The sequence below is a fragment of the Ambystoma mexicanum genome, chromosome 3p (assembly GCF_040938575.1).
Source record: "Ambystoma mexicanum isolate Mex_15411 chromosome 3p, UKY_AmexF1_1, whole genome shotgun sequence".
NCBI classification, from domain to species: domain Eukaryota; kingdom Metazoa; phylum Chordata; class Amphibia; order Caudata; family Ambystomatidae; genus Ambystoma; species Ambystoma mexicanum.
The window spans coordinates 1,097,931,114-1,098,075,292 of record NC_090925.1 but is presented as its reverse complement, the minus strand read 5'-3'; the positions used below and the strand labels follow the sequence as shown (position 1 = coordinate 1,098,075,292).

The 144,179-nt window shown below is 46.7% G+C and overlaps 1 protein-coding gene across 1 annotated transcript; it reads right to left on the bottom strand.

The window, feature by feature from the left end:
• Nucleotides 1–45,724: 45,724 nt before the first annotated feature.
• On the bottom strand, nucleotides 45,725–129,616 carry YIPF5 (Yip1 domain family member 5). Its single transcript, XM_069652455.1, has 6 exons — nucleotides 129,400–129,616; nucleotides 125,277–125,387; nucleotides 101,281–101,453; nucleotides 75,240–75,385; nucleotides 66,343–66,524; nucleotides 45,725–47,589 (listed from the first exon to the last, which is right to left on the bottom strand). Exons 2-6 carry the CDS (start codon nucleotides 125,378–125,380, stop codon nucleotides 47,427–47,429), a joined length of 768 nt encoding a protein of 255 aa, XP_069508556.1. The 5' UTR covers nucleotides 125,381–125,387; nucleotides 129,400–129,616; the 3' UTR covers nucleotides 45,725–47,426.
• Nucleotides 129,617–144,179: the final 14,563 nt, after the last annotated feature.

Here is a 144,179-nt window from a genome sequence, read left to right as displayed (position 1 = left end):
TGGAGAGGACAGTTAAGGTTCATGAAATAACCCATGCGTGGGATATCTCCCAATTTATTGTGCATGGTTGGCCACAGAGGGGATTGTGAATGTGGAGTAGAGCTCTGCGGGACCGCCTCAATGGGGGGTCCTCTTTGTAACACCTCTGATGGTGGGGAGGGCAGAAATAACAGCTTAACATGGATTAAACACCTCTACTCGGGCAGGGGAAATGCACTGGAATTGTACAACATGTTAATGTGTTCATGGCTCAAAACAAATAGAGGCCCCACCTCTCTGCAGTTTGAAAAATCAATATCAGGTGTTTTGTAGACATTGCTAAGAAGAATGATAATGTCAAGCAACTCATGTAGTAGTCTATAGTGTGTTGATTAATGTTATCACAATATTGCAGGTTGCTTATCCCACTGTTTTTCTACACAACGCGGGAGTATAGTGGTCCCTCTCTGGCCCGATGGTAATGGCCAAACCAGCGGGACAGGGCTCAGATACCACAAGGGATGCAAATGCAAACCAAGAGCAAAAGGAAGACAGTTTGTAAAGTTAACAGATGTACATACTATCAATAGAGCTAAAAGAGTCTATGAAGAGGGATCACATATTATAGGTCAGTACCTCACAGGACTCTAGACAGTTCCGGAAACTGGTCGTTTGTTGTTCTAAGGTGAACTCCTTTGAAGAGGTTTTGATTCTGAATATCGCGTGCAATCATTGGTTTGTTAAATTTTCCAGAGTATATGAAAGTCATGTAATGCAACCGACAAACATTAAAAATTCACTTAAAATATGGGAATCACTAGCATATCTTTATAGGTAATAAAATCAGTTAAGTGTCTAGTGGCATATAAAGCACCATGCTTGAATTAAGTTCTGGGAGACATTTATAAAATTGCGACCCAAAATTTTGGCCTCTGTTATTGAAGTCATTTAGAACATTAGTCATCACCAGAACTCCAACTTGTAGAGCAATCTCAGTGGTTGACATCTCACTAAAAGTATTGGATACATTGTTAGTGTTAAAAGGTTTGGGATCAATCTAATAATTGATCAGATTTGCAGCTGGGATTTCGTGATTCATTTGGAACCACTGAACAATGTTTAAACTGATCCCTGTCCATCTACAAATACAAGTAGATCAAAAACCAGCTTTGTATTTAGCCTTTATGTACTTGTCGACCGTCAACAGGGTCAACACACCCATAGTGTGGACTGCCCCCTGTAATTTAGGAATAGATTAGGATTTGAGCATTACTGTCAATTGTATAGTCGGCGAAAGGCATGTGTAACTTTTAGTAAGGAAGAATAATGTACAGCGCTCTAAGCTATTACCCAAGGTGTGTGTCGGGGTTGTGGGATGACCCCTTTTAGTCTTTTATATGTATGTAGATGGCCTGCAGAAAATTATTTTAACTAAAGCAACAGCAATACCTATTTTCTACAGACATATGATGCCATGCCGGTAGCCAGTGTTCGTTCCCCACCAATTTATTCACAGAAACAATTAAATAGAAAATAACAATCACATACATCCACCATGCCTAACCTATGCTGACGCGATGGTTTTAATGTGTAGGGCCCCGAAGCCTCTTCAAAAACGTGTGGGTGGTTACAAAGAGTGTATGGCGATGTGATTAATGAAGGTAAATTCAGCAAAATCCATTATTACTGTATACATTAGATGTACTCAAACTTGTCCATTTATATTTAAAGAGAAACTGAAAGAGTAAAATCATTTGGACTAGCTGCGAGTGCATTAAGATGAAAAGCACTAATGGACTGCATAGATGCGAAAAAGTAAAATCATCATTGTTGAAGCAAGCTAATGCAAGAATCTTTTGCTTCTCAGCCAAACATAGCAGTACAGCAGTAATTGCTACATTTAAGCTAGATCTGGCTAAAACCGAAGTTATAGAGTTCTATGCTGCTTGTGTGTTGGGGCAAGCACTTGATTCTCAAATTAAAGTAGCAGAAGATGAACGGTTTTGTTCTATGATGGGTGCCTCACTTGGCTCCAAGGACAAACATCAAACCAATCACAGGCAGCTTGTCCATAATGGGCAATGGGGTGTTGGCCTGCTACTCATTATGGACAAGCCAAGCTAGCCCAGTGAAAACATTGAGCGCACCTCCAGCTGCAGCAAGCAGCTGAGGGAGCACTCCTGGGATGGCTTCAACTGATAAAGGGAAATTAGGTTTCCCTTTGACAGTTTGCAGTACCGCAGCATGCATGCTCAATGGGCAATGTACATCTGGGGGTCTTTTGCTTCCCCAGCCTTGCATGGCGTATTTTGGACGCAGGCTGTGGTACTACAGTGATCTGGGAGGGAGTGCTCTCAATTTTTCTGGGCACTTGCAAATACTCGGTTTAAGAAGGCTAAATAGATCAAAAACTACTGTACACATACACTTCAACCCTTAATACCTCATGGAGGAAAGGTTCCTTCTGAGATTACTGCTAAATTGTTGATGAAAAGCCAATCCCCAAACTCATGATTGTTGATATTTGAGCCAGTTGGTATACACATTGATCATTCTTAGTTTGGGCTATTAGCTGGCACTTAAGCATCACATAACCCAAAACTATTGCATTGGAGTACAGGTAGGAGGGAGATGACATGTGAGGTGGGACACACAGTTTGGGGTTGTTTGGTTATTTACCTACCCATTGACTACCCCTTGCAATGCTAATCCCTATGGCCATTTCCACCCACTGCCTGCCCCTCCCGGGATCGTTTGGAGCTCTTTTGATCAAAAGAGAACAACAAACCTTAGCCTGTCACTGTTATTTCTAAACAGTCTGCAGGAAGTTCATTCTTAATTACATCTGCAAATAGCAACTGGAGAACTAAACATTTCTTAAACAAGCAGACCTTCCGACACTTGATTTATATCTCTACCATGCATTGAAGTCTTATTAAAAACAATCAACAACAAAAATCAACAGTTTTGGATTGAAGTATTAGATAGGCGTTTGCCAGGTACTGCCATCATATGCCCATGTAATCACTCTAGTTTCCAACTGTTGCAATTTTACGGCAATCATGCAACCCTTCCTTGGGAAACTCCTGGAGAAGCTGGTCATCCCCCAACTGACCCAACACAGAGCTCGTTGGCTGTTTACATGACCATCAATCTGGATTCCGAGCAACCAGAGGCACAGAAACTGCTCTTGTGAACAGCCATGAAGAACTGTTTGCAAATCTGGACTCCATCTCTCCTGCTGTTCTCATTCTCCTTGAGCTCTCGTCTGCATTTGACAAGTCAACCATTCTATCCTCCTAAAGCGGCTCCAAGATACTCTTGGTATCTCAAACCAGGCACTGGATTGGTTGACCTCCTTCCTCACGGACTGCCCTTCCCAAGTGGCTCCTGGGCTCTTTCTCCTCCACCACTTTTCCTACATGTGGTGTTTGCCAGGGCTCTATCCTCTCGCCTTGGCTTTTTAACATCTACCTTGCATCTCTTGCTCACCTGATCTCCACCTTCCCTCCTCGTTTCCAGTGTTACGCAGATGACGCACAACTTCTTCATGATCCCCTCTTCCTCCTCCTCCTCCTCTATCATCCCTGACTGCTTGTCCGCTATTGAGTCTTGGTGCACATCCAATGATCTCTGTCTTAATGCCAGTAAGACTGAGATCCTTCCTATCGGGACACCGGTTCCCAGTTTCCCTACTGCACTCTGGCCATCCTCTATGAGCTCACCTCCCTCTCCTTCCACTGAGGCCAGAAACCTTGGGGTCAGCTTAGACTCCTCCCTCTCCTTTACTCCTCACATCTTGAACCTTGCCAAGAAGGCCAACTTTCAGCTCACCTTCTTAGGGTATTCTCCCTTTCCTGACCATCCCCCCAGAAGCTCAATTTTTCTAGAACTCTGGTCCTCTCCAGGCTAGACTACTGCAACAGCCTCTTCCTCAATCTGCACTCCTTCTTCGCTCCGTCCTCTTCAACTAATCCAGAATAGGCTGCAAGAATTATCCTTGACCTCAAGCCCAGGGACAGTATCTCTCCAGCTCCAATATCTTTGCACTGGCTACTGGTTGCTGCAAGGATCCAATTCAAGACCCTCTGCATCATCCACAAGGCAGACTGGGGCCTGGGATCATGCTACGTGCAACTCTCCTTCACTAAATACCCTCTTCCAGATCCCTGCAATCTTCTAGCTCCAACTCTGTTGATCAAACGCTTCTCCAAGCAGAGAGCTTGTGGCAGATCTCTCTCCTCAGCTGGCTCCCTAATATGGAACAGCAATCCCTCTCTGCGTCTTGAACCGGACCATCTCAAGTTCTGCAAACAACTCAAGACCTTCCTCTTCTCCTCCTCCTTCCCCCTCCCACTCCCCCTCCTGCGCCAATCAATCCCTCTGTTGTCGAGATTGGCGGCCTGGTCCCTCAAGAGCCCAATAGGGTCCTGGCCTTCTGCCCAATCGCCCCCAGCAGCCCCCTGGACTGCCCTCTGGGCCCACACCCACCTGTGGGTGGTTTGCCTTCGCGCTGCACTTATCTGTTGGGCAGTAGACCTCCCTCTCTGTTTGGAATGTCTCTGCACATGCACTTACCAGCTGCCCCCCCCGCCACCCAACAGGCACCTCTGGCACTTACTTCCCACCCCTTTTCTTCCTCTCTCACTGCACTTGCATGCTCTGAATGTCACAAAGCCTAGTAGGGATTGAGAGGTAGGGTGGGCACCGCTTTGTCTTTATACTAATTCAATAATATCGCTCGTTTTTTTCTTTTTTTCTTATACTTGGGAGCTCATCCTTTACCCTAGGCACTGGGTTATCAGAACATCTACAAAAAAGAAATGGACAATTTCCATCTCGAGATGAGCTCGCTCGCACTCCCCTGATCGGGTTTCAATCAATGTTCAAAGTAGTACAAAATTGTAGTTAGTTGTTTCTTATGTAGTTATATTTGAAATCATTAATCCACATTTCTATTTATGATTTTCATTCTCCTTGTTTATTCCTGACCAATCAGTGTTTCGAAATTATAGCCTATGCATTTCGGACATCCGTCCATCATCAGGGCTTTTAACACTATACATAATCATGAAATCAGTGACAATCCCGTCATCATGATGCATTCCCAATTATTCACCATTCAGTGAGATCCGTAAAAAGATAAAGTATCATCACATACCCAATTGTAGTTGTAATCCAAAATGGAATACCACGAAAAGATGCAAAAAATATAAAAACAAATATACATTATGGAACATTGTTGTTATACATTGTGAATATTTAAATCGTATAATTATATAGGTCTCTACCTGTAGGTCTTCTACTTCCTAGAGATTGTATAAATCTCTGCTGTATGGATCTCTGAGCAGCCCACATTAGCAGCTCCTGTTCAGTAAATACATAAATAACCTTATATAATTCCCTTCCGAATCTAATCTTTTTCTTTTAAGGTCGCATCATATTATCCCTCAGGATCATCGTTCTTACCTTACGTAGAATACTGCTGTGCGGGCAGGCCGGCTGCACAAAAGGAGCAGCCGCTGTATGTAATGGCGTACTTAATCACTAATCGCTTGCGAGCATGCGCGCGATGTTTCACTCGGTGCCTCGTTCTCCTCTTTGCTCTTTAAAATTCATCGGGATAACCTGCTCTGTAGTTTTACGGTATCACCGTGTAAATCATTCTATGCTGGTTTTTAGAAAACAATATTTATAGAAAACCATGAAATACTGTGTCTTGAGCGTGTACTAATACACGTGCATGCGCGCGTGCCGGACACTACCTCGCGAGGTCCCGCATTTGCGCCCGGTCCTCGAAGGTAGTGTTCATGCGGACGAAAAGAAGTGGATCATCTATCCCTATTGTTTAATGCTGTACTCTGGTTCTTCGTGTCCTGCCCTACCAAACGGACCTGAACAGGGTCATATTTATTGAATACCATGTCATTATTCAAACTACCTCCTCTAATACAGGGGTCGGTTGTTCTCAAGTTACCAGTTGTTACCAAATGCAAGTAGCTAGAATGTATCCACATTATTAGCATATCTTAGCATTCTTCTCATATTCTAATCCTCAATTACCTGCTCCAATATTCACAAGAGAGTTACTTCCTATTTTCTTGGGTTTACATGCATCACATAACTTACAATTTGGTCCCCATATATTCTTAGTTTGACACTTTTTATCTCACATGTAGAATCAATTCGTACCAGTTAGACATGAATGTTGGCTACGTAACATTGTATACATTTATGTGCATTCCCGTTCATATTGTAATGTTCAATAGAGGGTCTTCACATTTGGCAGTGGAACCACTGCCTTACGTCCCACAGGGAGCTCCCTGCGGGACACAACGTGTACGCTCTCTTAGTATCCAGTGTTCTACCACTTCATCTATATTTACTGAAATTCACAAAAAGCACATAAAGTTCACTTCCTCATTTATACCCCCCCGGTCTTAGGGAGTCAAGTCGATCGATCCAAAATGATTCTCGTTGGTTCAACCTTCTCCCTACATCTTCATGTGTGTTACGTTGTTAGATAGCCTCGAGAACCTGTATTCTCATCTGGCTAATGCTGTGCTTCATTGAATTCCAATGCCTTGCCACTGCTGAATTCACATTATTGTTCCGAATGCATGATCTATGCTTGTTCCATCGTAGCTTACCAGGTCTTTTCGATTACCCTACATAATAAATGCCACATGGGAATTTGATCGCGTAAATTATGTTTGGTGTATCACATGTTGCATATCCTCTTAATTTGATCTTTTCACCCGTACGGGGGTGGTCTACACTGTCTCCCTTTGTTATGAAGTTGCAGTTACTGCAGTGTAGGCACGGGTATGTCCCTTTCCTTATGGTCTCAATGGTTTTCTTCCTGGGTCTTATTTTCACCAGCCTGTCTCTTAGATTTGCACTCCTTTTGTAAGCGAAAGTAGGCAATTCTCTGAACAAATGTTCAACTCTCATGTCGCTTGACAATGTACTCCAGTTTTTCTTAATCACACTCTTAATCTTATTACTCTGTGTCGAGTAACATGAAACATAGACTATATTCGGTTCTTTCTTCTCTTTCCTAGTGTCGGTATTTGTGGGTTTCTGTAAGCGCTCTTTTGCTGCCTTTATCTCCGAGGATTTATATCCTCTGGCTTCAAATCTTTCTCCCATTTTTTTAATCTCTGTTTCACACACCATTTGATCATTCACAATCTTCTTTACTCTCATCATCTGGCTGAAAGGTAGATTCCTAATTAGACTCGGTTGATGGAAACTAAGGCGATGGAGAAGGTTATTGCGATCCATCTCTTTTCTGTAAATGTTGGTTTGAAAACTGTTGTTTTGGATTTGTATCGATACGTCCAAAAAATGTATTTGAGTTTTGAAGTTTCCTGTGTGAATTGTATACGCTGATCTATGCTGTTAAGATATATAAAGAAATCATTGAGATATTCCTCTGTACCGATCCAGATCCCGAAAATGTCGTCGATGAACCTGACCCACATTGAAATGTAATTTCTCCATACTTCATGCTTTAGGACATGATCCTTTTCGAATTTATGCATGAAAGTATTTGCATATGTGGGGGCCATCGATGCCCCCATAGCTGTACCGGATGTTTGGATGAAGAATTTGTTTCTGTACTGAAAGTAAGAATTTTTGGAAATGAATTGAAGTAGTACTAGAATAAATTCTTTGATTGCCTTTAAATCTCCCTCTTTAAGGAGTAACCATTCTATTGCTTCCAAGCCCAAGTTATGTGGGAATGACGTCTAAAGGCTCTTCACATCGATGGTAAACATAATTGAATCGGCTGTGTATTTGTTCTTACCCAATCTTTCCAGAAAGTGTGTGGTGTCCTTAATGTAGGTATCTGTTTTTTGTATTAAAGGTTGCAAAAATTGATCTATGTACTGCCCTAATGGTTGTAATATGCGGTCTACGCCAGAAACAATAGGTCTCCCTGGTGGTTTGATCAAACTCTTGTGTATTTTAGGCAGTGTGTAAAAGTTCGGTTTTCTAGGGTGTCTATTAGTAAGAAAGGATCTTGTTTTTTCACTTATCCAACCTAGTCCCTCTGCTTTCTCCAGTAGTTCTTCTAAGTTCTTCAATATTTCGCTTGTGGGGTCATTGTCCAATTCTGAGTATACATCAGTGTTATTAAGTTGGTCCATGCATTTGTTATGATAACCTTGACTGTTCATAATGACAAGTGCTCCCCCTTTATCCGCTGGACGTATAGTTATATCTTCATCTCCATACAAACCTTTCAGGAGGTTGAATTCATTTGGTTTCAAATTCCCATACTTCGGACGTTTGAATGAAACTTTTTTCAAATCTTTCAGTACTTTTCTGTGAAAAATGTCTATAGATGGAACACTTATTGGTGGCATGAAATTACTTTTTTTTCTGAATTTTTGAAATTCTTCTGGATCTAGCTCCTTGGATTGGGTCGTGTCAAGTTCATCAAAAAATACTTTTAGTTTCAGTTTCCTGACTAATTTAAATAAATCGATCTTAGTCTCAACCATAGTTGTACTGTGTGTGGGGACAAAACTTAGGCCCTTCTGGAGTAGCATCTCCTCATTTCTGGTTAATACCCTCGATGATATATTTACAACTAAGTTTTCTTCTGTCTCGCTCCTCTGGTCTCTACTGTTGGATTTTCTTTTTCTTTTCCCCCCGTCTCGTTCTTTTCTTCCTGTTTCTCGTCCTAAAAAAATGGGTGCTGCCCTTGATTCTCTCCCTACCGATGTCGTGGGTTCTGTTTGTCGTTCTGTTGCGTTTCTTTCTCCTGATATATTACGTTTATCCCTGGGGTCTTCAGAGTCTGTACTTGAAGTATTGTCTGTACTATCCTGATGTTGCTTCTTCTGAAATGGAGTCGGATACTTATCCATCCAGGTATACACCTCACTGTTTAGGTAATCATACGTATCTCTCCGAAATGTTCTTACTTTTTTTGATTCAATTTCACTCTTGTAGGATTCTAATTTTTGATTGATGTCTACCAATATTGCCCCCAGTTCTTCCTTACTAATCAATGTACAGAGTTCTTTTTCAAGTTCCCCAATTTCAACATTCTGAGATTTTACGTTCTTAGTTAATTCTTGAATGGTCAACAAAATCAAGTCTAACTAGCATTTGTTTAGGATAGCCTCCCATTTGCGCACAAATTCTTTATTTTCCTTACATAAGGTGGGTCTCAAATTAATTCGCAGTCCTCTCGGGATTCTTTGATTTTTATAGTAACGGCCAAGGGTTACCGCGTGTAATTTTCTATTTATCTCTTTACGGATTAGATATTCCAATTGTTTTATTCTCCTCATTGGATCAGGATCACCACTCTTCGTTTTCCATGAAGAATCACTGATTAGTGTCAGGATAGCCTCGGCCTCTGCCGATGTGAAACCTAATGTTTCTGCTCTCACATTAGTAAGTTGTTCAATATCTTCAAATGACATATTGTTGCGTGCCTCCGCCCAATGTGTGTGCCACAAAGGAACAAATATAGAGATTGAGAGGTAGGGTGCGCACCGCTTTGTCTTTATACTAATTCAATAATATCGCTCGTTTTTTTCTTTTTTTCTTATATTTGGGAGCTCATCCTCTTGTGAATATTGGAACAGGTAATTGAGGATTAGAATATGAGAAGAATGCTAAGATATGTTATTAATGTGGATACATTCTAGCTACTTGCATTTGGTAACAACTGGTAACTTGAGAACAACCGACCCCTGTATTAGAGGAGGTAGTTTGAATAATGACATGGTATTCAATAAATATGACCCTCTTCAGGTCCGCTTGGTAGGGCAGGACACGAAGAACCAGAGTACAGCATTAAACAATAGGGATAGATGATCCACTTCTTTTCGTCCGCATGAACACTACCTTCGAGGTCCGGGCACAAGCGCAGGACCTCGCAAGGTAGTGTCCGGCATGCGCGTGTATTAGTACACGCTCAAGACACAGTATTTCATGGTTTTCTATAAATATTGTTTTCTAAAAACCAGCATAGAATGATGTACACGGTGATACCGTAAAACTACAGAGCAGGTTATCCTGATGAATTTTAAAGAGCAAAGAGGAGAACGAGGCACCGAGTGAAACATCACGCGCATGCGCGCAAGCGATTAGTGTATAAGTACGCCATTACATACAGCGGCTGCTCCTTTTGTGCAGCCGGCCTGCCCGCACAGCAGTATTCTACGTAAGGTAAGAACGATGATCCTGAGGGATAATATGATGCGACCTTAAAAGAAAAAGATTAGATTCGGAAGGGAATTATATAAGGTTATTTATGTATTTACTGAACAGGAGCTGCTAATGTGGGCTGCTCAGAGATCCATACAGCAGAGATGTATACAATCTCTAGGAAGTAGAAGACCTACAGGTAGAGACCTATATAATTATACGATTTAAATATTCACAATGTATAACAACAATGTTCCATAATGTATATTTGTTTTTATATTTTTTTGCATCTTTTCGTGGTATTCCATTTTGGATTACAACTACAATTGGGTATGTGATGATACTTTATCTTTTTACGGATCTCACTGAATGGTGAATAATTGGGAATGCATCATGATGACGGGATTGTCACTGATTTCATGATTATGTATAGTGTTAAAAGCCCTGATGATGGACGGATGTCCGAAAATGCATAGGCTATAATTTCGAAACACTGATTGGTCAGGAATAAACAAGGAGACTGAAAATCATGAATAGAAATGTGGATTAATGATTTCAAATATAACTACATAAGAAACAACTAACTACAATTTTGTACTACTTTGAACATTGATTGAAACCCGATCAGGGGAGTACGAGCAAGCTCATCTCGAGATGGAAATTGTCCATTTCTTTTTTGTAGACAAAGCCTAGTAGGACCATTGTCCGTTTCTTTTTATTCACTGTCAATTTCATTGTTTATTTGCTCCTTTGTTCCGTTGCCTTGTGGCATTTTTGAAACACATGTCTTGTATACGTGCCTTATAAATATCCAATAAATAAATTATGCCAGTGCCCAGAAAATGCATATCCCATGCATATACAAAAGCCCAAAAAAGATATTGGCACACAGGGAGCACAATGTGAAGGATTGCAAGAAACGTTCTTCGAACTGTAAATGTTTTACAAACATAGCCACGCTAGATATAGTGGGGCTATATAATAATATTCCTACAGTGGAAGGAATCATTTTCATCATAAACATATCGGGAGTACTTTGTAGTTTGCACCCGTTGCTCAATTGCACATGAAATTACATGTCCAATAAGGCTATGTGTAGCACTGCTATCATCAATAACGTGATTTGTTGATTCTTGCAAAATACACAATAAAAACATTCACTAAAATGAATTGAAAAATCAATCAAAACATTGACAAATACAATATTGACTTTTTTAGATTAAGGCACGCATGATCATTGAAAACATTTTTTTTAAATAATTGCAAATGGTGTAAAACATCAGATGCGTTATGAAGATACCAGTTGTACCAAGGGTATCATGCTGATCTTGTTCTCCCTCCATCAACCTTTATGTGGCTAAGAGCTGTGTTTCCAGGTGAACATTTGCTAAAGCCATCCCAGCGTTGCCAAAGGCTCGGCAACCAGAGGGGAAAAACATATAGGAAGTAGGAGAGCAGGGCTGTACTAAAGATTGCTACCAGATCTGAAGTGTGACTTTTCCATTGTGGAGGAGGAGTGGAGCGTAGTGGGAAGAGTGCGGAGTAAATGGAGGTGAGAGTAGAAAAGACTAATGCCTGAGGTTAGCACAACGGAGGTAAGAGGGAGGAACATAGAAGGGACAGACAGAAGAGAGAGACTGAGGGAAGAGAGTACGAGCAAGGGAAAGAAGAAAAATCTTCGAATGGAGAGGTACAAGTGGAGCTTGGGCAGTTCAAAAACACTTAACCCAGTCAGAAAGAAGAGTGTGATTTATGTGGGACACCTGAATAGGATTCCCAGAGGGAGACACATAGACATGGTGTTTGCCATCAGGCAATCGCAACCAGCAAGTTGGATATTAGTTAGTAGGGGTTACCTACTAACTGACTATTTTTTCGATGTCTAACCTTGCCTTGTGTTTTTCATTGCAGGCGCTGCTGTCGACGATGGAGCGTGTCGTGCTGCGGTGCCAAGATGAAGATATCAGCGTTCCAGAAAGTGTAAAGATGAACACTTGGTTTGCAGAAGAGATGTACAGGTAAGAACAGCTTCCCACAGTTGGTAAGTATGCTGGCAGGAAACAGAATGTCCAGGAAGCAGGATCTTCAAAGGTAAGTCTGACCTCAGGCGACGGTGAGCGTTACCCTGCTTGCAAGTGCAGAATAACACAAAGCGTCTGTCTTGAGGATCGGGGCAGCTTATATAGCTGAGATCGTGGGCATGCCCATTAGGACCGGCTTACCAGCCACACCCTGCCACTCCTAGAGAGTGAGCACGTGCGAAGGCAATCCATTAGCAGCCACACCCAAGAATACACTTGGGGCTGCTTAATGGATGTAATGTTGAAGGTTAATGCATCCTGCTTAATGGATGGAATGTTCAAGGTTAATGCATCTGAAGTGCTATGTCCATAATAAAAGCTTTTTGGTGTTAAATGGATGTTCTTGTTTACTTTTGTTCCAAAGGCGCCAGGACAGTGTCCACCCAGGTCTCCTGTGCATGCGACCCCTGCATGCCTGTGCCCCTGACTTCATGACCATGACAGTACTCCCCCCTCAAGGCCCCTCTCAAGGGTGGGTCTCCTCCCGGTCCTGGTTTGGTGGGATTATTGCAATGGAATGGTCAGATTAAACGCGGAGCATGGACATGTTCACTGGGTTCCCAAGTTCGGTCTTGAGGTCTGTAATCTTTCCAGTCAATTAGGTAATGCAATTTTGATCGAACCGCCTTGGAGTCCAGGATGGATTTGACTTCATATTCTGGTTCTCCATCAATTACTTCAGACTCTGGCGGAGAACTAAGCCGTGTATTGGACTTCATTGGTTTGAGGAGAGAGACATGAAATACGAGGTGAATTTTCATGTGAGATGGTAACTCCAATTTCATGGCGACAGGATTGATTATGGACTTTATAGTATAGGGGCCCAGGTATCTTGGGCGGAAAGCTCTTGGCCCCTTCAGGGGAATATATTTGGATGCTAACCACACCTTTTCTCCACTCTGGTAGGCGGGAGCTTCCTTTCGATGTCGATCAGCAAACAGTTTTTGTCTCTCCTTGGCCTTGGTCAGATGCTCTGTCGCCTCCTTAAAAACCTGAGTGATGGTTTTATGCAAGTTTTTTATGGCTGGCATTTGCAGGGTATCGGAGGGATCAAATACTGATGTCCTCGGATGTCTTCCATGCACAGTGTAGAATGAAGTTTGCCATGTGCTTGTGTGACTGAATTGTTGTATGCATACTCAGCTATACAGAGTATATTTTTCCAAGAATCCTCAGACTGTTGCAACATACACCTGAGATATTGCTCTAACGTTTGGTTGGTTCGTTCAGTTTGCCCATCAATTTGAGGGTGATGGCTTGTGGACAACCGGAGATCGGTTTTGGCAATCGTACAACACTTTTTCCAAAAGGCAGAAACAAATTGTGTTCCGTGATCAGATACTAATATTGATGGAAATCCATGCTATCAAACAATTTGCTCTGGGAATACAGAAGCGAGAGTTGACGCAGTTGAGAGTCCCTTCAGAGGGATGAAATGGGCCATTTTGGAGAATAAATCCACAACGACTAATATGGTGTTGTATCCATTGCAGGGTGGAAGATCCGTGATGAAGTCTATCGACAGGGTATGCCAAGGTGCTGGCGGTACGGTTAGGGGATGTAGTAAGCCAGCAGGGTCCTGTTTCTGAGACTTGTGTTGTACACAGACCCTGCAGGTTTCAATAAATTGGGCAATGTTTTTTCGCCAGGTTGGCCACCAGTAGTTTTGTTTTACCTTAGCCTGAGTTTTGGCTATTCCTGGGTGCCCTTCCACTAATGAATCATGGTAATTTGTGATGATTTGCTTTTGCAGTTCTTGGTCTTGGACATATAATCGTCCTTGGAAATACGGTAGATTGTTGTGTACTGGTCACCTTTAACAGCCATTCCTGTTGTGTTGATGGATCCATTGGGGATTGCAAACTGGTTCTTTGGTCATCCAGACACGTGGTGGCAGCTATTCTGGTTTGAATCCTTTCCTCAGCAATTATGGCCACGGGGTCAGATGCTGTAAAAGCCTCTTCTTCTTCACTCATGCGTGAAAGAGCATCTGCTTTCCCATTGCGTACTCCAGGTCTATAAGTAATAATAAAATCGTATTCCATGAAAAAGAGAGTCCAACGAAGTTGACGCTAGGATTGTGCTGTGGCGTTTTTCAAGTATTGCAAGTTACGGTGGTCCGTAATGTCAGTGACCGTATGTCTCGCCCCAAGAAGGTAATGTCTCCAGGCCTTGAATACTGCTTTAATCGCCAATAATTCCTTATCTGTGATAGCGTAGTTCAACTCGGGGGCTGAAAATGTGCGGGACCAGAATGCGATGGGGTGTAGTTGTCCTGTTTCAGGGTCTCGCTGTACTGCTCCCATGGCTATTTTTGAAGCATCTGTCAACTATGTAAGGTAGGTCTGGTCGTGGGTGTTGAAGGACTGGTGCTGTAGTGAATGCTAGTTTCAATTTCTGGAAGGCTTCTTCAGCTTCTGTCGACCAATGGAACTTTTGATTTTTCTTTAACAAGGAGATAATTGGATGTACAATTTGTGAAAACCCAGGTATAAACCGACGGTAAAAGTTGGGGAATCGAGCATGCTTTGCACTCCTTTCGTGGATGTTGGTGAGGGCCATTGGAGGATTGCATCCACCTTTCGTGTATCCATATGTACGCCTTGTGGTTTGAGCATGAAACCGAGAAACTCGACCTCTGTTACATGGAAAAAACATTTTTCCAACTTGGCATACAATTGGTGTTGTTGAAGCTTCTCTAAGACTGCCCGGACACGGCCTACATGTTCTTCCATGGAATTTGAGTGGATAAGAATGTCGTCAATGTAAACCAGAGCGCAAACGTCCAGTAGTTCACGAAGTACATCATTCATAAAGAATTGGAACGCCGCGGCGGCACTGCATAGCCCGAAGGGCATGACCTGGTATTAAAAGAGGCCGTACTTCATGCGGACGGCCGTTTTCCACTTGTCTCCCTCTTTTACTCTTACAAGATGGATGGTATGCTCCTCTTAAATCCGGTTTTGTGTAGATTTGAGCACGTTTCACTTGGTCCAGGAGCTCTGGTATAAGTGGTAAAGGATATTGTTTTTTACTGTGATCTGATTGATGGCTCTATAGTTGATGCAAGTTCTTAAGTCCCCCTCCTTTTTAGGCACGAAGAATAAGGGCCAGGAGGCAGGTGACTTGGATGGGCGAATGAAACCGTTCGCCAGGTACTGATCCAGGTAAGTTCTAAGATGCTGATTTTTCTATTCTGTCAGAGCATAAATTCGGCTGCAAGGAATCTGGGCTCCAGGTACAAGATCTATTTGTCAATCGTAGGGTCTGTGCGGGGGCAGAACGTTGGCTTGCTCTTTTTTGAAGACATCCTGGTAATCTTGGTAATCAAGCGGTAAGGAGCTGATGAGGCCAAACACGATTCCTTTCTTCGGTTTCAGATTGGTGTCATCTTTTTTGTAACATGTGTCGGCACAATCATGAGGAAATGTCAGAACTCGTTTTCGCCAGTCGATCCTAGGATTGTGGGTCTCCAGCCAGGGCATTCCCAATATCATCTGGAATTTAGGAGCACTGATGAGATTGAAAGTAATGTCCTCTTGATGCCCGTCCTGACACAGAAGCTTGACTTTCTCGGCGTATTGTGTCACCAGGCCGGATGATAGCTGAAAACCATCCACATCAGTGACAATTTCCGATTTCTGCTTCTGTCGGAGAGGAAGGCCTATTCGGAGAGCCAAATCTTGGTCAATGTAGTTACCCACAGCTCCACAATCAATATATGCCTCCAAGGCATGTATTTTTGATGGTTGCTTGTGATTCACCAAAAGCACTGGAAGGACTAGATGTGAGGTCTGTATGGATTCCTTTTTTATGCTTGACAAGCGGACCTCTACCCTTGCCGGGCATTGGCGTTTTCAGAGTTCTGTTGTTGTTCTTCATCAGTTTTGTCTGTTGCCCCAACCGTTTTTCTTGGGTGGTTTTACCGGGCAGTCACGGAGGAAGTGACCTGCTTGTCCACAATATAAGCAAAGCTGTTGTCTTCTTTTTTTTCCCCTTGCTGCTTTGGTAAGGGGACTTCGTAATCCACCAATTTGCAGTGGCTCAAACTGGTCATGTGGTTAAGTCTGATTCTCACGAGGTCGTACGTAAACTGACCGTCCCTCTGATTTAGCTCGATCCATTTTCCGATTCTGCAACCTATGATAGAGTTGCACCGTCAGGTCTATGTAGTCTGCACACCTCTCAGGGGCATTCACCACTTGCGCCAAAACATCCTTAAGTTCTCCATGTAACCCTTGGTAAAAAAAAGAGTGTAGTCCTCTTCTCTTCTGGCCAGTTGGTCTGGGCTATGACACAATTGAAGGTTAAAATATAGGTTAATAGATCTTGACTCCCTTGTCTGAGTGACAACTCGTTGTCCAGAGCTTGTCCTTGAGTATGATGGGCAAACAATTCCTCCAACTCATGTTGGAAATTCACAAAGTTCCGGAGTAAGGGTCATCTTGATCTACCAAAGGTATAGACCAGTCCGCTGCACTACCTCCTAAATACGAGAGTACAAACACCAATTTGGCTTGGTCATTAGGAAAGGCTCCTGTTCTGCACAAGAAATGAAGGCAACATTGGTTTATAAATACAGCAAACTTGTTTGGTCGCCGATGAAGCGTTCGGGAGGGGCTAGAGGCACTGCTCCTGGAAGAACCACTTGAACCGGTGTTGAAGAATGAGAAGAATGGGTCACTCCAGGCATTGGAACCTGTCCTGCTTGTGCTGATAGCATTTGTCTTGCCAATTCGTCGGTTCTTTCTCGATCCCTCCGTAATGCATTGGTTCCCTGTCTTGAAGCATGTACTTCAGCCCGTAATTCCCCTAGTAAGACGGCTAACTGATCTGTTTCTGAAGTTTCCATATAGCCCAGGCAGAGAGTATTAAAGGCTTCACGTTCTGTTACGTTCACCTGGTCTCTGCGGAGGCGTTGGAGCACGGTTGCAGCCCTCCCTGAACTTGAATCACCCCCTTCAGGCCTCTCCCTTAGTAGAAAAGCTGTGAGCGGTGGTACGTGATACTGCTCCTGTGTGGAGATAACAGTGTGTGAGTGCGCCAATCTGTGATTGTTGTACCTCTCGAACCCTTCACCCCAAAGTACGGTTTCTGTGAGCATATGCCGGCCCATAAAGCTCACCTTTGAATTATGGAAGATAAGCTCTCCGTCCTGCTACTTCTGGCAGGGGCGCGTTGAATGGGATCTAGTTCCTTCACTGATCCCTGATAAGGATTAGTCCAGTCCAGCTGCGACTATGCTTCTCCTTATGATTGGTAAGTCTTTCTTGAGCTCTTGTGATGCTGTTTGTTCTGTTTAATGTCTTTATATGTTGCTCCTACTTATGCCCGCAATAATGTCTCTCTTCTGTTTCCTTCCCTTAGATGGAAATGCGGCCTCAATGCAGCTGTGAGACGCGGCCGGATGGAAGATGGATGCTACCGCAATGTTCGACAGCAGGTAAATGATGGTTTAAGGAAAAGCGCAAAGTATGGCGAAGCGCAATCTTAAACTGACTGTTTTTTTCAATGTCTAACCTTGTCTTCTGTTTTTCCTTGCAGGCGCTGCTGTCGACGATGGAGGGTTTGTTTGTTTGTTTTTTTATTTTATTTATATAGCGCTCCGGACCCAGGAGTAAAAGGGCGCTTACACGGACAGGTTACAGAAGTACAATATATAAAAGTTTGCAATTTACAAATATGGGGGTAATATGCAATATACAATATATACAGACAATGATAGTTAGAGTTGTGCTGCGGTGCCAAGATGAAGATTTCGGCGTTCCGGAAAGTGTAAAGATGAATACTTGGCTCGCCGAAGAGATGTACAGGTAAGAACAGCTTTCCCCAGTTGGTAAGTATGCTGGCAGGAAGCAGGATGTCCAGGAAGCAGGATCTTCAAAGGTAAGTCTGAGCTCAGGCGACGGTGAGCGTTACGCTGCTTGCAAGTGCAGAATAACGCAAAGCGTCTGTCTTGTGGATCGGCAGTTTATATAGCGGAGATCGTGGCCACGCCCATTAGGGCGGGCTTACCAGCCACACCCTGCCACTCCTAGAGAGTGAGCACATGCGAAGGCAATCCATTAGCAGCCACACCCAAGAATACACTTGGGGCTGCTTAATGGATGGAATGTTCAAGGTTAATGCATCCTACTTAAATATATATGATATGATAGTTTATTTATATAGCACCTATACACAATGTGTTTCAAAGCGCTTCAAGGCAAGGAAGGGAACAAGGGAAAATATGACGACATTCTTACAGGCCATGAACAGTAAGGATGTGAAATTAACTATCGTACTCGGCCTGACGACATTTCAGATAGTGCAAGTGCTAAGACATAGATAAGGAAGGGAGGGGGAAGAGTGGGAAGGAAATGGAAACAGACAGGCGACTACCATACTAAGGCTGACGACATTTCTGGTAGAGCCGGAGGAAAACAAAAGGTGAGGGAGAGGGGTGCAGAAAGGGAGGGGAGGAACAAAACAAGTGACTATCGTACTGGGCCTGATAACGTTTCAGATAGTGCTGGAGGGAGGGGGGCAACAGTAAGGGGATAGGGGAGCAACAGACGAGGTTGCTTTCATAGTAGGTCCAGGGACAATTCTGATAGAGTAAGTGCATAGAAGAAAGTAAGGGGAGGAGGAGACGGGAAAAGGGAGAGGGGAGGGGAGGAGAGAACAGAGAGTAAGCAGTCAAAAAGAGTGGAGAAGCAAGAGAGGAGAGGAGTGTAACTTGGGCTGTTACTTGCTGGCTTTGCCCCCTGCCTTGTGGCCCTCTGTCTTCTTGGGCAGCAGCATGGCCTGGATGTTGGGCAGGACACCACCCTGGGCAATGGTGACTTTGCCCAGCAGCTTGTTGAGCTCCTCGTCGTTGTGGATGGCGAGCTGCAGGTGTCTGGGGATGATGCGGGTCTTCTTGTTGTCCCGGGCGGCGTTGCCAGCCAGCTCTAGGATCTCAGCAGTCAGGTACTCGAGCACGGCAGCCATGTAGACGGGGGCTCCGGCTCCCACACGCTCGGCGTAGCTCCCCTTCCGCAGCAGCCTGTGCACACGGCCTACTGGGAACTGCAAGCCCGCCCGGGAGGAGCGAGTCTTGGCCTTAGCACGGGCCTTCCCTCCTTGCTTTCCTCGTCCAGACATGATGCGTTAAAAGGGCACTCGCTCGTTCAAAGAGGAAGTAATGGATGGAATGGAATGTTCAAGGTTAATGCATCAAGTGCTATGTCCATAATAAAAGTTTTTTGGTGTTAAATGGATGTTCTTGTTTACTTTTGTTCATGAGCCTGCCAGGACAGTGTCCACCCAGGTCTCCTGTGCATGTGACCCCTGCATGCCTGTGCCCCTGACTTCATGACCACGACAGCACTGTCTGCAATCCACTGAATGCACTGATCTCAAAGACTGATGTTTTAAAAGAAAAAACTATATTCAATAAAAACACATCTGAGAACTTTACATGAACTCTATAGTTATTGTGTCATTACATGTGGGCGCCACGTAACCCAAGAAAGGAAGCAGTTACGGAAGGCCCATCAATTTTCTCCTATATACCAGCGATCGGGGGCATCACCGGTAATGAAAAAAGGTTCAGCATGTCGTTATGGCACGTGTGTTATCCCGGTTGACAAGATTGTTAAGCACAGTCATAGACCGTAATCCGGACTCAGACCCAATAGAAGGCCGATTACTCTTTTTACACCAGTCTTCATGTAGATGATCTCGAGTCAGAGGTCTCGCGTTGCTGACCAAAGGTAACGTGGCTGGTGAAAATCCAAGAAGTAAAGGAAGTTGCTGGTTGCTGCTGGCGGGTTTGGAAGGCCAGTGTAGCTTGCGTGGTGCCCCAAAATTGGCATTGTTGTGGGTGATGGCGGTTAAATGTGGCCCCATAGCCTCAGAACGTAGGGTTTTCTAGAACTGTATCGGTAGCTACCTGTGGCGTGATACCGATAACCGATCCTAAAGTAAATGGATGTCTCGTTGGCAGTACGGCAGCTGGGGGTGCCAACGTACGCTGTCGTTTGCAAGGGAGGAGAACCGTGTTCTGAAAAAATGTCCCTGAGCCACGCTCGGTCTTAGGTCCTGTAACCGTAAGGCATCTTTTATATCAGGCCAATTGATTGAAAAAGCAATGAAAATGATGTTGCAATTAACATACCTTTGATATGATTGAATAATGTCACATGATATGATTTGTTCTCATCATAAAAATACATTGAGTGAATGTATTCACCTTGAGTTTCGATACCTAGAAATAAATGGATTACATTTGTTCTACCATCTATACATTTTGAATGAAGAGTTAACTTTCTCCACCAGGAACATCCTCTTGTGGTGTTTAGACTCCCCAGTTCCTGTGTAAAAAGGGGACCACATTCCATTCCATTTGATATAATATCCTTCTTGCGTTAACCTCCCTCCTCCTGTTAATGTTGACACTTGGACCACGTGCTCCCTCTGCGATAATCCTCACTCATTCCTGGATTCCTTTTTGCCCCACAATCTACACTTTCTTCGACTCACTGAGACTTGGATATCCTCTTCAAACACTGTCACACCTGCTGCACTTTCTAACTCTTCTTGTTCCTTCCTACCTACCGCCCCCTCTGGCCACGGTGTTTGGGTTGGTATACACTTTTTCAGTCTTTCTTTACAATTGCTCCTGCTCTTCATTTGAATATCATTTTACTTATTTTTTTAGGCCCCATTCTTTAGCTTTCCTCGTTGACTACCGTCCCCTGGCCCTGTTGGCTCCTTCTGTGAGGACCTAGACGCCCTGCTCTCTTCACTTCTTCCGTCTCCTAATCCTTGAATTGTTTTGGGCTACTTTAATCTTCATGCTTCCTCTACTCCTTCATCTCTACCCTTACTTCCCATTCTGGATTCCTAACACCCCCTCCGCACCCCCCTCATATTTCCGGTTCTCATCTTATCTCTTTGTTCCTTTCGCCTTTATCCACCTCCTCAATTTCAGCTTTTCCGGTTTATTCCTCTGTCCACCATCTCCTCTCCCTGTGTACCATTCCCTTATCCCATCACTCTTCAGGCACCCCTCTCACTCACTCCACCCAGATACGCTATCGCTGTGACCTTCAATCTTTCAATAATACTTTTCATTTTTTCTTGATCCTCCCTTGGCTTCTCTCTCAGCCGATTATGCTGCTGCTTCTATCTCTCTCTTTATACTCTACTCTTGACTAACTCTAACCTGCCTCCCTTTTTTCACTTACTCGCAAGCACCCTCAACCTTGGCTCACGCCTCAAACTTCGATCTCTGCAGCGCATTCTCCACCACACTGGCCTAGGTTCCAATGCGATTCTGACTCTTCTACTCTGCATTTTTCATTTCACAGACTTCTGTTCCGTAAAACAATATTACTTTTCTTCTCAACTCCTATTCTTCCCACTCACGTCACCTTTTTCAAACATCAAGTCTTATTCTTTCTCGACCACCCCCGGAACCCACGCTGGTTTCATCTTTTTTAGCCACTGACCTGGCCTCCTATTTCTCCTCCAAGGTCACTCTTCTGCTTGCTATCTTTCCCTCATCCCTACATGCGTCTCCCCTTCCTTTCACTCTGCTCCTATGTCCTCGTTTCATCCTGTCTCAAATGATGCAGAAACTGCCCTCTTTCTAGCTCATCCTACGCCTGCCCCTTCTAATCCCATTCCTTCTTCCCTCATTCCCAAAATCTATCCTTTCCTACTACCTTACTTAACTGCTTTGTTTATTCTATAGCTTCCAACTTCATCCTTTAATCGTTTTTTAAAATTGTGTAGAAAACATTTTCTAAAGACCTTATACACAGTTCAATCCATAAGCCAATGTCTACACACAAAAGATGCAATTACATGAAAGGGAGAAAAAAAACTAACACCTGTTAACAGAGAAACTCATACAATAAATCGAATATCACTTCACTAAAACTGACAATATAAAACATCAAATTGCACATCAACAATTGTACCGTTATTGCAATATTTACTGAGGTAGCTCTCCCTTACCTGGTACACACGTGTACAATCTATTATAAAATGGCATGTGGATTCCAGCACGCTCTGGGCACATAATCAGCAAACTATCTCCCCTAGGGATACCTATACGACCACTCAGCACCTCCATTGAGGGCATAGAATTAAATATGTAAATATTTCCTTACAATGTTTCTGTATGGGTATGCCTGGAGATTTTTCGATGGGGCGCTACTATCCTCAATATAGCTAAAATAATTCCATGCTATTGGATATAGTACGTGAGCACCACAATTTGTTGATTTCTATCCTGGGAGTACAATAAATTGTGTTAACAGTTTTAAAACTCCCTACTGACAATATAAAATTGACTCATTTTCCCACTCTACGGCAGCAGACTCAATGTTTCTTAACAAGCTCTGTCTAGGAGGGACATTCAAGGTGTTATAGGGGAAACCATAGGCGATGAATCAATGAGCCACCTTCAGCTTCCTATAGAACAATATTTGCTTTTGCCTAGACACTGCTTTACAGCTGGGCAGATTAAGTTCCAGGGTTAAATAGTCCACCGGGGGAGTAGGACTTGTAGTGACTAATTTCCTTAGGGTTTTTGTCTCTAATTTGTCTAAGTAGGACAAACACTTGCTGCCCCATATTTACACCCCGAAGAACATTATGGAGATTTTTTTTCTTTATACAATGTAGCGATTGCTTCCAGGCTATGGCCTCCATGGATCCCTGAGAAAACTTTAATTCCTCCTATTTTACTTAGTTTTAATGTTACAGATTCCCAATGTTTTTCCCATTTTACTGGTTGTCTACAATTACACTCAGAGATTTGTATTCTCTGACCACATCTAGTTCCTTATCCTGGAAATAACACTTTTGTTAAAGACCATTATCTTAGTTTTGATTTTTATTAATCCTATGGTCATTATCTTTGCAGTATTGATCCACAGCGTGTCGTTTGTAGTCCATGCCGAGTATAGTGCTTGATGATCAAATCATCCACATTGCCTAACCAAGGAAGTAACAAGCTTCCAAATTTAACAGGGGAAAATTCCAAACGGTCATGGGCAAGCTGAAGATCTGACAAATACAGATTAAATAAACAAGGAGCCAGTAGGCAACTCTGCTCGACTCCCCTCATTGTGTTCACCCAGTTAATGGCCTGCCCAGTCTGGTCCAGGCGCACAAAACCCTGGTGTTATTATGCAACGCCACAATTATACTCAGGAGGCCACCTGGAACAGTTCAATCGTGCATTTCCAGAGTTTAGCTCGGTTCCTCTGTTCACTGTATCGATTTCAGCAGAGTAGTCTATAAAGGCAACATGCAGAAGTAACCCCCTCCTAACCCACAAACTCAATTATGCTTGTAAGGGACAGGATATTATCAATGGTCCCCATTGCCTTAAGAAAGCGAGTTTGATTGATTAAAGACAACATTTTGGCACTCTCTCACCAATCCGTGAGTTCTGCAAGGAGAATCCTGGCAAAATATTTTGATGGAATATTGAGCATATGAGCATCCACTAGTTAGCAGGATGGTTTTGCTGCACCTTCTTAAAAACAGGCAATATTGTACTATCTTGCCATTTGGGGATATTTACTAATTGCAGCCAATATTCAAAATAGAGAGCAGGCCCATATTCGAGGGTCCAGCAAGGCATTGCACATTACATCTGGGCCCATGGCTCGAGAAACCTTCAGTTCACTAATCAGTTTAACCAAGGCTTCGATTGACAGTTTAAATGACCATTCATTACCATACAAACTTTTCTCCCACTAGTTAACCACCTCAAACATCCCCAATGCGGAGGTTACAATTCTCCCACTCTCTACCCAATTCATTAGACTTCTCAGCCTCTTCCTAGCTCACCTCACTTCTGCCCCTTCTAACACCATTCATTCTTCTCATTCCCAAATTCTATCCTTTTCTGCTACCTTGCCTAACTGCCTTGTTTAATCTATATCTTCCAACGTCATCCTTTAACAAGCATAGCACCATTCTTCTGATCATCAAAAAACCCTCTTCACCCTCCCTTCCCCTCTAATGTCCACCCTATAGCGCTGCTCCCCTTTCTAAACTCGTAGAATGCCTGGTTTCTTACTTTATTGCTGCTATCTTTCATCGCTTTCTGTTTGCTGTCCCAGTCATTCAAGACTGCTCTCCTGCCTGAAACTCACTCAACTCTGCATGCTATGCGCAACACTTCTCTCATAATCCTTCATGACTTGTCAGCCACCTTCGGCACCGTAGACCACTCTTCTTTCTTCTCACTGGTCTGTTGGATTTTCTAGGACTGTCCCACGCTGGCTCCAGTCCTACCAAGCTCTGATTGTACCTATTCGGTCCCATGGGCTGGCAAATCTCCCTCCACACTCTCACCCTCCATTATCTCTCCGTTCTGCTCGAAATATAGGCATCTATCCCGATTCCTCTCTCTCTTGTCCCACCTATCTCTTAACTTTTGCTCGCTCTTGTAGGGTTTATCTGTTCACATGCGTAACAACCAGCCTGTTCTCACTTTCCATGCCTTTAAGGAACAACACCACCTATGCTGGAGAACAGGTGTTACAGTAAGTAACTTGTTCCGTCTCCAGCATGGGGTCTGGCATGGATTCACATGTTCATGAATAAGGATTACATAGCAGTACACCTACACAACCACGGGAGGTGGCAAGGATCAACAGAAGGAACAAGTTACTTACCTGTAACTCTTGTTCTCCACCATGGGTCTTGCATGAATTTACATGCTCATGAATATTCCCCGTCGTCTGGCTGGGAATGCTCGTTAACAGAAAAAACAATTTCAGTTTAGTTTTTCTAAACTGTCTTTCTCCTATAAACCAATCACTGAGCTCTGGGCCATACTGCCGCTAGCCAATGGCTGCCCTCTACCTAAGCCCCTTCTCTGGCAGCCATCTTCAGATTTGGTAGCACATAAAGTGGCAGTAGGCCCAAGAGAAGAGCCGCAGAGGGGCAGGCGGGAGGGTTCACATGTGAATCCATGCCAGACCCATGCTGGAGAACACAAGTAACTTGTTCCTTCTCCATCATGGGGTCTGACATGGATTCACATGCTCATGAATAATACATAGCAGTACACTCATGCACAACCACGGGAGGTGGCAAGGCTCAACAGAAACAATCTCTTACCTCCTCACCAGGCTCACCTTCCAGCAAAAAGGTTGCGCAGCACTGCTTGGCTGACTCTGGACTCCTCCCTGGAATCCCTGTCGACGCAGTAGAATCTTGTGAGGGTGTGAGTCGACCTCCACGTAGCAGCCCTGCAGATGTCCAGCAAGGGCACACCAGACAGGAATGCTGTTGTAGCAGCGATCGCTCTGGTAGAATGGGCTCTCGGACGGCCAGACAGCGGTCGGTTTGCCAACCCGTGACAATGGGTGATGCAGCCAGAGAGCAACCTGGAAATGGAAGCCTTGGACAGGGTCTTTCCATAAACTCATCGTGCGGGCCACATAGAACTTCAGTGCATGAGCCATATCCAGCGAGTGCAAAGTCCTTTCAGCCGGCGACGAGGGTGTCGGAAAAAACACAGTTAGCACCAAGGGTTTGGTGAGATGAAAGTCAGACGGAACCTTGGGCATGAAGGAGGGGTGCATCCGCAGCACCACCCTCTTCTTGTGGAAAGTCAAATAAGGCGGTTTGCAGGACAGGGCCAGGTTCTCACCCACTCGTCATGCAGCAGTGATGGCCATGAGGAAAGCAGGCTTTATCGACAGAAATTTAGGCGGAGCTGTATGCATAGGTTCAAATGGGGGCCTCCCATGAGCCTAGTCAGCACCACGTTGAGTTCCCACGCCGGGGCCGAAGGCTTCACTGGCGGGAACAAGCGGAACAGTCCATTAATGAATTCTTTGACCAGACAGTGCGACCACAAGGAGGATCGCCCTGAGGCTCTAGTGTAGCAGGAAATAGCTGCTAGATGCACCTTGAAGGAGGTGTGCACCAGCCCCGATTTAGCCAAAGATAATAAGTACAGAAGCACCTTAAGGAACCGTGACCCTCAGAGGGTTGATCTTCTGCGTACAGCACCAGGTCGCAAAGCGTTTCCACTTTTGTCTGTAGCACTTCAACACCACCGCCAAACTCTAATGCTGCAGGAGCCAGGCCTTCAGGTTCAGTGACCCGGGGCCGTGGTGTAGACTTGCTCATACTTCTCTGGCAAGAAGATCTGCTACCACTGGTAGCTTGATTGGAGAAGTAGGTGACATGCTGAGAAGGTCCTGGTACCAGATCTGTCTCAGCCACGCTGGTGCGATAAGGATCATCCCTGTACTTGCACCGTCTGAATTGACTGATGACTCGTAGTAGGAGCAGCAACAGAGGGAACGCGTACAAGAACAGGCCGTCCCAAGGGAAGAAGAATGCGTCCCCCATGGTCCCCGGGAGTGGGAACCGGTTGCAAACCTCTTGCACTTGGTGTTCATTGCCATCGCAAACAGATCGATCTGGGGATTGTCCCACTTGAGGAACAGGCTGTCCACTTGATCCTGCCGCAGCTCCCAATCTAAGCAAGAGCACAGCTCCATGCTGAGAGAGTTGGCGACAGTGTCCTTTACTCTCGCTAGATGGAACGGAATGAGAAACATCCCCTGGGCGGCGGCCCAGTGCCACAAGTCCTGTGCCTCCTTGGAGAGCACTGTGGATCTGGTGCACCCCTGCTTCTGGAAGCAGAAACATTGTGGTAGTATTGTATGTGAATAACGATCGGAGTGCCCAAAACACTGCTCGTAGTTCCAGAATGTTGATATGCAGCATCTTCTCCTCCGGCCGCTACAGGCCTCCTGCATGAAGACGCCCGGTGTGGGCTCCCCAGCCCTCCAGAGAAGCGTCCGTCATGACAGTCTCCTGGTACGGGGGGTTCTGAAAGTCTGTGCCTCCGGCAATGTTGGAGCACATGCCCCACCAACTTATCGCTCAACAGAACTCCTCGTTGAGCGATTTTGTCCTGGAAACTTCCAGACACCTGGAGCCAACAATCGTCAGGGAATTCCTGGAGCGGACGCATCCGCAGTCTGCAGAGCTGAATCAGGTATATGCACAACATCATGCTGAGCAGCAACTTGATGGTTCGGACCGTGGCGATCTTCAGTGCCAACAGCCGTTTCACCTTGCCCAGTACGGCAGATATCCTCTCTTTCGACGGTGCCGCCAGGCAAGCCACTGTGTCGAGTCTGGATCCCAGGAACAGCGCATCCGGCAATGGAATCAAGCAGGACTTTGCATAATTCATGGAGACCCCAGGTTTGTCAGCAGCTGGACGTTCCGTGCCGTGTGATCGATGGCGATGTCCTTCGACTTGGCCCGGATGAGCCAGTCATCCAGATAAGGGCACACGTCGATCCCCTGTAATCGCAGGTTGTCTGCCACCGGAGCCAGGCATTTGGTAAAGCCCCGGGGCGCCGACTTCAGTCTGAAGGGGAGAGCATTAAACTGGTAATGCTGCCCCTGAACGACGAAGCGTAGTAACTTGCGATGCTTTGCATGTATGGGGATGTGGAAGTAAGCGTCCTTCAGATCCAACGATGACAGAAAGTCTCCCTGCTCCAGATGGCTCAGCACGTGCTGTAGAGTGACCATCAGAACTTCTGGGAATTGATGCACTTGTTGAGTCGCCGTAGGTCTAGAATGGGCCTCCAGGCCCCCGGTCTTTTTTCTTACGAGAAAGTACCTTGAGTAGACTTGGAGCCCCGGAGCCGTCGAGGGACCAGGTCAATCGCCCCTTTTAGTAGCATGGCCCAGACCTCCAACAGCAGTTGAGGGATGTGTAGCTCCTGCTGAGCCACCAGAGGCATACGAAGACACTTTCATTGGAATTCCAGAGTGTGTCCATGGGCGAAAGCATCCAGCACTCAATGGTCGGTGGAGATGGTCTCCCACACGCTGACCAAGTTCGCCAGCTGGCCTCCCACCAGGGGGCATCAGTGGGGGCCTGACATCTTGGCCGGTTCAGTTTTGCTTGGAGGTCGAAGGCCCGCCTTGCGGCCTTTGGCGACGACAGCATCCGCCACCCAAAGGTCTAGGAGCACCCCATGTTGGCTTCCTGGGTCGAGGAGCGGGAGAGTTGGCAGTAAGAGGAAGAGCCCCCGCCCAAACCCTTCGAAGACCTGAACGACTTCCCTCCTGAGGAATGAAAAGACTATCGTCGTTGCTGCAGGGTACCCAGGGAATGTGCCGTGTCGGTGTCCGTCTTTATGGCTTTTCCGAACTGGTTGTCCCTGTCAAAGGGCATGTCCAGGACCCTCCTCTGGACCTCCTGTCTAGTCTAAAGTTGGTGGCCTTGAGGCAGCCACGCCGGCGAAGACAGGCTCCATTCCCCCATCTGGCGGAAACCCGTGTCCGCGATGTCCAGGGCCACCGTGATGGCGTGGTCCGATGCCACCTCTCCTTCTTGAAGGATCTCCATCGCCTCTACCCGCTTGTCATTGGGTAGGCAGTCCAGCAATGGCACCAACTTAGACCAGAGCTCTCAATTGTATCTGGCCACGATCGCGAGGGCGTTGGCAGCCTTGACCTTCGTCGCTACAGAGTAGATAACCTTTCTACCCATGGAGTCCAATTTCCTCCCCTTGTTGTCCGGAGGGGAGAGGGAGGAAGATGCTGAGCCCGACGATTCTTCCTTGCAGCCGCTGAGACCACAGAGTCTGCCTACGGTTGAGACCGAAGGCACTTGGGTGCAGAGTCTAGCACCCTGTACTTTTTTTGCAACTGGTCTCTCTTCGCTGGGGCTGTGGAGGGGTTCCTCAGCAGAGCCAGCCCTTCACCCCAAATATCTTCCAGGAGTGGCACCGAAAGGATGGTGTTCATTTTCGCCTCCCGGTACTGATATAAGAAACTTTCCTTGTTTTCATCTGGTGCGAGTTGGAAAAGCTGTGATGCTCAGGTGATCATTAAATGGAAGGACCCAACTTCGTCTGGGGGAGAAGCTCTGGGTTGAGGCGACAGGGGGCTCTCCCATTCCACCGTCGTCGCTGTCTCTGTGTCCATCTCCCTCATGGGAGAGGGCAGCGATGGGTGGCATGGCAGTGTGGGATGCCTCTTTCTTGGACGGCGTTTCCCCTCGATGTCAATGAGGTGGCCGGAACGGTGCTGTGGGTGCAGCGGGTGGAGGGCCCGTCGGCATCTTCCTCTGTATCTCCGACATCAGCATGTGGAGGATCGAAAGGATGTCCAGTGAGAGATCCCTCATTGGTCCCTGCGGTGCAGGTGTGCTGGGCCCAGGTGCTCTGTCGTCTTGGGTGATAGGAGCGACGGGATCAGGGCTTTTGACGTCGTCCCCATGGACGGTATCCCAGTCGTCGTCGCCACCTCCGGTGGGCGATTCCCCAACGTCCCCTTCGTCGGCCTAGACACCATGGACGGTATAGATGGAAGTAATCTCGTCCTCATCGGACAAAGAAATGTCTGCTCCTAGGAGACCCCCCTCCCACCCCTGCTTTCTTCGGATCCAGAGGAGTCGGTCTCGAGCTGAGGTCTGGCATCCTCTTCTCAGGAGTATTCTCGACTGGTTTGCTCGAAGACTCCCATCTGGGAGGAAGAGCCACCCTCGCCATCGTCGGGGTACCCTGGGTCTGGTCTGCTCCTAGAGCCTTTGAGAGTGATGCCACCACCAACTCGATGGGGGACGATGACTTGGCCTGGTGTACCTGGGCCTTCACATAGAGGCCATATCCCTTGTCCTGCTTGGCCTCCTTTGGGGCCTGGTCGGACCCCATGTCTGGCCGGGCCTTCTCCTTCATGGGTAGGTCTGACACTGTACCCTTCTTGGCCTTCTCCGGAGTCTCTCAGCTTCCCCGGGGTAGCTGACTTCCTCTTGGACGAAGAGCCAGAGTGGTGGCTGGAGACTGATGCAGGCGGAGACAATGATCGCGCCCTGACGTTGCAGGACGCGCACCAGCGGCGACCCAAACTAAGAAGACTTGCATCGTTTTGCCTTGTGTTGGTCCCGAACACTGGGGGGTATGACCTCAAAGGACTTAGAAGCCCGCTCAGGTTTGCCGGGAGAGGCCTTCCCTTGAGGGGTAGAGGCCTTGGTCTTCAGCCATGTCTCCAACTGTCTGTGCCGGTCTCCCATTGTGCACTTAGAGAAGCCCTGGCAAATCACGCAATCTTCCTCCTTGTGTGTGGGGTGGAGACAATACATGCACTGGGAATGCTTGTCATCCAAGAACACATTCCGCAAACTGCAGCCAGACCATAGCTTGAAGAGGGAAGCGATGTCCTTCTCATCCGACATGATCCAAGCGGTGTAGGCCTGTAAAACTTTTGGAAGCTTGCGAGAAGAACAGTCGACGAAATCCGCCCTTGCGCTGAAGAAGCCAAAAAACGGGTCCCCGTTAATCGGTAGAATAGTAGATGGAGCACACTTGCTCGATTGACCGACAAAATAGTTTACCTATCAAAAGTTGAATAAACGCAGAAAAGCTCAAAGAGCGAAACGCGAGGCATCCCAACACTTGAACGTGCTATAGAAATCTGAAGATGGGTGCAAGAGGAGGGGCTTAGGTAGAGGGCAGTCATTGGCTGGGGGCAGTATGATCCAGAGCTCAGTGATTGGTGTATAAGAGAAAGACAGTTTGGAAACGAAACTGAAACAGTTTTTTCTGTTACCGAGGGTTCCCAGCCCGACGATGGGGAATATTCACAAGCATGTGAATCCATGCCAGACCCCATGCTGGAGAAGTAAAAAAACTCAACCCCTGGAACAGACTCACCTCAAGTGAACAGGCTGCGTAGCACTGCTTGGCCAACCCAGGACTCCTCCCTGAAATCCCTGTCAACACAGTAGAACCTCGTGACGGTATGCATGGAACAACACGTAGCAGCCCTGCAGATGTCAAGCAGTGGTACACCAGAGAGAAACGCCGTCATTGCTGCGATGGCTCTGGTGGAATGGGCTCTCAGCCAGCCTGGAAGAGGTCCGTTAGCCAGTCGATGACAGTGCATGATGCAGCCGGAAAACCACCTGGAAATGGAAGCCTTTGACAAGGACTTCCACCAGATTCACAGGTCCAAAATTGACCAACAATTGTGAAGTTTTCCAACAATCCTTTGTGCATGCTACATAAAACTTCAAGCCACGAGCAACGTCCAGCGAATGTATAGTTCTCTCTGCCGGAGTAGAAGGGTTCGGGAAGAAGACATACAACACCAAAGGCTCATTGAGGTGAAATTCTGACAGAACCTTCGGCATAAAAGGTGGGGTGGGTCCAGCACCACCCTCGTCGCATGGAAAGAAAAGTATGGCTGCTTGCAAGAGGGCCTGGATCTCCCCGACCCGCCTGGCCGAAGTGATCACCATGAGGAAAGCCGTCTTCCATGAGAGAAACTTCAGTAGGGCCTGAGGCATCGGTTCAAATGGGGGGCCCCCATGAGCTTCGTCAAGACCACGTTGAGTCCCCAAGCTGGAGCAGGGGCCTTCACTGGTGGAAATGTCCTGAAGAGGACTTTGAGGAATTCCTTGACGAGTGTGCGACCACACGAATGGCTTCCCAGGCGTCCTGATGCAACATGATATGGCAGCCAGGTGCACCTTGATAGAGGCGTGAGCCAGTCCAGCCTTAGCCAGGGAAAGCCGGTACGGAAGGAGCTGGGGGGCGTAATCTTCTAAGCCCTGCACCATATCGAGAAGCATTTCCATTTATGGACTTAAGACGCCAACTTCGACGAAGATATAGGTTTGGCTAGGATCTTCCAACATTCCAGCGGCAAGGGATAATGCCCAAACTCTATGGCTGCATGAGCCAGGCCATGAGACTCAGCGATGCTGGGTCATGGTGCAGAATCGCTGCGTCTTTACAGGCGAGAAGATTTGACAGTGGTGGCAGCCGGATGGACCGAGCCACTGACAAGACGAAGCAGGTCCGGGTAACAGATCTGTAGCGGCCATGCCGGAGCAAGGAATATCATCCTGCAGTGACACCACCTGAGTGTGTTGATCACTCATAGCAGGAGTGGGATCGGGGGGGGAAGCGTATAGAAAAAGCCCCTCCCACGGGAACGAGAAAGCATCCCCCAAGCCCTTCAGCTGCAGGAACCTGCTGGCGAACCTCCGGCACTTTGAGTTGTCAGCTGTCGCAGAGAAGATTATCTAAGATCGGTCCCGCTCGTGGAAGAGAAGAGACACTTGATCCTGGGGAAGTTCCCATTCATGGCAAAAACCCAGCTCCCTGCTGAGTGCGTCTGCGATGGTGTTTTTGATGCCGGCCAGGTGAAACAGGATGAGGAACATGTCCTGGAGAATGGCCCATCACCACAGGGCCTGGGCTTCCCGGGAGAGCATGTCCCAGCCTTGCATCCGGATGTAGAACATGGTGGTAGTGTTGTTGTCCATGAGTGTTGTTGTCCATGAAGATTCTCACCACCTTCCCTTTCAGCAACGGCAGGAATTATTTGAGGTGCTAGAAGACTGCCTGAAGCTCCAGGACGTTGATGTGAAGTTCCTTTTCCTTCCGGAAGCCAGAGGCCTCTGGTGTGCAATTGCCCAGTGTGGGACCCACACCCCTCCAGGGATCTGTGCTGACCGTCTCCTGGTACGGTGGGACCTGAAACAGAGCTCCTTGCATGAGATGTGGGCGCACTCCCCACCACTGTAGAGCTTGCCAGAACTCCTTGTTGAGGTTGATCTTGTCTGTCCAATAGCCTGAGATCTGCAGCCACTTTGCATGCAGAAACTCCTGGAGAGTCCTCATCTGCAGCCTGCATAGAGGGACGAGAAGGATGCATGAGGACATTCTGCCCAACACCGACTTGATGGCTCGCACTGTTGCGGATTGCACCGACGACAGGCGCTGCACCTTCCCCAGGATGGCATTCACCCTCTCCTCCAAGGGGGTCGCCAGACAAGCAACTGCGTTGAGACGGCGCCCAGAAACAGAGCGTTCTGATATGATATGATATGATATGATATGATATGGTATGGTATTTGTAACGCGCCTATACACAAGTGTTTCAAGGCGCGACGAGGCAGGGAGGGAGGGAAACAAGGGGAAGACAGACAAACGATCCTACTAGGCCAGGTGTCATTCAGATCGCGCAAGTGCAGAGGTAAGGGGAAAAGGAGGAAGTGCAGGGGGAGGAGGTGGGGGGGAAGTGCAGTACAAGGTAAGTAGCCTAAAAAAAAATAATAAATAATAAATAAAAAGGGCCGGCTGGTGGCAAGTGCGAGGTAAGTGCAGAGCAAGTGCTGGGAAGGGGGCTGTAGGGATACAGTGACAGTCCCACAGTGCAGGGGGAGCCAGGGAGGCAGTGCAAGTGGAGAGTGGCTGGGCCCTGGACCGAGGTTGCTGAGAGTGGCCCAGATGCAGGTTTAGTGCTGAATTCAGTGGGGAGTTAAGCAGGATTAGCAGGGGAGAGGGAGAGAGAAGGCAGAAGCGAAGAGGAAGGTTTTGAGGTGCTTCCGGAACCGGAGATGGTTCTCCTCAAGTTTCAGGGAGGCAGGAAGGCTGTTCCAGAGGGAGGCCCCTGCTGCGGAGAGAGATCTACCCCCAGCTCGTTGCTTCGAGAAGCGGCTGACCATGAGGGAGTTGGAGACGGATGAGCGAAGGGCTCGTGAAGGAAGATATTTAGGAAGAGAGAGTTGAAGGTATTTAGGTCCCAGGCCCCAGAAGGCCTTGTGGACAATGCAGAGGGTTTTGAACTTCATCCTCGCAGCCACTGGGAGCCAGTGAAGAGATTTCAGTCCTGGAGAGATACGGTCCCTGGGCTTGAGGCCAAGGACAAGTCTCGCAGTTTTGTTCTGGATAAGTTGCAGAGGGCGGAGAGTGGAGGCAGGCAGATTAAGATAGAGGCTGTTACAGTAGTCCAGCCTAGAGAGAACCAGGGCTCGGGAGACAGTGAGCTTCTGGGGGAAGGAGAGGAAGGGAAGAATACCTCTGAGGAGGTGCAGCTGGTAGTGTGACTTCTTAGAGACGTCAGATATATGAGGAGAGAAGGAGAGTGTGGAGTCGAAGATGACCCCGAGGTTTTTAGCCTTGCAGGTAGGGGCAGGAAGGGGGCCAAGGGAGGCCGGCCAGAGAGCTGCAGGGAAGGAGGGAGTGGGTGTGCCGATTAGTAGAATCTCAGTCTTACTGGCATTGAGGCAGAGGTCATTGGCGGCACACCATTCCTGGATAGCAGACAGACAGTCGGAGATGAGGGAAGGAGAGGAGGAGGCCGAGGGTAGCCTGAAAATGAGCTGGGTATCGTCTGCATAGCACTGGAAGTAGGGGCAGAGAGCGGCGATGCGGTGGGCAAGGAGTGCCAGATACTGGTTGAAAAGCCAGGGAGAGAGGTTGGATCCCTGGGGGACACCACAGGTGGAGAAAAAGATGTCAGAGAGGAAGGAGCCCATTTGGACCTGGGAGGGTCGACCGGAGAGGAAAGAAGTCAGCCAGGCCAGAGCCTGACCAGTGATACCCAGGTTATCACGGAGACAGTTGAGCAGGATGGCATGGTTGACAGTGTCAAAGGCAGAGGAGAGATCGAGCAGAATGAGAACACAGGGAGTGTTGGAACCGAGGTTCAGGAGGACTTCGGATAAATGATGGAAAATCTGAGATCTGTAAGCAGACAAATGGTCTCTACTGTGTGCCGGTTCACCAGTGCGTGAGAGCGGGAGCGGATGAGCCAATCGTCCATATAAGGGTAGACGTAGATGCCCTTGAGATGAAGATGCGCTGCCACCGTAGCTAAGTACTTTGTGAACTCCCTTGGGGCCGATTTCAGGCCTAAGTGAAGTGCCTTGAACTGATAGTGCTGTGCCTGAACCACAAACCGAAGTTTATGGTGGATAGGGATGTGAAAGTAGGTGTCTTCCAGATCCAGCATCGCCAGGAAGTCTCCTTCCTCCAGTTGGCCGAGCACGTACTGCAACGTGACCATCCTGAACTTCTGGGACTTCAGTATTTGTTGAGGCGTCTTAAGTCTAGGATTGGCCTTCATCCTCCTGATTTCTTCCACACCAGAAAGTATCTGGAGTACATTCTGCAGCCCTGTAGGTGCCTGGGGACAGGCTTGATGGCCCCTTTTCTTAACATGGCTTGAAACTCCTGAAGCAGCTGTATCATGTGAAGCTCTTCAAGAGCCACAGGAGGAATTGAGGACACCTGCATTGGAACTCCAAGGTGTGCCCCTAACGGAGACCGTCCAGCACCCATTCGTCCTTGGTGATCGTCTTCCACTCACTGCCAAAATTTGCTAGTCGGCCTCCCAAGGGCATGTGCAAGTGGGTCCCGGATCAACGGCCAGTTAAGGCCCGCTTGGGCACCTGTATCCTGACCTGCAGGCAACGACAATGCTGCCCTCCACTGCTGTAGTCCTGGGAGCGGCCTGTGTAGGCCTCCTGAGTCGTGGAACGGGAGGGTTGAGGATAAGGGGTGTTATACCCCTTGGAGGACATTCAGACTTTCCTCTTGAGGACCGAAAGGACTGCTTTCGCCGCTGCAAAGTTCCAAGCGAACACATCATCTCCATGTCTGTCTTGATCGTCTGGAGAGACTAGTCCACGGTTTTACCAAAAATGTTGTGCCTGTCAAAGGGCATGTCCACCACCTTGGACTTGACATCCACCCTGAAGTTGGTGGGCTCCAGCCATCCCTGTGGTCGAAGGCACACCCTGTTGCCCATCCGGCAGAACCTAGTATGCACAATGTCCTAAAACCACTGTGATGGCATGGTCCGACGCCACCTCACCCTCCTGGAACAGGGTCATGTCAATAAGTCCCAGCTTATACCACAGTTCCCTGTCGTGGCGGGATAGGATGGTCAGGGCATTAGCAGTGTTGATGGTGGAGGCTGCGGTATAAATGAGTTTTTGCCCATCACATCCAGTTTCTTCCCCTCCGGGTCAGTGTGTACCATGGCCAAAGACGATGGATTTGCATATCGCTTCCTGGCGGCAGCAGAGACAACCGAGTCAGGAGCGGGCTGTGACCTCAAGCACCTGGGGGCAGACTCCGGAACCCTGTACTTTATTTCCAGCCTATCCTGCTTGGGAGGTGCGGTACTAGTGTCTTCACTAAGGCCAAACCTTCCTCCCAGACATCATCCAACAGAGGGCTGGACAGGACGGTCTTTTGCCGGGACTCTAGGTGTTAAAGAGGAACCCCTCTTTCGTCTCCTCTGGCATCAAGTGGAAGAGGGTAGATGCCCTTGACATCATGGCATGAAAAAAGCCCACCTCATCCGGTGGCAAACCACTGGCGGGCTCGTTGGCACCCAGCGGCTCATTGTTCTCCGACTCAATCGGTATGAGACGCTGAAGTGTCCATATCTACCAGTGTCCAGGGGTTCTCCACCACAGGAGTCAAGGCCCAACAAGGATGCAACGGGGGTGTCGGGTGACATCTTGGGAAAGTCAGGTCCTTTCGAATTAAGCTTTGGCCTGGACAGTCTCCTAGGAGGCCTTGAGGGACTGCAGGACGGACCCAGCAAAGTTGTAGCAGGCAGTCTTTGCTGTATCGTTAATACAAGAGTGTGCAGTGTCCTAAGGATGTCCGACGACATGTCCGTGGGTGCTGGCTGAGGAGTAGGGGGTGGGGGAACGGCCTGCAACAAATCTGGGCCAACAAACCTTCTTGGGCTAGGTGGTGAGCCGTGTTCATCCTGTGGCGATCCCTCCATGGACACTGTCTCACTGCCCCACTTGTGATCCGAGAAGTAGTCCTCTGGCAAGTTGTCCTCGTTGGAGGTCATGTAGATGTGCACCGGCTCCCTTAATACCTCCTCTGGACCCGCTCCCCCCCCCCCATCTAGAAGGGGTTTCGGTGGCCGTTTGTCGCTCCCTGTCCTTCTCTGACTCCTTCGGGAGTGGGGTGACTAAAAAGGTACAGCCCCCCCATCACTGTGGCACCAGCGGATATGTTTGCAGCGCTGCCGCAGCCACCCTACACCATGGTGGTAGTGGCACTCGTGGGGTTGCCGCCATTGTGGCCGTAGAGACCACCTTTATCGCCTGGCAGCCTTTTGACAAATTTGTGATGGTGGTCTATTGAGTTTGACAAGGTGGATGCCGAAGCTTTCATCAACTGGATCGTGAGCGGTGATGAGGTTCTGGTCTTCGACGAAAGCTATCCTTCCGCTGAGGGGATTTGCTCATTGGACCGGCCTGTTCTGGAAAATGCCGAACCGTGCCCAAGAGGACCTCCCCAGCTTGAGCAATGCTGCCAACCTGCAGTATCGGTCCTTTTTTGTTTCCTTCTAAAATCCATGACAAATCTCACATCCGTCCTCATCGTGGTCCGGATGCAGGCAATACAAGCATTTGTGATGCCGATCTTGGACATCCACATTTCTCAGTCCACATTTCATGCATATCCCGAAGAGGATCCTCTTCCCCGCAGACATGTTGAAGACATGAAGTAGACCCAATCCTGGGCCTCTCGAAACTTCGACAAGAAGATCTGCAATGAATTGATCTTCGCCAACAACGGATCCCTGCTGCCGGTAGTCGACCTGCCGTCGAATGATGGAACAAAATCAGTCAAAAAACATTTTAAAATCGAAAAAACTTGAATGATCAAAAAGGGTCAAATAGCAAGAAGAGAGGACTCCCAACACTGAAACGTGCTGTAAAAATCTGAAAATGGGCACCAGGGGTGGAGCTTAGGGCGACAACCGTCATAGAATGGGGGCATTATGACCCAGAGGATAGTGATTGATTTAGAGGAAAAATACAGGTTTTCAGGCTAAAGCGAAACTTCTTTTTTTTTTAATGGAGGATTCCCAGCCTGACGATAGGGAATACCCATGAGCATGTGAATCCATGGCAGACCCCATGCTGGAAAAGTTGATTATCTCCTCACTTACTTTCTCTCGCCTCTTCTATTGTTCCCGTCTCCTCTTCGGTCTTCCCATCTCTCACCTAAGCCCCTTAAAATCTATCTATAACTCAGTCTGCCCTCTTTTATCACTTTTCCCATAATATTCCATCTTTCCAGCTATGCTTTCTCTTCAATTGTTATCTTTCCACTCTTGGCTCAAGTTCAATTTCCTAAGTCTCCTCTTTAAGCCTCTCCATAATCTTGCCCCCTTTACATTTCTTCCTTACACATTTTATTTCCCCGCGCAATCTATCCACTCCTAGTCTCATCAATTCCCTTTGTCAGTTCTCCCACCTCATTGTGCCCAATCTCGATTTTGTTCCTTCTCTCTCCTAGCCCCTCTTCACTGGAATGCACTCCCTCTTTTCCGCTACTCTCTCCTCTTTTCCATTCCGGCCTTAAGGCTTATCTGCTTTCCCTGTAAATTTTGCTTCTCGTGTCATTTCATCATTTGATTTGTACCATTCAAGATCTTGTTAGGCGCTTTGGCGTAATGTGCTCTATACATTCAAATAAACTACAAATACTTCTTTCCTGGCACTACTACTCCCTCCTCCACACCACAACTACTATCAAACTGTTCTACATTCTACACAAATACCCCCCACTTAACTCACAATCACTTTACATTTGCGTCCTCTCCTAAATGCACTTGCCACTCACACACTCTAAACACAGTAGCACTTGCACTCACTAACAATGCCTCATCTGCATCAGAAATCGCCTCAACAATACACGCCAGTCTTTCCTCCTGCTGTCTCTTGGTCTGCCACCGCCTCTCAACAACCCACACCTTCCTGTTTCTTCCTTTCGTCCCCTCTGTATCCCCAGATTGGTCTTCTAACCTTGACCAATCTGGCCCAGTCTTCCTCACCTGGGATGGAGCAGCTTTACAGAATGTTTTAAAATGTGTGTTAAGGCGACCCCCTTTTAGCCGCACAGGGCTGCCGTGCTGCAGAAGTGTCATCCTGAGCTGCAGAGTTCATGTCCGTGCTAGGGGACTGAGGCAAGGTTCTCTGCCTTGTGGGCGTTTGCCTTTTTGTTGAGTTTTTGAAATGAGTAAACTAAACTCTGCCAGTATTTTGGGTCATAGGTATGGGTGATGCAATTTGGTACTGTGCATACAAAACTTGGTGCGTGTAGAGAGAACAGGACTTGGGCCCACCCAGCTGCCAGTATAGCTCTGTGGTAGGATTGGCACTGCGTTTCTCCCTAGTAAGCCTACCAGCCCAAGCTGAGAGCAGATGCCATTCCTTCTTTACAAGTTCATGCTACCAAACGTGTCACACAAGATAGTAGGTGTTACAAATAGCTAGCTGGGCAACCCAGAGGGCCCACTACAATACCTTGCCTGCACCTTGACCAGAATCCAACCAGTAATGTCTACCCTTTTTAAAATAAAATTAAAAATAAAAACACAAACCAGCCTCGTAAGTCTGGATCTTCTTAAGGCCATCAGTGACAACCAGCAGCATGTCCTTAGAAAAAGACATTATGTAGGCTACACCGCATATATGTCAGTTTTGCACTGTAAACTGCCTGGTCATTTAGCCAGGGCATGCCATTACAAAACATCTAAGTGTCATGCCTCCCCAACTGCATGCACACAACTACTGTAAGGAACTCATGGTGGCAACAGTAAAGAAAGACACAAGTGATCACAGTTCAAGGGTGTTTATAATGGGTGAGAAAAACACCTAATCTAAATCTAAGATGGAAGCAAGCTACGAACATCAAATAATAATAGGGCAGCCCTAGTAGTGTTTTATCAAATGAAAAGGGCCTATACTAAAAATAAAAAAATGATTGCCAATCCGTACAACTAAATTACAAAGTAGTGTGGGATCATGTTCACAAGAAAAGACATCAAATGAGAAGTCAGGATGGCAGGGCTGAGGTCTCCCTTTCCCAAGTTTTTAGCACAAGACAACCCTGGACCTTTGAGCACAGCACACTCCTGGGCCTCGCCAGCACATTTTCTTTCAACGATGCCAGGACCTTCTGGGGCAAAGTTACTTGGCTTAGAAGGCCGGCTGAACCAAAACAATACACAAAAATTCCCTTGGTGATCTTTCTTATTTGGCGATTGCTCTTCGCCCCTTTGGATCCCCTCAGCCGGGCTATGATCCCTCTTGCAATGTTGGCCTCCTTCAATCGGGTTCACTACAGCCTTTAGCTCAAAAACGTATCATTCTGGAGTCTCAAAGTCTTTTTAAACAGCTATCCATTGTGGACATCACTCAGCCGGGTTCACACTTGTCACAATGTTCAAGGGTACATCACTGTTGCCCCTCAATTCGCAGGCATCCCTCTGCTGGGTTCACATTTGTCTGTTTCACAGTTCATTCAGTTTGGCATTCCTCTGTCGGGTTCACGTATGCCAGTCTCACAGTTCAATCACCTTTCTCCAATATGTCAAAGACTTTTGAGTGTACAAGGGGTTTTGCTGGACTCTCGTAGGACAACTTTGACACTTCTATCCAGCCTCTCGACTTTCGTAGTTTCGACAAAACAAAAACACAACCCAAAAAAGGTTTCAGTTGGAGTCCTTTGAATGAGCGCCCCTCGACGCGCCTAAAATCTCTTCTTTTGAACCTTTTATTGGGGTTTCATTCAAGTTGATCTACACAAGTCCTTTGTTCAACAAAGTCGCCTCCTGCAACTTTGGGCCCAGTAGAGTTCGGTTTTACTATTTATCTTTGACTCACTGGCTGTGCTGAACTGTCAAGAGTTTTCTTGCCTTGTGAGTCAAAGACGGCACCACAGCGGCAAGCGCCTCCTCCCGCTTTGGCTATCAGCGTGGGGAGCCCTGTGTGCAGTTGACACCTGTTACACCACACGCCAGCTGGACTTCCCAGTGTTAGGATTTCCGTTTCAAAGGCTTAATGGGTCTGATTTGAAAAGGGCAAGGACAGCCCCTTCGCCGCCCCTCCAGGTCTCTCTGCCTGTCTCCTCCTTTTGCACTGCCGGCCCGGTGCAGCCGTTTTCTCGTGTGTTTGTCCTCGCTCAAAGTGTGCTCTCGTGCTCCACCTTTTATCCTTGTGGGGAAGTGAAGAGGCCATCAGGTGTGCATAGTTATTGTCAATTGCCTGACTCTGCCTGACCCTTGTGTTGGAACATGTCAGGTAAACGGCTCTGGTGTTAGTCTGTTGTCTTTCACAGTGTAGGAAAGTGTGTGTGTCGGGAAAGAGGGTGTGGGGGGGATAGAGCTTCGAAGTATACTACGGAGTAGGATGGGGAAAAGGCGTTAGAAGGAAGGGGGTACCACGTCTCGCCTGTCAGTGTGCCACTTCCATTCCCCAAAGACCCCCGCCGCCCCTAATCTAGGTGATCCTCCCCCACTGGTCCACCCCCAGGAACTGGATCCAATAGTGATGAATGTGTTCTGGCCACCTGGATGACAGATCCCCGGGTACTAGCAGGTGAGACACATTCAGGTTTCTCACAGTACACACATATATTCACACAACACTCGCAACCACCCAAGAACTCCACACGGTTACTCTGGTTTCAGATCATATTCTCCCTGTGCGGATATAGAAAGCAAGAGAGAGGACATTGATTGAAACTCCCCTCCCAGAGTCCCACCTATGCATGGCCCATATAGGACACGCAGGGCTTGCAAATAGACTTGCTATTGTCCTATTATGGGCCATCCTTTCAATAGTGACTAATGTGCGAGAAGCCCTGCAAGCCTCCATGTGGGAAAGGTGCCCCACATGAAGGCCTTCAGACAGCAATGTATTCCCTAAATTGCTGAGTGCTCATGTAGTGGAGTACTATGCATGATTGAAAAATCAGTGATGCCGACGCATAATAAGAGGGGTTGCACCCAATCAAACATAATGCACCATTTGCATAGGCCTGGATTACTGTGTCATGCTGCAGAACAAACCATGTATTGATATTACCATCTACTTTTGACTACGCTTGGGGGCTTTGCGAGCAAGTACGGTGATGCTTAGAGAGTTGGAAGAAGAAACAAAAGACAGCATTTGTCTTGGAGAGGTGTGTGCAGGATTATTTCTGCGTTCAAGGTAATCATAATTTGCAATCATGTACTAAAGAGCTCCATTCAACAAACAAAGGGGAGTAAAACATAGGAAGGCTTGATCTGCCTGTAAAGATAAATGGTGTAATCTCTGTGTGAGAAGTTCACACAAAGCAATATGCATGCAGCTTACAAAACCTTCAAATTAAAAACAACGCATTACTTTGTTTTGTTCCAATCAACCAGAGGTCATTCAAATGCTACTGGCATGCATGCAGCTGATGAAGTTTGCAGTGAAGTGGGGACTTGTAGTGATGTTTGGCAAGAACTTCATGTCATTTTCTTCAGTGAAACGCTACAGAAAATTCCAGGAATGGGGAGCATGGCGCAGACATACACCTTTTTAAAAAAATGAGTCTTTCAGAGAACCCCCACATATAAGGTGGAATATAGTCAATAAACTGTGACATGTACAGCAAAAGCCAGTTTCTCTTGTCAGTATGTAAAGTGTTAGATATGCCCAGAAGGGGACCAGGTGACTGACACAGAAAATATAGGGGAACCGAAATCAAACGCTGCTACATTCGGCATAAAATGCCACTTAATTGTGTTAGTGTTTATAATAAACCTTTTACTAAACAAAAATATCACATCCAAAAGACTAAAAACAAATGTACAACAATCACATAAAACTATGTTCGACAAAACTTGCCTGCCTAAAAGACTAAATACAGAAGCCTGAGATTGCATGGTCTGTGAAAGTTGGCACAAAGATGTTTCAAAGTTGACAAGCAATTAGTGTTCTTGCATAAACGTTATGACCTTTAGATCGTGGTACTCCAACAACAAAAGTGGCCCATACATTAAAACCGAAGTGCATAGCATGCCTCATATATGAGCTACAGAGAAATGCTTCATTACATGGATGCAGTAGCGTCCATGTAGTTGTGGTTTAGTTGGCGTTTCCATAATAAGAGCATTTTTTGGGTGGCTTATAACTTCGCTCCCTCTGGACGAATCCTCACCAAACTTTGCAAAAAAAGTATATGGCCCACACTGAAACTTGGATTAAAAATTGTATTTAGTGGAGTGTGTTGGTGTGTAAGAGTGTTTGGGAAGGGTGGGGGAGTATGAGATAGGTTCAATGTTCTGTTTTTTTTATATGCTAGACACTTTTGTTGTGTTCGATTTGTCTGCGGACAATACGGCTGTTCTGAAATGTTCTATATAAACTAAATGGTGAGGTGTTCTGAGGACGGAGTATGTGTCCGTTTTGTTCACAAGCAAGCTAAAATTGAGCTAAGAACACTCGCGGTGTCCTTAAATGTTCGTACATAAACAAAATGGGGGCGGCTTGAGGATGCTGTCCGTATTGTACTCTGGCAAGTTGAATGTGTTCTAAGAACACTCGTGGTGTCATGAAATGCTCTGATTACTTACCAGTAATCTTCATTACTCCTAGTCCTACTCTTCCTCGTCACAGTACTGACGACCCTCCTCACCCTCCCTGCGGCGAAGGTCCCATGCTCAGGCTTGGTAATATGAAACTGAGTGATGTGGATGTGGGGGAGGAGTTATAGGAATTCAAAGAAATAGAAGAAGGTCCTGTGTCGGAGGCAGGGGCCTCATGAAGTAAGTACTGGGACGAGGAACAGTGGACGTGGAGGTAATGTTTGCAATTAAACAAAATGGGGGTCTTGTGAGAACGCTGTTCGTATTGTTCATTGTCAGGTTGAAAGTGTTCTAAGAACCCTCCTTATGTCCGTTGACATTACAATTTCCTATGGGCCTTAGCCGACTTTTTGTCCACTAAACAAACGATAAATCAGGCTGCTGTGCGCCGACATTATGTGATAATCCTATCACTTGCCCCATCAACCTGGCTGACCTGCTTTTGCAATACTAAATCATATCTCCCGCCCCTAAGCCTGAAATTATCAAAGCATTCATATTCCCCGTCTCTCTCCGTGACGTTACAGGGTGCGCAGCCAAACACGCCCAGTCATCTCCTGTCCTACACGACTTTACACAGAACCCGGAAAACAACACAGATAATCTCACAACACAGCACGCCACAATTCGGAACATGAAACTGTGATTTAAAAGCAAACAGCAAGATTGTACATTTCGTAAAGTACTTTTATTTGACATCAAATGTTTAGAGAATATTCAGCGATTTGCATGTCTTTGCTGTCGATCCGCAAAAGTTAATCTTGAGTCACGCGCTGTTCCTTTGCGGTACACAGGGTGTTGGTTTATGATAAAAGAAGCACTATGGTCACACCGATAATCGGATGGCTGTTCCAACAACAAGGTATTAGACCACCATAATGGTTGGTACATTGCTTCTAGCCGCGAGTACCGCGTAAGGGCATATTGGTCTTTGGCGATTGTCCTATAAAATGGTGAGGGTCATGAAGTTGTTTAGAAGTAGCTGCACCTGGCAGTTAAAAAAATCCGTCGGCCGGGGTCTGAAAATCGTGGCATTGACAGTAGGGCAGGATGTACCCGTTTTAAAAACATAAATTAGTCTCACGAACCGATCTTCATTAAAAAAATTCATTTTATTTATTAGGGCGTGAAACTATTTGCTAGCAAGGATGGTGCAACGGAGTATGTTAACTTATTCCCACTAACCCACCCTCTCTCCTCTGCCTTTTTCAGAGCCGTCTGAGCGCCGGGGGACCACTTCGGCGGTGATAGTGCGCGGTACAAAACAATATGCCACATTGAACGAACAAGTACAACTTAAACAGGCTTTAACGCCACGCTATTGTTATTATATTCCGGTATAAAATAATCTAAAGGGATACTTACATTATATTGGCATTTTCCATTGTCTACGCGTAATGCAGTCCCTAAATACGACTCTGTCTGTGCCAACGATCTTTCTCATAGTGATATAATATATAAAAGCGGTTTTGTTTCAGAAATTTCATCCTTATCGTCTCTTACATTTTTGCACCCCTCCTTCAAAAGAAGTCTTTTGGCACGATCCCTGTCTGGCAAGGTAAAAAAACAATAGAACCTTATAGTGCGAGTCGTGGGCCACTCCAGCCCGCGAGCAAAAAATGGAAGCAGCTGACCTTCACTATGAACAAGCATAAATTCTTACTTTGCAACACTCTGTGTAAAGCCATCCCTGAGAAATTGCTTTTTACACTCCATCTTTGTATATTGTCTGCGTGCTAATGAAAAAAGTTTGTGGTTAACTTGCGCAACTAAAAACCTATGAAATTCAGTAAATAAACTTTGTTAAAGGGACGTTATGGTTCCAAGTAAAACCGAAAAACCCCTGAAATTCGCCAGTTATGGTAAGCTAAGCAACCATAACTCGCGCCACCACCGTGCACTGCTAAGCCTAACACCCAGGACATCAAAGATGACATCACAAATGCGGAAATAAAAAGGAATACCTTCCATTAGCAGCCACATCCGAATTAGAACATGACTACCAAACTAAATGAAACATTAACCTTTAAAAGAAAAATGGCTATTAGTATAGGCAAGTTTCCTTGCCAAAGCATCAGAGATACTGAGGCACTGAACATTAATGGACAAAACAAGAGGCAGTTAAGCGGGCACCAATTAAATGGCGGTTTATACAATTTTGGAATTGTCATCAGATGTGGAGTGTAAAAAAAAAAAAAAGTGTCTTTTCCAATGAGAGTTTTTACTGGATAGAAACCATATACAATTGATGGAAACAAGAATTTAAAGAAAATGAAAACTTTAATTGTGCAATACAAACACCAGAGATCCCTATTTCGCAAAATAAATCAGAGTAATTTCAAAAGTGCACATTTTACCTGTACAATGTTTTCTGGGACCATCTTCAAACAACTGCAGAAATACAAATATGCCCACAATAAATCCTTTTGCAGAGTGTGCTCACTGTGGGAAAAATTGTCTTTGAAACAGATTCTACAAACTTTATATATCATGGGGTAAAACAATTTAAGAAAATGATAAAGGGAGAGATTTAAATGAAAGCAACATTAGCTATTGGACCATTTAACATATTGAATCCACAAACATTGGGCAGTTGCATTTATGTCCTTTTTTGTCGTTTAAATCTTCATAAAAATACCCCAGTCGCTCTCCTCTGAAATGTGACACAATGATGGATACATGGAAAAAATGCGTTGATGGTAAGAATAAAGTAATCTTAATGTTTTATGGCATCATGACACAAGTGGAATAACAGAAATTACTATCTCCTTACATGGACTAGATAGAAATTGCTCAGTGACATGTGCACAAACCCATTCATAATTAGCTATGAATGAGCTTGAGTGGGGGTTTTTACTGCACACCCTGTGATTATCTAAGCACACCACTTTGTTTTGTAGTGTGAACGTTAGTAAGTGAAATAAAGTGGAACTTGGGAAAGATTTGAAGTGTAAAAAAAAACAAGCTAAGAAAAAAACGAACGATTCCGCAGTAGGTCTCACCAAAACGAATTAACCCAGGTTTTGAAGCATTGCGTCTGGTAAAACGCAGGACATCTTCAGATCCTTGGCTTTGCTGCAAAGAAGCGCTAATACATATAAGAATGACAATAAAACCAACTGTGAGTAATTATTTCTACGTGAGTTAGTGGACACTGATCAGGCCAATGTTTTTCTTACCAGAAAACTACATGGTGCTAAATTTATAAGAAATCGGTCAAGAGAATAGTTTAGGAATGACTCAATCTGAATTAAAGTGTCTCTGGACACACTATGAGTTATGCCTGCAGCAAAAGCGGACGCAGATAAATACTGAAATTTCACATTGGACACAAAGCATCAGGGAGAGTAATAACTTCAGAAATTGATTTGGAATGACATTGGATTGTGGTTTCGCGTACCTATAGCTACAGCAATGAGAATCCTCCTGGCTGTTCCCCATGAACAGAGCTTTGCATAGAGAGCCAGAGGTAGAGCAAACTTTTCACGCTAGTTACTTTTTATCTGTGGTAGATAGTACTTAAACAATACACATCTGTCAACTTGTAAAGCATACTAGTCACTTGTAGGTACACCATATGTATAATGACATAATAATTCTACAGACTTTTGAAAACTATATAAAAAGTCTTCCATGGAGAATCCCGATCAGACCAATGAAATCTGAAGAAACAAAGTAGCTATGGAGCTTTTAGCACATCCCAAAAGGATACATTAGGTTTTGTTTACTGTAGAAACAAAAACGTGTTTTAATTAAAGCTACAGACGCTGCATGTAAATCGAATATTTTAAAAGTTCCATAAAAAAATGAACAGAAGTTAAGACATGTATCCTTTGCTGCGTCAACAAGGTAATCGAGTGTTCAAATGATAGTTCTTTCATCGCGGACGGCTGGTCAGGTTTAAATATTCAAGGTTATCCCCCTCATTTGGCCCACAGCATTCCAAAACTGAAGATACTGAGTTCAAAACACAGAGATCAGAGCAAAGACTCCGTATAACAAGGCGCATGGGTAGGCAACCAGCAACTGCTGTCCATCCATAGCAAGGGCGGAAATAAAGATCTTCGAAGCAGAAAAACTACACCATCCGATAATTAAAGCAGTGAGCACAACACCCATCATTCCTCTGAAAGAAAAAAAACAATTCCATTTAATATAATTTTAAAAAAAGAAGCAAAGTGCCCTCCAAAAACATTTGAAAGACCCACCATTCAATTTTATTTTCAGATCCCTTTTGTAAGTCAAAAAGAAAATAGATGTGTGCAATGGTGGCTCTGCCAAAAACAAAACTACTATGTTATATCTACAATTTGACAAAGTGATCAAGCGGCAAAAATGCTGTGGTTTGACCCGGTAAAATTGTGCCCCATTATACCATTTAAGGGGAGCGGAGGTTGCGGGGGTGTCCCCCGCTCCCCTTAAAAGGTATAATGGGTCCAGGGGTTCCGGGGGTGTCCCCCGCATGTTTTACATGGATTGCGGTGCAAAAACCACAGCATGTTTGCCTCAATATTTTGTTACCACAGCAATTTTTGCTGCGATTTTATCACATGGAACCGGTCGAACAGTGCATATGAAGAAGGTAATCTAGGATTCAGAGTGTGACTGTTCCAGATGTCTGCAGTGCTATTTTTATTGTACGTATATCTACGGCGCCTAAACACAGGTGTTTCCAGGCGCCACAAGACAAGATGGGCAGTGAGGGGGTACATGGGAATCACAAAAGTAGAACCAAAAATGGTTATATTGGGCTTGTGACAATCCTACTGTGCAAGTGCATGACAAAGTGATAAGGGGGAGGGGGTTGAGGGAGAAGTGCAGGAGTAGGGTACCCCCATGGCTGGGGTCGTGCAAGTGCTGGGCTAGCCAAGTGCCGGGGAAGAGGGCGGGGGGAAAGGGAAGAGGGCGGTGGACAAGGAGGACCAAGTTGGGCTAGTCCGGGAAAGGGAGCCGGTGGGCAAGTGCTGGCAAAGGATGCTGGGGGAACTGGTAAGGGGTGGTCTGGCCCCTGTATGACTCTGCAGGGACCAGGCCGCAGTAGCAATGGCAGATGGAGAGTTCGCACGGGAGGGGGAGAGGGAAGGAAGAGGAGAAAAGGAAAGTCTTGAGAAGTTTCCGGAACTTAAGAAGGTCGGGCTCAAGTCTGAAGGGGATGTCAGGGGCACGGGGGAGGAGCCAGCTGAGGAAAGGGAGACCGAAGGACTCTGGCCGGGAGGTATTTTGGGAGGGGAAAGCTGGGTGTAAAGAGATCCCAGGCCCCAGACAGCCTTGTGGATGATGAAAAGGGTCTTGAATTTGATCCTTGCAGTCACCCGGAGCCAGTGGAGAGATTTTAGGGCTGGAGAGATGTGGTCTCTGGGCTTGAGGTCAAGGATAAGTCTTGCAGTCCTGTTCTGGATTAGTTGAAGTGGGCGAAGGGAGGAACGAGGCAGGTTGAGGGAGAGGCTGTTGCAATAGTTAAGCATATAGAGAACCAGTGCTCTGCAGACGTTGAGCCTCTGGGGGAAGGTGAGTAAAGGTAGAATGCCCCTGAGGAGATGCAGCTGAAAATTTGACTTCTTGGCAAGGTCCATGATGTGTGGAGAAAAGATGATCCCAAGGTTTTTTGCCTCACAAGTGGGTGAGGGGAAGAGGACCAAAGGAGTCTGGCCAGAGAGTGGTGGGGTTGGGGGTTAGGGGGGAACAAGGAGCAGGCGTCCCAATAAGAAGGCTCTCAGTCTTACTGGCATTAAGTCAAGAGATCATTGACAGAGCACCATGCTTGACTAGCAGTCAGGTATGAGGGAGGAGGTAGGGGAAGGCAGCTTGAAGGAGAGCTGTGCATCATCTGCGTAACACTGGAAATGAGGGGAGAAAGTGGAGATCAGGATGTTGACCAGCCATGGCGATAGGATAGAGCCCTGAGGGACGCCACAGGTAGAAAGTGGGGTGGAGGAGGGAAAATAACCCATTTACACTTGGGAAGGTCTGTTTGAAAGGAAGGTCGTCATCCACGCCAGCGCCCTGTCTATTATGCCTTGGGTCTCATGGAGACAGTTTATGAGGATGGAGTGGCTGACTGTGTCAAAAGCAGAAGAAAGATGAAGGAGGATCAGAACAGAGGCAGTGTCAGAGTCCAGGTTAGAGAGTAGGTATTCGTGGGTCTTCAGGAGACCAGTTTCCATGCCTCTTGCTGCCCTGAAACCGGACTGGTGGTCATGGAGGCAGCCAGCCATTTCGGCGTGGAGGGTCAGTTGGGGATGACCAGCTTCTCCATGAGTTTGCCCAAAAAAGGTGAGAGAGATAGGGCGATAGTTAGCCAGGCAAGAAGGGTCAGCAGGTGGCTTTTTTAGGAGAGGGTGCAGAAGAGTGCTTAAGGGGTTGAGGGAAGAAGCCTGTGGCAAATGAGTGGTTGCAGAGGTCACCCAAGGCTGAAGCGAAAATCAATGATGTCCTTGTTGTTTCTGGAGGAGCAGGGGAGCATCTGTTTAGAGGAGACTTTCATAGAGCGGACAATTCCAGAGATCTCATCTGGTGCAATGAGAGAAAAAGAGGAGAGTATGGAGGGGGGGCCATTAGGCAAGATCGTATACAGTAACCCTTTGGGAGACTACACCAGTCGTGTCGTCTTGGTATTAAGTAACCCACCAATTGGTATAGGTCTGTACTACATGAGTTGGTAGAGATTGAGCAGCCAGACATTTCTCAAGAGGGGTAAATGTGAGATGTAGCATCAAAATCCCCCATGCAGAACACCGTACAGCATAGTTTACATTATCTAACTTTGTCTGCCAGCAAAAATCCCAAAATATGATCTCCAGTGTCAAATGTATGAGAACAATTACCAGATTTTGCTGCGGCTGGATATAGGAAATTGTCAAGGAGTTATACAGCAGACACTTTGCCTATAGGGAAACGTAGAAGTCACTGCAACTAGGTCACATTTTATCTGAACAAGACTGGGAGGTTTTCTGGAGGAGTCCCTCAACTATAGATTGGAACCTCCGACCAGTTCCAGGGGAAAATGTCACCACAATCCATGTCTATGTCATATGACCATGTGTTAGGTACCCCTCTAGCTCTAGCCTGGCTACATACAACCAATTGTGTCATTACTAATTGCCTTCTGTTTGGTTGTATCCTGTACATAATCTATCACTAGTCACTATAGGTGGTGGATCTACACAAATTTCAAAGCACAAATCTGTTATTAGCTTTGTATAATTAAACCTTATTGCCAATCCATCTACTAAGGGTTTTTGAATACAAGAAACAAACCACCCTCAGTAAACTGGATTTAATTTTTTTTTTTAAATGCATGAACAGCTAAATAAATAAAAGCTGCATTTATTATTTATTTTCTATTTTGGCTGCGCTCTTAACTGCTTGAGTACAATTACATACATAATGAATTGGAATGTATGTTATATGACAGAATAGCTGTAGGTTTACATCAATGAGAAAGTAAACCGTAAAAACACTGTCGTCAGGATACCCCCCCCCCCTTGTATCTTGTATAACCAGGCATAGTCACTCACATGCCCAGTTCAGTGTAAATGGCAGTAGATGCTTCGCTCTACTCAGGTTTCTACATGCTAAAACACTCACTTGGCTTTTTCATAATGGCACCACGTAACATCCTCACTTATTATCACATATTGGAAGTTTAATGGTAGATGGAGAAAAGAAACAGAAAATGCCAGGTTGGTGTTAGGGAGTGTTACTAAAGTCCAACTGTGGTAGGGCTGAAGAAGACCCACTCTTAGGTGTACAGGGCTCCAACTCTTAGGTTTGGCCCGAACTACCCAAAGTGTTTGGTATCTATGGTCGAGCAGCCAGGCATAGTCTAGGAGGGAGAAGGGCTGTAGGTGAGTACCAAGACCTTTTTAACTTATAATCAAGAAAACACAGACAGTAATTATGTAAAAATATGGCTATTATACACACTAAGGCAATGTTAAAAAAAGCTCTGGTTCAGGATTCTGGCCTTGGTGGCTGAAAAATGAACTTTTGATGGGACAAAGCAGTCAGACTCGGTAACAGGGATGCCCAGCAGACCATCTTCGTGGCACTTTGCTGTGGGGGCTTTGTAGCAGCAATGGTTGTCACCCAGCATCCTTCCTTCCTTCCTTCCTTCCCTCAGTCCACTACTAAGCCGAGTGGATTTCTACGATCGGTATGGAGTCTCTGTAGGCTCAGACACATGCCCACAAGTTTGCAACTGGAACCGCGCTCGTCGAGATGTTGCACTGAAGCAGTGCCAGAGGTCCCAGGGTATTCAGAGATTGCAGCCCGGGAGGTCAGAGCTCGACGTGGGATGGCTCAAACTGTAGCTCGTCTCGAGACTGGTTAGGCCCACCAGTACAAGGGAGGAAGTTGTCCAGTCTACATCTTACATGTCGCACAGAAGAAAGGGCTGGTGCTGCAGCAGTCAGTCCGCTTTGGGAGTCGCTGCAGGCATCCTTCTTTGGAATGGATCTTCCAGTGGTCGACTCTTGCTTCTGCATCAAGACCCTCGCCTTATATAGAGGAACCCAGCCAATCAGCAAATATGCTACATTCAAACATTGGGTGGTGGCTGCTCCAAGGGGACAGGCAGGGTCCCAGTCAGAACTGGATCCAAGCAGACACACTGGAGGTGTCCTCCCAGCTTCCTGTCCTCTCCTGGCAGGCTTCCCAATGAGAGCCCAGCAAGAGAAAAAGAAGGCAGACACCATTTTTAGGTGAATGGTGTCCCATGTGTCTCTTACCGCAGCTGTGAATAGAGCTGTGTGTAAGTTTCACAAAAATCAGCAGAAAACCATCACTGCCACAAGCCACTGTAACTAGAAGGTTACAGGAGAAGTGCAAAAAGGGATATTATGTGTCCCCTCAGCACTCCGCCTGTGCTGTTCTCACAAAAAAAAAAAAAAGCATAGGTAAGAAAGTATTCCCATCATGTTAGCACAGGAAAATAGAAGAAACCCCAAGAGGGACGCTCAAGGAGCTTCCAGCAGCACTGCACAGAAGGTGCTGTGTCCTGCAATAGTAAATTACAGATGTCATAAAAAGATGTAGGAAAGAAGAAGGGTTCCCAGAGTCAAAAAGAATGAGTGAGGAAAAAGTTTCCCACTCGCTCAGGAGAGTTAGACAAAAATCCAAAGTATTGGGGGATTCACCAAGTGGGGAGAATTACACAGAAGATGGAAATTCTACCCAACAGTTGGCCACTACAATTTCTTGGCCAAATTACTCCCAAACCTAACTTACATTGAGCAATGAAACCAAAAAGTCTTAACTCAAATGAAAGCAATGACTTTGTGGTTCCCAGATAAAGAAATTCATGTATAGGGAGGGAGCAGGGTGTGCCTTTTTGGAAATAAAACCTTGAATTTTGCTTTCAAGTCGTTGCCAAAAGTTGGCAATACGGAAATCAGAACATAATCCTCTTGATCAAACAGCAGCAACCTATAACTTTACACATATCTATGTTTTTTTATATAGCATAAACGTTGCTATGAATCAGTAGAGTGCTGTTTAACATAGCGATGTAGTTACAGGGAACAAAATGGTGAATACACTTGGGGAAGGTAGATTTAATTTTTTTATTGTATTCACGGTTTACAAAAAACATTACACAACATAAAAAGAATACAAAAGCTAAATGCATCACTCATAACATTGTTAAAACTAAGAAATGAATTCAAAATACAAATTTCGAATTTCAAATTCAAAAGCATACCACAGCATGACATCACAAAGTTTATACATTTGACATGTCCAATTCTGTAGTAAGAAACTTAAGAAAAACACTTAAGGCCATAATCGAAGAAATACTAGTACCCCACATACACCTGCACCAGAGGAGGTTCATAGACACATCCGTGTTGTTTCCAATGTTATCCTTAAAACAGATCAATAGGAACACGTGATGACTAAATGTCTCAACGTTTCAGTGGAGTCCTTGACCCCACAAAATCGACCATTATAATTAGAAGAATCACTAGTAAGCAACAATGAGGAGTCCTTCCAATGCTTAATCCTGGGGGGGTGGGGAATTGGTTGCCTAAAGCGCATATACATCATGTGAATGTTAGCACAGGGAAAGCGTTGAAGGTATAGTGGTATGCATTCTCTTGCATCGAAAAAATGAGAATACTCCACATAGGTAGAGTAAGAGGCAATGCAGTCCGCAGTCTCCACCCAGTCAGCCCTGAATAAGCTCCTCTTAACAAAACCTGGACGCTGCACAAGATCTACCTCTGTAACCCCAATAGAGACCAATACAGACTGCATCCTTAATCTGAACTCTTGGATGCAAGGAACAGATTCCACACACATAGCTGAATAAAGAGTCTCATATAGAGAATTTGTCAGAGGTTCAATCAGTTTCCTAAAAATTGAAAGTTGCTTCCAAATATATCTGGCCTTCAGAGAGACCAGGCAAAACATGTGTCTTATAACCGCATTTGGGATAAGGAATTACAAAGGGTACATGTAGATGGACATGGAAAGAGGCCTTGACATGCATTACTTAACATAATTGCATTTCTAATGATTGTACCTGCTTAGATTTACATGCTGTGCATATAGTCTGACGTCTAGTGGTAATCGCGGAGTATTGCATCTTGTCATTGTGGGATCGAAAGGGAACGTCGACGTGGGCGTGCTTGCAACACTATTCGTGACGTGTAGTGTACCCAAGCTCCTTCATGCGTCGAGGTCCCTCTGGTTGTGTTTTTTCTGCCGTGAGGGAGCCTTATGACTAACGTGAGTGAGTACAGATAGAGAGAAAGTAGTACGATGTCTATGTTCCTTCTACCCCAAGCGGGGAGGAAGGGTGGGCACACGTGAATCTAAGCAGATACAATCATCAGAAATGCTATTACGGTAAGTAATGCATGTCTTCTGATGCCTGTGAATCTGCTTAGAGAAACATGCTGTGCATAGACTAGCGAGTAGTACCCCGAGTTAGAGGTGGGGTGTGAGAAGGACCAATACTAAAAAGGTGTCTTAGTACCGCTTGTCTCACCTGAGAATCAGACCTGGAGTGGGTACCCAGGCAGTAGTTTTGTAAAGGTGTGTGCAGAACACCAGGTTGCTGCTTTGCAAATGGATTTGAGACAAACATTTGCAATGAATGCTATGGAAGCCCCAGTGTCCCGAGTAGAGCATGCTCTAAGCTTGAAGGGCAGATCTCTCTTGGCAAGATTGTAGCAGAGTGTGATGCAGTTTACAATCCACTTTGAGATGGCTGACATGGAGACAGGGTCCCCTTCTCTACCAGCCGCCACTGAAACGAAAAACTGATTAGTCTTTCTTAGTGGTCTTGTTTTTTTCCAATTAATATATGACCGCTCTACGCACATCAAGTGTGTGTAGGCTTCTTTCTGCCACTTAAGTGGGGTTCTGAAGAAGGTGGGTAGTTCTATTGATTGGTTCACATAGAACTTTTAAATTAATTTAGGCGCAAATCTAGGGTGAGTGCGCAAAACCAACTTATCTTTGTGAATTGAAACAAATGGAAGTTGAACGGAAAGGGTCTGTAATTCACTGACTCCAATTGAAGTGACTGCCACTAGGAAGGCCATTTTGTAAGGGAGAGCCTTAAGGCTAGCCTTATGCAAAGGTTCAAAGGGAGATTCCATTAGTCTAGTTAATGCAACATTCAGGTCCCACCCAGGGGCTGGGTTTGAAATAGGTGGATGAAGTCTTTTAACCCTTTCCATAAATGCTTTGATTACTGGGATCTTCCACCATGACAACTCCTTTTGGGACATAGCGTATGCTGAAAGTGCAGCCAGGTGGACTTTCAGTGAATTAAAAACCAGACCCGAGGCCAGTAAATGACTCGGGTATAAACACAATGTGAGTCGGAGAGCAGTCAATGGGATTCTATGTCAAGACCGGAGGCTCACATTATGCTTCTCTTTCTTTTAATTAATTATATAAGAAAGCTCAGCAGCAAGGTATCTTTGCACTTACATCTAACAAAACTCATGTTGAAAGTGCATTAAACAGATACATAACCAAAAAAACAGAGTACACAAATAGTTCATAGCATTAACAGTACAATGGAAAAAAACTCCAAATCCCATGATGCTCCGAAGGTCATCTGTGTCCAATGTCACGTGATACTGCTCCTCCTATAAGTGTATAGGTGCTTCCCATAAACAGTCCTGAATAAGAAACAACTTCCTCTTTCTTTGCTGCTCACAGCAAGAGATAAGTCCTTTCTTATTCAGAATGGTTTACCATTCAGAATGTTTACTGGTTGTTCATGATTGATATTGATTTCTCGCGTATTATATACAAGGAAATACGGTAACATATTCGTTATACAGCATGTAAGGTTGTACCTTTGTTTCCATGTATTTACTGTACACCGACGCCAGCGGCTGACTTCGCTGTGAATACGTATGCGACAAACATTTTGTCATAACGGTGATTGTTTTATTTGCAATGCGGCTGTGAGCAATGAGCCGCGGTGCCACATGTCATTGAATTCGCCTACCCGGCCAGGAATTCTACGCGCGGGCTCCGGGGAGGACCTGTCAGCAGGGCGCGACGCGCCAGTGAGGCACCAGGGGGAGCTCCCGCTCTCCCTGGCCCTTTCTCAAGCTCCGGCGCTCGTACGAGCATTTCCGTTAAGGGCATAGCGGTTGATGAGTATGAGCGCCGGAGCAAGTTCCCTCTCTCTTTTCCTTGTCAGAAGCATAAAAAAGGAAAAAGGAAAAACAAGAAAGAAGGATCTCTAGCAGCAGCACGGAGCTTGGTCTGCTTAGCCTCCATTGCCAGGAAGTGAGTGGAGGTAACTCTCCTGAGATTCAAAGACCTTGTTATATCCACATAGAACTGGCATACTAAAAATCTGGGCCAGTGAGACAAGGTGGTCAGCAAAAAAAAAAACAAAAAACACAAAAAAAAAAATGAAAAAAGGGGGCAAGGTGGCAGCTCAATACAGTCCTCAGACCAGTAATGGTCAGAGGAAGAGGAGGACAGTTGTTATATTGATGAAGTGGCTATGGAAAGGAGCCTGTAAAAGGTCCTAGGATCCACTGTGGAAAACAGTGTGCAGAAAGCTTTAACAGATATGCTTCTGCCTAAGAGTGCATGCGAGGTGATCCTCCTAAGGGAGGTAAAAGGACACAAAAGAGAAAACACCTTACCCTAAGGGGGAAGTAGTACGGCTCGTAAGAGCAAAAGCTCTGTGACCCCCCCCGAGCCAGTCGATACCTGCCACTGCTGCATTGACCGACGCCTTCTTCAGGCTGAAACACGCCTTCATGACTAGGGAGGTAACCCCTTCCTTCGAAAGCCCCTCTACCCCGAGGAAGGAAACAGTGGTGTTGGACCCTCGAGCCCAGAGGGAGAAAAACAGGGCGTACAAGATGAAGCAAACTCGGGATTATATGACGAAAGAGTCATCACACACTTCCGCGGAAGAGAATAACGAGTCTTGGGGTTCTAAACCCTCGACCTCGGGGAATGCGGCAGCCCCATCCCAAAGCCAAACACCAGGGAACAACGCCCTACCGAGGGAATGTTCGCCCCTGAGGATTTGATACATCCTAGGTCCACTGACTGGCAGCCATCAGTCAGGACAACGGAATACATGTTCAGCAGGTTACGCAAGCCGCTAGAGAAGGAAACCAGGGAAAGGCTCAGAGCTGAATGCCCGCGCCCTGACATACCACATAAAATAGTGATGACGCCAGAATTGGATTCTAAAATGATCACCTTTATGGCGAAACATGTGAAAGACCCCAAAAAGGGCATAGGCAGAGCCTGGAAGTCATGCCAGGATAAACTATTGGACGTTGCAGGTCCTCTCGCAAAAAGTCTAGATCTGGCAGAAGAAGCCTCCGCCTCCTCAACCCACATTGATCCAATCATCTCTCCGGGTGGGCTCAGAGAGCCATTTGTTTGCTGGGAAATGCTAGCTGCGCCATTTCCACCGAACGCAGAAAAGGCATACTGTTCAAGATCGACTCAAAACTGACCGAATAAGCGAACACAGAGTCCGGCGGCGCCGCCGCACAAGGGCTACTATTTGGAGATCCTTTCATGAAGGAGATGACCAAATTTGTAAGCACTTTTACCACTCTGGATAAGGCGCAAGCCTCCATTAAGAAGGTTTTCTCCTCTAAGGTTTTCATCAGGCCGGTCGAGGTTGCTCTTCCGCCCGCTATGCCTTTGACAGAAGACCTCAGTACCAACAGCAGAACACCTGGCAAGACCGAGTCGACACCTTCTTTCCCTCTAGAGGGCGTGGCAGAGGCCGCTACTGGAGGAGAGGACCAGGGAGCGGAACTCAACAACCCCCAGGTCAGTCTAGCTATTGCAGCGCCAGCGCCGTGCACGCCCATTGGGGGGAAGTTAATACTCTTTTCAGATGCATGGGCCGCTTTGTCAGGAGACACACGGGTCAGGGAGGCAGTGCGCAGACTGCGGCTAGAGTTTTTCGCACAGCCTTTTCAGTTCAGTCCCCCTGTCTCAATAATTATGTCAGAGCCAGATCAAAGAGCACTAGACAGCGAGATTCAGAATCTGTTTCAGAAGAGGGCAATTCGGCCATGCTCAACCCCGGGTGGATTTTTCAGTGCAATCTTCCTGGTACGCAGGAAGGAGAAGGTAAGGCCTGTAATCTAAAGGCACTCAACGAATTCATAATCTATCGACATTTCAAGATGGAAGATATCCACACGCTCAGGGACCTTCTCAGACCGAGCGATTGGCTTGTGCATCTAGATCTCAAAGACGCTTACCTCGCGGTGCCCATTTGCCCGGAACACAAAGTATCTAAGATTCTCTTGGGATCACAAAGATTGGGAGTTTACGAGTCTACCTTTCGGTCTCTCTTCAGCTCCCTGGGCGTTTACCAAACTATTGAGACCCGTAGTGGCACACTTAAGAGAGCAAGGCGTCCGCCTGATAATTTATCTGGATGACATTTTCATGGCTCAATCTCGAGAGCTGCTGCAGGAACAAACCAAACTAACCATAAACTTGCTTCACAGTCTTGGCTTTCTCATCAACTGGGAAAAGTCGGTGCTTTGCCCCGCCAAGAATATGGAGTTCCTCGGGTTCATTGTAGACACCCAGAATTCGCAGCTTCGTCTTCCAGCTGCCAAGATTCATTCAACCAAGAGGGAAATTCGCAGGCTCCTACAGAAGGATTTCATCTCTCCACGGGAGCTGGCGAGAGTAATAGGTCTCCTGTCCTCATCCATTCTAGCAATTTTACCGGGCCCCCTACATTACCGGGAATTGCAAAGACTAAAAGGCCAGCACCTGAGGCGCAGTCTTTCTTACTATCAAAGACTGACACTATCATCGCAAGCAAGGACAGAGCTGAATTGGTGGCTGTCTCACATGGATAGCAAAAACAAAGAGGTGATGGCTGGAAGGTTTAGAATTAATCTTAACCACTGGCATTGCTCTGGGCAACCCTCCAGACCACCGTTCTTCGCCTGCCAAGCCATTACAGAAGGGAAAGACCATATGCAAATCAGGCTTGGCCCCAACCCAAAAGGGGCAGTCCAGCCCGAACTGCTAGGCCACAGGCGAAGAACTATGGTCTGGAGGGTTGCCCAGAGCAATGCCAGAGGTCAAGATTTATTCTAAACCTTCCAGCCATCAACTCTTTTGTTTTGCCCCTGTCTCACATGGATGCCTGGAACGGCAGAGCCATTTTCGGTTCTGCTCCAGATATCATCAGAGTCGGATGCCAGCCGTTCCGGATGGGGAGCAAGATGTGGCACAGCAGCCACTGGAGTGACCTGGTCTCCACAGGAGCTAATTATGCACATCAATTGTCTAGAGCTCCTCGCGGGATCATTCGCAATTTGCTCTTTCGCCAAAGACAAAGTGAGCTGTTGCGTTTTACTGAAAATGGGACAACGTATCTGCCGTGAGATACATAAACCATCTGGGTGGTACCAGGTCTCGTCCACTAGCAGAAATCGCCAAAGACTTGGCATTTCTGCTTGGATCACCAGATCTCAGTGACAGCAGAATACCTGCCGGGTCTCAAGAATGTAATAGCGGATTGGCACTCCCGCCATTACGCCGACTCCAGCGACGGGAGTCTCGACAAAAATATATTTCTCTGCTTGCAGCAACACTGGGGCCCATTATCCATAGAACTCTTTGCCACTCGCAAACAGTATTCCAATTCCTGGAATACCTGGAGGTCGTGGTGCCAGGACCGAGGCCTGCATCCAGTTTCAGCGCCTTTAGAAGAAATACTACATTTTTTGGCCTTCTTAGTAGAGAAAGGTCTAGCTTACAGGACAGTAAACGCATATCGATCGGCGATTTCTGCAGGGCACAATTTCATACAGGGGGTTCCAGCAGGAGAACACCACTTGGTTTGTAGATTGCTGAAGGGTGTCCGTTTTACAGTACCACCCTCGTCCCGTTACAATAAACTTTGGGATGTTAATAAAGTGTTCAATCTTTTCCTCTATTGGCCAGCTAACGAAGAGCTATCGCGCACGGCACTCTCCGGCAAGCTTACTACACTGCTTTGTCTGATTTCTTGCAGGAGAGTATCGGATGTCAGGGCTCTAGATCTAGAGGGTATGTCGTTTTTTTGGACGGTATCGTCTTTCACATAAGAAGGAGAACTAAATGTGATTCAAGAGTTGTCTCTTACCCAGCCTTTAAGGAACAGCCCAAGCTTTGCGTGGTTCAGTGTTTAAAAGCTTATGAGGAAGTAACAGCTCCGCTTAGACTGTCCCCAAACAGGCAACTCCTCATAGCTATTCGCAAACCTCAAAGCGGTTTTCGGCCCCTACCTTAGCTCACTGGGTGCGTTGGACTTTAGCCCAAGCGGGAATAGATACACTCCAATTCGGCCCATTCAGTCAGAGGAGCCATGGCTTCAAAAGCTTTTCAAGTTGGCGTCCGTCTCAAGGACATCATGAGAATGGCTGATTGGACAGGTGAAGGTAAAGAGTTCTACTTGAAACCAGTAGAGCAGCCTGCTTCGATAGTGGAAAGTAACCTTTGAACTAGCATAATGTGAGCCTCCGGTCTTGACATAGAATAATGATTTTCCATAACAACTTACTAGAAATTCTTGATTCTATTAAAGACAGGGAGGCGAGCATTATCCCACCCTTTGAAGAAAAGCTTGTTGTACACTACTTAAAAGTGATGCTGGTATTGTTACAAACTGTTGATTTGACCTCTTATTGCTTAACAATAATAAGATGCTTTTCTATCCCACCCCTATAAGGGAACTAGGGTTGTTATACGCAAAAAGGCTAACATTTTAATTTTTTCTTGACAGCCTCTACGGACAAGTCCACCTGACTTCCGCACTAACGGATCTTTTCCTGGTTGAGCGTGCTTTAAAGTTTATCATCAAAGACATCAAGTTCGCAGCCTCGAAAGAGGAAGTGGTTTCTTATTCTGGACCGTTTATGGGAACACCTATACACTTATTGGAGGAGCAGTATCACGTGACATTGGACACAGATGACCTTCGGAGCATCATGGGATTTGGAGTTTTTTTCTATTGTACTGCTAATGTTATGAATTACTTGTGTACTCTATGTTTTTTTGGTTATGTATCTGTTTAATGCACTTTCAACATGAGTTTTGTTAGATGTAAGTGCAAAGATACCTTGCTGCTGAGCTTTCTTATATAATTAATTAAAAGAAAGAGAAGCATAATGCTCACCTCTGTGTCTTTAATAGAATCAAGAATTTCTAGTAAGTTATTATGGAAAATCTTTATTGATGCTCGTAGAATGGCACCAGATGACAAAGCCTTTCCACTTCTTGGAGTAGCAATGTCTGGTGTTAGGCTTTCTGGCCTCTTTAAGAATATCCATACATCTCGGAGGAAGTTGGAGGTGCCCAGACTCGACCTCAGGAGCCAGGAAGTTTAGTTGAGAGTTTGCGGGCAAGGATGGAGTGTCTTCCCCTTGTCTTGTGAAAGCATGTTGAATGGGCAAGGTAACTTCATCGGAGGAGTGGACATCACCATCAGATGGGAGAACCAGGGTTTGTGGACCCACATGGGGGCCACCAGAATCATTGTAACCGATTCCTGGTGCATCTTGTGCACTATCTTGTTGAGTAGAGTAGTTGGGGGGGGGGGGCGGGAGGGGTTTGAGGAGCATAGACAAATCTCCCTAACAATGTTATCCAGAGACCGTTCCCCTTGGCATTGTGCGTTCTCCAGAGTGCGAACAAGTCGATCTCTGGGAAGCCCCATTCCACAAAGACGTTGCAGACGATGTCTTCGGGTAGCTCCATTCGCACGTTGGGACAGTTTGGATAGCCCTGGAGTGTGTGTGCCCCCTGTTTGTTCAGGTAATACATGGCCATGGTGCTGTCTGTGAAATTGTGTCTGAAAAGCTTTTAGGGCTTTGAACACTGCCAACAATTCCAACTGGTTTGTGTGGTTGGAAGCTACTGTTGGGACCCAAACGCTGTGCGATGAAGGAGGGGAGCCCCCTCTCACTCTGTCAGAGATGCGTCCGTAGTGAGAGTGGCTTCTACTGCAGGGGTGGTGAAGGTCTTCCCCTTCAAGAGGTTTACCTCGACCACCACTGCAGAGAGCACGAGGGATGCCGAGACAACCACTAGATCGTCCCATTGTCTGCTGGCCTGACACCACACGGCTGTTGAGCGACTCTTGCATGGGGCGCATGCGAAAACGTATGTGTGTGACTAAATAAATGCAGGAGGCCATCATCCCTAACAGTCACATGGCCTTGAGTACAGTCACCTCGCGACTGGCTACATAGTGAGGGATCTGGAACAGCATGTTTTGAACCCTCTCGGAGGGGAAGACGTGGCAGTCTTCTGTCCGAATTAGAGCTCCCAGAAATTGTTCGACTTAGCTGCGGTTTAGGCTGGACTTCTTCTCGTTTACTGAGAATCTCAGACTGAAGATTAATTTTTGCTAGGCATGTTCTGTGCAAATCCCCCGTAATTAGCCAGTCATCGAGGTAAGGATAGACTGGGATGGACGGCCTGCGCAAGTGAGCTGCTACTACCGGCAGTACATTTGTAAATACCCTTGGGGCTGAGGCAATGCCGAAGGGAAGGACCTTGAACTGATAGTATTTGTCCTCGATCATGAACTTTGGGTAATTTCTGTGCGCTGGCAGCATTGAAATATGAAAGTATGCATCTTTCATGTCCAATGTTGCCATGTAATCCCCCTGTTTTAGTAGAGGGATTACCTCTTGCAGTGTTGTCATATGAAACATTTGTGGGTTGACAAATGTGTTTGCTGGGCCCAAGTCTAGCACAGGGTGCATGGTAAAATCCTTTTTGGGTACAAGGAAGTACACTGAATAAATACCCTTGTTTACCTGTAGAACGGGGACCACTTAGATTGCGTCTTTTTCTTGCAGGATCTCAACCTCTTCTAGTAGGATCTTCAGATGTTCTGGTGACATTCGCCTGGACGTTGGTGGCCGTTATCGAGGTGGTCGGCTGAACTCGACACAGTCTTGAGCACCCACTGGTCTGCGGTAATTCCCTCCCATGCGTGGAAGAATTATGTTGTCTGTCTCCCGACCGGGGAGGCATGGGAGGGTACCCAGATCGGTACGTCATTTTTTATTTTAGGCCGGGGAGCCTCTTGGGGTGGTGCTTCTACACCCTTCCTTTGCCACGGCGTTGTCCTCTTGGCTGATATTGGTTTGAGGCAGCTGCCCCTTGCCGGAGGACCATGTATTTCCTGTTCCGTACTGATTGTGGGGGGAAAGACTGTCCACGAAAGAAGCAGCGAAAGCTACCCCCTCGCTGTTGGTAGGGTCTCTGCGTTATTTGGCTTAGTGACTTCACAGTCTCATATTCCCTTTTACAGTCTCTAAGGTGTCATCCACTGCTTTTCCAAACAGGTTAGATTCTTCTACCGGTTTGTTAATGAGTGATGCTTGCATTTCTGGTTTGAATCCCGAATTTTTAAACAAGTGCGCCTTTTCAACAAGGTACCTTGGGCCAGTGTTCTGCGTACTGTCTCTGCAGCATCCACGGTGTTCTTCAAAATGTTTTGATTCACCTGCTTCCCCTCAGACACAACAGCCAGCAGGCGTAATCGTGTTGGCTCTGGGACTTCCTACAGGCCTTCCTGGAGCAGATTCGACTGCACATCGCTGTAACTAGCTAACAACGGGGTACTGTTCACTATCCTGGTGGAATAGGCTGCTGCTGTTATGCGCTTCCCCAGGACATACAACTTCTTGCAGTCCTTGTCCGGCGGCGCCTCAGCCGTGGACAAGAGTATTCCTGCTCTCTTCATAGTCATTGATACTACCAGGGAATCAGGAGTGGTATGTCCCCGGATGCAAATATGGTCTTTAGGTGAGGGACGAAAAAGTTTCTCGACCAGTGGGTTTACTGCCCTTGTTTGTGATGTAGTCAGCAATGAGGGGGGCAATACGCTGTCTGATGGAGTTTAACAGAGGTATCGCATGACTTGAAGGTGGTTTCTCTTTCAAAATATCCTCCACAAAGTCAGTGTCTTGCACCGCCTCTTGAGTTGCAATCTGGAAGTGTTCAGCTGCTTTCTTAAGCATAGCATTGAATGCCATCGGCTCATCGATGGGAGATGCCCGTCTTATAGGAGGTGAAGCGGGAGGATCTATGCACAGTGTGTCTGGATCCGGGGTATCACCCCGATCTGGGGAATGGTGTATAGGTTCTTCAAAGAGATCCTCACCCTGATCATAAGGGTCCTGAGGGGGTCTCCTCTGGTTCAGTTAGATCAAACACCTCATCAGGGGAGTGGCTGGAGGTCCTTTGAAATTTAGACATAGTAGGGTAGAGGCCTTCCTCTCTAGGCATTTTAGGAGTAAAACTTTAGATGACCCAGAGGGGTCTGGGAGGGGGGTGGGGGGGGGGGGGGGTTGGGGAGGGCTCTTATTGGGGACCTGTGTTCTTAGGCTGTCGAGATTTGTCTGACAAAGTCTTAGACGGGGGCTGGGAACCTTCAGAATATTCTTCCTGGCTTTCTCGATGTCTGGACGGGTCTTTAGGTCGGTTAGCCGCCGTGATGTTTGAGATCGCGGATCTCCGGCGTATCGGGAAGGGATTTCGACAGCCCTAGCAGCTTCATCGCCGTTGCTGAAACCTTATGGTGGTCTCGGCGCTCCATGTACTTTCGTGCCAGCGCCCTTGTCACTTGAGTGCCCGGACGCATGCCGCCTAGATGGTTGCAGGGAAGGTGTCCCGACGAGTCCGTAGAGGAGGCACGCTGTGTTGTGTGCTTTCCTTTGTGTGTAGTGTGTGCGTCCCTGTTGCCGGAGTGTACACTCCCCATAGCAGAGCCGGTGGCCCGTCTGCCTGCCGGGGACAGACGCCTCGGAGCGTGCCTGCTCCGAAGATGGCCTGGCTGTCGCTTACTTCCTCGTCACTCGAGGAGCCTGCAGCGGCGGGGAAGCTACCCTCGGCCTGCTGCATGGTGTAGGCCGCCCACCGTTTTACTCGCCGTTCTTTTATCGTCTTAGGATGTAAAAGCTTGCAAGACTGACAGGACTCCTCGTGGTGATCTCGAGGTAGACACTGATTACACCTCCGGTGTGTGTCTTTTTAAGGATACTTGTCTTTGCAGGGAGGGCAAAATGTAAAAGGTGTGCGGTCCATAGCTCAGGTTTATAGCGACAGCAAAACCAGGAGGGAAAATGGGGGAGAAGGAAATGCATTCTTGAAAAGAATCAGTGTCCCCGACCCCACTCTCCCTACTGTGTAGGCCTGGCCGGAGGTCTAAGGCCACGCGGTCGACAGCGTCGACCTGAGCACCAGCCATCGAAGTCTAGAGTTGTCTTCCGTGGTCTTCGGTGTTGGTTGTTAAGTAGTCGTCGGTGAAAGGGACGAATATTAACCAGAGGTCGTAGGCATGAATATGTATTCGCAATTTTTCGAGCTCCGCATAAGGCAACCAGCTAGCTGGGCAGAAAAAAACAATCTGAGGGCCCTCGACGCGTGAAGTATCTTGGATACACTACACGTCACATTAGGGATAGTGTTGCAAGCACGCCCATGTCGATGTCCCCTTTCGATCCTCGAAAGACAAAATACAATACTCTGCGATTACCACTAGATGTCGGACTATATGCACAGCATGTGACTAAGCAGATACAGGCATCAGAAATTATGGTTACAGGCAGGGGATACAGGTGAGGGAAAGGAAGGCAGACTGTCAATTTGTTGCTAGATCCACAACTGTGCTCCATAGCAGCAATATACCTTTGCGTTTCACAAGATGTGACCTTACTAACTGTACCGCTGAGTCCCTGGTCTGCATCAACTATTCTTTCTGATGCCTTTAACTGCTATGGGAAAGGAAAATTAGCGTATCCAACTTTAAATCCACCATAAGGCTCCAAAGATGGCAAGACATCAAGCAACTCCACCTAAAGGTTTCAATCCCAATTCCCCAGAAAATTACAGTGGTGGCATGTCATTAAGCAACTCCTGTTAGATTGCTAAGACCCTAATGAGATTTACTCCAGCGGTTAGCATGTTGGCTCAGGTGACTGTCACTTGAACACTGTCAGCAGAATGGACAAGGTTCTTAAAATAGCTAGATCGTTAATATCATAAAGGAGGGGAAGATGTAAAAGAGCTCTCTTCAGAAAAAGGTGGCAGGTGGATACTCTCCTACCAACAATCCCTCTCCCCTGCCCTACAAACGGCACACTGCTATGATGGCTTCACCTGATCATGGAAGTATGGGAGGAGCAACTTCCACCAAACAATGGAGAAGAAAGATATCCCCTTGGTAGACCTCGTCATTCCCCATGCAAGATGGAAACATGCCCATGACTATATTTGCAATCCATTATGAAACTCGATTTCGAGCACACCATTCTAAAATGAGGAAAAAATCCCCAAATTCGTTTCCTAACCCAAACACAATACACAGAGTTAAAAGACTAATACTTACTGTAAGGAAAAGATGACTGCAAAAGCAGAGAGAATAATCATAGGAAGGAGGCAGTATCCCAGGACACTGGACACACAGCCAAAGGACACCCCAGTCATGCTCATTAAGTTCAGCAAGCAGAAGATTCCCAAGCATCCAATGGCACTGATCCCGTAGACATAGCCAAATTGAATTTTACCGGCCTAATTGGGAAAAAAAAGGATAAATTGTTATGAGAGAAGATGTTGGACGGAGCACATTAATTCAGTTACATGCAATTATTTTATTTATTTTCATTTCAAGAATCAAACATCTCAAACTGATTTGCCAGTAAACGCTCTCCTGAATTTAGTGTCAGAATGTAGTGTTCAACTTCATGAATGCCATTCAATTATGAAGTTTGGCCTAGTGTATGAAGGTGCGTCACTGGTGGTTTCCCTACCAACTAGTTTAAGAGACAGATTTTAGGAGGTTGTGGATTAGAAAATCACCTGCCGCACTCTAAGACTATATTGCAGTCTTTTACTTTTGTTCCTATTAAGCCTTCTAGACAAAGAGGGTCCACTATTTGGGATGACCTTCCTCAAGTTAGTGCCGAAGCCAAACCGAGGACTATGTCAAGGGTAATCATCATACGGGATACCGACAACTCCAGAGACCTCTAAGGATATTAGCACATAGAGTTGTGCAAATAATTAGGTCAGCATTTCATTGGGACGAACCCCCCGTCGCCCTTCAAGGGGCTGCCCGACTTCCCTCCTGAGGAACGAAAAGGACAGAGTGGTGTTGCAGCATGCCCAGGGCAAGGGCAAGGGCCGTCTTCGCATCGGTCTTGATTGCCTTAAGAGACTCAATCAACGGCCTTCCCGAAAAGATTGTCTCTGTCGAACGGCATGGCCAGGACCAGCGTGTGAACCTCTTGGCGAACATGAGTGACTGTTAACCATCCATGACGCCGGAGGCACACTCCGTTCCCCATTTGACGGAACCCTGTGACCGCAATGTCCAGGACCGAAGCCACCTTGCCCTCCTGGAGAATCACAATCACCTCGACCCGCTTGTCCTCGGGGAGGAAATCCAGTATCGGGGCCATCTTGTACCATAAGTCCCGATCGTACCTGGCCAGGATAGCCAAGGCGTTAGCCGCCTTCACCGGCGTCGCCGCCACCGAATAGATAACCATCCTCCCTACTGTGTCCAACTTCTTCCCCTCGCCGTCCAGGGGAACGGAGGCGGAGAACGACTGGTTGGATGATTTCTTCTGCGCTGCTGCCGAGACCACAGAGTCCGGCGATGGCTGTGATCAAAGACACTTAGGAGCCGACTCCGGAACCCGGTATTTCTTCTCCAACCAGTCTCTTTTCACTGGGCTGATGCAGGGTTCTTCAGCAGCGCCAAAGATTTCTTCCTCTTCTTCTTCCTCTTCCTCTTCTTCCTCTTCTTCCTCCTCTTCCTCTTCCTCCTCTTCCTCTTCTTCCTCTTCTTCCTCCTCTTCTTCCTCTTCTTCCTCCTCCTCCTCCTCCTCTTCTTCTTCCTCCTCCTCCTCCTCCTCCTCCTCCTCCTCCCGATCATGGAGTGAAAGGAACCCACTTCGTCGAGGGGTGTGGGGGGGGGGGGGGCGGAGAAGCAGCCATCGTCGTTGGTGTCAGCCATCGTAATGCCCATCCCTGTGTTCCTTGGGGGGGGGGGCACTAGCGGCTTGAGAGGAGGTGCGGGATGCCTCTTCCTCGGCGGCGGCCCGGGGTTGTCGCCGGCTGTGCCGTCAGTGGAGACATTCTCTTCTGTATTTCCGACACCAGAGTGTGGAGGGTCGACAGAATGTCATGCGACAGATCTCTAGGCGGTAACTGGGGACAAGGGGCGCTGGGCCCAGCGCCTATGTCGTCCCTGCCGACGTCCTAGTCGTCGTCACCTCCAGCGGGCACTACCTCCTCAACGTTTGTCATCTCCCATATCTTCCTGGATGGTGTGGACCGAACCCATGTCTTCTCCGTCGGAAGATGAAATATATGTGCCCTGGAGCTCTTCCACCCCCCTCACCTTCTTTTTTGGATCCTGAGAGGGTTGGTCACGGACTAAGGGCCGGCATCCTCTTTTCAGGTGTCTTTTCCACTGGCTTGGTCGAAGCCTCCCTCCTGGGAGGATGAGTCATCCCGACAGCCGTCGGTGCACCCTGGACCGGGTCCATACCTTTCGCCTTGGAAACGGCAGCCGCCACCAGTTCGATCGATGAGGACGTCTTTGCGCGCATCACCTGGGCTTTCACAGGCAGTTAGGACAATTTGTCCTGCTTGACATTCTCCAGTTTCTCATGCAGCTTCCACAGGGTGGCAGACTTTCTCTTCGACAAAGAGCTGGAGCGGTGGCTGAAGCCGCTGGAGACGAGGAGAGCGCCTTAACCGTCGTGGGACCCGCTTGCGCAGCAGCCGGGCGGCACTGGCCTGGCAGTGCCTAGCCTTATCTTGGGACCCCACAGATGCAGCACCCTCAAAGGACTTGGAGGCCCGCTCTGGCTGGTTGGATCCGGAAGAGGCATGCCCCTGTGAACAATACGAGGCACAGGCCTTTGCTTTAAGCCACACCGCCAATCTGCTGTGCAAATCTTTCATAGTGTGCTTGGTAAAGCCTTGAGAGATCTTGCAGTCTTCTTCCCTTTGCGACGGGTGAAGACCAAGACACTGGGAATGCTTGTCCTCCATGGAGACATTCCGCAGGCCACAGACAGAGCAGAGTTTGAAAAGGGAAGAGCCATCCTTCTCCTCCGACATGGTGTAGGCCCGATGGCCTTCCAGACACGATTGTGCCCTTGAGGGGAAGGTGCCAAAAAATGGATTCCCGTTAGTCGGATGTAGAAGCGAAGGAGCACACGGGCTCGATCAAACAAAAATAGGAATGAACCATCATAAAAGCACGAAAAACGCAGAAAGCTCCAAGAGCGACACACAAGGACTCCCAACACTTGAACGTGCAGTAAAAATCTGAAGATGGCTGCCAGAGGAGGGGCTTAGGGAGAGGGCAGTCATTGGCTGGTGGCAGTATGACCCAGAGCTCATCGACTGGTTTATAGGAGAAAAACAGTTTGTAAGTGAAAGGGAAGCAGTGTTTTTTCTTTTTTTTTTTTCTTTTTTTAGAGAATTCCTGGCCTGACGACCGGGAATATTCATGAGCATGTGACTCCATGCCAGACCCCATGCTGGAGAAAAGAAAGTTCACTTTTTCACAGCCTTGAGAGGGGCTTGATGTATAGGCTCGAAGGGGGCCTCCCTTCAGCCTCGTCAGTACCACATTGAGTTCACACGCCAGTGCGGGCACCTTCACTGGCTGGAACGGTCCTTTAAGGAACTCCTTGACTAGACAGTGGGACCAAAGAGAAGTCCATCCCGGAGACCTGGTGTAGCGGGAGATATCCGCGAGATGCACCTGGATGGAGGCGTGCCCCAGCCCCGCCTTAGTCAAAGACATCAAGTACGGAGGAATCGGAGGGGCCGTGACCCTCAGGGGGTTGATCTTCTGCATCGTGCACCAAGTTATGAAGCTATTCCACTTGTGCTCGTAGCACTTAAAAATCAACAATGCTCTGGCCCTGGCAAGGACCCCCCTGAAGTCCACCGGCAGCTCGTACCCTCCAAACTCTGAGGCTACAGGAGCCAAGCCGTTAGGTTCAGCAATCCTGGGTCGTGGTGCAGGATTGCGCCTCCTTCCCTGATGAGTAGATCTGCAACCACTGGTAGCTTGACTGGAGGCGACGTCGACAGGTTGAGAAGGTCTGGGTACGAAATCTGCCACGAGGATCATCCTGCACCGTTTGAGTTGACCGATGACTCGCAGCAGGAGTGGCAACAGGGGTGGGGAGGGGGGGGAGGTGTACAGGAACAGGCCTTCCCACAAGAAGGAGAAAGCGCCCCTCCCCACCCCCCATGCTCCCCAGCTGGTGAATGGCTGGCAAATCTGACATTTGGAGTTCATCGCCGTCCCAAACAGGCCGATCTGGGATCTGCCCCATCTGAGGAAGAGGCTGTCCAATTGATCCTGTCGAAGATCCTACCCGTTTCAAGAGTGTAGTTCCCTGCTAAGGGAGTCGTTGATGGTGTTCTCGACTCCCGCATGGTGAAAACGAATGAGTAACATCCCCTGGGCGACGGCCCAGTGCCACAAGTCCTGCGCCCCACTGGAGAGCGCTGGTGATCTGTGGCCCCCTCCTTCCTGATGTAGAACATTGTGGTGGTATTGTTGGTGCAGACCCTCATCACATTTCCCTGGAGGGACGGAAGGAACGACATGAGGGCCCAGAACACTGCCCGCAGCTCCAGGACATTGATGTGGAGGTCCCTCTCCTCCGGTAGCCACAGGCCTCTGGCATTGAGACATCCGGTGTGTGCTCCCCAGCCCTCCAGGGACACGTCTGTGCTGACCGTCTCTTGGTATGGGGACCCTGGAAATCTGTGCCCTCTGCGATTTTGGATCACACACCCCACCACCTTATCGCTCGACAGAACTCGTCAAGCACAATCCTGTCGGCGAAGTTTCCGGATACCTGGACCCACCGAGCGTCCAGGAATTTCGAAAAGGGCTGCATCCGCCACCTGCAGAGTATTATCAGGTAGATGCACGACGACATAATGCCGAGCAGCGACTGGATGGTCGTTACCGTGGCGATCAGCCATTGCACCTTGACCTTAATGGCCGCTATTCTCTCCTCCGAGGGGGCCGCCAGGCAGGAGACCGTGAGCCAGGCCCCCAGGAACAGCACGCTCTGTGATGTAATCAAGCAGGACTTTAGATAGTTCACTGAACCCCAGATCCGTCAGCAGCCGGACGGTCCTGTCCGTGTGTTCGACAGCGATCTCTCTTGCCTTGGCCCGGATGAGCCAGTCGTCAAGGTTCAGGTACACGTATATTCCTTGCAGACGTAGATGGGCCGCCACTGCTGCCAGGCACTTTTAACACCTTGGCCGCCGACTTCAGTCCGAAGGGGAGGGCCTTGAATTGGTAGTGCTGACCTTGTACGACAAAACTCTGAGTGGGGACGTGAAAGTAAGCGTCCTCTAGATTCAGCGAAGTCAGGAAAATACCTTCCTCCAGTTGGCCGAGCATTTGTTGCAACGTGACCATCTTGAATTTTTGGGACTTGAGGCACTTGTTTAGCCACCGCAGGTCGAGAATGGACCCCCAGCCCCTGGTATTTTTTACTAAGAAGTATCTGGAGTAGAGACCGGAGCCCCAGAGTCGCCTTGGAACCAGCTGTATCGCCCCTTTTCTTAGCATGGCCAGTACTTCCTGCAGCAGCTGAGGTATGTGCTGCTCCTGTTGGACCACCGGTGGTATCCGCGGACACTTCTAATGGAATTCTAGAGTGTGTCTGTGGGCGAGAGCGTCCAGCACCCATCAGTCGGTGGAGGTCTATTACCACTCGCTGACAAATCCCACCAGCCAACCTTGCACTGTGGTGCATGGGTTGGAGCCCGACATCCTGGCCAGTGACATCCTGGCCAGTTCAAATCCTGCTTCTGAGCCTGCGTGCCGCCTTGGGAGTGACAACGGAGGCCACCTCTGAACGCCTGGACCCATGTAGGCCTCCTGGTTCGTGGAACGGAGGGTTGGCAGTACGAGTATGATCCCCACCAAAACCCTTAGACGATCTTCCAGATTTGCCTCCTGAGGCACGAAAGGAAGGCTGATGCTGCTGCAGCTTGCCTAGGGCCCGGGCCATCTCCGTCTCAGTTTTGATAGCCTGCAACAACACATCGACGGCCTTCCAAAAAAGATCGTCTCCGTCGAAAGGCATGTTCAGGACTTTCGTCTGAACTTCCTGCCGAAAATTGGTGGCTTTCAACCAGCCACGACGACGGAGGCAAACGCCGTTCCACATCTGTCGAAACCCTGTGTCCGCGATGTCCATGGCCACGTTGATGGCATGGTCCAATGCCACCTCGCCCTCCTGGAGAATTTCCAGTGTCTCGACCTGCTTGCTGTCAGGGAGAAATTCCATCAGCAGGGCCCATCTTGTACCCCAGCTCCCTGTCGTACCTGGCCAGGATTGCGCAAGCATTCGCTGTCTTGACCGTCATTGGCGCCAAGTAGATCACCTTTGTACCCCTGGCGTCCAACTTCTTCCCCTCGCTGTCCGGGAGAACAGAGGCCGAAGATTAGGATTCAAGGACTTCTTCCTCGCCGCAGCAGCGCAGAGACCACAGAGTCCAGGGAGGGCTGCGATCGCAGACACTCGGGTGCAGACTCTGGCGCCCAGTATTTCTTCTTCAGCCGGTCTCTTTTTTTCGCTGGGGCTGAAGCAGGATTCCTCATGAGGGACAGGCACACACCCCAGACGTCGTCCAGGAGAGGAACTGCCAGAATGGTCTTACTCTTCGCCTCTCGGCGCTGCTATAGGAAACCCACCTTCTTGGTCTCTTCTGGCAGCAGCTGTAAGAGCTCAGATGTGTGGGTGACCATGACGTGGGATGATCCCACTTCGTCCGTGTCCGTCATTGTGTCTGTCACCGTGTCCGTCACCATGTCCCTAGGGGGACTATAGGGGGGCGGGGGGTGCGGCACAGTGTGCGTGGGATGCCTTCCAGGGGCCGGCGCCGCTTGGGCCGTCTGCATCCTCCTCTGGATCCCCGACACGAGCATGTGGAGAGTTCACAGTATGCCCAGCGACACGTCTGTGAGGTGAAGAGGGAGCAGGCTTGTTGGGCCAGGCACCTACGTCTCTGCTGTCCTCCTCCTCCTCCTCCTCCTCCTTTTCCTCCTCAATGACCGTGTGAACCGACGCCATGTTCTCTTCATCCGATGAAGAAATATCCGTGCCTTGGAGCACCACGTAGAGGCATCCACTGCCCCCACCCGCCCCTTTGCGTCCTAAGGGGTCGGAGCCAGGATCAGGGCTGGCATCTTCTTCTCCAGTGCGTTCTCCACCGGCCTGGTCGAAGCCTCCCGTCTGGAAGGTAGGGCCACTCTGGGCATAGCTGGAGTCTCCTGGACCGGGTCAGCTCCTTTTGCCTTCGAGAAGGCGGCCACCACCAGCTCGACGGTCGAGGAGGACTTGTCCTGGACAACGTGGGCCTTTAGGGGCAGGACGGTCACCTTACTCAGTGCCTTGACCTTCTCCAACTTCTTCCACAGCTTCCCGCGGTTAGCAGACTTCCTCTTCGAGGAGGAGCTAGAGCGATGGCTTGAGATGGAAGCAGATGGTAATGATGATTGCGCCCTTCTCAACGCGGAACTCGCTTGCGTGGCGACCCCCCCCGACGGAAACTGACTTGCGGTGCTTGGCCTGGTCTTGGGCCCCCACGGATGGATCACCCTCAAAGAACTTCAAAGCACTCTCCTCGGACTACCCGGTCCTGGTACAGGCATGCCCCTGCTTGCCGCACAGGGTAGAGGCATTGGCTTTGAGCCACGCCACCAATCTGCTTTGTCAATCCTTCATGGTGCGTTTGGTGAATCCCAAGAAAATGTTGCAATCCGCCTGCTTGTGATCTGGATGGAGACAGTAGGGGGCACTGGGAGTGTTGTCCTCCACAAACGCATTCCTAATCCAAAGCTGTAGCAGAGCTTGAAGAGAGAACCTCAGTCCTTCGATGACATGGTCCAGCGTGCGGTGTAGGCCCAATGGCCTTCTGGAATCTTCGATGAAAAAAACTCACAATTCTTGCCCTTCAGGGGCAACGAATGGTGCCGACAAATGGATCCTTGCTTGCTGGTCAAAGTAATGAAAGAGCACACAGGCTCTATTAGACAAAAATTGAAAAGTTTACCGGAAAAGCGCGAAAAATCATAGATAAGCTCTCGTAGCAGAAAACGAGGACTCCCCAACACTTGAACGTGCAGTAAAAGTCTGAAGATGGCTGCTAGAGGAGGGGGTCGTCATTGGCTGGGGGCTGTATGACCCAGAGTTCAGTGATCGGTTTATAGGAGAAAGACAGTTTGTAAGTGAAAGTGAAGAACTTGTGGACTTGACCCGGGTCAGGAAGATTTATCATTGCTATGAAAAACTTACCTAACAAGGTTCCTGTGGATACGGTCTCTCTGGTTAAGGATACTAGAGGAATAGTGGAGACCCTGTTCAAAGACTCGCAAAAGGGACACAAGCAGCAACTTTGTTCAGAGGTAAGAGTGGACATCTGGGGCACCTCTAAGTGTGCGCCAACGCTCTGGAGACTTCTTGGATTAAGGCAAGCAATACCATTTATCCCCACAGTACCTTAGGTTAGAAGAAATGTGTGGCCGAATTCTCCTCTATGCAGCAGAGATCGACCCGATCTCTGGATTCCTTTGTCTGGTGATGAAAGCCAGGACAATGAACTTGATGTCTCTGTTGCAGTCTCGAGAGAGGAACTGTGGCACGGATAGTTCCGATTTATGTGATCACTGCGACACCCGTAATTCCGCTGATGAAAATGCTGACTCCAATTACGGCACGGTGCAGTGATCTGATGGATCACTTGCCTGCATGCCCCCGGCCTGCAATCCTCCAACCCGCACCGCCCCTTACCTTTACTGCAGCGCCCTTCTGTGTGCACCGCCGACTGCCTTGTACCCCTGCAGCGTCAGTACTCTGTCCCTAAACTGCAATATCACTCCTCCTCAAGAAAATCCTGTCTAGTCAGCAGACCCACTTCCTTCCCCCATTTCTCAAGAATACCATGGATGCCCAGAATACACCTCAAGCATAGCATCAGCATCTGTAACCCTCAGTCAGCTTGGTGGTATTGGTATACAAATACAAAACCTTCCAGAATCCATCTCTTCTGTATACTCTTGGCATTTTGTAGAGTGTATAAAGAAATGACAAAATAAACTTGTCTCTTTTGAGATGTGGTGTATGCTATAAAACTATTAAATAAACACATGAACATGTCCTTTGGTGTACAATTCCTATTACAGCTAAAGACAAGCATCTCCAGATACTATCTTACCAGTAATAAAGTGGCCCCGAAGGCGAGGCAAAACACCATTGGTCCTGCCAAGTCTGTCTCATTCATGATGCTGCCGTCTGCTACTTTCAAAGGATGCAAAACAGTCAGCGTTTTTTGCCAGATATGGTCAAAGTTGATTCCAAGCTCTATGACAGGTTGAAGAAAGAAAAATGTAAAAATGAAACAACAAACACAGTTTAATCCATTTCTATTCACGTGAACACTACTTTAGGCAGCATCTAAAATGTGAATGATGTTTGTGTGCTATATGCTAGATCGGAAACTATTCCCTTTTTTTTTAAATGCATTTATTTTTTAAAGAATTCTATTATTGTATTTCCAAAGCTACATAATATTGGGAGCCAATAAATCACAAAAATCAAACAGCAGCACATGACATTTAATTTACTTAAGATAACTGAATACTTCACCCACACCTCTGGCCCCACCCTGTACATTACTATGCATATTCTTCCTTACTTCTATTCTATGGCACAAACACTAGTGAACAAGTTAAGATATGTGAATATGTTAATTCACAGGTCATACCTTCAGCCTCCAGTGTAATTAGAGGGGCTGCTAAAGAGGAATAGCAAGGGTTTGCTCAAATCGTATGGTAAACAAATTAATGGTGGCTGTCTTTATTTGGAAAAGGAGTTGAGATGCCCTTGGATCTGATCCTTCATTTTCAAATGGAGAGTCCAGTACGTAACAATAGATGCAGATGAATTGGAAGAAAGTTTAACTTGATGGCCCTCGTTTCATCTCCCAACCATAGAGAGCATGTTTTAGGAAGTTTTGTTAGGTAAGATTTTAGTGCTAAATCTACCTCACTTGTGAGTACTTGAGAACTTTTTGCTGGACTGGTAGATTATTTTTGCCTATACCTCAGTGAGTGGGAACCTTTTTCCACACTCACAGATCCTTTTACTCTTTTTATGGGTGTAATTTATACGACTCTCCATAGTGTCCTTTTAATTGCATCCTCGTTGACAACTTTTGGTATATACCTTTTTATTGTTACAGGGTTGCTCTTTGGGCTCCCATTTTACCTTCTCTGGCTAACCTGGTGAGAACTACTGTTCCAAAGGGTAGAAAGGATCGTTCTATCCCTTCTATCATGTAAAACCAGAACACCCCACCTTATGTGGAGTGCTGGGGAGATAAAAATGCATCCCCTTTCTCACTAGCACTGTAGCATTTCTGTTACAGGGACAAGCTTACGTTGGCTGGTGGCAGTGAATCCATTTACAAATTCGGTGCACCTTTACCGCATGCCGTTTTCAAAGCTGCGGCAAAGGCACACATGGGTGCCCATTTTAACAAAATGGAGCCCGTTTTTTTTTTTTGTTGCCATGTTCACACTTCTCATCTCTTCTTGGACTTTCCCCTGCCCTCCAGGGTGGGAAAGTCCTTTGTGTCATTTCTATCTTCGGTGGGAGACTTCAGTCAAGCTCTCCCGGGCTCCAGAGTGTCTGTGAAGGCAGGAAGCAAGTGAGGAGTCCAAAACTCTGCAGCCCTTTGTCTTCCAGCCTGCCTGCCTGCCGAAATCCAGTTCAAACTGGAAGGATGGTTGTCCTGAAAGGACTGCCAACCCCCCAAGCCCCCCTCCCAAAGTTTGAATGGTGCACATCTGTTAGATTGGTTGGGTTCCTGCATAAAAGTCTGATCGTGGAAGCTGAAGAGGCAGTTAACCACTTCCGAAGAGGAAGTTGAAGAAACTGTGGCAGAGATGATTTCCAGCGACCGAAGAGCCTGCTGTGTAACCAGAGCCTGCAACCTTCAGAAGTCCTGAGCAAGCAAGTAATGGCAAAGCCAAAAGTGTTAGAATAGAGGTTCATAATAAGCCCATTGACTTATAATAGGAGTATAGGACAAGGTAAGAAGCTCAGTAACTTACCCCTCGTACTCTTCCCCAGACTTGGCAGGACAAAGGAAGAGGGTTCAAGGTAGCTTTTCCCGCTAAAGTCGCAGTTCTCAATTTGCAGGTTCTAGCTGATCTCTGGTTGGTGTCAAGGACTGTCGAAAGAATGCAGCAAAACCCGATGCAGGACCACTCCCGGGAGTGGATTCAGATCAGGTAAGCGATTTCCGACAGTGGTCACCACAGCACGGCGACGCAAAGGGACTGCCGCAGTCGGACTTGCCCTCCTATCGAAGAGCCCCTTGAAGCTAGGACGCCAAACGTTCTGTCAATTACCCTGCTGGCTGATTGACAGAATTTGCTTAAAAGGTGAAGTTTTTGGGACTAGAAGCCAAATCACTGGAGGAAAACATCTGACGAAGAAGACATGAGGAGACGCCAGCAGCACCCTCATGGACCGCAAAGTGCCAGTAAAGCCCTGCAGCTATGATTATCCCGTTTTCGTTTCGACTGGGAAGACCCGTACGGGACGATTTCCTCCCTTGGGCTGGTGGGACCAAATTGCTTTTAGACAATCTTCATTTTGGTGCAACTCCCGACTTGCTGTGACTTTCCAAGGCTGCAGAATCCCAATGCCCGGGGACCCCGTAACATCATAAAGTGCACTGTCTTCAGAAGTGCGAATCTGGCCAAAACTTCGTGGGCATCCAGAGGAGCCTACAGAAGCTGGAAATCTTCATCCAGAGTCCCCTCACCAGAGTCCAGGACGAGAGATCAAGTAATTTATTTATTTCAATTCTTAGAAACGTGACACATCGCCCGTAGGCATCAAGGCGCACAAAAAACAAAACCAGAAGCTGTTTTCCAACCAGAGCCGTTAGTTCTTCTTTGGTGCTGAGAAAAAGGCACCAAAATCACAAATGCCCGCTTTCAAGGAGAATCCATTGCACAGAGCCCCCCTCTCAAGTGCTGCCGCAGAAGCCTGCCAGACATCCTCACTTTCGTCACCAATGACCAGGAACAGGGGTCTGCTAGACTGCAACAGTAAGGCATCAAGCTGGAACAAATTCTTCAGTTCAGAGGTACATCTACCTTTTGCCAGAGTACTATTTTACACTCTTCAGTTGACCTCAACTCACTTGCAGTGGCCTTCAGCTTGTGCTTCTTCAAGGTGGACCCCCTTTAGCTTCTGTGATTTTCTATTTGAAAAGACTATTTAAAAACATTTTCTAAGAAGAGTATCAGAACTTTGAACTGGCCCATTGAAAGTCCCCTTCTGAACCTATTGGCTTTGGCAGTGCTTGTTCCCTTACAGGTTATAATTGTTAAACACTATTATTGCTGGGATAAAAGACTGCCTCTGGGAGAATCTAACTGTTTTTCAAAGTATGTTCTGATCGGACTATAACTTTTCCCTACTTATAACTCATTAATCAATATTGCAAGGGTGTTCTCAAATATGTGCTATTACTGACCGCTAATGACGTCACTATGTTCTGGAATATGTTTAACATGAAAAGTTACTCACCTGCTTTATTGCTCTTGTTGAAATGTAATCCTATCTTTGAGATTTGTGCTACTTTTACTTGCTGCATTTTAAAGATGGTCTAATTATCCATGTGTGTGTATATATATAAATAAATATTTATACTATAACCAAGTGTGTAACAGTTTACTTGGATACCTGTATTTACTGATTTCATTATATAGCTCTACAGCTCACATTACCCTTCTACAGATAAGCCTCGCTGCTCAGTCACATTACAAACTTGTGTAGTACAGGCCTATATTAAAAAGGTGGGTTACCTAATACCAAGAGATAAGTCTTGCAAAGTCCCACAACAGTTGGACTCTACAAATTCTTACCTAACAAGACATTCTACCAGTGTTGCATTCTTTTCTTGGGCATCTTTGATTTTATAGAGGATGTGTGCGTCGTCGCCATAGCGGTAGCATGCAAGGTTGTGTTCTTTGATGAACTTGATTAGCGGGGCCAGGTAGATGAAGAACAGTGGGGGATAGGGATGATCCTTCTGGCACTCCACAGTCGTCGTCCCGTGGAGTGATTTGAACGGTTTTAGCCAGACAGTTTCCAATCTATTTGCTAGGAATTATTTAATCCAAAGTAGGGCTAAATCTGTTATTCCTATTTCTTCTATTCTCTTGATGAGTATGTCATGGCGGCCTGTGTCGAACGCTGTGGAGCGGTCGAGTACTATCAGGGAAGAGTTTGTGTTGGTGTCTACGTTTGTCTTTAGGTCATCCCCGATCGATGGGAGTGCCGTTTCTGTTCCTCTCGTGGGTCTAAAGACAACTTGTGCCTGTTCCAGCAACTGGTGTTTTTCTACGTGTTCTTGTGTTAGTTTGCAGACGTGGTTTCTAGCAGTTTGGCTGGGTAGGGGATGTTTGAAACGGGTCTGTAGTTGGAGGTCTTCCACGTCGCCTCTCGTGTCCAAGGAGTGGTTTGATGTGCACCGATTTGAATGATGGTGGTACTGTAAGGTAAGATTTCCATAGTAATGAAAAGAATCTTCCTGACCTGTGTCAACCCCAGAACTTTTTGCTTTTACTGGTGAATTATTTTTCCTTATACCTCTGTGAGCGGGAAACTTTTGCCACACTTGAAGAATCTTTTACTCTTTTTATGGGTGTAATTATTAAGACTTCTCCATAGTGTCTTTTTATCCTCCGACAACCTTTTGGAAATAAGTACCTATTGTTGCTGGGTTGCCATAGAGGCTCCCCTTTTAAACTTTCTCTGGCTAACCTTGTAAGAACTACAGTTCCCAAGGGTAGAAAGGATCTTTGGATAACTTTTACATTTTATTTAGTGAGACCAGCACCCCCCACCTTATGTGGAGGTCTGGGGAGCTACGGAGTATCCCCTTTCTCATTTTAAATGTAACATGTATGTTACAAGGACAAACTTCCCTTTAATGCTTAGTGGCACTGAACCTTTTTATTAATTCAGTGCACCTTTACCGCAGGCTGTTTTCCCACGGGTGCTCATTTTACCAAAAAGGCCCGTCTTGTTTTTACGCCATTTTAGGGTTCCTTGTCCCGACATTCAGGGCGGGAAATTCCCTTATGTAATTTCTATCTTGGCGGGAGACCTGTTGACTACCCCGAGGCCAAGCTCCAAAGTGTCTGTGACGGCAGGAAGCGAGGGAGGAGTCCAACACTCTGCAGCCCTTTGTCTTCCAGTCTGAGTGTGAGATACCAGTTCAAACTGAGAGGCTGGCTGTCCGGAAAGGATCGCCAAAACCCCAAGTTTGAATGTTGCAAGGCTGTTTGATTGGCTGGGTACCTGCATTAAAGTCTGAACCTGGAAGCTGAATAGGTAGTCGACCACTGGAACCAAAATCAAAGAGGGAGACAATTTCCAGCGACCAGAGAGCCTGCTGTGTAACCAGAGCCTGCTGTAGGCCTTCCTTCCAATCGACCTGGGACTCAGAAAACAACCCAAGATCCTGGTGAGACCCACTAAACGGCAAACCTGCATTTGAGCCCTCCCACGCCGTATAGAGACCTTGCAGGGCTGCAATACCCTGGGACCTCGAGTCATTGTGCGGTGCACGGTCTTCCGAATCTTGTTGAAACTTCGTGGGCATCCTGCTGGATCTCCAGAGGTACGATTCCAGTCCAAAAAGACGCCTCGCCAGAGTGCTGAACCATGCAAATGACGCGAATCCGACCAACTATATACTGTGCTCCTGAAAAAAGGCGCCAAATCCACAGAGGCACATGGAAAACCAACAGAAGAAGATTTTGCAGCAGGACGACTTCAGGATCTGCAGCCAAAAACCTGGTTGTTTAATTCCTTCATTAAGACGACAGAAGACATGACATTGGAAATACTTTTGCAGCAAAGATCACAGGGAAGGCTCTACGCAAGGTTTTCCTCAGGGCTGGAAGCGGTTCAAGAACAAAGAAGGAACAAGTTACTTAACTTACTGTTGTACTCCAGCATGGATTCACATGCTCATGAATATTCCCCGTCAGGCTGGGAATCCTCGGTATAAGAAAAAAAATCAGTTTCATTTCTGAACTGTCTTGCTCCTAACAACCAATAACTGAGCTCTGGGTCATATTGCCACCAGTCAGTGACTGCCCTCTACCTAGGCCCCTCGTCTGGCAGCCATCTTCAGATTTGGTAGCACGTAAAGTGGCAGTAGGACCAAGAGAAGAGCCGCAGAGGGGTAAGTGGGAGGGTTTACATGTGAATCCATGCCAGACCCATGCAGGAGAACAACAGTCACAGGTAAGTAACTTGTTCCTTCTCCAGCATGGGGTCTGGCATGGATTCATATGTTCATGAATAAAGAATACATAGCAGTACACACATGCACAACCATGGGAGGTGGCACGGCTCAACAGAAGCAGCCCTTACCTCCTCACCAGGCTCACCTTCAACCAAACTGGTTGCGCAGCACTGCTTGGCCGACTCTGGACTCCTCCCTGGAATCCCTGTCGACGCATTAGAATTTCGAGACGGCGTGCGGAGACCTCCACATAGCAGCCCTGCAGATGTCCAGCAGGGGTACACCAGACAGGAATGCCGTTTTTGCAGCAATCGTTCTGGTAGAGTGGGCTCTCGGGCGGCCAGGCAGCGGTCGGTTAGCCAACCGGTGACAGTGGGTGACACAGCCGGAGAGCCACCTGGAAATGGAAGCCTTGGACAGTGCCTTCCCATGGTTCACAGGACCAAAGTTCCCAAAGAGCTGAGAGGTTTTCTGGAAACTCTTGGTGCGGGCCACATAAAACTTAAGCGCTCTAGCCACATCCAGCGAGTGCAAAGTCCTTTCAGCCGGCGACAAAGGCGTCAGGAAAAAACACAGGCAACACCAAGGGCTTGTTTAGATGAAAGTTCGATGACAGCTTGGGCATGAAGGAGGGGTGCGTACGCAGCACCACCCTCGTCTCATGGCAGGTCAAGTAAGGTGGTTTACAGAGAGGGCCTGGATCTCCCTCACTCGTCGTGCAGAGGTGATGGGACACATTGAGTTCCCACGCCGCTGTTGCAGCCTTCATCAGTGGGAACGAGCCAAGTAGTTCCTTGACCTGACGGTGCAACCACAATGAAGGTCGTCCTGGGGATCTGGTGTAGCGCGAGATGGCCGCCAGATGAACCTTGGAGGCATGGACCAGCCCCAATTTGGCCGACGATAGCAAATAAGGAAGCACCTGAGGGACCTTGACCCTAAGTGGGTCGATCTTCTGGCAACAAAACCAAATAGCTAATCTCTTCCACTCGAGTCCGTAGCATCACAAAGTAGATGATGCTCTAGCATTGGCGAGAACTTCCTTGCAGTCTGCCGGAAAATCGTAGCCACCAAATTCTAGCGCTGCAGGAGCCAGGCCTTCAGGTTCAGGGACCCAGGATCATGTTGAAGAATGGCACCGCCTTCCCGGTCGAGAAGATCCGCGACCACTTGCAGCTTGACTGGCAGTGCCGCTGACATGCTGAGAACGTCTGGGTACCAGATCTGCCTCAGCCATGCCGGTACGAGGATCATCCAGCACTGCCACTGTTCGAGTAGATGGAGGACTCGAAGTAACAACGGCAACGTAGGGAATGCATACAGAAAGCGGCCTTCCCAAGGGAATGAGAATGCATCCCCCATGCTCCCCTCCTGGGGAACCCTGCTGGCAAACCTCTAGCACTTGGTGTTCATCACAAACAAGTCAATATGGGGATTGCCACATTTGCGGAACAGGCTCTCCACTCGGTCCTGCCGAAGCTCCCACTCGTGGCCCGAGCGAAGTTCCCTGCTCATAGAGTCAGTGACCGTGTTCTTGACTCCTGCCAGATGAAACAGGATGAGGAACATCTCATGAGCGACGGCCCAATGCCATAAGTCATGTGCTTCTTTGGAGAGCGCTGGGGAGCTGGTGCCCCCCTGCTTTCTGATGTAAAACATTGTGGTGGTATTGTCTGTGAAGACCCGCACCACCTTGCAATTGAGGGACGGCAGGAACAATTTGATGGCCCAAAACACTGCCCGTAGCTCCAGCACATTGATGTGCAACGTCTTTTCCTCCGGCAGCAACAGGCCTCTGGCGTGAAGACTTCCTGTGTGGGCTCCCCATCCCTCCAGGGAGGCGTCCGTCGTTACCATCTCCTGATGTGGTGGGGCCTGGAAATCTGCACCTCTGGTCAGATGAGAGCACACGCCCCACCATCTTATCGCTCGATGGAACCCCTCGTCGAGAGCGATCTTCTCCTGGAAGCTTCCAGACACCTGAATCCAACACACGTCGAGGTACTCCTTTAGTGGCCGCACCCGTAGCCTGCAGAGTCGGATGAGATAAATGCATGACGACATCATGCAGAGCAGAGACTTGATGGCCCTCGCCGTGGAGATCTTTAGAGCGAGCAGCCGTTGCGCCTTGCCCAGGATAGCTGCCACACTCTCCTCCGACGGTGACGCCAGGCATGACACAGTGTTGAGCCGGGATCCCAGGAACAGCAGGCGTCCAGCGATGAGTCAAGCAGGACTTCACATAATTCACAGAGAACCCCAGATCGGTCAGTAGGCGGACGGTCTTCGCCGTGTGGTTGACGGCGATGCTCCTTGAGCTGGCCCGGGTGAGCTAGTCGTCCAAGTAAGGGTAGACGTCGATCCCTTGCAGTCGCAGATGTGCAGACACCGGCGCCAAGCACTTGGTGAAGACTCTTAGCGCCGACTTCAATCCGAAGGGAAGGGACATGTATTGGTAATGCTACCCCTGAACGACGAAGCGCAGAAACTTGCGGTGTCCCTTGTGAATTGGGATGTGGAAGTACGCATCTTCCAGGTCCAACGACGACAGAAAGTCTCCCTCTTCTAGCTGTCCGAGCACATGTTGTAGAGTGACCATTCAGAACTTCTGGGACTTGATGTATTTGTTTAGTCGTCAGAGGTCGAGAATGGGCCTCCAGCCCCCGGTCTTCTTTCTCGCGAGAATGTACCAGAGTACATGGAGCCCCGGTGTCGCTTTGGGACGGGCTCCATCGCCCCCTTCTTTAGCATGGCCTGAACCTCCAGCAGCAGCTGAGGGACATAGTTTTCCGGACAGGCCACCAGTGGTATTTGGGGACACTTCCATTGAAACTCCAGGGTATGTCCGTGGGCGAACGTGCCCAGCACCCAACAGTCGGTGGAGATTGTCTTCCACACGCTGACTAAGTTCACCAGCCGGCCTCTCACCGCTGTTCATTCTTGCTTGGACGTCGACGGGCCGCCTTGGGGTCCCTGGTGACGACGACTACGTCCTCCCCCGAAAGCCTAGGAACAGCCCGTTGGTCTCTTGGACCAAGGAGCGGGAGGGTTGGCGGTACGAAGAGGTGCTCCCACCGTAACCCTTGGAAGAACAAGGAGACTTGCCTCTTGAGGATCGAAAGGACGGCCGTTACTGCTGCAGCATGTGTCGTCTAAGTGTCCTCCTTGACGGCCTATAGAGACTCATCTACAGCCTTCCCGAAAAGATCCGTCAAAGGGCATGTCCAAAACCCTCGTCTGAATGTCCCGTCGAAAGTTGGTGGCCTTGAGCCAGCCACGACGACTAAGGAAAACGCTGTTGCCCATCTGGCGGAACCCCGCGTCGGCGATGTACGTGGCCACCGTGATGGCGTGGTCTGCCGCCACCTCTCCTCCTTGCAGAATCTCCAACGCCTCCGACCTCTTGTCGTCGGGGAGGAAGTCAAGAAGGGGAGCAAGCTTGTACCACAGCTCCCGGTCGTAGCGCGCTACGATAGCAAGGGCGTTGGCGGCCTTGATGGTCGTGGCTGCAGAGTAGATAACACGTCATCCCATAGCATCCAACCTATTCCCCTCGCTGTCCGGCAGCGTCCACCCCTCCGAGGAAGAAGTGCCCGATGACTTCTTTTTGGCCGCTGCAGAGATCACAGAGTCCGGTGACGGTTGGACCCGCAAACACTTGGGCGAAGAGTACGGCACCATGTGTTTCTTCTCTAGACTGTCTTCATGAGAGACAGGCCTTTGTCCAAAATGTCATCCAAGAGTGGGACTGAAAGGAAGGTCTTTCTCTTTGCCTCGCGGCGCTGGTATAAGAAGCCCTCCTTTTCCTCTGGCGCAAGCTGGAAGAGCTCCGAAGCTCAGGAGATCGCATGAAATGAGCCTATCTCGTCCGGCAGGGAGGGCGACGGAAGGTTCCCCCATCCCACCGTTCACGTGTCAGGATCCGTCTCATCCCTCGGGGGAGGAGAGGGTGGCAAGGAGGCAGCGGGTGCCTCCTCAGGGTCAGCCGTCACTGGAGCAGCGGGCGGGTCCATCAGCGTAACAGGCATCCTCCTCTGTATCTCAGACACCAGTGTATGTAGAGTAGAAAGAATGTCCACAAAGAGGTATCTAGGGGGCAGCTGAGGCGGAGGGTAAATAGGAAGCTGGGATGCAGGAAGAGATCCAAGGCCCTCATCGTCCTGGGGCTCTGCATCGCCTTCCTCGACGGTGTTGTCAGCGCCCTCGTCGTAGGGCCTGACCCCGATGTTTCCCTCGTGGCCTTCGTCCTCGTGGATGGTCTGAAGGTAGACAAGCTCTTCCTCTGAGGAGATATCTGTGCCCTGGAGGACCTCTGCTTCCCACCCACCCCTTTCTTTGCATCCAGAGGGGACGGTCTCGGGGAGATGACTGGCATCTTCTTCTCCACGGTCTTCTCAATGGGCTGAAATGAAGACTCCCTCCTGGCAGGGAGCGACACTCTTGCCTTCGGAGGTGCGCTCTGTGGGATCGCCTCTGCAGCCTTCGAAAGGGACACCACCACCCCGATGGAAGGCAGAGCCTTCGTCTGGGGTACCTGAGCCTTCACGGTCAGGACCTGCCTCTTGTCCAAGCTTGACCTTCTCCTTAGGGGGGAGTATCAGAGCCGTGGTCCCCTTTGGCCTTCTCCGTCGAGGGCAGGCTTGCTTTGGACTTCTCCTTGGCCGTCTCGGAGCCACCTTGAGTTTGCCCGGATGGTCTGATTTCCTCTTGGACGAAGATCCCGAGCGTTGGCTGGTGACTGAAGTTGCTAGAGACGTCGGACGCGCCCTGGCCGCCGAGGAGCCCGCTGCAACGTGGACTCGCAGTGCTTGGCCTTTTGTTGGACCCCCACGGGACGGGCACCCTCAAAGGACTTAGAAGCTCGCTCAGATTTCCCAGATCCAGGAAGAGGCATGCACCAGGGACCCACCCAGTGCAAGTGCAGAGGCCTTGGTCTGCAGCCACTCATTCAGCAGCTTACGCTGATCCTTCAACGTGCGTGTCGAGAATTCACGGCAAAATGCACAATTATCCTCCTTGTGCGTCGGGTACAGGCAGTAAAGGCACTGGGAATGTTTGTCATCACAATCGTAGTCGGAGCAAAGCCTGAAAAGGTGGGTGAAATCCTTCTCTGGCATGGTGCACGCGGTGTAGGCCTGAAGAATCTTCTGGAAGCCTCCAAACAGAAACTCTGTGAAACCCGCCCGTGAGGGGTGCTGAAGAATCCGAAAAACGGGTCCCAGTTAGTCGGAAGGGTGATCGATGGAGCACAAGGCCCGATTGACCGAAACATTGAGTAAAACTCTTCCAAAAAGCGAAAAACGCAGTAAAAGCTCGAGAGCTAAGCACAAGGACTCCCAACACTTGAACGTGCGATAAAAATATGAAGATGCCTGCCAGAGGAGGGGCTTAAGTAGAGGGCAGTCATTGGATGGGGGCAGTATGACACAGAGCTCAGCGATTGGTTGTTAGGAGAAAGACAGTTCAGAAATGAAACAAACTGATTTTTTTCTTTTACCGAGGATTCCTAGCCTGACAACGGGGAATATTCATGAGCATGTGAATCCATGCAAAAGACAGAATATCGCTGGTCGGATTCTCATCGTTTAAAAGGTCCAGCACTCTAGTGAGGGAATCTTCAGACTCGAATCAGGCCTCTGGACATGCAGCAGGATGCCCACGAAGTTTCAGCAAGATTCATAATTCAGAAGACCGTGCATTGCACAATGGCTCGAGGTTTAAGGGTACTGGGGTATTACAGCCCGGTTAGGTAGGAATTGATGTAGTAACACTCTGTGAGACTACACAACACTTCTATGCTTGGTATTAGGTAAACCACCTTTTGGTATAGGTCTGTACTACACAATTTGGTAGTGTGGATCTATACCAAAAAGGTGGGTTACCTAATACCAAGCATACAAGTGTTGTGTAGTCTCACAGAGTGCTACTACATGAATTCTTACCGAACATTGGTGGCAGGCGATGGGATTGGCGTAGTGGTTACATTAACTATTTGCTATACTTGTGCCCAATTAAACCAGCCACAAGGCTAAACTCCACCAAAAAGTTAAGCAATTGTAACATGCCAAATATGGATAACTTTAATGAGGCAGCCCTGACTGTCCCAACAGTAGAACAACTTATATGTAAAACCAGGGGTCTGACTCGGAAAGGAATAAAATGTGAATTGATTACAAGGTTGTTAAATCACCAATGTTTTAGTAGTAGGCATGTAACCCCTACTGACCCAAGTAATGTGGAAGATAATGTGGAGGATGCTAGTTAAGCTCCAATCTGCAAGAGGAGGTTGAGGAGTCTCAGAAGAGAGATCCCCTCTGCCACAACCTGCTCCTGTACCTCAATCACTTCCCATTGGGACCACACAGGGTCCAAATCTAAGCCCAGAATACATTTCTCTTGAGAGCCTAAGTTTAGAGTTGGAGTTGGAATTCAATAAACTAAATGTCCAGGCTGAAACCAAACATGTGAAACTAAAGGAAAAGAGGGATGCAACATGAAATGAATATGAGAAAGATGTCCCTTGATTCTGCGTCCGTTTCAGGGTCTTCTAGGTCTGCTAGTCCCAAGAGGCCTTGCCTGCCTAAAGATGCAGTTTGAGTATGTATGAACCTAAACTTGATGTGTTGGATTGGCTGGGTATTTTTGAATACACCTATGGTCTTCAAGGAATAAGTGGGAATGATTTAATTCCATTGCTCAGGTCTAAGCTCACCCTGAATGGCTGGGATGCTGTGGTGGAATTTGGTACCAGTGAAAGAAAGGATTATGAATCAGTAAAACTGGCATTAATCGCCAGATTTGGGAAAACCTCTTTGCAGTACCTTTCGAGGTTTGGGACCCTAAAAAAGACTGATGTTACTATTAGGGAGAAATCTCATTTCTGTGCTCATTCCCTTAATTTTTAGCGACCTCCAGCTCTTTTGCTGGACTTTAGGACTTTATAATTTTAACCCTGGAGCGAGTGAAACCTTTTTTCACTCGCTCATGTGTTTGACCCGATTTGGATTATGGGTTTCCACTATTTTTGGGGTCTGACAAACTCGGCATCTACTTGTTGCATGGTGACACACAGAACCTTCAGTGCAGTGTCACAGAGAAATCCTTTGATTTCTCATAATGTTTAAATACCGTTTCTTGTGTGAGCTACTGTTCCCAAGAATAGTGAAGTGAAATTTACTTTACTTACCCTTTTCTCTTTGTAGGCGTTAGGGAGAATTCTCATTTCATGGCTAATTTCCCTTACCTAGTGAGTCCCTCAGCAGCTTTGCTGGATCTCTGGAGTTGTTTCTTTTCCACTTAGTAAGAGAGCTTTTCACCACTTTTACCTGTATTTTGCCATGTGTTTTTACCTGTTTTTGCGATTGTGGGCTCTGGAGTACACCACTTCAGTAGCCCCCTTCTTTGTGTGCGTCACCCAGCGCCTTCTGTGCAGTGGCACCGGGTTGTCGTTCAGACTTCCCACCGACTCCATTTCCGAGGTGACTACTGTCCCCCAGAAAAGGGTAAAGTTAGCATTAACTTTACTTAGTCAAAAGTAACCACAGATCCAGTACACCCCATCTTACATGGAGTACTGGAAGGGTTAACTTAACTCTTTATCTGTACCTCCTAGAGCATTGTTTCGCTCTTTTAACATTTAGACATGGCTGGTAGCAGTGGCATCTACCCTACATTTCTACCGCGGTTATCTTATATAACCGTGGTAATATTGTAGGCTATTGCGTTAGCCTCAAACTTAAACCCGCTTGACCAAATCCTTTTCCGTTTGGCTCCGGTGCGATTTATTCGCCATTTCTTTTTGTTAAACTCCTTCTTGTGTTTGACTTTGCGCGGCAAACTAGGTTTGCCTTCTTTGTTCACTGTCTTTTTGGCAGGCTTCTACCTAGAAGCCCTCCTCAAGGCGCCTGGGTGTCTAGGTGGGCTGAATGTGAGGGAGGGGTGTAGTCACCCCCTGCACAGGGTATCCTAGGAAACCCAAGTCGCACTTTGTCATGATTGGCCAGGGTGGTTGTCCGGGCTGGACAACCCCCCCCCTGCTGGGTGACTGACAGCCAGGCTGTGTGAATGGGGGTTTTTCGCATAAAAGGCAGGTCTCTTGGGCTGGAAGTCAGAGTCGCCACTGGAACTACAAGGAACCGACGAGAAGTGGAGGAGAGGTCGACTGCTGCAACGACCCTGTACCGGTGAAGCCCTGCTGCACTCCTGAGCTATCTACCCTTCAACGACTAAGAGGAGATCCAGTCCAGAGTCTTCTTCCCTTGAGCCTGGTGGGGATAACCAGCTCATCTTCAGTCAGCGGTCGCCTTCGTGGTCGAAATCGCTGCACACTGCTGTAGTGGTCCGGATAGCCACCTGAAGGCCCTCTCCTGTTTTTAAGGAGCGCACCTTTTATTCATTGTCGCCGCTGCCGGCCTCATCCCTGTGTGGTGCGGACCCCCTCATCGTCCTTCGTGCTGAAGCTGCAGGAAAGCGTGGGTCTGCGGAAAACCAACAGGAACAACTGCCGTGGAACCAGCTTCTTTCTTTGAGAAAGGTACTTTGTCCTGCTTGAGGAATTGTGGGTGAAATCCCCATTTCTCTACTTTAAGGCTTGTCCTTACTTTTCCCTCCTTCTTATAACTTTTGCTTCCGAACATTGACAATATCAAAGTACTATTGGCAACGTTGAATCTCGAACTGTCAGACTGTGTGATCCTCGACAACAGGCACCCGGTGTCACTTGACTTTGGCTCCGGCCCTTTGACTCTTGAATTCCTGGCTATATGTGTTCTGAGATTCTGTCTGTCTAACCAACATATTGCCAGTGATTTCTGCCCCCAAATCTCTCTGGGTATCTCGAGTGCTAAGTGTGTTTTTACTCCGGTAGCATTTCTTACTGCAGATCCGCGTTTATCTAGTAGACCGAACTGTCAAAAGTGATCTCAATTGTATTCACGGTAACGTGTTCTGTTTGGTAACACCGGTCCATTCAAACACAGGGTACTTACCTCGAATAATACTGTACAAAGTGAATTGGTTAGTTGTAGTATATTTTAAGTGTGGTTTTTGAATTCATAGAAGTGCCGTGTTAATGACAAATGGTTTAAAAATAAAAGTACTTATATTTTTTACCTGAAACCTTGAGTCAGTGTTTGCTTGAGTCACAGTAATTGTGGTCCCTTTGTATTGCCAACTGTAGTCTTAATTGTGTGTAGTGGTCCCTAAGGGCACTGCACGGGATTCTGCCTAACAGTAGGTCCAGCACACACCATCCTATTTGGAGTGCTGGGGGGTTACCTAGTAGCCCCTTTATCCTACCTACTCATGTAACATTTTACCCTCACTACTTTAAATGGCTGGTGGGAGTGGTTTACATTTTCCTACCATTGTGCTTTTCTACCGCAGGCTGAATCCTCAGCTGCAGTATAGCACCCACGGGTGACCATTTTGTCAAAATGGCCCGGTGGTCTTTTTTCACCATTTTCTGTTTGTGATGTCTTTCGGGGTTTTACTCTGCACGCCAAGCCAGTTTGAGCCCTTTGTTCATTTTGTCTTTGGCGGGATTCACTGGTGAAGCACGCCTCTGGCTCCAGCGTGTCTGGCTTCACCAGTGCTTCTGCAGTCCTGGAAGGTGCTAGGTCTCTGCTAATCCTCCTCTTTGGATATTATGTTCCAGTGGTCTACTCTACCTGTAGTCCCAAAAGCCTCACCTTTTATGAGAAAGCCTATAAATTCACAGCCCCTACAGCTGTCTATCACAGAGGGCGCGTTGTCCTCTGGGACAGCCACCCGCCCAGTTGGAACTGGTTTCAGCCAGGCATGCCTACAAACAAAGGTCAGCAAGGTTTCGGGATCCTCCCTCACTTCCTCACTTCCTGCCTTCACAGACACACTGGAGCAAAAAACTCAAAGGACTCAATCCTAGTTTAAACAGAGTACAAGGCAAGAAGGAAATAAACTAGGAATGGTGAAAAAGAAACTGTGGCCATTTTGGAAAAACGGTCACCCATGGGCGCTGCACTGCAGTTCAGAAATCAGCCTGCAAGTACCCTGCACAAAAGGTAGTAAGAAGTAACCACTGGCATCAGCGATTCAAGTCAATCAGTGTTACAAAAAGTGACATGCTACGATATATGAGATGTCATTTATAACGCGCCTGTACGCAAGCGTTTCTAGGCTCGACAAGGGAGGGAGAACAGATGGAGGACAATACTAACGATCTTACCGGCTTAGTGTCATTCAGATCATGCAAGTGCAGGAAGGGGAAGGTCGGTGGGGTGGAGGGAGAGGGAAGGGGAAAAGGGCAGCAATGCTCAGAGTAGTGCAGCCAGTGCAGCGCAGCTCTGGGTAAGTGCAAGGAGGCAAGAGACTGTAGAGGTTACAGTTACAGCCCCCAAGTGCCTCGTAGGCCCGGAGGCAGTGCAGGAGTGACTGATCAAGAGAGAGCATGGTACCCAGTGAGACTCTGATGGTAGCAAAACAGCCTGTCAGTGCAGCAGACAGGTTGATCAGGTAGGTCTGCAGGGGAGGGAGAGAGAAAGCAGGGGAGAAGAGGAACTTTTTGAGCCGCTTCCAGAACTTCAGGTGAACCAGCTTAAGTTTGACAGGGGCAGGGAGGCCATTCTAGAGGGATGCTCCTGCAGAGGAGAGATTCTACCACCCAGTCTCTGTCTGGAGAAGAGTCTGACCCTTGTATGGGACGATTGGTCCAAGAGACCCCCCCTCCCCTGCATCCTCTCCCCCGGTGAAGTCCATGGCTCGTCAGGGGTTCCCCATGCCACCAGGGCCCAGGTGGTGGGTGGGCCACTGGCTGAAGACATTGACCAAACCTGTTGAATTTAGCTAGGCCCTGGAAACCATTTTGTAAAATAAAGATGGTTCGAGCCCTGGTGACCGCAGCGCAGCCCCCACCCTTGGAGAGTTTCAATTATCCCTGTGGCCGCAGCTCTCTGGCGGATCCGCTGAGAGCCCGTTCCCACGAACAGACGGACATGAGCTAGTGTTAGATACCAACACTGTAACATTTCACCTTCCGCAGTGTATCGCTGTTTCCAGTATGACCCGGCCAACAGGGCCGGGGTGGAAAAGAACTGTAAAATGGTCTCCTGACAAAAAGCAGAGTCCCCAAATACTAATGACCAAACTACCTGTGATGAAACTTGCCTCTCCTGACCTTTCGGACTAAAAACCTGTAACCTCCATGGAGATGGTAGAATGTGTGCTTACATGACATTCGGGATGAAGTACCCACATCCCCGTAGCTATGTGTAAATAGTAAAGATTTCCCGGGGGTTTTCGTGTTATGTGTTTCACCGAGAAGACTGCACCCCACGGTCCCGCGCCATAACTGAACTAATGCTGCTAGAGTGCAAAAGAGAACAAATGCAACCCTAGTGAGAGCTTATGTAAGGGGTGCACGAAAAGGCACCATTCGTAGGTCCAAGCTCACTATGTGTCACTACCGCCAGCCTTGTTGACGGTTTGTTCCTGCGTGCTCCACCAACCTTACTACTACCTCACTTATCGTACATGTATAGAAATGTAACAGAATGTTGTGGGTGTTAGATACTTAGCGTATAGATAACGTGTGTTGATTGGCCATGTGAAAGGCACTACCAATGTCCAAACATAAGCTTTGAAAAGACTCAATGGCTACTGTATATTATATGAATGTTTATGTCTTTTTCACTTAAACCTGCAACACACGAGGAAAATACCTTTGCGAGCACATGCAAGGCCATTCCCCCTTCCTCCCATTGAAGCCGGTCAGACGAAAAAGCAGAGGCCTGTGCCGCGCTGCTCCACCTCCCCCATTTCGGCTGGAGCCGCTTCAAGCATTCACATTCTCCCCCTCCCCCCTCCCCCGCAGCACCCAAGGCCACGGCCTGCCACCTGAATTATTTACAACCCAGCAGTAAAACCCCGGCCTTAAAACAAAGATCCAAAGGCGCCCTTTCTTGGGCTCCACGACCCACCGGCTCACCTTAGGTTAATGGCCCCTGTAAAATTAGGACACCCAATATTATAGCAACACTACAGGAACTCATTTATAATGACTCCTAACAAGACATGATAGCTCGGACAGCCGTCCCATGCCCCGAGACCCAACCTCGCGACCTATGATACCCGGTCAACAGGACGTTGGTAACCATGTATTGATGTATCGCCAAAAGACCCCACTCTAGGTGCATTCCTCCTGTGTTGCATTAACCTGTAGAATAACCTATTGGAAGATTTACCGGGGAAGATAATATTGCAATGTTGAATGACTGCGGTGTGCGTGGCCCTAGGGCAGAAAGTCAGGAAAGACTATCACTGACACTGGTCGCGGCTGGCACAACAAAACCGCCCGGATGAGCCCAGCTGACCTGCCCGGCCCAGCCCAACCCACGAGGGCATCCAGTGACGTCCACCAACCACGGCAAATCACATCGCAGCAGCAGCACCTATAGTTAGTCGTCGCCACCCAATCCCCACGAACTTGTGCCCCCTTATAGCATGTAGGTTCTTATGACGCTTTTTGTAAATATATACGCCTGTCTTTGCTATGGTCAGACAGAGCGCTCTCGGAGTTTGCAGAGTTCTTTGCATGCCCTATTCTGATTGATAAACTCCCATTTAAGCTCACCCGCACTTTGTCCTGGCCTTATTCCCATCCTGGGAGAGTCCATTATTGTCTCTCATTGTGGGGAGGATCGTGCTATCTGGGGGACGCTCGCCTTCACCCTTAGAGAGTTGGAGGTAGCTGAGCGAAGGGCTTGAGAACAAAGCTATTGAAGAAGAAAGCTTTGGATGCAGTTCAGGCCCCAGCTTTGTGGACAATGCAAAAGGGTCTTGAACTTGATCCTTGCAGCCACCGGGAGCCAGTGGATAGATTTCAGGGCTGGGGAGATACAGTCCCTGGGCTTGAGGCCAAGGATAAGTCTTAGTCCTGTTCTGGATTAGTAGCAGAGGGTGGAGAGTAGAGGAAGGCAGATTGAGAAAGAGGCTGTTGTAGTTGTACAGCCTAGAGAGAACCAGGGCTCTAGAGACAGTGAGCTTCTGGGGGATGGTGAGAAAGGGAAGAGTACCTTTGAGGAAGTGAAGCTGGCAGTGGGACGTCTTGGCGACATCCGAGATGCGAGGAGAGGCGGAGAGAGTGTAGTCGAAGAGGACACCAACATTTTTTGCCTCACGGGAAAGGGAAGGAAGTGGGCCCAAGGAGGGCAGCCAGAGAGAGAGGGAAAGCAGGAGAAGAGTCCCAATGAGAAGGATCTCCGTCTTACTGCCAATAAGGCAGAGACTGTTGGAGGCGCACCAATCCTGAATCGCTAATACAGTCAGGAATGAGCGAGGAAGGGGAGGAGGCTGAGGGGAGCCTGAAGGAGAGCGCAGTGTCATCCGCGTAACAGAGGGTAGAGATCAGGTGGGCCAAAGGAGCCAAGTAGAGGTTGAAGAACCAGGGTGAGATGATAGACCCATGGGGTATGCCACACGGTGGAGAGAAAAGAACAAGTTGGACCTGCGAGGGGCGGTCCAAGATGAAGGAGGTCAACCACTCCAGGTCCTGACCCGTGATGCCCAGGTTCTCCCAGAGTCAATTGATCAGGATGGTGTGGTTGACTGTGTCAAATGCAGAGGAGAGATCAAGGAGGATGAGGACAGAAGGAATGCTGTAGTCAAGGTTAGAGAGAGCAGATCATCACGGGTATTCAGGAGAGCAGTTTGTGCCGCTGGCTGCTCTGAAGCCAGACTGAAGGTCATGGAGACATCCAACAGTTTCACAGGCCGATTCATGGAATCAACGTGCGCCGAAAAAACGGCGCACGCGTGCAAAAACGTGCAATTCGCAGTGAAATAGCAAAAATCGCAGTGCAAGTGCGATTATCGCATTGCAAGTGCGATTATCGCACATCTATTCATGGAAGTCCGTGCACGCGCAAAATGTGGGATGTGCGCTGAAAAAGTGCGCGGCGCACCCTGGCGCACAGGTCATCGAACGCCGTGCGATAAGGCCACAGCGAATTCGCACATAGCGCGGCACACATAACAAAAGTAGGCGTCACACGCAGAATGGGGAACTCGTGAAAATGTGGGCGTCACGGGGGAAGTACAGGAGGCAAGTGCGCAGAACGCCCACACGCTCGCCTACAACACGTATTCATGGAATCGAATAGGGAAAAACAGCGCACGGCCAAAGACGCGCACAGGCCCATACATGTCCGCCACACGAAAGCAGGCGGTAGCGTCCCTGCGCAGGAAAAAAATGTGCGCCAAAGTCCTACACGTGCGAGAAGGCCCACACGCGATCGGGCCTGGGGGAGCGTGTGCGTGTATTCCAGAGGTGCGCAAGAAGTTTCACACGCGATCGGGCCTGTGGGAGCGTGTGCGTGTATTCCAGAGGTGCGCGAGAAGTTCCACACGCGATTGGCCTGGGAGCGTGTATTCCAGAGGTGCACGAGAAGTTTCACACGCGATTGGCCTGTGCGCGTATATTTCAGGGGTGCGCGAGAAGTTCCACACGCGATTGGCCTGCGTGCGGGTATTCCAGGGGTGCGTTTTACACGCGATCGGGCCTGGGGGAGCGTGTGCGTGTATTTCAGGGGCTCGCGGGTGGTTTTACACGTGATCGGGCCTGGGGGAGCGTGCGTGTATTTCAGAGGTGCGCGAGAAGTTCCACACGCGATTGGCCTGCGTGCGGGTATTCCAGGGGTGTGCGCGAAGTTTTACACGCGGTCGGGCCTGGGGGAGCGTGTGCGTGTATTTCAGGGGCTCGCGGGTGGTTTTACACGCGATCGGGCCTGGTGGAGCGGGGTACGTGTATTTCAGGGGCTGGAGGGTGTTTTCACACGCGAGCCTACAACACGTATTCATGGAATCGAATAGGGAAAAACAGCGCACGGCCAAAGACGCGCACAGGCCCATACATGTCCGCCACACGAAAGCAGGAGGTAGCGTCCCAAGTTTTCACAAGTCACAGACCTGCGTGTCTGTGACTTGTGCATGCCATGGATGCATGACACATGTCTGTGACAATGTTCAGATTCACTGATGCAGCCTAGTTATCCTTGCATCCACTGTGTCTGGGGTGTACGAGTCCAGATGGATGAAAGTACGTTGAAGTGTGTGCATGTGATAGGCATGACCCATGATGCATGTGAGTCCAAAAACAACATTGTATGCTTCAAGAGTCCCTTGGACAAGTTTGCTTATGTCCATAGCATGCGCCATGCCTGTTACTGCATGTGTTTTGCCTGCACTGACCCATGTGTTGTGGAGGGACATGAGTGATCTTTGACAGTGCCACTCATCTGCTATTGCTTCCTGTCTAGGGGACCATTGTACAGTACCCCGATGCTTGTGTTCTATGTCTCCCTCTACACAGCGCAAAGTGAAGAAGAGGGCGGAGACGGCGCTGTGGAGCTAAGCGGCGGGGATGCCCCCACGGCTGCAGCGGAAGGGGTGGGTGAGCCCCCACAGGGGCTTGCAACGGCGGAAGACGGTGTGGAGCCATCCAGGTTGGTGGTTTCCACAGAGGAGGAGGAGGCCGCTACTGAGCCGCACATGGGGCCTGGTGGGGGCATCCCTGCTGGTGTAAGTGGTGCAGTCCAGGGGCAGGGGCAGGAGGCAGCACAGGTCGCCGTGGAGGTGCCTGTGCATGTCACTGTCCCTGACACTGTGACTGCACCACCATGCACCAACAGGGATGCCCCATCCCAGGCCCGTCCGCAGGTAGGGGGGGGATGTCCATGTCATCTGACTCCCCTCCACCTGCGGACGAGGGGACCCCTGGCCGTATGGAGAAGGTCCTGATTGGTGTCGCGTTGCGCACGGCTGTCATTCGTGATGAGGTGCGTGCTTCCCGGGGGGAGCACGCACGTCATCACGAAGAGCACCGTGCCAACGTGGCCCAGTTGGGAGCGGTCATGGTCGGGGGTCTCGTACATGTGTCGGGCACTCTGGCGACCCTCTCCTCCTCTGTGGAGGCTATGCGCCAGTCGTACTCCATGCCGTCTTCCGGCCCAGATGCCACCAGGGCCCCCTGTGGACCTGCCCCGACCAATGCAGCCACCTCGGTGGGGATCCCATCCCTGCCACAGTCGGGAGTCGGAGGTCCAGCAGGGGTGGACACACCAGCAACTGGACCCCAGCAGATGGAGGATGTGACGGCATCATCGGGCAGGGCACGTGCACGACGGCGTCGGTGGTTTCCATCAGCCTGGATGCCGTCGTGCTGGCACAGGCAGTTGCGTCGGAGGCAGCGGCAGGCTCGACGTGGGAGGCATCATGGCTCGGGGCCATCAACATCAGGGGTGCAGGCATCGGCCGGAGGGCAGGAGAACCCTGGAATGGGAGTGGCTTCCGTGTGGGAGCGGTTGTGCCAGCAGATAGGTGCGGAGCGGCAGCGGGCAGAGGAGGAACGGCTCACAATGGTCAGGGCGGGGCACTGAGGCGGGCTGAGTGCCTCGAGGGTCTTCGCAGGGAGTTGGAGCTGGACACTGCATTATTTTACGGACATGCTGCTTTTGGTTTTTGATTCCCATTGTCATTTGTTTATTTTTTATTCCATTTATGCTGTTTTTAATACATTTTTTTCATCAAACTTCAATGTGTAGTATCATCTCATTGGTATCATGCATATCCTGATATGGGTTTTGAGATTCACTGACACCCATTGGGTGTATGTGAGGGCCATGTGTTCATTTCCAAACTTGCTATTGGGGTTCTATCATGTCATTGCCATTTCTAAGAGGGTGGATGCAGTACTCGAGTGGGTGTTTTGCATTTGGAGGCTGACCATAAGGGCCAGGGATCTAGATTGTGATGACATGTTGGCTGGGGGACATGTGTGGGGGCCTGCTGGCAGGTGCCCCGCAATGCTGGGGGGTGGGGGTGCAGGGGGACATGAGTGGGACATGTGTGGGGGCCTGCTGGCAGGTGCCCCGCAATGCTGGGGGTGGGGGTGCAAGGGGACATGAGTTGGTGATCAGTAGTGCAAGGAGACATGTGCCTTTGCTGGGGGGCATGCCCATGTTGGATGGGCTGCCTGCGGGACATGACCAGGGATGCAGGGTAGTCCCCTGTGGTGTGGGCTGCCGGCAGGGGCCATGGAGGGTGTACAGGGGACACCTGGGAGGACCCACACTGCCAAATCACATGTAGGACTCCCCGGCACCCCTGAAATACACGTACCCTGCTGAAATCGCGTGTGAAAATTCTCGCGCACCCCTGAAATATACGTACCCTGCTGAAATCGCGTGTGGAACTTCTCGCGCACCTCTGAAATACACGCACACGCTCCCCCAGGCCCGATCGCGTGTGAAACCACCCGCGCACCCCTGAAATACACGCGCCCAGGCCAAATGCGTGTGGAACTTCATGCGCACCCCTGAAATACACGCACCCAGGCCAATCACGTGTGGAACTTCTCGCGCACCCCTGAAATACACGCACACGCTCCCCCAGGCCAGATCGCGTGTGAAACTTCTCGCGCACGCGTGTTCCCGACACCCGTAATACGCGTTCCCCGCTTTGCGTTTGCTGTTTGCCAGTCCAGTAAACTGGTACAGGGTTGGCACAGCCCTTTGCGATGGTTTTGCGATCTTGATGGCTTTTCCTTGCGCGAGGGCGTTCTTGGGGGCGTAACTGGCGCTGCCGCAGGGTCGCTGCGCCACTCTGCGCCACGTCTGCTTTTGGAGGTGAGAATCCATGAATACGCTGTGCGCGGAAATTGATTTATCGCACGCGGCTGGCGCAGACATTCGCACGGGCACGCTGTGCGCCAGCCGCGTGCGACACTTTTGAGAGGAATTACATGAATCGGCCTGTCAGTGTGGAGAGTAAGCTGGGAGATGGCCAGCTTATGAAGAGAAGTGGGATAAGGAGTTACTAGGTAAACCCCAGCACTCCACATAGGATGGTGTGTGCTGGACCCACAAAGGAAAAGGTAAGTAAGATTAAAGGTATCTCACTATTCTTGGGAATGGTAGTTCACCCAAGAAAATGTATTTAAACATTAAAGAGAAATCCAAGGGACTTCTCAGTAGCACTGCACAGAGGGTACCATATGTCACTATGCAAAAAGCAGATGCATATGGAGTTTACCAGGCTCCATTAAACAGTTAAAAATCCAAGCCAGAGGAAAAAAAAAAACACACACACATGAGTGAGAAGTAAAAAGTACCACTCACTCAGGAGGTTAAAAATCAAAAAGATCTCAGATTCTAGCAAAAGAGCTGAGGGTCTCTATGGTTAAACGGAATTAGCACAGAAACTGAAAATTCTCCCCAACAGCTCCACAGTACGCCAATGCTGGAGGTTCAGCGCAGTTCTTGGACTGCCTGGTCCGCCCATCACAGGCCACGCCACGTCCAGACAGTTTCTCAATTTCCAATGGGTCGGCACCCCAGCGTTTTGCAAGCTGTTTTTCATCTTTTCCACTCAACCGCTTCACTGCAGCTTCTTCACACCGCCCGGTTTCACTTTTTTGGGCTAGAGGGATGTAGAACCGTTTTCATCTTCTCTCTGTCCTTAGTTCGCCCAGCGCTTCTACTTCCAATACCACTGTGGTACGCATCTGGACACTTTGCAAAACGTCCTCTCCACCTTCTGCATCCACGGTCGACACCATGCCGACATGCACTATGCCCTCGAGTGTTCTGACGAACCACACCCTCAGCATCGATCTCTTTATCGCTCATTCGTGTTCCTCTTCTCACTCTACCTCTCTCTCCAGGTTCACAAAACCCTGTTTCCACTTTTCGGGCTTCTGGTCTGCTTCTCTGCTCACAGACTACTCCTTCCGGATGTCGCGCTCCTTCCGGATATAGATGCCATTGTCCCTTTTTGTGTCTCGTTTAAATAAATAGCCAGGCCTGCCCCGGCGTAACATCTGCACAATTTACAACAGGTGGTTGAGTGCGCTTCATGCTTTATGGTAGCGTTGTTACTTGCTTCCTCCTCCCAGTTCTTGTGGTAGAGATATTGTCCGACATACTACCATAGCACATAGTTACTGTTTCAATCATACATAGAAGGTCTTGGCAATGGTCTTATCCTGTGTGTTTGTAGATTTCAGAGGTCTCGTCGCAGACTCACTTCCTTGTCCCCAAAAGGGGAGTTCCTCCCCATGAGATCCTCCTGTATGTTACCTTAGTGGCCTCACCACCTTAGCCTCATGGGAAGGTGTTCCCTCCTGGGGAGAAGTGACAATATCTGAAGGATTGTCACAGTAGTCCGACCAGAAATGTAATAATATGAAGATATTCTGACATGGCAGGCCTAACCACGAACGTATAGTTCACCATCTGTATTATGAGTCGTCATCATCATTGAAAGGGCAACAAATCAGATACAGCCTTTAGTCAAGTCTCTAGTTATCTAATTATTCCTTGGAATACTCAGGGTTCACTATAATTTGATGAATAATCCCCAAATTTCATCGATTGGATTAACTCACATTCCAAGTTACTTTAATTCCGAAATCATATCTCCATTTTACTGGAGAGATGGAATGACACGAAAACCAGACATGTGACGGTTACAGATGGTTCCACCTCAAATTACAATATAAAAACTATATCCATGAGAGTTTGTCTTCCCCTTTCGAGAGTAAACTAACCCCTTAGGATCAGGGTCTTCACTGGCTGAAAACCCTCTCTGTATTGCATCTACAATGAATGGAAAGTAAACTCTGAACACTATACTGCTGTGCCATGCAGATACCTCTTTAAAAACAATTATCCACTGTAAAGAAATTCATCCTCAAAGGGTTGACTGTCCACAATGCAAACCTTTTCATGATCTGCAGAATTGTGAACAGAAAAAGCAGGGCATAGTCATGGCAAAGGATTTGAAGGGATCAAGCAATTATGTATTCAAGCTGTAAAAAAAAAAAAAAAGCCACAATATAAAGAGCAACGTGCAAAGAAATCACTGTATACATGATGTGGGGTACCTTCCAGTAAAGGTGGCTCATCCTCAAAACTGCTACCATAGACTGACTGTGGTGAAGTGGGAGTGTATGTTGCCGTCGGTTGGTAAATCTGCCCTGTGTAGGGTTGCTGCTGTTGCATCATCTCTGGAGGGGCATATCCACCTTGCTGGGGGTACTCATAGGCACCGTACTGCCTGAACAGAAAAACAAATTCCCATTGACAGCATAAGGAGAAGCTTTCGCTAAAGCAAAGCAGGCGGACCTAGCAAATGAGAAAACATTACATCTCCACAGTGCTTCTTGCTGGTATAGGGCATTGTCAGTACAAAAAGAAGGCATTTACTCCAGGTCATCAAGTGTGATTGGAAAACATGACAAACTCATGACTCCTTTCAAATTAATAAGTTCAACACAAAGTAACAGTTCATCAGATCAAGAGTCCCCAAAACAGAATTTATCTCCACGAAAACCATGAATGGAAATGTTTGAAAATGTTTTAAAACAAATATAGATGTAATCAAATAATATTCAAGGAGAGTCAGATACAATCTGAAACAATCTCATCATTACCTACCGGGTACCCCAATTTAGTGAAAATTCCAAGTTTACAGACTTACTGCATTTCCATTGCTTTAATGGCCTGAAGGAGAATGTCTAGCAATGTGCTGGAGAGCTATCACTAATTGCCTTAAAGACTACGTAAAAACTCAATCCTTTCCTGTAAGGCAGGAAGTAGCATAAGGTAGTTTGCCCCACAACAGAAACGGGCAGTAGTCAAGCAAAGAGGTATGCCTTGCCTTTGTAAATGTAATGGAAATCCCTCCCATTGTCAAAAATAAGGTCTTGCCTGTATAAACTCTAAGGTTTGCCAAAGCTTGGTAGAGCATTTCAAGTGCTTCCACTTCATAATGTCTGCCAGACTGACATGCTCTAGGTCTGCCTGCAGCCTTCGTTGTGTTTTAACTTCCATAACTAGCAGTGAGCATGCATGTTCAGGGATCGAAATTGAGAATGGATGAGCAGAATATAAAGTCAGCTCCTGGGTATTGTGCATCGCCTAGTAGGCAGGAACGACCTCTGTAGAACCAGGAGCTAGTACACAGCGCACCGAAAATCTAACTTGTGCATGAAATGCAAACACTATATTTCGGTACCTGATTTACGTTACATTCTGCTTTAAATATTATGTGCCCTTTATTCGCTGTTATTAATATTACCAAATATACAAAATTCATATGTAAGTTTGTATGGTGCCAATTGGGCCGGGGTGTCAAAAGTAGCTCTTGGTAACTGCTGGTTTCAAGACAACACTGCACAAATCACCCTAAACTAAAGTGCCGTGTGCTTAGGATATTTTGTATCCCTATAACTTTCTTTTGTAACTTGTGGGTTACAAATACAACGCGTTCAGGGTGGGCTGCTGGCAGCAGAGCATTTCCTACAGTGTTTAAATATTTGTACTCGTGTACTGTATTCACCACCAATGGCTAGTAAGAGTAGCAACCACTCTAAAATGGCCATGCCACGAGATTGTTCTTGGCCACATTGTTCTATGGCCTTCTTCCTGCCCTCTTGGGAACGGAATTGCCATATATGTAAAGCTCTTTGCCGGACAAAGACTCTGCTCTCCCGTGTAAAGTTGCGGTCTGGGTGGAAGCCCAGATGGGGGGTCTGGGACTGTTTGGTCCCAGTCCACATCAAGGTGCCTGAATGTCTGTTGCAGATTGTTTGGCTTAATCATGTTGCGCAAACCGCAACATTATTTGTAGAGCAAAAGAAGCACCTGCTTATGTGGCCGCCCGTGTAAGGCTTCAGTATTGCTTGCACAGTGCTTTGCGTTGGAGGCACAGGCTCGCCGGATGGGCTCAAACACTGCATCAGTTCATGTGCCCAGCCCGAGGCCTGAAAACACGCGTCTCTGCCAGTGGAGAGGAGTTGTAGATGTGGCAGCAGGCAGAGTTTGTACACCCGTTGCCCTGTTATTATGGAACTAGTAAGTAAGAGAGCCAAAGCAAGTAAATACTATTAGAGGGCCACTTGCGCAGACACGGTCTAGCACCTGCTGACCAGAGGAAACCGCCACTCGTCCATGAGCTGAGTGACGCCTTTGCTGCTAGATGGGCGTTTCATTGCTTCAGTGAAAGAAAACTTGCATTCCGAGATCAAAACCTATTTCTGAAGGGCTGAAGCTCAATGGCTATTTGAGGGCGGGGTTTTTGGTGAATTCCTCCTGAGGCTGAAAGGTCTGCAGGGCACCAACACGATTAAAACACATTGGGTGTATAGGGCACTGATGCGTTTTGTACCAAAAGCGCCTGAAGGCTTTTTAAACTCAAAGCACTCCCACTTTGCTCAAAGTAAGCGGTAAGTAGAAAAATGAATGAGCGTCTGAGCCAAAGTGGGTGAGCGACCAGAAACCCAAAGCACTATAAAGTAGCACTTTCTAGTATGGGAAGATTCAACAACAGGGACACTCCATAGGTTGTGTTGTTCATGAACAAATTGTGTGCGAGTCCTGCAGCCACTGTGCAGGGACGCTGCAGCGGTTGTGCTTAAGCGACTGAGCTCTGTTCCCACATACTACTCCATCAAGGTGTACAATACACTGAGGAGCCAGATAGCAATAAATACAAGAATGCATTTCTTGTGTGAACCATCGCTTAGCAATCTTTTGCGATCTGTATTGCATTAGTGTGTGTGCGCACACACACACCTCAATAAATTGTTCAGCACTAGCCTGTCATTTGCACTGAAGCAGTTTGCAGACCTTTCTCAGACAAGAATCCTGCCATGGAAGAGTTAGAGCTTGTGGCACGGTTTGCTTTTCTAAGAAGTTCAAAGTGGCTGCATAAGCAGGTTGGGAGAGCCTTAGGAAAGATCTCTCTAAGTGCAATTTTCCCTCCATATTATGGACCCCACCCAAAAATGTTTTTTTTGACTGACCTAACCTGACTTTCCAGTGGCTCCAGCCTTCAGCTGTACTCCCCTAGGCTTCTGCTCACTTGTTGTGGGGAAGGTAACATGTCCCTCAAACTGTCAGTACTGGGAAAACATGTACCCCTTAGTCTCTGACTATGTTGCCATTTCTTGGTAACTTTATCTGTGCGCCAAGTATCTTACTGTACCGCACACAGGGGTCTTCTCATTTTTATGGCCCTAGACGCACTCTAAGGAATATTTGGTGGCTATACAAGTGTGCCTAGGACGAACTGGTGGCAGCAATTTACTTTACTTGTACTTTTTTTATTAAACCATACCACATTTATCGCGTTTGGACCACGGTGGTGGCCAGTGCCGAAAATGCCTGTGCCACAAAGTCTTTTGTACTGTCCATTGGCCATCTTGTCCGTAGCCTTCACCCAGGTCGAGCTGACCCAGGACTTCCTTATTTGGGCATGCAGCATCCCACAAAAACAATCTTTCGCGAGCACCTGCATGTCACATGTGCTAGTGCACAGAAAGAAGACGGGGACTGTCTGGTCCCAATACACACTACTGGTGCCAGATGTCTGGGGTGCCTGAATGACAGACCACCGTGGGCCATGATTGGCCCACACCTGGCATGCATGCAAGAGAGCAGATCCATTAGTTATCCCAGATTTGAGCATGAAACGATTCTTCGATAAGAGAAGGGGCTCTGCATCCATTCAAGGTTGATCAACTGAAGTTCACTCCGAACTACAGAAGGAGCCAAGTATCCTGAAACGCTGAAGCAGACCAGTGGTGAAGAGAGGATCCCGGGAATGCCCCTCCCCCACCTCTATGAACATGACGGCCCGATGAGTCAAGAACACCTGAAGTCACTCGCTAATCGGACAACCCCCAATTGCACCACTGACTAACACGTATGCAGAGAGGTATTCTCTCAGACAGCCAGTCCAACCTTATCCAGTGAATGTCCTTATGGACACAGGTGACTCAACAGTGATCATGGATCCAGACACCATAATGAACTGCATCGACAAGATGCTGAGAAACCACTGTGCTGACGTCATTAGTGACACCACGATGGAGCTGCGTTAGTCATGAAGTACACTCGCAACCATGCACAGCTTACACAAACACACTCATATACATGAGGAACATGCTCACTCTGTCAAATCTTTTATTATTTTCCTCTATCTACAGAACGGTGTGAGCTTGTTCCTCATGTATATGAGTGTTTGTGTAAGCTGTGCATGGTTACAGATGCTTATAGGAATTAACCCTATGGAACTACAGGTGTATATAAAAAGGAGCCTGGTAGGACCACGTACGACTAACCTATAAGCATAATCATATTAAAAGAAACATTTTAAAAATAAATAAATAAATAAATAAATCACAGAAGGCCTCAAGCTACAGGACACAAGACGAAGGGAGCAGAACCAAGTTGCACAAAGCTGGAAGGCTGAGCTCACAGCCAAGGTCAGAGATAAACAAACGCATTCCAAACTTCAAACGACAAGGGCCGAGTTGCAGAAAAACAATCCTCATAATTGCAGACCCACAGAGCTCGATTTTGTGGTCCACGACGACATGATGTGGCCGAACTATACAATGCGTATTCACCTGGGGTGTGAAGACGAACATTTCTCAGCAACCCAGATGAAAAGTGATACAAATGTTGCAACGTGGAGCGCACTCTCATAGGCAAAGGCGGTGTTGCTACCAATTACATTTGGGACACAGTCATTTCACATCACCTTGAAGAGGTGCACAGAAGGCTGAGAACCGAACTGGGTCACAGGCCTGGGGAGACAAGATCTAACCAATCAGGGAACAGAAATCCAGTGGTGGATGGCAGAGGGCAAGGGCAAATAGTAATTCTGCGACCCTGCAACAATGTAATTGATTTTTTCTTGGGGACGGGACAGGTCAGCAACCCGACATGGAAGCTCCAGTAGAATTAGATGTATACCGACCCTCTATAGGATCTACCACTTCGAGCATCTAATAGAAGTAGGTGATCGGGGAAGGGCCCATGTTGTGACATGAGGGGACAACAAAAAGGCCAGACACGAGTTCGGGAGGTGTGATTCTGGGAATTGTGATTGTCCTGTATGATCCCGGTCGGTTTTTGTAATAAACGACTGTTCTAACTTGCCCTTGGCCGAGTCCTCCGTTTATTCTGGTGAAAGGGTTGTTGGGCCCTTAAGAGCTGAACGGGTAAGCTCTTAGCCATCTCCAGACCTACGGCATACCGGTTCTCTCTCCAACAGTGGAACCGCCGGAGATGCACTGGAAGGTTTGGCACCCTGAACCCGCTGCTGTCCTGTCAGTCCCCTGCTTTTGCCATCGATCTTAGAAAGCCTGCAAGGGTGCTTCGACCCTTTGGAGTAGTGCGAACAACTACTCTCGGCACCTCCTGATCACACACCAAAAAGAGCCTTCCTGGGCCGTCCAGTGAGCTTACCAGCTCTACCCCGGGGTATCGCATAGGAGTGCCACCGTCCAAGTTGACACTCCCTTGGGTAATCATTAGCGTGTGGTCCTCGGCCATCTTCTGCCAAATTGCGTAGTCCTAGCTCCCCTACGTTACAAACGAGGCGAGTGCGCCACGCCGCAAGCCTTTGCGATTCCTACGTCAATATGTTGTGATGGCGGTTGTTGTAGGTGCTTTGCCTATCTGCCCTCCTGTGTCCTGAAGTCTGTGCTATATTGGAATTTCCTTCCTCTCCTCTTCGTGAGCTGAGAAAAGGCTACTGTCCCGTCATGGACCATCGTCCTGCCCCAAAACCACTGAAAGGCGGATCACTGAGGAACTGCAGAGCTCGAACCTACAAGCGACTGGCAACGTTTGGTCTGACCTGTGCCGAGGGGCAGCGAGTACTTGCTTCACTGCCCCTGGCACAACCAATACATTTTTATGCACAAGAATTCCTTAAAAGATCCTCACTTGGCTGGGCTAACCTACGCTCCCTAGCTATTCCCCAATGTCCAACCTCGCTCTGCCTGAAAGTGTAGACCCTGCTCTAATAAGGGAACTTTATTCTTCACCCAAACCCCTTCCTGAACTGCTACAGCCCCCTCAAGAGGTACCGTTTTCGCTCTTGACCACAACCGTGCATTGTAAACGCAATGCTGTACGTTTGAGCGCAAGGCTCCCCACTTCATAGGGTTGGACTGCTTAAGTTAAGGGTTGGGCTGCTTAAGTTAGGGGTTGGATTCTGACGATCGCCCAACGCAATAATTGTGTTAGCCACCCTTCTATTACAGGTTGTGGATGTGCCCCCCCCCCCAACCCCATCTTGCATTGGGCTAAAAACAGTTGTATATATGTAACATAGTGATACTGGTGTGGTAATTGTTTCTTATTACTGTGGTTATTTGTGTTTTATTCGAAGGCCTATAATAAATGTACATGTATTTTTGATATACACCTGTCTAAGAGGAATCTGTGGCTCGTTACTGTGTGTGCTCATTGTGGGCTTCCGATCACTCTCGCCCCTGATGAGACTTGGTCTTGACCGCCGCCAAGCTACCTTGATTGGTCTGGCTTCTCCAGAAGGTTCCCCTAAATTAGGATGGTCTCCTAAACCTCTGCCCACCAGGTCAGAGTTAAGAAATCCATTTGAACAAATTGGTGTACAGTGGTGGGACAAGATCAGAGGTACCCAGTGTTGTGCGCTGGTAAAGGACCTGGGTTACACTAACACAGGAAACACAATGACCTTTACTTAATTCATAACTGTAAACCACCTGCCTCACTTATAACATGGAGTCAATTGCTGACATTTCTTTAAGTGCCTCGAGGTCTGAGACAGTAAGAAAGATTTGAGCAGAAAGAGGTCTGATGGCCACTGGCACCAAATCGGAAATGAGCCAAAAGATCATGGCTTGACAGGAAAGCCGAAATACAGTAGGTGCTGGGGCTACTCCCAGTAACAGTATCGAAATAACTGTTGCTGCCATCTTAGAATGGGTTGGTGCAGATAGTAATGATGTAGATTCTCAAGTCTATTTTGCTGGCTCTGAGATGGAGGCCCCATTAGAAGTCAAGAGAAAAGAACTGCAGTTTAAGCAGAGAGCGCTTGAATTTAATATGGCTAAGCTAGAATTAGAGAAAGCAGCAAGACAAAAGGATGGGGATCACCAATTAGAGCTTGCAAAGCTGCAGGCTACCAATGGCTCCTCTAGAGGATCTGGTAATGGGTCTATGTCCCCCTCTTATCCAAGATTTCCTAAAGATCTGCTTAGTATGTATGATGACAAGAATGACATCATGGACTGGTTAACTGCATTTGAGTAAGCATGTGAGGTACAAGAGGTTGTGGATGCCGACAAGATTGCATGGTTGCTCAGTCGACTACCCCATTCTGGCTGCAGTGGTATTATGGAAATGTCGAAGGCTGACAGAAAAGACTTTGCAAAATGAAAGCAAACACTGATCTTGACGTTTGGGCAGACTCCTGCCCAATACTTGAAAGGATTAAGAGAATACAAAAAGAAAGAAGGTAATACTTGGATTTCGTATGTGGCCGTTCCTTGAAAAACGTGAAGGGTTGGGTAGAAGGTTACAAGGTCACCACCTTTGGGGATATGATTTGTTTAGTCATGCTTGAACATTCTTGTTCCCCTGAGCTTAAGCAGAATTTTTAAGGAGATAGATCCTAAGAGGTTGGCCATTGCAGCAGATTTAAGGGTGTTACACGGTGTCCCATAAGGACAAGCCTGCTTCTGGTAAGCAGGAGGAGGGGAAGAAGCACAAAGAGAAAGAGGGTGGGGGTACTCAAATCATAAGGGCCACAAAAAGTCTAACAAGGGTAAGTGCCATGAAAACATTCAGGGTAGTTGGAGTCATCCCCCCAATTCAGGGTAGTTGGAGTAATCTGGTTACAGTAAGCCTCCCTATGCCCCAAGATCCAGTGGATCTTGTGTGACTTGTGGAGCAATTGACCATGAAAAGGGGGACCCCGTAAGGTAAACAACACTGTGAATCTGGCCTTCCCCTCCTATGAGGAAGAAGAAATAGTCACAGGGGCATCCTTCTCTTCAGATTCCTTCCGCTGTGGGGTAGAGGCTGAAGTAGTCTCAGTATCCCTGGGATCCTGAGAACCTAGAGTAGCTGAGGCCTATGCCCGTACACCTGACAATACCAAGCACTACTTTAAAGACAGTGGGCCTCATTACGAGTTTGGAGGCAGCCATGGCTCAAACCGGCCTCCTTGGCCGGGTTCCTGCAATGGGGATTTACCGGGTTACTCCGACATAGGAGGACCCGGTAAGTCCTCCTTGCAGGAACCATTCCCATTGAGCCCCTATAGGGCTCAATGGGAATGGGGATAGAGGTAACAACGGGCACATCATGAGTGTCCCGTTGTTACCTTCTTCCCCTCGCGGGACCCGCAAAGCACGCCTGGTTTTACCAGGTGTGCGATCCGGGTCCCTCAATGGGAACCCTGTAAACAGCCCTGACGGAATGAAGGGGGCCGGTCCCGTACCGGCCCCCTTCAATCCGTCAGCGCAAACCTTATAATGAGGCCCAGTGTGCTTAGTGAATGGGGTGGAAACCCCTGGCCTTAGGGATAGTGGGGCCAGCAGAACTGTGGTCGATTCCACATTGGTAAACCAAGAGGAGCTTGCCAGAGCTCCTTTGATGCCCACCAGGTTAGCTGATGGCCCCCCCTCTCATATTCCCAGTAATGCCCGTTACTCTAACGGTGAATGGAGGAGTGGTAAGGATACTTGTGAGCGTACAGAGGCAGGTCCGAGGAATAGTGCTGCTGGGGAATGATCTCGGAGACCTAGGTCTTGTGGGAGACTCAGCAGACGGACCCTGCACAAGGTCACAAACCAAGGCTGCTTTGGCAAGACCAAAGCTGACCCAAAGCCAAAGGGGAAACCCAAGGCTAAGGGAGTCAAGAAAACTAGAAGAGGGAAAGAAAATATTCCCCCTAGCTCCCCTGAGGTGAAGGTAGTTGGCCAGGCACCTGCACCTGATGAGGAAGAGGTGCTGCCTGAAATTTTCAACCCCCCCATGACCATCCTGAACTCCAAAGTTTGTTGGCTGAACGTGGTCCTGATAGGGAAGAGTTCAATAAGGGCCAACGTGAATGCCCACCTTTAGAAGGCCTAAAGAGACAGGGCTGTGCCAGCAGGAGGGTGAACCTCCTAGGAAACATAGAATGTATTGGGAAGGTGGGCTCCTGAACAGTGAACCCACAGAGTCTATTGAAGGGGATCATAAGATGTTGGTGGTCCCCCTTCAAGGAAGACCCCTTCCTCCTACAACTGGTGCATTAGGCCCCCTTCCTGGTCACCTTGAGATCAAGATAACAAATCAAAGGTTATCAATGCCTTTCTACTGGCCCAAGGTGGGGATCCAGGTAGAAGGCCATTGAAGGCGTTGTGCCACCTGCCAGATTTCTGGGACGAGTGGTACAACAATACAGGCTCCATTGGTGCCGCTCACTGTTGTCCGAGTGCCCGTTGAGAGGCTAGGGAATAGACATTGCTGGTCCCCTTGACCCCGATAGGTTTATTTTGGTGCTAGTTGACTATGCCACCAAATAGCCTGAGGCCATGCCACTGAAGACAGCGACTGCCAAGTCAGTTGCTAAAGCTTTACTTTGAATCTTTCCTACGGTTGGCTTCCCTAAATAAGTTATGTCTGACAGAGGCAGCAACTTCATGTCTAAGTATATGCAAGCCATGTGGAAGGAGCGTGGGGTCACTTATACGTTTTCCTCTGCAATTTAAGAGCTTGATTCTGGCTCTGGAAGAACCGCAAAGGAGAAAGTGGGATCTCCCGTTAATATGCTTACTCTTTGCCTACAGTAAGTTAACTCAAGAGGGTGTTGGTTTCAGCCCCTTTGAGCTTCTTTTTGGTCACCCTGTGTGGGGACCTCTGGTCATAGTCAAGGAAGGGTGGGAGCTGCCCCACTCCTCCCTACACTACCAATGTAGTAGATTATGCGCTAGGTTTAAGAAAGATAATGGTCCTCCTGATGACTCAGGCCAGTGACAAGCTGAAGGCTGGTCAAGCATTGGTCAAACATTGGCATGAACAGAAGGCCTCTCTTGTTCGCTTTACCCCAAGCCAGGAAGTCCTCATCACAAATCCCATTAGGCCTAAGGCCCTCAGTATAAATGGTCAGGCCCTTACACATTTGTGGAGCAACTGGGTGAATTACATTTAGTGGACTTTAGGAGACCTGGCCAAGCACCCAAAGTGTCCATATAAATAGACTGTAGGCTTTCATCCCTAGGGTTGAAATAGCGGCTCTACTTCTGGCATCAGACATAGAAGAGGAGGAATCAGAAACTCTTGCAGACTTATTCCAGGGTAGTCCTTCAGATGGCTCCATTGAGGGTGTCAAAGCGGCCCCTCAACTGGCTCTTAACCAACAAGAGGAAGTATGAAATTTGATGAAGCGTCCTCCTCCGTGCTTTCACTTACCCCAGGTTTAACACCTTGGTGCAAACATAGCATTGCCACTGGGGATAGTGTTCCAACCAAATGTAGGGGTTCTAGGATGTCGGATAAAGTGAGATCCTACATCAAAACAGAGTTCAATAAAATGTTGGATCTAGGGGTAATGGAGCCCTCTAGTAGTCGATGGTCCAGTCCAGTGGTTCTGGTGATAAATCCAGGTACTTCTGAATTGAGGCTTTGTGTGGGTTACAAGGTTATGAATGCTTTCACCAGGACAGCTCCTCATCCTCTGCCAAGAACAGATGAGTTGGTGGACACGCTGGGTGCTTCCAAGTACTTCAGTACTTTTTACCTCCATGCAGGGTATTGGCAAATTGCCCTAGCAGAACATGCCAAGGAGAAAACCACATTCTCATCTCCAGATGGGCTTTACCAGTTCAGAGTGATGCCATTTTGGTTGAAGAATACCCCTGCCACTTTTCAAAGGCTAGTGAACCATGTTCTAAATGATTTGGATGAATTCTGCCTGGCATATCTGGACGGTATTGCAGTTTTTAGTGCCACCTGGGAAGACCATGTTTGTGGTGTAGGACCTTCAGAAGGCCCAACTAACCATAAAGGCCACCAAGTGTCAAATTGGTCAGGGCTCAGTGGTCTATCTTGGGCATGAGGTTGGTGGAGGGAGGAAACAGCCTCTACCCAGTAAGGTACAAGACTGGCCTACCCCCCCACTACCCAAACCCAGGTGAGAGCCTTTTTGGGCCTCACTGGGTATTACTGGAATTTCATGGCAGACTATGACACCATAGCTGCCCTTCCGACTGCTCTCATTACTCCAAAGAAACGCAAGAAGGTCTCTTGGTATGAGGAGTGTGGGAATGCCTTCCAAGGCTTAAAAGACTCCCAGTGCCAGGTCCCTGTTCTCAGGGCCCCGGACTACAAACTTTCTTTTATTGTGCAGACAGATGCATCTGACACTGGGATAGGTGCTGTATTATCACAGGTAGATAAGGCAAGAACACCCAATTGTATTCATTAGCCGCCAGCTAAAGGACAGAGAGCTCAGGTGGTCCATTGCAGAGAAATAATGTTTCTGTGTCGTGTGGGCCCTAAGGAAGCTGAGGCCCTACGTCTATGGGACCCACTTCAATGTGCAAACTGACCATAAGCCCCTAAAGTGGTTAATGAACATGAAGGATAGAATCTAAAGTTGCTCAGGTGGTCAATTAGCCTGCAAGGCTTTGATTTCACCTTTAAGCACAGGCCAGGTGTCCAACATAGCAATGCTGATGGGTTGTCCAGAATGTTTACCCAGCCTGAACAAAAAATCCAGGGATGGATTAGTCCCCCCTTGTCCTTGGTCTGGGGGCGTGGGGGCAAGTGTTAGGAAAGATTTCTCAAAGTGCAATTTTCCCTCCATATTATGGATCCCCCCCCAAACTTTTTGCTTTTGTTTGACTGACATAACCTGCCTTTTTCCAGTTGAGCCCAGCCTTCAGCTGTACTCGCCTTGGCTTTTGCTCATTTGTTGTAGGGAAGCCGACACGTCCTTCAGACTGTCAGTACTGGGAAACATAGTTCCCCTTAGTTTTGACTATGTTGCCATTTCTTTAACTTTTTATCTGCGCGCCAAGTACCTTACGGTAACGCGCACACGGGTCTTCTCTTTATGACCTTTGACACCCTCTATGGATTTTTGTGGTTATACAAGTGTGACTAGGACGAACTGGGGGAAGCAGTTTACTTTACTGGTATTTTTACTTCTTTTTATTAAACCATATTGAGTTTGGTCTCAGACAGTGGCCAGTGCCAAAAATGGCTGTGCCACAAAGTCTTTGGCCATCTTGTCCGTAGCTGTTAGGGAATTTTTATTTCTGTGTCAATTCCCTTTAAGCTTAGAGTCCCCCAGCTCTTTTGCTGGACTAAAGGCTTTAAATTTTACTCATGAGTGAGAGGGGCTGTTTTTTCACTCACTCGTTTGTTTTCCAGACTATGATTTTCTATGTTCCTTACTGTTTTATGGAGTTTAGTAAACCCCATAGGCATCTGCTTTTGCATTGTGACACTCAGCACCTTTTGGGCAGTGCCACTGATGTTTAATTACATTTTCTTGGTTGAACTACTGTTCCCAAGAATAGTAAGATGACCACTGACTTGCCTTTACCTTATGGGTCCAGCACACACCACCGTATGTGGAGTGCTGGGGGGTTACCTAGTAATTCCATTTAACCCTTTCCTCATGTAACATTTTGTTACAACAACTCACTTGAATGGCTGGTGGCAGTGGTTTCTTTTTTTACTACCCATTGACATGTATCTGCAGGTTGATACATCAGCTGCAGTCCTGCACCAAAGGGTGAGAATTTTCCAAAAATGACCCTGGTCTTTTTTTGCCATTTCTTGTTAGTTAGTTTCTTCTAAGCTTTTACTCTGTTTGCATCAGGTTTGAGCCCTTTGTGTAGTTTGCCTATGGAAAGTCTGCACACATCTGGGGCTAGTCGGATATACAAAATCAGCAATGTGTTTGGGCAAAACACTGTTGTATGCCAACTACTAAGAGTGCCTACTTCTACTTATATACTCCATCTAGGGTTCTAGGTCATATCATCGACAGTCATTTTTACGACTTGAGTTTTTAAGAAAACATTTTGCTGAAAAAAGTCATTTTCTTTTATTTGGGGGGGGGGGGGGGGTTCCCGCCCCCATAACCCCCACCCCAATTTTTAACTGTTCCCGACCCCCCCAACCCGTTATCTACCCTTCACCTCCCACCCCCCAGGAAACCCTCCAACGATTGTCGAAACTACATCAGGATTCAACCATTTTCAGGCTTTTTTAACATTATGCTTTTACTGTTTTGGTGTACACTAAGGAAGAATGACTGCACACAATTAGGAGACTACTATGCAGGTCTAATTGTTAATGTTCTATTACACAGCATGCTATGGTTGAAGTAGAACATGAACAAATGTACATGTTTGTTTCAAGTTTTAGTTTGACCATCCTCAATGGAGCCTAGAGGATGTAAAAATAAAAAAAATGGCAACACTATTTATGCAAGAGACATTGTCTGCTAGAGGGACACATCACATTTTGCTTATCATTAAGACAACTGGAACTGACATTGTTTAATGACGCCCAGGTCAGATAATGTAGAGAATTTCCGATACACGCCGACTATGAATTATATGTATGGTTTGATTTTTGTCTTTATGAATAATTTGTTGAATATATATACAATTGTGTTTCATGTGAGAGCATATACTGTTGAAAAATGGACACATTTGCCCTCAAACGTCGATTCATAACTATGTACATTTTAGTCTTCACCTATGAAGTTGGAGTGTGTGTCACTAGTCTGTCTTGAACTTCAAAACCCCTGGTGTTTGAGTCTGCAAAATGTTAAAGCACATCCTTTTAAATTAGGAAATTGTTCTTCTAGGTGTGGCTGTTTGAACAGTTTCTAAATTACTCTGCTGTGCAATGAGTTTTGTCATGCATATAATTATTTTGTTGTTAATGTTAAATGTTTTACCTTGTACCTTCATGAAATAGGTTTATTTTAAAATAGAGCGATGGTATGGCAATGGCCCCACAAATTAACAAACTATTGTAATCTTCTGTTTGTGCACTGCACAGAGCAGATTTGATCACTGAGCCGGTAGGACAGGTCCCGAGATCCAACCAGATATCTGATGCCGGTCTCGGAGCGGCACAGTGGCCAGCGATGCAGCCTGGTAGATGCCCGGTTACAAGCAAGACTGTCCCTCCTCCACAGTCTCTGAAGTTATCGCCTCTCACAGCATTTGAATTTCCCCCTGAAATTGTAGCCTCGGTGCACCCCTCAAGGTGGCTCCTCTGATAGCAAATGCATCCAGGATGAAACAGACATTACGTTTCATAGCTGAAAGTCTGCATTTTGTCATTGGCTCATTAACAGTTACAAGAGCCAAATTTATGAACGGTGTGGCTCCAACGAGCAACTGGTCACAAGTCTTTAGGTGGCCAATGTGTAAGTAGCATTCAGCCACATTTCTTGATTTTATGGACAAACTGGTGTGCCCTCCTGCCCACCCCTCCATTTCCCCCATGCTGCCACCAAGAATTGCTTTATTGTTGCACTGGCCCTCACTTAGTCCTATATTACTTGATTTGACACAGACATGTAGTCTCAGCAGCCATTGAGTGCACCAGAGATTCTATTATGGAGGATTGACTGTAGCAGAGACTCCCCCCTTCTGCCATGATAATTTTTTTTAATCCATTATTTTGACTTTAGGACTTAAGGGTAGTCAACAAAGTAGGCTTTGAGCTTTTGGGCTTCCTTATCTTCAGGAGAATTCTGGCTCTGCAGTGGTGCACGCCAAAATGTTACTATTTGCAGGAATTGGGGATGTGCTAATAAAGGCTCTGGTTTTTAGTTTATACTGAATTATTTTTAAAACCATAGTAACACATTAAGGAGGATTTCAGATTACTTTTGCACATACTGCCCCAAAGAAACGTACAAAGTAGTTTTTGAAATCATGAATGCAGAAGCAGATGCACCATCCAACAAAAGGCAAAAGATTTCTCAAGCGCAAAAAAGGGAAGTGTGTGCCTAATCTGCAGTGCACTTAAAGCCAAAAGGTAGAGCTGCGAGGAGGTGCAGTCTGGCAGTGAACTCTGGATCTTTTTTCTACCTGCCTGAGTCTGTTTTTGCCTTTCATTGAGGCACAGGGTTTAAAAACCCATTTTGGCCGCGGAGCGGCCGCGGAGAGCTGCGAGGAGGTGCAGTCTGGCAGTCCGGCTGCTGGCGTGCTGGCTGTCTGTCTCCCCCGTTCGCTCCCTGCAAAGGAAACCTAAGTCCAAAAATCTAAGGCACTAAAGAAATCATCAGAATAGCCCTACGACCTCCCTCCTAGTATTGAAATTTGAACAACCATGGAGGATTCCTCCCCAATAGAAAAGACGGAGCATGGGCAAACAGTGCATGAAGAAGCCGGCCGCGTGTTGAGAAGTGGCTTTCTCACATCAAAAACACAAGAGGAACTGCTCGAGCGCACTAAACCAGAACCCAAACATAAAACGAAGAAAATACAGCAATTAGAGACGCTTGCTCTCTCCCCCCCGATCCCCCCCCTCAGATCGCCCATCGGCTGCAGCACGACCTACCTTGGAGAGGAGCCGGGTCACCGCCGGCGGGATAGGCTGGGGGGGGGGGGGAGGACGATCGCCCGTGGCTGTGGTCGTGCCGCCGGAGCCGGAGCCGGGGGGTGGGGGGATGCCGGGTCCAGTTGGGGAGTGCGAGGCGGCTCGGCTGTCTGTTATGGGGATGAACATCGGGGCTGTTGAGCCCCCCAATGTGGAGGCCCCGGCGCCGGGTGTTGGAGGGACGTGTCCCAGTGAGCCCGCGGCGGGTTTCGGAGTTCCGGGAGGAGGGGAGAGGCGAGCCCGAGCAGGAGAGTGGCGGCTCTACGCCCTCTGGTGGCAGTCTGGATCCAATACACGGCGTATTCTATACAGAAGCAGCTCCCAGGACCAATCTAACTACAGATAAAGGACTGAAGGCTTTTTTCGAGACAATAAAGAAAAAACACACTAGTCTGGATAAAAATGATTGTTGTAGAGAATTAAAAATTGAAAATGAGGTCCATCCAATGATTTTAAGAGCTGCTCTACCAAGCCCTGAACTAGATTCGACCGGATACGGAGACCAAAACTGCCCAAACACAACTATATCATACCTGGAGGATCCTGAAGTAGAGGAAACTGATGACCTGAATATCTTGAGAGAACATCATTGGGCCAAGTCCAATACCTACTCAACTACAGAAGTACACGACGGATTCAACATTATACCTACTCTGACTCATCCCCCTACTTGTGAAAAAGAGGAGGAGTCAAAGTCTAAAACCCAAATCTCTAAATTAAATGAAATTGGCATAAACCAAAACACCCAAAGTCTAGAGGAAAAAAAATTAAAGCCAACTGGCTCATCAACACCCCACATCAGATTACTTAAAAAGACTCAGACGAAAAAGTTAACTAACACTATAACTCCGTCAAATAACCCGATTGGAAGATTTTTTGAAAAATTGGGAAAGATTCCGCCGGTAAACAGGTTTGAACTGTCGGATTTGGAAATCCTGGAAGGAATACCTCCATCCCCTCGAAAAATCGCACTGAAACAACCGACTTTAGCACCAAGCCCGGGAAGCCTTAACTATTCACCACAAACACGCTGGCATTATAACCCACCCACGCCCCAACAAAAAACCGTCCTACCCACCGCCAACACAGATTCAAGACCCTCGGAGCGATATTTGAAATTCAACGTGGAAAAGAGAGAAAAAAGCGTCACTGGACATCCAGCTATAACCACGCACAGGGAAGAAAAACAATTAGATCTTGGCTTACAACCAGCTACGACTGAGGGGAGAAACCACGTTGAAATTCAAACGGCAGACCTTCCTATGAGCGAAACACCATTGTTCCCATCTCTAGATATAGAAGACAAATTGGGTAAAGCTGAATCATCAAATAAACCTTTGACGCCGAAAAAAAAAGAAACGGAATCTAATTCAATGACGGACCAACTAGATCACCAGAGAAAACGTGAAGAAATTAAATTGATGGAGGCACTGCTAAACTATAAAAATATGTTAAAAATCAGAGAAACTTCTCTGGATGGGAATTTGAGCCCAAAACAAAGACAGGATGCGGATCAAGGAGAAGGTTCACGTCCATCGTTCTCTACTCCATACAAAGCTAAGACAGAAAGTGAAATCCACAAAAAAAAAGACATCAACTTTCCCACCAAAAATACTGATATACTACCAATCATGTCAGCCGTGACCATTGCACTAGCACCATTTGGAAAGCTATATGAAACCATTAATGAAACGTTAAAGGATCATACCTCAATAATAGCTGCATGTAATTCAAAACTAACCCATCTCGAAGGCTATATAATAGCCTTAGAAGCTTGGAAGGCAAGTACAAATGATCAAAGCTCCATGACAGACAATCCCGAGGTATTTCACTTCAAACACAAATCAGTGAATGTGAGTACTCAAACGAACCTGACCGAGATTAAAAGAAAAGATAAATTAGAAAACAAAACGGTAGATGTACACTCGACACCCTCTGCCAACACGAGTGTCACATCGCCAAAAAGAGCATCGAACTCACACGCTAAGCCTGGTGACATGGAAAAGAAGTGCAAAAATCAAACGGATGTTGTTCAACTCAGAACGCAAACTGAAGTGAGCAGTAAAAAACTGCAGAGCCACATGGCTCAAATAAATCAATTGTTAGTGAAAGAAAAAACTACAAAAGCTCTCTATGCCCAGAAGAAACATTCAACAGAAAGCTTTTCAAATAAGCTTATTACCAAATGGATAACGGTGAACGATCAAAAACCAAAATCAATGGAGATCGAGTCCTCCCAGAACACTGCAGAAGAAGAGCAGCGGGGAGCCATTCAAAACAACTCGTTGGATCTATCCAACCTAAGCGTTTACTCCATAGAAACATCGGAATCAGACATTCCCAGACCATTTACAAAAAAAAGAAAGGTATCCTTTCTGGACGACAAACCCCAACAACATGAATCAAAAGAGTCACATTGCCAAATTGAAAAAGAAAAAACATTAACAAAAAAGAAAGACAAAACTAACGACTCAAGTAATAGAAGCTGTCATATCACTCCAGAGAGAACAACGCTTTTTCGTCTAGTTAACTCAAAGATCAACAAAACTGAATCAAAGCACGGAGATCTGGAGGAATCTTATTGAAGGAAATACAAGGAAAAACGCAACGTTGGAACCTTTGAAGAGACAGCAAATAACGAATCGCGACATAGACAAAAGTCTCGGATCAGTCAAAGTAACTCAGAAAAAAACGCAAATGCATCAACGGACAGAAAAATGAATTACAGGAGGGAAGAAAACAGACGAAGATACATCTCCGGGGAATCATCTGGATTAAATCGAAGACTCCCTGCCTCGCTTACACATCAAAACCACACACGTACATCCAAAATCTTCACCCAAAAGAGTCACTCGTCACGTACGTTGAAGCTTGAAAGAAGCGACAAAACGGGAGAAAAAATCATCCTTAACAGAAGAGCAACCATGAAGCTCCTGGAAAAAATCTACAGAGGAGATCAAATCAGAAGTGCAGACATAAAAATTGTGGAATTTGCACAAAAAGCTAGGACAGATAGCATCTTTCTGCACATCACGTCTCTAACAGTGAAGAAACTCCTGCTCCAGGCGGCAGGCGAATTATCTAAAAGAGGGTACCTCCTAAGGGAAACTACAGCGGAAGAAAGAGGTCAAAGGAGTGCTCATCCACATGCATTAAAATCGGAGTGTACTTACGAGACAAACGGAAAAGAGAGATGGAAACCAACTCTGATTACCCCGGAAATAACAGACACTAATAGAATAAAGAGGAAATCATACCGATCATCAGAGAAGAATGAGCGAAAAAACGAAGAAAAAAAAACGCAGAGCGAGAAATTAGAAGGCAACACAGCCCAGACTCCAGAAGAGATAAAGGAAGAATAAAGAGTAGTGACAATTCCACCATCACGGGAAGGTGGAAAAAACAAGAGGAGTCCTCAGTAAGAAAATCAAATAGACAACCGAGGGGCCCGCCCTCGAGACCGGGCAGAAGGGAATCAGAAACGCGAATCGATCGAGAAGAGCCAACAACTTTAAAGCACGATGACATGGTGAAAAAAGATCTAAAAAAATGGGCATGGATACCGTCCGTACTGACGCGCTATGTGAAGAAATAGCAATCAAATCGCCCCTCGGCGAGGACTGGAGGAGCTTCACTAGAGCAACCGCGAGATGTACGGAAGGCGAATCAAGTGATCACCATTGGCTCTTGGAACACAAGAGGCCATTCCCATTTGACCAAGCCCGGGGAAATAAACCTTGGCCAATATGACCTAATAAGTTTGCAAGAAACTTGGCTGCTTGATCCACCCAGCTTGGACGGCTACGAAGTCCTTTTATCCCCTGCCCAAAAAGGAGATAAAGGCCGACCTGTATCAGGCCTTTTAACAGCAGTCCGATCAGGGGGGCCCTTACGAATAGTCCACAATCTGAGATCGTCCTTGGCAATCCAGGCAACACTACTAAAATGGGAAAAAGAGGAATCCTCCCAAGGAAAACTCAGACACGACCTCCTTCTCCTCTTGAACATCTACTGGAACCCGTTAGAAGCTAAAACAAACGATTTTCTAAATACCGTAGAAAAAATACTGACCGATGTCGCGGAAATCTATGAAGTGGACCACATTCTGATAAATGGAGATCTGAACGCCACATGTCCAGGGCACAAAACACCAAAGCCACTGCAAACTACAACCAATTCATGTTCAATCGCCCGAGGCTGCGCTTGGTCGGCGTTGATGAAATCCAGAGACATGTATAACCTGAACTCTTTAGAAGTAGCCAGTACCACCACCCCTACATGGGAAAGCGAAGGAAAGAAGAGTGTCATCGACTATATCTTCGCTTCTAAAGAGCTATACTGTATAATCTCGAGCTTTAAGGTAGTGAAAACCACCAGCAGTGACCATAACTTATTATCCGCAACGTGGCCAACAAAAACACACGCGATCACAGCAATGCCTTACAAGCTCGAAACAAATGTACAAGGGAACCGGCTGAAAATGACATCAGATGTCCTAATCGACATTACAGCATCCTATTATAGACAAGGGTCTGTTAAAGCTACCCCTGAAAACTTGGACTACTATCCTCTTCTCATTCCATATTTTCGCCCAATGCAAAAGAGAAGATCGGAAACAACTCATCTGCACAAACATAATGAAGAGCTGAGGATAAAGAAAGCCTTCTTACGGAAGGTAATACGACAAGCAAAACGATACCCAACACAAAAAAACTTAAAATTGGCAAACATACAAAAAAAAGGATATAAAGCCTGGCTCCAATCGTCTCGCTGGAAATTATATCAAGAAGACGCTGAGTCCATGTTGAGAGCAATGTGTAAAAAGAACTCACAAGAATTCTGGAAACTAATAAAGTCCAATCAGGCTACTACAGATATGACTATCACCAATAGTGTCCCAGAAGAGAAATGGGTAGAACACTTTACCGCACTATTTAAAGAACCTACAACACCAGAAACTGTAGTGGAAAAACAAAATACATCGCAATGGATAACCTGCTCTGAGCAGGCCATTCTGGAAAAGATCTCCAAACTAAACAATTCTCGCGCACCTGGCCCAGATGGAATATCCAACATTCATCTAAAACAGGATGCAAAAGCCTGGGCACTATTAATAACAGAAATTTTTCGCAGATGCAGAAACACAAGACAAATTCCTGATTCGTGGAGATCAGCAAACATCGTTCCCATTTACAAGAAGGGCCGGAGAGACGATCCGACAAACTACAGGCCAATAGCACTTCTAGATGTATTCGGAAAACTCTTCGGCTCCTTGGTGCTAGATGAATTTCAGACATGGCAAAAGGAGGCAAAAACAGCAGACCCATTTCAAACGGGTTTTGAAAAGAACCTAGGCACCTCCGTTAACATCATGCTGATCAGCATCCTGAAGTCTAAAGTCCTAGAAGGTCAACCGAAAATCTTTATTGCTACGATCGACCTGGTCCAGGCCTTCGATCGCGTCAATAGAGGCAAGTTATGGATGAAACTTGAAAAACAAAACTGCCCACTATTCATCCTAGAACCAATGAAGGCCTTACATAGTGACACCTCGGTCAGAGTACGCCTTAATGCAGCAGGCTCCTTGTCTAAAAGTATAAAGACAGCGAGAGGAGTCAAACAAGGGTGCCCTCTGGCACCAGCACTATATAAAGCATATATGGCGGACAGAGTGGACGCAGAAAATGACACTCGATCATTTCCTCCTCAAATAGATAAGCAGAAAGTGACACGTCTGCTTTATGCGGACGACATTCTCCTATTTGATCAAACGCCCATTGGGCTCCAGAGACAATTGAATAGCCTATCCGGCTACCTAAAGAAAAATGACTTGGAACTCAACACGTCGAAGACCAAAATAATGATTATGGAAAGAGGATCCAAACAGAATAAACGCCCCCAGTGGTTTGCGAATTCGGAAAAATTAAACACCGTAAAGAGTTTCACATATCTGGGGGTTAAGTTATCATGCAGTCGAATTGAAATAACAATGCAAGAACATCTATTCTCCAAGGCAAAAACACTAGCAGCACAAGCCTTATCCTTGGAACGTAAATTCGGCAAATTTTCAATTCTACCGATAATAAGATTCTTTAAAGCAAAAGTTACGCCAACTTTAACCTACGGAGCAGAGGCAATGCCTTATCTTCCGAAAACATTGTGGGCAAAACTGGAAGGATCATTTTGGCGGAGAGTGCTACGGTTGCCAAACTCGACTCCAGTAGCAAACATTCGTTTGGAATTAAGTCTGCAATCATTGAAATCAGTGGTGGAAAGAAACAGCTTACTATTCCTGGGAAAGATTTTAAGGCACCCACGCCCAAAAATCTTGGAAATTATTTTCGCAGAAATGACGAGCGGCCAAAACCCCATGCTAACAACATGGTATAACAACCTCCTAAATCGTGCTGCATATATTGGTTGCTCTGAATGGGAAATCGAACGCATTCCTGGGAAAATAAAGAAAAAACTAAAGTTACAAGATTGGATTGAAACACTTGAAACAGCTGATGACCACACAACTTCGGCCCATCATACAACCAATACACAAAAGTTGGACGAAGTAAGAAATTACTTAAAAAAGTTCCCAGATAAAAGACTGCGTACAATCTTTCTGAGAGCACGCCTGAACATCTTGAAGACAAATGAGATCTTATGCATCAGGAAACAATCAGTGTCTAACAAGTGCCGGTTCTGCGGAAGTGGGGACATCGAAACCCTTAGACATCTACTCCTTCACTGTTCTGGTACGAGCGACATCAGACAAATTTATCTTCATCCTCATGAATTAAAGTTCCAGACCATAAGGGAAGAGGATTGGTGGAACAAGCTAATGAGTGGAGATTCAATCTCCCTGACTATAGCAACTGCAAAATTTCTGGACAGTTTGAAACTAGAAGAAAAAGCCTATCGTAATCTAATAGGAACCAGTTTCTCCTAACTCAGATGAAACAGAATCCTAAAGAAAACCACAAAGAACAAACAGAACAAATGACGATCTTAGGAAGCACCCAAAAACAGAGCGAAGGAAAAGATCTTGTAAAAATTGAAATTCAATTAAACACAAGTATAAAATAAAAATAAAAAAAAAAGGTAAATTAATTGCGGATATAAGCACAGTAAAGACATTCAAGTCCAAATTTAACCTTTTCAGGTTCAGCGAACAAGTGGAGAAAAGGAAAATGCAGCATTTAACTTCTGTAATCCAAATGCTGACAGAGATTACAGCTAATGCTGAACTCCTGAAATCTCCTGTGCAGGCTTGAGAAAGAGTTCACTAACAGGTTCAGGGATTTTGAAAAGCTGGAAACTTGTGCGATGTTCACCTCAAACCCCTTCATGGAAGTCAAGGTTTGTGAACTTGCAGAACAAATGAGTGAGCTGTTTAACCTGGACAGTTTTGAAATGGAAATGGGGATGGTCATCTTGCAACGGAACATTGCAGACAATCTTGCACCAATTTCTGGAGTTTTGTGAATTACAAGGAGTACATTAACATTTGCACAGCAGTATTAAACGTGACATCCCAGTTAGGTTCCACCTATCTCTGCGAATCTGCTTTTTCAGCCATGAACTTCCTCAAATCAAAATTTCAAACCCGTTTGACCGATGAGCATCTGAGTAACTCCATCCCGAGTTGCTGTTATCAAGTTATACACCAGATTACAGAATGAATAGTTTTCAAACATTGCGATAGTCTTTTTATGAGACAGCTACTGATATAAAATAATGCAACAAAGAGGTTTTTGAAGTTATTAATATAACCGTGAAGGCATATGTTATTCCCTCTATTTATAGAGGGGAAATAAACGGACCAAACAAATATTAGTAAAACTTCCAAAGTCTACGAACATCCCCACCCTGATATCGCCTGTTAGTAGCTCTTCACCACTGGTCTCCACTACAAGTAGCTAACGTAAAGGTTGAAGACCCCTGGTTTAGGGCATGACAAATGGTAGGTCTATCCATGGGGAGGGCAATAGAGGGTTGGGGTGGCGTAACAGTGAGCTTCCAGCTATGGCTTTAATAAAGTAGGTCCTCAAAGAGTTAAAACGTGATGCGGAAGGAAGACTACATTTCCTTCTTACTCTGTAAACTAAAATGTGCCCTTGTCCTTTATTAGAACAGCAAACGCCTAGAGATTGTGGGAACATCTGAAAGAGGTGGTGAAGTATTTATTTTCCCATCCAACAGGTATTGGACCACAAACCACTGGGGAATACATATACACTGCTATCAGGGAATGGTAAATGGTGCGTTTAACGGGCCCCTATTCCACTACAACATGACAAAGTGGGTTGACTTGAAATCGGAGCACAGGTGGTGAAAACCGATAAGTATAGGATCGGACACTAGGAAAGAAAAACAGATACTGAGAAAGCAAATCTAAAATCTGAGGTTCTTAGGGTTTATGTTGTTTGTATTTAGAAAATACACTGAAAAAGAGAAAAGGTAAATTTAACGTTACTTATTGAATGCTCCTGCGTGGTTTTCATTGTATTGCTGGGCCTGCTCATCAATGCTATAACTTGTCTGATAAAAATCTGTGTTAAAGTTGTCAAAGCCTGACATTGCAAATCTGTAAAAGAAAAACAAACAATGGAGATTAGTGCTACTGACAAATGTTATTTCTTTGAAACAATGCTAACATATTGCAAGAAAAGTGAAATCCATTTAACGGATGGGTCCAATTGGTGCTGGTCAAATGCATACATACATTATAATGAAGACCTAGTCAAAACATTCCTGGTTGTCTAAAAATGTGGACAGTTTTTTTTTAATGTTTTATTACTTATCCAATTCCAACAATGCATTTCAGTAACAGTTCACAATTTGATTAGCATTTACGTTATACAAGTTGTATATTTTTAATATAAAGCACACATTTGCTGAACAGGCACACTCCAGAACTAAAACTACAAGAAATACACATTTACAGCTATAGTCAATGTTCATTTAGCATGTCCCAACTCAGAAATTAGGTTTATCCCTGTAATCCAATGCATACAAACCCAATTTGGAGACATTAACCAGTTTATGTATTTGGTTTACAAAACACCAAACTGGTAACTGCAGCCACTTCAGTAAAACACTTGTGGGTTAGTAGCCATGAGATATGAACGATTCTGAACAGAGCTAAGTACAACTGGGAGGTAGTTACTAAGGAAGAGAAAATAATCCAAAATACGGATGTTATTAAAAAGGAAGAAAATAGTCTAAGTTTTGATCCCAAGGATGAAACAACTTTTCCTAGATCTGAGGAGAGGTACTACAATCCAAGAAATCATTACTGTGTTTAAGCAACTTGAACATAATTGAGCATTACTACAATCATCCACTCTGCCGTACTTCATAACTACCAGACGAGGGGCAGATCCTTGAGGTTTACCAGGACCTTTCTCCAGAAGACCTTGTGTATGGAGCAGATAGCCATCATACTAATGCAAAGTTCTGCCATGAGCCAAAGGGAGCACCTTTAAGGTGGGGCTCATATTCTATTGCTTTTGTTAAGTTCACACTTGTTGCTTCATGTAGCACTCATGTAGTCTTGGGAGCTGGGTAAACTGTAGATTATGGAGCAGTTGACCAAAAACCGTTGCAACCCATTATCTCTGTTTAGTTTGTAGGAGTGGTAGTATCTTTTGGAGTATGTACGGTTGGAATGTTTGACAAACAGAATGTCAAGTTAATTATTGCTTATATTAAAATTGCATTGATACAGCATATTAAAATGATAGACACCATGATACATAGTACCTCAATGTTCACTCCATTAAATCAGGAGTACTATTCTTTCATAAAGATGTAGGCATGGACCAGGAAACCTGTGATGAGGTCTTGCCCTCAAATTAATTCACTGTGACTTGGGTGTTGAACATATTAAAAATATGTTAAGTTAATTTAGCAACAATCATTAGTAAATGTGTTAATACTCTTGAATGCACATTGAATACACAGTTTCTCTCAATTTTACAAAGGGCACATAGCCCACCAAGAGTGTGTCTTGTTAGTTGTTACACTACACTAAACTGTGAAACTGGGGTACAAAACCTGTAACCAAGATAACAAGAAATTAGTTTTTTTTTTTTTTTTTTTTTTTTTTTTTTTTTAAAACCTTTCACCTGAAGTGTGTGCCTTGGTAGTTTGAAAACATGGCCAGGTATATAGTTGTCCCGACAGCCTTTTAAAATGTCTCTCTTGGGTTAATTAAGCTATGTACAAAGTAGCACTACCCTCCAAGACAAATAATTTCCCAGAGAAAAAGATTTGCATTTGGGCTAATTTGCATTCCCACAATGCTTTGCTGTTGAGGGTCAGAACTGGAGGTGAACTTTCAGAGATGGCTAATAGGTGGCGTTGTGGAATGTGCGACTCAGCTTAAATGGACTATTTTACGTTCACATTTCAGGTGAAAGGTTTCCCCTCCCACCTCCCCCCATCCCTTCCCACAAGCCCTTTTTAACCAACCATAAAACTTTCTTGAGTGTGGGTGTTCAAAATGGAGGGGGGCTGGGAACTATTTCAGCTCTTGTTTGTGGCCGAGAAGAGCGCGGTTAGCTTGATACCAGCAGCTACCTTTGGCTCCCAGGCCAACTGATACCACAAACGCACATATGTGGATTCAACTCTGTTCGTTTGTGACATGTGACAATCTATAAATAAGCATTAGGGCACATTTGTTAGGCAAGAATTGATGTAGTAACCCTGTGGGAGACAACACCACCCTTATCCTCCTGGTATTTGGTAACCCACCTTTTGTTATAAGCCTGTACTACACAAGTTGGAAGTGTGACTGAGCAGCCAGGCTTATCTCAAGAGAGGTAAATGTGAGCTGTAGCAATGAAGTTTACCAATGCAAGTAGCCAGGTCACACTTACACTCAAGGTTTTTGTTATCATTTAACAGCAGTTTTTTAATAAGCATTCTTTAAAAAGGGCAATATAGGTAACAATAAAAAATACTTTAAAATACTTTTCCAGAATCAACACAAAACTAGTAGATACTCTTTGGAGATGCTTCTTGCACACGTCCTACAACCTGAGGTGACTTCACTAACTAGGACAGTAATGGCATTTATACATCACTAGTACACTTTTTAAATTCTGATGTTTGTAGAAAGGAAAGGTTAAGGGAAGGAAAAAGGTTAAACAAGTTCTCAGAGCATGTGCGCACTTTAAATCTTCCAATGACGTCTAGATAAAAACCTTTCCCCATCAATAATAGTTAAAAACCAAGTTATCACCTATGAGGGACAGTAAGTATCAAAGTCAAATGGACTAGAAGAGTCTGCAGGGAGCCAGGACAACCAAAGTCAATTGGAGCACAGTCTATGGAGCTCAGGCACTTCTTAGATGACAAAGTCTTGCACAAAGTTAGAGTTTGTTGAAGAAAAATCACTGTAGGGTCACAAGCTGTTACACTTGTGAAGGGTAGAGCTGACATCAATTCTAGCAAAGTAGAGCCGCAACAGCTGTGTTTTCACATTAGAATTCTTCTGTAAACTACTTGCATGTTAAATGTTTGGTCATGTGTTATAACCAATACAACACAATTTCTTTTTAAGAAAAGTATGTGCATTACAATCTTATGAAACCAGCTTCATTTATATAGCAATTTACTAGATTTAAGCTGCAAAAAGCAGGTGGGTCTAGCTTCCCAGTCCTTGCTGCCAAATTATGGAACACACTTCCTAACCCGCTCAGAGCTGAACCGTCCTATTACTCTTTCAAGAGTGAAGCCAAAATCTGGCACTTTGCACAGGACCATGCCCTTACACGCACCTAACTCCCCACATGGTGCGCCTATTAGCGGCCCCAACTTGTTCATTTGTAATAGGACCTATACCTGTGAATATGCATCACCTTCAGTATTTTAATGTAAAACATCTGAACTACATTGTAATTTGTATAGGCTGCACACCTACTCTGTAATTCATTCATATACTTCTTTAACCTGTTAATAACTGGTTGGTTTAGTATATTATTCCTGCCTGTACTCCTGTAAATATGATTCTGTATACATGATGACTCTCACCACCTTATATTATGTGGCTGTAACTATGTACATATAAGAAATGCGCCCAGATGCCCTTGGGCCGGGTGCGCAATACAAATAAACTAAATACAAATGATTTACTCATATCGAGGAGGGGATGTGTCACACAACACATAGGTGTAGTTTGGGAGTGACGTGTGCCAGTGAGGGAGGTGGGGTCTGGGGCGTGCGTGCCAAGAAACTACCATCTAGTCGTGCAGTTCCTCGGGTCCACAAAGGCGGTTCAACACAACGCTCTCGTCCTCACCCAGCCGCCGACAGATGCTTCTATAGCAGTACTCTGCAAATAAGCACACGCGGCCTAAATGCAAATGACGCAAGCGCTGAGCGAGCGCACATAAAGCTTTTCGCGAGAAAAAGGCCACATTAAGCGTCGATAATGGATCGGCTCTCAATCTGTTGGTATGCGTGTGTCTGTTGCTCGCATGCCTAATTGGACATTTTGTAAACAGTTACAATACAGACACTGATGCTCATCTTTAGCTTGCGACTCGTGGGGAGTTAAGTTCCAGTGCTAAGCAGACACGAATTCTTACCTCTATTATCAAAAGTCAAGCAAAATAGCTGTCTCTAGTAAGTTCCCATCAGAGAAACGGACCATGACAAAGCCCCGCCTTCACTTCATCACGTGACTTTTTCAGCACGTTCCTTTCCCTTCCATGCACTGAGCGTCCCACGTCACCTTCTCCCACATCATGAGCTGGAACCCGGAAGGCGCTGGCTGCCATGCTGGCAGCCGGTGTTGTATGCAATCAGGCTCCTCCAGTAGCCCCGCCCTCGGAGCTACCAGGTGGGCGTGGTTTCGATTATTACGGAACACCCGGTTCTGCCCTCTGTTACGGTGACTCCCTTTTCATAGTATGATATCAGGCTTTACACAGAGGGCAGGGCCAGTCTTTAGTTTGGACACATCTAAAGGAAAGCTGGTTATAACTCCCTGGTGCTTAGACACGGGAAGCAGGATGTCATACTATTGAATATCCACAACAAGCATTCTATGCGGGCAATCAGTGTGCTTTTAAGTAACCAATATTTGAGTGCGGGAATTCTAACCCAAATCTCTCAAGGCTATGAATCTAGACACTTAGCCACAAGGTAGGCTGACCAGACGTGCTGGTATTGAAGAGACTGCCCCGGTATTTGGTGCTCTGTCCCTCTTGCTATGAATCTAGACACTTAGCCACAAGGTAGGCTAACCAGACATGCTGGTATTGAAGAGACTGCCCCGGTATTTGGTGCTCTGTCCCTCTTTCTCAAGGTTATGTTCCCATTGGAAAATGCACTGGTCGTGGTTTTTTGTTGTAGGTCTTCATAGGCGACAGGCAGGAATGCATAATCTTGCACAGAAGAAATGCTTGCATTTTACAACTTAAGATAGTGTTAGATAAAGTAATTCGAATATGTGTTTCTTTGAATAGTAACACAAACCCTCTTCTCATTGAAAGGCTAAGCCACTTTTAAGAGTTAGTCCTCCGTTTGTATTAGTTGCCATGTCCTGTTTTTTTTTACTTTTGAAATCTGGTCAACCTACCACAAAGATACTAGGTAGGCATGAACACCAGCTCCTGTACTCTGTCATGTTGGAGCTGATATCATACAACAAATGAAGTGTTACTGTTAAAGGACACTTGTACCGCGCTCAGTCACCATCGGAATGGTCCCCTGGCGCTCTGTTGGATCGGAAAAGAGAGTGTGGAGGGGGTTAGTAGAGTATAGCGGGAATATGTAGCATGAGAGTTGTGATGTTCTCCTGATAGCCTCAGTTCTCTTTGCATCGTTTGCGATTTTCGGGTCGGTACAATTTCCATGTGCTGTTGTGCATGGCTATGTGTTTGTTTTGTTGCAGTGTGGTGAAGTGTGTGTGACTGCTGTGCAGAGATGTGGTTTTGTGAGTTTGCGTTAGAGAATTATATGCAGAAATTGAGTTTTAGTGTTTGGTTATTAGAGATTTTTCTTACCTCGCCGCTTTGGACTACTGTGCTCATCTCTGTCTTGCCTGTGTGTTGGATATTATGTGGCAGTTTAATTGACAGGAACTGCATAGGGTGGTGGCTTTCATCTGTAGCTTTCTTGTGGTTTGTGTGCAGGAGAGGTTGTGAGGGCTGCACCCGGGCTAGAGATGATTAGCGGATTTGGGTGCCTCCCTGGGTTTCTTGTGCGGGATATCCCTACCTACTGGAGGTCGGTGTCCTGAGGCCTCTTGCGTTGCCAGTACTGGTTGATGCTCCCCCGTCGGTGTCTGGGGGTCCTGTTTCCAGGGTATTGATTACAGTGGGGTTGTAGGGAGTAGTTCTTTCTCCCTTGTTTTTTTTTTTCAATGGAAGTTTTTTGGGATGAGCTCTGTTTCCCGTGGAGTCTTTGGTTTTTCTAGTCGTTCCCTTCTGATTTTGATGTGAAGAGCCAAGTTTTAAGTAGTTTTCTGAATTTCAGGTGATACTTTGCATTGCCTATGTTTTTTGGGAGGCAATTACATTTTTGCTGCCAGGTTGGAGAATGACGACCCTCCCAATTTTCTTTTATTGTATGGTTTTGGTTTTAGGCTAATGTCGCTGCTTGATCTGAGTGGTCTTGCTAGAAGGTAGATGCTTAATTTTCTTTTGTAGGAATTCTGCTCCTTGGCCGTGGATTGCTCTATGTGTTATGCACATAGTTTTAAACTTTATTAGTTGTTTGATGGGTAGCCAATGTAGCATTTCTAGCGCTGGTGTGATCCCTTCATGGTAGTCTGAGCAGGAGTCTGGCTGCTGCATTTTAGATACGTTGTAGTTTCATTAGAAGGCGTTTCAGCATTTCAAGATGAAGGCTGTTGGCATAGTCTATTCTGGCTTTGATGAGGGAGATGATGGTGAGTGTTTTATGGGTGAAGGAAAGGAACAGTGGTATCCTTTTTACTGTGTGCAGTAGAAAGAAACATTTCTTGATTATTGCGTTTACTTGTGGTTCTATTGTTAGTTTTTTGTCCATCAGGACTTCAAGATGTGTTACTGATGTCGACGGCGTCGGTGCTGTTCCTAGTTCTGTCGGCCATGGGATGTAGTGGTTGTTTTCCACATTTTTGGCTGTAAGCATTATTTCTGTTTTGCCTGAGTTTGAGGCTGTTTGTGTTCATCCAACTGTAGAGTTCTTGTAAGCAGTCTTCCAACATTGTGTTTTCTTCATGTGTGTCTTGTATTTTGTATATGATTTGTGTGTCATTGGCGTAGTTGTAGCATGTGAAGCTGTGTCTTTTAATTAGCTTGATAGCAGAGTCAGGATGTTGAAGAGCAGTGGAGATAAGGACGATCCTTGTGGTACTCCACAGGTGTTTTCCCTTGGAGTGGATTTAAAAGGTTTAATCCACGCAGTTTCTGTTTGATCCATAGTATTGCTAGGTCAGTGATTCCTATTTCTTCCAGTCCTTGATGAGGATGTCGTGGTTGACTGTGTCGAATGCTGCAGAGAGGTCCAGAGGTATGAGAGCTGAGCTTGTGTCGGAGTCTACATTTGTCTTTAGATCGTCCCCGATTGAGAGGAATGTTGTTTCTGTTCCTCTCGTAGGTCTGAAACCGACTTGTGACTGGTCCAGCAGTTGGTGTTTTTTCTGTGGAAGGCATAAAATAGTTTTCAGAAATTGATTAGCAGAGTTTGCTAATTAAAATGTTCTTGATTAGCAAACACACACATTTGATTAGCAATGTGGTACTAATATTTTTAATGTCAACATAAGTTATTTGCATCCAAAACATAAAATGAACATCAATACAGCATTTTTGTGTACCGCTGAAGTAAGGTATTAGTGAGACAAATCAAGCCTTGCAAATTCTTGAAAATTCTACTAGTAGACCTGCAGGTTAAGTAATTTTTTTTTTCATTATTTGTTATGGCTGTATCAAAACAACCTTTCAAAGTTTTTACATGTTGAACATAATAAAATTATATAAAACGTTTTACAATACAAAATTCAGTACTTTTACACCATAACCGCTGTTATAACTCAACTTAATGTGCAATTCAACATTTTCCATAAAAACTCATTTGCTTCATTTCAACTTAACCTACATACATACACCCTAACTTGTCAAAGGATTTCATTATTATCTTTTACATTCAGATAGCTGATTTTTCCCCAACGTTCTTAATTCATCACAATATTATCTATTCACTGTGTCCAAGTTGGTCACATTTTCCCACGTTATTTTTCTCATTCATATTTGATTTTTCCATTAAATTTAAAGACTGTACAAACATAATCATTGCTAAATTCATTTTTGTTGATTGGCTATTATACAAGGTATTCCATATACATCAGAGTCCAGTATACAATACCCTTCAAACATATGTTTTAAAAAATGTACTCTTATTTTACATAAAGCCGGGCAACCAGATGTTTTATTGACTCCATTTGCTGCGGAACCAAAAATAATCTACATTCCCCATTCTGACTGTGTTTTCGCATGGAGAGAAACTCGTTAGTATGACATAGATTAAACCGTATTCTCATCTAGGATAATCTATTTTTAGGGTCCGGGAAGTTTACCATATACTGTTCTACACTATGGAGTTCTTTAATTCTGTATGATTGGTTCTTAAACACTCTCAATTTCATACATAATTCTCTTGTTTTAATCCAATCACTCAACCACAATTTCATTTGAGCTCTTTCAGAATTGGTAATGAGGAGGTTTTTATCAATGCCAACCTCCTCCATGAGCGTTTTATTCTTCCTTCGCCAGCTCACTATTTTGCTACTTTCTGTCTCTAGTAAATATTTTCCCAATGTGAACATAACAGAATTTTTAGTTGCTACCAACAAGTACTTCCGAAACAGTGAGAGTAATTTCCAAATATAAACGGCATGTAAAGATAACATGCCCATTTCATGACGTATAAGGCAAACAAACAGTTTGAGGCAAACCACAGACATCCTTCCAAAACTGTCCCTCCATTTTTTACCATAATGGCTGCGGTATGTATTCTCTCGTTTCTGCCCCATAAACCAGGATTGGAGTAACTTTTTTGTTTGAAAAATATCATTGCAGGCAGTAGCAAAAATTTTCCGTATTTAGCGTGTATGACCCTTGTATGAGATATACCAGTTCTTAATTTTTGCTCTAGATCTCAGAAGTATGGTTTGTCATTCAAATAATTACTGATTGAGATCCCCAAATACTTGTACTCAGGAACTACCTCCAACTTGGCATTCTGTAAATCCCATGTCCTTGTTTTGCTATCCAGTCCCTTTTTCATGCCTAAAATTATTACTTTACATTTTGATTCATTTTCAGTACATTTGCATCAGCAAACTCGCCAAGACATGACAGAAGAGCACGTAATCCCCTCGGGATTCTTGCCAACAGCACAAGGTCGCCGGCATAGAACAACAAGGGGATCACCTGACCTTCCAATCGTGGGGCATCTGAAACAACTTTCATAAAGTCATGGTGCACTGCAGAGATGAAAAAATTAAACAGTGTGCTGGCCAATATGCAGCCATGCTTTAGGCCTCTATGAGTTTCGATCGGTTCTGATAACATCTCGTCCAATGATAACCTAATTTGGACTGTGGTTTTTGAATGAGGTTCATTTATCTAAAAATTCTGGAAAGTTCCCTCTAATCAACTTTTTTATTAGTACACCTCTGCATACTGAATCAAAGTCTGCCTTAAAATCAATAAAGGCAAGATATACTGGTTGGGCCTTCAGCTGTTCCTGCTTTTTATAATTTCCCGAATATGCAAATTAATGGCAGTGCCCATCCCTGGCATGAAGCCGGTTTGATTAGGGTCTCTCGTTCCAGCCATGTCCAACCATTTATTCAGATCCCTTAAATAACAGCCTCATAAACAATTTGCTCAGGATGTCAAGAAGAGATATAGGCCTATAATTAGACGGGTCAGCATTGTCTCCCTTCTTGTAGATCAGGATGGTAATTGACTTTCTCCAAGGAGGGGGTACACGCCGAGTCCTTGCAACCTGTTTAAATATGATCATGAACATTTGGGCCCAAGCCAATGGATGTTGCATTATCATGTAATTTGACAAATCATCAGGCCCAGGTGCTCGAGATGTTGATAACTGAGAGATATAAAACAAAATGTCATCTAAATAAAAGTGAAAATCCCCATTTTGCCAGCTCTCACTATATTCACTGTAGCCCACCACATTAGTATCAGCATATAAGGATTCATAGAAAGTAGCCCACACCCCTTCAGGAATTGAATTCATTTGGGACACCATCTGCACTCTACCCTGTGTATTTTTTAGGAGAGACCAGATTTTTGCAGAGTTTTTGGACTTCAAAGTAAATAGCATACTCTCTGCATCCGTTTGATACATTAGTGCATGTCTTGCTCTTACCAGTTCTTATATTTGCACCTGAGAGTTTTGAGTTGACAAATTCTTTCATTGATACTTAACTTTTGTATCTTTCTTTTATCAGCTCTAAATTGAGTTTTCCGTATAGCCACCTCATTATCATAAGAGTGTAACTTTTTCTTTAATGGATTTTTAGTCATGTTCTTCTTGACTTTAAATATTTGCATTTCATCTACATATGACGCATATTTCTCTATGCTCAATACAGAGCAATCATTGTAGGCCCGCGTCAAATTGTCATTCAGGGTCTCCAATGATTGTGGTGGCCATTAAAATCTGTTTTGAGAAGTGTTCAAGTTCATGTTACATGCTAGTGAGGTATTTTGCCTTTTCCCACCACAACTCCAAGACCATTGTGCTGTCACAATATCATGATCACTTACAGTTTGAGAGACAACCTTAAACTCAGATATTTGAGTGAACAATTCAACATCAGCGAAAATATAATGAAGCAGGGCCTCTTGCTTTCCTCTATGCCATGTACTATGCGGGGGCATATCACCCTGTTTGGATCCATTGAGCCTCAATAAATGGCACTCCTTCATCAACAGAGTCCATCGTCTCACTACAGGTGATACAATTCCCCCAGACTGTTCCATGCAATTTATGTTTAAATCACCTGTAATTATTACATGTTCGCAATTGCAATCCAATACAGCGATGTTCAACAGATCCTCTTGCATCAAAAAACTCATCGTCTGCAATTGCTGCATGATTCCAATAAACATTAATCAGACTGATGGTTTTAGTCTTTGTTTTAATTTTCACCATTTGGACCAAACTATTGGGGGATGACCATGGTTCCAATTTGATGTTGGAAGATGTTTTAATGGCAACCATGAGTCTAGCCATTGACCTGCCTTTTACTGGGACAATAGCAGGAACCAGGGTTACAATATGTTTATCCCACACATGAGGTGTGGAAAGCCATATTTCCTGAAATGCCACAATATCATAATCCTGCAACAGGCTGTCTCTCGAACTAGTCAGATGTTTAAAACCTCTTGTATTCCAAGAGGCTAGAATACAAGGAAAAGAATTGTGAGCTAGTTAACATTGTTTCAGTCTTGCTTCGTGAGTATCATTCATAAGACCAGTGCCTCCTGTCAGGTCCACCTGTTGATTTATTAATTGAGCCTTTTGTTCAATGAGAGTTCTTGATATATTGATTCCCTAATGTAGGAACGTGTTGGTGGTCGAAAGAGGAATGATTTATTAAAATAAATCCCAGTTGGTACAATTCTGATCTAGCCTGCCACAATGCATTCTTAACAAGTCCCGACTTCATCCATAGTTTCACCACAGATAGATCATGTTGGTGTTCGAATTCTATTTGATCTATATCCCCATATTAAGTAATTTAATGTACCTACTCAACCTAAAAGAAATGCATATGACCTATCGAAACGGGTGACAATGTAAATGCGCTTTCTGTAAGGTGGTCCATGTCACCACAAACCCACTTTATGTTTGGCACACTGCTGTCAGCTAAGCGCAGTGAAACATTTGACATTTACTGCAAAAAAGTCTCTGTCATATATAAGTTTCAAACAACCCATGCAAATGGGAGTGGGCGAGTGAACTTTGCGAGCTCTGTCTGAGTGTCTGTATAAGGCAAGGTGCAACAAAAATATAGATATGATAAAAAGGCTCAAAAAACAGGCCAGCTCTCTCCTGCAGGTGCTAATATGCAATGCAATCATAATCATAAAGCAAAGTGAGCTCTGGAGGCTAACTACAGTGTGTTGTATTGCAGGAGATATCTCGACATACAGTTTGGATGGAACGATTGATCATTCTTTTGTGTAAACATCTATTAAAAGCAGTTGCCATGAAATTATGTACATTTTCCAAAGTGTTCACTTGTCAATGTGATGCAACTTCCCCAACAAAGAAAAATGTAGTGGACACTATGAGATTTAGATACACAAACTTAAACATTACTGTAAATGATGGAGACAATGCAGTGTTTTACAGAAGCAATACTGTAGGTATGCATTATAGAGCAACTTAAATTGTTAGGAATAGAATTGCATGACTGTTTTTAATAAAATTACACATACTGGTCTTTGCCAAAGAGGATATAGATAGCTAATAAAATATAATCCAGATCAATTCTATTTTTCAATTGTTAGAAGAAGAAAACACATCTTCCCTAATACTCCCACACAGGCCTTTGGCACTTAAGAGCGAAGGAGATTATTAGTATTGCACTCTCTCCATTAGCCCATTTGAACTTGCAGTGAACAGAGAAGAGAGTAGCAAGAGCTTTGAGAATAACAGAGAGAAATTCAGAGTGAGCAGTGCTTTCATTGAGCTGGGTAACTTAAACTTAGCTAACTTTGCTACACAAGCGTCAATTTAATTAGCAAACCAACAGAATTGCATAGCAAATTGCTATGCGACACTGCATATTTTATGCATTGCATACTATGTGTTCTTGTTTTATTCCATAGATGTAGTTTTGATGGGAAGGGGATGTTTGATATGGGTCTGTAGTTGGAGAGGTGTTCCATGTTGCCTGCTGTGTCCTTGAGAAGTGGTTTGATGTACGCCTATTTGAAAGATTGAGGTAATTTCTCTGTTGAGTGTGATACGTTGAAGAGGTTTCTGCAGTATTCCAGAAGTACCTTGTGTGAGGATTGATTTGTATGTGTCTGCAGGGCAGGGGTCCATGTGGGAGCTTGCTTTGTTGCTAATTCTTACCAGCTCGACAAATGTCTCTGCTGATATTTGGGGGAAGCTTTGGAGTTTGCTCCAATGTTCCTCGGTTGGGAGGGTGGGTTGTGTGTTTTGGTTTTGGTTGACCGGTCTGCTTTGTTTGATTTGGTGGATGGCGCTGATTTTGTTTTTGAAGTGGTCCGCAAGGTTGTTGCATAGTTTCAGTGTGGGTGCCAGTATGTTGTTGCAGCCAAAGGGGGTTTGTTTATGATATTGAACAGTTCTTTTTTGGTGTTTGTGGCTTTGGTGATTCGGTTGTTGTAGTATTTCTTTTTGGGTTTATAGATTTCCTTTTTGTATGAAAAGATTTGTCATTGAAATTGTGATTTGTTTGCCTGGTCGTATTTTTTTCCTCCATTGTAGTTCGAGCTTCTTGTTTTTATTTTTCATGGCGCTGAGGAGCACAGTAAACTATTTTGCCATTGTTCTATTGCACGATGGGGGGAAAAAGTTTTTCCTTGGAGATATTGTCAATTGTTCCAGTGATCCATCTATGAAGTAGTTTTGGTTTTCTGTCGAGGTAGGCTTTGTTCAGGTTCGTGGTTGGTGGTTTTGTCATTTTGAGTTGTTCTACTAAGTTGCTAGCTTTGATGGTCCTCCAGTATCTTTTCATGATAGTTGGCAGTTTGTTGGGCTGTTTGGCTGCTTTCACTGGTAGCATGATCACAAATGGAATGAGGAGGTGATCACTCCAGAGGATCTGTATTGGTGGTGCCGTGGTGATGAGGTTTTTGTGGGCGAATATTGCATCGAGTGTGTGTCCCGCCATGTGTGTTGATCCTTTGACCAGCTGATGTAGTACCATTGTCTTCAGTTTTTTGGCTAAAGATTTTTGTGAGTCAGCAGTTTCTTCTTCAAACCAGATGTTGAAATCCACGAGGATTATCAGTTGTTCCTGCTCGATAGCTAAGTTGATGATGGCTTCTCTGAGGGTGTCCACGAAAGTTGCATCGTATGTTGGTGGTCTGTAAACCAGACATAATTTAAGGCTTGTTTTGTGGTTCACTGTCAGGTGAAGGATTAGGGATTTGCAGTGAAGCCCTGACTCTGTCCCTTCCTCCTGAATGGCTGTTTGGTGGAAACACCATATATGTCTCTGTTGTTCCCTTTCCACCTGACTGGCTGTTGGGTGGAAATGTCATATATGGCTCTGGGGCTGCCTCCTGTCAGACTGACTGGAGCCTTCCCAGGTGTTGTGTGTTGTGGGTATGCCCTAGGGGTGGGACCTGTGTGAATGGCGTCTGAAGGGTCCAGACTTGGTGAGAGTCTGAGGTCCACTTCAGTTGTGGAGGTGGGGTCGCTAGAAGCCATCCATCTAGAGGTCTGTGCTGCAGCACTGAAGAACTGAAAGTCAGGAAACCGCGACATTCCGGACCCAACACCAAAAGTGACCTATGCACCCGACGCCGCCAGAAGTTATTGAAGGGTCCAAGGGTCTTATCTTCATCCACCAAGCCTTTAAGGAGATCACAGCAAGTTTCTTCTTCACAGGACTTCTACAGTCAGAGAAATTGTTGGCGAAAGGAAAGCACCCCCGTGAGGAGCCAAGCTGCTGCCATTCTGAAAGTCTTTGGTACATTTTTATTCTTCGACTCAGCATCCCAGTGGCTCCTTCTCCAAAGGGGGTCCATCCTCGGAGGGAATCGTCGAGTAACGCCTGAGAAACTCTGCAACTTCGCCTGCCATGGCACCATAGGTACTGTAACGAGGAAGGGCATCTTCTAGCCTCCGGAGTCATCCAGGGGTCCCAGATTAGTCTTGGATCCTGTTCTCCTGTGGCCTCTTGGGCACTTTGGGGTGGTGGAACCTTTTAAAAGAAAGCACAATGTTATTGAACAATATCGGACTAGGCAACATAAGTTACTCCCTACATTTTCTATTACAGATTACCCAGGTGGGGGGATCCTCACTCAGAATTACTTGTCTAGTCTAAAGAAAGCATTCTGCCACTGTTCATAAATAACCTGCCTTTCTTTCCTATTCTATGCTGGTTACACCTTTTTTTAAAGAATTCTCCTGTCATTTAAAACTGTCTGCAGTTAGTGCAGTTCTTACTGAATTTAAGTAGTGTGTGGTACCACCTAGAGTGTATAAATGTACCAGTATTCCATGTACAAATTGTTAATATTTATATGTATATTTGGTATAAGCAAGGCATAAAATAAGCAGTCTCGCATAGCAATTTGCTATGCAATTCTGTTGATTTCGTAATTAAACTGACAATTGTGTAGCACAGCTTGCTATTTAAATGACCCTGTTCAACATAAGCACAGCTCACCCTGCATTCCTCTCTCACCTTCATGGGTCTCTCCACCCTCTTTTCCCTGTTGACTGCAAGTTCAAAGGAGCTAAACGAGAGAGAGCGCAACAGTAATAATCTACTGGTGATAAATACCACTTTCATGGTTGTGCAAGGCTGAAATGGTGTGCTTTAGCCACCCTGGCTTTGGATGGAGGTTATTAGCAGCCCTGCCCTCACCATAAAGTGGTATTTAATGCTTTATTGAAAATCATATCAATGACAGGCAAGGGCCATCTTGTCCACCTGACAATTACCCTGCCTGCTGCAACAGTCTGAGGCTATGACTTTTCCTTTAACATTATTAACTTTTTGATTCATGAAATTTCTGAACGTCTCCTTGCAGAGCAATGATGGGTAAGGGCTGTGGATCATGCGATATATGGGACACTGACCTGTGCATCACTTACTGGACCCAGCTTTACAGAGCCTTGCACTGAAAGCCTGTTTTCAGAGCCTTTTTACCACATCTATATTTATTTTTGTGCATTTATGCAGCTAACCTTTGAATTTTACAAACACTCATCCCCCTGTCTCACTTCAGCAGTACACAAAAATGCTGTGTTGCTGCTCCTTTTATGTCTTGGGTACAATTAACTTCTGGTGACAATTAAAATATTAATACAAATTGCTAATCAAATTAGTTTGTTTTCTAATCAAGAAATGTTTAATTAGCAAACTCTGCTAATCATATTTTTAAAACTGATTTATGCCTTGTATAAGTATCAAATCTTATTTTATATAAAGAAGATGTGTTATCACCTAACATAATGTTGACATTCCTTTATGGGGGCATTGGCGAAACACTGTACTTAGGAACCTGCCTGCATCACCTCCTGAAAGCTTAAACCTGGCTGCTCGCCACATTTTACCAAATTGAGAACCTTGCTGGGGCTGTTCTGTGCCTTTACCCTACAATATAAGGGGCAGAAGTACAGATATCCCCTCCAGGCTTTACAACTTCTGTCACACAGAAGGTTGTAAATCTCAGTGGCATTTCTGGACATTGATCTTGGTTTTTGATTTTTTGTTAATTTTGGTTTTGTCTTGTAGTTATTCTGTTGGTCTGCTTCCATGTTGCTAACAGGATGTGATGGGTGCTCCGACAGGGTTTACCCCGTTGTTAAAACTGTCTATTTTATTAATAATTTTTGGGTTGCTGATTTCTTCAGCTGATCCTTCTTCTTTTATGTTTTTTGTGGTTGTTGGGGGTGTCCTCGTGTTTTTGTGATATAAGGGGTGAGTGCGTTGGTTTCGTTATTTTCCCTTGTTAGAGTTTCTCTTCTTTTTCTGTGTGGTTCCAGTATGTGCTTGACGTGTCTAGTGATGTCGGTGGTGTTGAGATGTTGTGGAGTGTGGTCCGTTGCGAGTTACGGTCGGATATAGTGACTTTTCTTCTCATGATGTTTGCTCAGTTGGCTGCAGTGTTTGTAGGAGTGCGTTCTGTATTTGTGGCAGTTTCTATTGGAAGAGGATGTGGTTCCATTTGGTTTGTTCCATTTTTCTTTGGCGATATCCTGTTCTGTGCCATGGCATGTTGTGGTCCTTAATGTTAGGTTGGTGGAATTTGGGTCACAGAGACAGTAGCCCGCCTGTAGGGGCTTGCAGGGTTTGGATTGTGGCAGTTTTTATCATCTTCCGTTGTGATTATAGGTATAACAGTGTACTCTTGGTGGCCTTGTGACTTTGTACCTGGGTTATTATCCACAGGTGGTGGTGATAGTGGGGGGCTGCTGTTGAGAGACTGCCTAGGGCAGTGGTCTTCAAACTTCATTGGCCTGGGCCCCCCCATAGCACAATTTGGGCAGGCTGCCCCCCCAAAAAATGGCAAATGGACAATATATTAAAATTGCTATGAACTATTGTGCGCCATCACCGCACCCTAGTCCCTGGGCTCCCCCACCTGCTCCCATCACTGTCGCTGGGCTCCCTCATCCCACTCCTACCCAGTCCCTGGGTTCTCCCCACCCATCTCAGACGCCAGGCTCTCCCCACCCTGCACCCACCACTATCCCAGTGCTCCCGCCCATCCTGTTCCCACCAAAGTCCTCCCACCCCGTTCCCAACACAGTCCAAGGGCCAGTGGGAGCTGGTGAATTTTTTTAATGGAGGGGCATAAATAATTCCCACAAAAATGCCATAGCGACCGAGTGCAGCGAGGGAGCCCGAACCAATCAAGGGGGGTTTTGGGGGTACAACCCTCCTTCCCCATCTACCCCCACTCGCCAAAATCAGCTCAACTGACCAAAACAAACAAACACACACTCACACAGCAATCACTCTATCATTCATGCAAGCACCCATCACCATACACTCACTCATAACACAAGCATACACGCATCCATACACATTTAAATAAAAAATAAATGAACATAAACGTACCTTCTGCAGGGGCCTGCGGCGCGTGGGTGCTGAAATGCCCTGCTCCATGTTGCTCTGTCCGTATGTGCCAGGAGGCGCAGGAACTCCTTCTCGCACATACAGACATGCAGTGCCCCAGCCAGCATGTCCAATGAGCTATGCAAGGCTGGGGAAGCAAAACGCCCCCAGCCTTGCATGGCTCAGTGAGCATGTGCGGCTGGGGACCTGAACTGTCAAAAGCTAAGCCAGTCCAGGAGCCCTCCCTCAGCTGGAAAAAAGCAGCTGAGGGAGTGCTCAGTGTTTCACTGGGGTGGCTCCTCCATAATGGGTGAGGGAGCCACTGGGTGGATGTCCCTTCGCCCATTATGGATGAGCCGCCCGGCTATGCAGCTAGTAGTTTGGACTATTGTTGCTGAATGAATGTTCTTTAAATATCACAATTTGCTTACATTTTAACAAAAAAAAACCCTGGGTACTATTCAAACAGCCTGTGAGTAAAGGAATGAATATCCATTTGCAACTGCGGGGCACTTTTTAATTGGTGCCTTAGACAGTATCATGGTCCAGTCCAACCATGTGAGCCTCACCTGCCCATTTCCTCTAAAAAAAAAGAAAGTTTTCTTTTTTTTTTAACATTTCAAGCTGGGCTCCCGCGCCCCACAGTTTGAAGACCTCTGGCCTAGGGTGTCCTTATTCTGTGGTAGGAATGAGTTGGAAGTGGTAGGAGGGTCCCCGGCCTGATATGATTCTAAGGACATGGGTAATTTGCTAGGCGTGTGTGAGAAACCAAAGGGTGTCTCACTTGCTAGTCTACGGGGATCTCTCTCTCAGGTGGGCAGGGCACGGCCATCGCCTTTGAATCTAGACCCTGGGGGTGGACCAGTGCGGGAGGATCACCTGGGTGAGGGATCCTACTCCATCCTATTTTATAGGATTCTCCGACATTCTAACTCCCACCCACCCCCCTTTCTTCACAAACACCGGCCTGATAAAGAGGACTGAGAGAAAAGAGGCTAACCCTTACATATACTGTTGGACATGTCCCGTTAATAAGGTCAGGCAAAGTCGGGCACTTGACCTTAATCACACACATCTGATACCCATTAGCTCCCCCCACATGGATAAAAGGCAAAAATGAAGACACACTCTGAGCAAGGTGGAACATGAGAAGGAGCAGATCTTCCGGCCCAAAGGTGAACCCACTGGAGCAGGCCAACCGATTGAGGGACCATAGTGAGGGGCTGGGAAACCCTGAACATCTCTGCAGGTGGTCGTTGCCTCCGGGAAACCATGAGAGATACGCAGAGAAAGCCAAAACCCTGACAAGAAGAAGCCTGCATTGTGTTTCAAGGACGCCATTGACCCCCCCGGGGGAACGGCAGAGTTGGGAAGGCAAGGCCAAGCCTGTGGTATTAACCTTGACTTGTGAATCAAAGCCACGGAGAACAGAAAAGAATGCACACAACCGATGAGTTGGTGAAAGACATGAAAGGCTGGTTTGTGTCAAAGAAAAATTGAAGCCAAAACACTGTATCTCTGAATTGAAAGTTGTGCATGTGCTGATGAGATGTGGAAAAAAAG

Coding starts and splice junctions, on each gene's coding strand:
- YIPF5 (XM_069652455.1), bottom strand. CDS start 125,380: ATGTCAGGCTTTGACAACTTTAACACAGATTTTTATCAGACAAGTTAT. Junction 101,454..125,276: donor CACGCAGGAGCATTCAATAA/GTAACGTTAAAT, acceptor TTTTCTGTTCAG/GCAGTACGGTGCCTATGAGT. Junction 47,590..66,342: donor GCAGTCATCTTTTCCTTACA/GTAAGTATTAGT, acceptor TTTTTCTTTCAG/AGGAATGATGGGTGTTGTGC.